The 144,179-nt window shown below is 43.9% G+C and overlaps 1 protein-coding gene and 1 pseudogene across 1 annotated transcript; one reads left to right on the top strand and one right to left on the bottom strand.

Annotated features, from left to right (window-relative positions):
* Positions 1-66,957: 66,957 nt before the first annotated feature.
* LOC110489609 (teashirt homolog 1) lies at positions 66,958-107,598 on the bottom strand. The gene is made up of 3 exons (XM_021562345.2): positions 107,310-107,598; positions 106,574-107,152; positions 66,958-71,752 (listed from the first exon to the last, which is right to left on the bottom strand). The coding sequence occupies exons 2-3, from the start codon at positions 106,611-106,613 to the stop codon at positions 68,280-68,282; spliced, it is 3,513 nt and encodes a 1,170-aa protein (XP_021418020.2). The 5' UTR covers positions 106,614-107,152; positions 107,310-107,598; the 3' UTR covers positions 66,958-68,279.
* Positions 107,599-107,632: 34 nt separating this feature from the next.
* Positions 107,633-115,355, top strand: LOC110489623 (annotated as a pseudogene).
* Positions 115,356-144,179: the final 28,824 nt, after the last annotated feature.

Genomic DNA, 144,179 nt, shown 5'->3' with positions numbered 1-144,179 from the left:
ATGATATTTCAAAGGCAGTTGGTGTGTTATCATAATGGTCTCTCACTCCGGTGGAACAAATAGAAAGGTGTCCTAATGTATTTTTCGCAAACATTCTTTCTGAATGTAAAAGTAATCCAAAAAGTAATCATCTCGTTTTTCAAAAGTATCTTTAATACGATTGCAATATTTTTGCAAGTAACATAACTGATTACACTTACAGTTTTTTGGTAATCAGACTACAATCAGACAACCCTGCACATACTTAAAAAAAAACACACACACACACACACCCGCGCGCACGCACAAAGGAATGTAAACACACGGTAGATCAACACGTTACGGTGAGAGATAGGAGCAGCTTGCTGTCGGTGCCGCGAGCAGCCATTAAATAAACATGTCAAGTTGTGAGTGTCTTTTTAGCTCTAACGATGATCAGCCAGGCCTACTTTCCCTGTGAAGAAGAAGCCAAAGGATCGACACACCGCACAACTCCCCAGACCTGCTGTCTCGTTGTCTTGTCTTCTCATCTCGTGATCGTCTCCCTCATGTTGTCGAACGGAAAACAAAAAGATGCCTCGGCTTTGAATCGGAGTTTTTGTCGGTATGATGATTTTTATTTGAAAAGGACAACATCAGTCAAACTGCTGCTTTTGTAAGTTTTGAACAGCGCTGTCGCCGTATCCCCAGACGTATGTTGGTTGTGAGTGGTATGTGTTGACAAAAGAGTGAATAAGATGATCTCTGTAAATGCTCATGTTTGTGTGTTTACTGCGCTACGCGCCCCTAGGTGAGGAGCTTCTGTCTCTACTTTCGTCTCGGCTTTGAAGAGCAGGGCTCAGCCTCGGATTAAAGTTTGTTTGTTTTACGTTTAGCGAGCGAGAGCTGCCATTTCTCTCCTCTTCTTCTCCCACTCGCCTTATGCAGACTCACACACACTCTTGAAAAGATCAGACACACACACACACACACACACACACACACACACACACACACACACCCCTCAGATCAGAAGTAGCGCGGAGTGCTGAGGCTGCATATGTAAATGCTGAGAGATTGTCAAGTGTCTCGGTATGCATACATCAGGGTAATCAACCCTGTGCTCGCTCCAGGAGCAGATCCGCAGTACTGGCAGTCACAGGCGTCACTGAATTGCTGCCAGTGATGGCTTGGAGAGGTGGAGGAGGGGTGTGTCTGTCTGTGCAGGCACGCGTGTATGTTTCTCAGTTTACTGTAAGCGTGCTAATGCAACACCGTAAGAAAAGACGCATTAACACGGGGAAAGTGAGACACAAATAAAGTAACACTTTATTGGTAACACTTTATGTGAAGGGTACCAATAAGGACACGTTCATTAAACACATACCCACCGAATTCATAAGCAGTGGATAACCATTTTATGAATCTAGGCCTTTGTCTACAGAGGTATGGTGTAAAGTGAATGTAACACATCTGGTGGTCTGCCCCTCTCTGTGTGCTAGAGAATACCGAGGCCAGCCTAGTGAGTTCCTGGCACACAGATCCCCCAGCATGCCTTGCTCCTCTCTTGTCCCCGCGGAGTGCCTGGGATTGCGGGGAATGTTAACATCTCACACGTCGCATACACAATGTCCTCTGCTGGATGACATGGATTTATCTGTCTCTCCAGAGATCTCAGCAATTCCTCTCACTCTCCCTACTCGTCTCTCTCCTACGTATCTCTCTCTCTCACTCTCCCTACTCATCTCTCTCCTACGTATCTCTCTCTCTCACTCTCCCTACTCATCTCTCTCTCTACTCTTCTCTCTCTCTCTCCCTACGTATCTCTTGCTCTCGATCTCGACACTGCCTCTGTCTCTCTCTTTATAAGTCTCTCTTTATAGATACACAGTAGCCCTTTCTCTCTCTCCCGAGCTGCACGCGTGGGATCGACACCGTATCAGGATTACCAAACAGGCTGACACGATGTTGCGTTAATTGGCCCGGGTCGTGTTTCTTTCCGCCCAGAAACAGCGTCCATGACCATGAGCCAAAACCCACATAGATCCAGCAGGCAAACTATCAAATCTAGTAAACATTATACATATGGACATACAGATAGACGTAAAGACACGTGTAGACCTCCCCTTTCTCTTGTTCTGTAATAGGAGTCTACTTGTGCGCTACTCAGTCTGTGAGCAGTGTCATCCGAGGCCTGCAATCGTCTAATTGCTCCTGAAGCCCCCCCCTCTGCTTCGCTCTTCGCTGCACCCCTTCACACCGCACCCCTCCTGTCTATACCCGTCTGCCTCCCCCCCCCCCCCCCCCCCACAAAAAAAAACCCACCGACTTTGATGAGATGCCATTGCGCTAGAACATAAACGCACAATCTGCACTGGGCCCAAAATACACACACGGTTTTATTGGCACTTCCTGTCCATTTTGTCAGCTTATCCACAGTGTGTATGCTTGTGTGTGTGTCTGTCCGTGCGTACCCGGGTGCGTTCGTCATACCCGGGTGAGTTGGTGCGCGCCCTAGTGCGTGTGTTCTAATAGCTTCACTCGGGTCCTGGCTGCCATAGGGAGAGTATTTGCAGCGCGGCAGCTGCAAAAGGGCCTCCCAAAACGCGGCCTGACGAGAAGTGACAGATCTGTATATCTCTCACTGGCACTGACAGCTGACAGATGGATAGCACTCATACACCGCAGGAAGGAAAGAGGGAGGGTAGGAGCCAGAGGGGGAAAGAGAGAGGGAGCGAGGGAGAGAGGGAAAGGGAGAGAGAAAACCCCCCAGGATGATTCGCCAGCTCTTCTTCTCTCTCTGTTCAGGAGGGCCAACGTTTGATTGGCTACTGAGAATGATAAACCCTCCACTAACCAGCTCAGTGCCAAGCTCCCTCCCTCCTTATCTCTCCCTCTTTCCCATCCCTCTCTTCCTAAATTGGCTCTTTCTCCATCCTTATAGCAGCCCCTCTTGAATACTCTCACTCTCTTTTTTTCTATTCCATGCTTTCCCCGAGGTCTTTCTTTCCTCACCTCACACAGTCTCTCTCTCTGGGTGTTACACTCCCTGTTTTGTTATCTCCCTCCATATCCCATCCCACTCTGTTTCTCTCTGTCTATCTGAGGTGTGTGAGACAGAAGGTAAGAGGTTCCTGTCAAAAGCCGCACTACTCACTCACTTCTGATCCCAATGGCTCTGTGTTGTAGACATGTGCCTCTGTTGTCCTGTTCTACACCGTATTCCTCTGTACCAGAAATATATTCAAATAGTCCTCTCCTCTCACTGATTAGGATCATTCAGCACTGGTGAAGCGCAGCAGGCCTCTCGTGCTTGAGTCCGGGTGGCTACAGAATCTATTTCTATGGTGCTTCCAGCATCCACGATCTTCACACAGAGACAATGTCTGTCTGTCTGTCTGTGGAGGCTTGCAAGCCAAAGTACACCATCCCAACCATGAAGCACGGGGGTGGCAGCATCATGTTGTGGGGGTGCTTTGCTGCTGGAGGGACTGGTGCACTTCACAAAATAGATAGAAAATTATGTGGATATTTGAAGCAACATCTCAAGACATCAGTCAGGAAGTTAAAGCTTGGTCGCAAATGGGGCTTTCAAATGGACGTTGACCCCAAACATACTTCCAAAATTGTGGGAAAATGGCTTAAGGACAACAAAGTCGAGGTATTGGAGTGGCCATCACAAAGCCCTAACCTCAATCCTACAGAAACTTTGTGGGCAGAACTGAAAAAGTGTGTGCAAGAAAGGAGGCCTACAAACCTGACTCAGTTACACCAGCTCTGTCAGGAGGAATGGGCCAGAATTCACCCAACTTATTGTGGGAAGCTTGTGGAAGGCTACGCAAAACGTTTGACCCAAGTTAAACAATTTAAAGGCATCTCTACCAAATACTAATTGAGTGTATGTAAACTTCTGACCCACTGGGAATGTGATGAAAGAAATCTGTCTGTCTGTCTGTCTGTCTGTCTGTCTGTCTGTCTGTCTGTCTGTCAGGCCACTGGGAGAGGTGTTGTGGTTTTGTTGTGTGACGACACCCCCCTTCCTCTCCCTTTATTTTGGCAATGTGGTGGAAGATTAGAGGTGGTTGCTAAGGGGGCGAGGGGAGGTAGATGAGGTATTTGAAGGGTATGTTGTTTCTAGTCATGTCCACTGCATTGGAAACATGAAATGGGCTGCTTTCTGCCACACGCTGAGAATCGGGACGAGGATGTGTGGAGAGCTAGCTTATTCTCTCTCTCTCTCTCTCTCTCCCTCTCTCTCTCTCTCTCTCTCTCTCTCTCTCTCTCTCTCTCTCTCTCTCTCAAACACATCCGCGCGCGCGCATTGACGGACATACAGGCACACACACTCACACAAACAAATTCAGTTTCGCTCTGTTTTCTGTCTCCTGAGTGCGGGTTAATGTGTGGATGTGTACCAATTCCCTCCCCCACATCCCCTCTTCCCATGGGCCTCCAGATAGCCTGTTTCACTGCATCCCAACATACAGTGACAGGGGCTGGCGCAGGATTTGAGGATATTTTCCAAATATCCCCTATGTCCCTCTGTTTGGCATTAAGACTGTACAATACTTTGGGTAGTAGGCTACAGTAAGTCTAACCAGACATGTTATCTTGGGTATCTGTTGTGTGCTTTATGCCATGACTAATAGTGTTTCTGGATGGACATTGAAGCACTCCTGTATCCTCACACACACACACACATACATACATACATACATACATACCCTACACTGCACTCAGTCTGAGAGGAACACAACAGCAGTAGGTATCATAAATCATAGTGATAAATCATAATCATAACTCAGGCCTGTGCCACTGACAGCAGCCAGAAGACATGGCCCCCTTAGACGACAGACGGGCAGCTAGTTACAAACGTCCCCTTCACGTGTCTCCCGGAGAAGACACCTGACACGGTGCCACGACCGCTCCTCTGTCCTTCTGTCCTTCAGATGCACGGGCAAGGACTCCCAACACACACCGTCCATGACAGAGAGAGAGAGAGCAACTGAGACGTCGACAGGCCCGGCCCAGGATAGAGTCATCTGTTAGAGAGAGGGGGAGTGAGAGCAAGGAAGGAAGGGAGAGAGAGGGAGAGGGAGAGGGAGAGGGAGAGGGAGAGAGAGAGAGAGAGAGAGAGAGAGAGAGAGAGAGAGGTTGAGAAGGCAGCAAGCGAGAGAGAGGATGGGGTAAAAGAGAGAGAAAACAGTGGTAAAGGAAAAAAATGACAGAAGGGGGAGAGGAAAGATGGCTGAATTCACTCTATTTCATGAGATTTCAGCTCCATAAGACATAGGGAAGCAGAGCTATTAGCCTGCGACGACCTTCATTAGTGGATCGCCATCAATTCCACCCAACGAGCTGTTTACCTAATTAAAACCTGTGCCCGGTGTCTCTGTTTGTCTAAATAAATATGTCCATTAAAGTATTACTTCAGTGCAAAAGACGGGGGGGACCCAAAACATCAATTTCTCAGCCGCCAGGGCGGGCTAGGCACGGGAAGTTAAATCACACTCTGAAGGCGAGTGTTTGACAGACCTGGGTCCTTGTAAGCTGTCACGTGCATTTGATATTTCGATAGCTCCCAGTCTCTCCATTAGCCCCTGGGGACCAGAAACCGTTTTAGATGTTTATCGGGGCGAGTGTAGGGGGGGTTCATTTCGTGCCTCGTCAGGATGCTGGCATCCAGGGCCCACACACCTATCGCCGTGGTGACGGAGGGGATTACTTGGGTTTATCAGAGGTAGTGTTACTCTGAGTGACACGTGACAATGACCTGGTGGCCCTTATAACGCTGATAGTGTCAACCTTTTCCTCTCTCTCTCTCTCTACCTATCTCTCTCTACCTCTCTCCCTCCACCTCTCCATCTCTGACTGCAGGCAGTAGAGAAATTGGGACTTAGGGGAAAAGACAAGCAAAAGAGATTGGCATCTTTGTAGTATACTGCAACACCACACACGCCTTCGCGCACAAACACACACATGCACACACACACACACACACACACACACACACTCTCCGAAACGTGTGTGTGATAATGCATGCATATCTGTGCATCCATGGCTTTGTCAGTAGCGAGTTATTTGTGTTTGTGCTGAGCGTCGTGTGGTGCCAGGGGGCAAGGCTGCTGAATATATTCCCATCATACAGGACACACACACAGGCGAGGTGGGCTAGCTGGCTGACTTATCACAACGCTTCATTCAGCCATTTCAATTGTCCCCAAGACCCTCCTGGACATGTGCAGCTCACAGGTACACTGCTGCTCCTCTCTTTCACTTCCTCATTCTCTTCCTCGATTAGCTTGCAGGTTGTGACAGAGCTATTCAGTTGGTGTTAGGATGTGACATTTGAATTCAAATGGGTGACTAATTGAAGTGAAACAGGTACAGTACAACCACTGCACTCACAAGCTTAAATGATGGCAGAGTTCCATCAGAACATGAGAAGGGAGAGGATCAGACCTCTTAGAGAGATGAGACATGCATGTCAATTAAACTGCAGGATAAAATGGCATTACAGCTCTGTTTTTTTTTTGTGTGTGTGTGTGTGTGTGTGTGTGTGTGTGTGTGTGTGTGTGTGTGTGTGTGTGTGTGTGTGTGTGTGTGTGTGTGTGTGTGTCTCTGTCTGTGTGTCTGTGTGTGTGATGTACTCTTATCTGGTGTCCCAGTCCTCAGCAGCAGTAGATAAACAGAAGTGTGAAGGGCAGTTGCTCTGCAGGGGGCTGATTGACATGGCCAGGGCCCAAGGATAACACACACATACACACATGCACACACGCGCACGCAATGGAGCGCTGTACACACACACACACACACACTCACAAACAATGGAGTCTGGATGGTGAAAATACACCAACAACAAAATACTGCAGTTATATTGGCAGGGTATGTTTGCTGTTACAGAGTCAGTACTGGGCTGTACCATAAAAGGGCTGATCCTAGCACCTGCTTACTGTGAGAGACCTTGATCACTGAATTGTTTTAGATATATTCTACATTGCCTGGTTTTGGGAGAAGTCGTTGTCACCAGATAGGACAAATTGGTCTCGTGCTGAGAGGAGCGATGAAAATGGCATCCTTAATGGTCCTGGTGAGTGTATCTTCACTGCTCACCATTTAATTCGAGTCCCTTCCATGTTCTGGCTGTTTCAGATTGTGGTGTATATAATCAAGGATCAGAATCCATTTTCCCATCAAAGCTGTTGCCGCCGGCGATGTTGAGTGCCACAGAACCCCAAATGTTTCCTTTTTTATCCCAGTTCCATTTTCTACCACCTGAAATTGTCTCTTTCATGTCTGACGGACGCGCGCAAGGCTAAGCGTTTCCCTGGAGACGAGCCATTGTTACCATGGTCTCTAGTCATATTGGCAACCATTGTACCGTCCATGTACACCTGTCACTCAGCGAGAGAGGCCTCTCGAAGCGTGTGTGTGTGTGTATGTGTTTGATGCTCGCGGATGTGTTTTTGTGAGGGCTTGCGCGCGTGTGGGCCTGGGTTCATACGTGTGTATGCGTATGTGTGTGTGTGTGTGTGTGTGTGTATGTGTGCATTCTTGTGCGTGTGCCTCTGTTTGCATGTGCCTGTGTTTGCGTGTGCGTAAGTGTGTGTGTGTATTCATATGTACACTACCAGTCAAAGGTTTGGACACCATTACTCATTCAAGGGTTCTACTTTATTTTTACTATTTTCTACATTGTAGAATAATATATACAATAACTTATTTTAGATTTTAGATTCTTCAAAGTAGCCAACTTTTTCCCAGATGACAGCTTTGCACATGCTTGGCATTCTCTCAACCAGCTTAACCTGGAAGTTCGAGTGATTGTGGAGGCCAGGTCATCTGATGCAGCACTCACTTTCATTCTTGGTCAAAAAGCCCTTACACAGCGTGGAGGTGTGTTTTGGGTCATTGTCCTGTTGAAAAACATGATAGTCCCACTAAGCACAAACCAGATGGCATGGCTTATCGCTGCAGAATGCTGTGGTAGCCATGCTGGTCAAGTGTGCCTTGAATTCTAAATATATCACTCAGAGTATCACCAGCAAAGCACCCCCACACCATCACACCTCCTCCTCCATGCTTCATAGTGGGAACCACACATGTGGAAATCATCCATTCACCTACTCTGGGTCTAACAAAGACACGGCGGTTGGAACCAAAAATCTCAAATTAGACCAAAGGACAGATTTCCACCGGTATAATGTTCATTGCTCGTGTTTCTTGGCCCAAACAAGTCTCTTCTTATTATTCATGTCCTTTAGTAGTGGTTTCTTTGCATCAATTTGACCATGAAGGCCTGATTCACACAGTCTCCTCCAAACAGTTGATGTTGAGATGTGACTGTTACTTGAACTCTGTGAAGCATTTATTTGGGATGCAATTTCTGAGGCTGGTAACTGTAATAAACTTATCCTCTGCAGCAGAGGTAACTCTGGGTCTTCCTTTCCTGTAGCAGTTCTCATCAGAGCCAGTTTCATCATAGCGCTTGATGGTTTATGCGACTGACCTTCATGTCTTAAAGTAATGATGGACTGTCATTTCTCTTTGCTTATTTGAGCTGTTCTTGCCATAAGATGGACTTGGTCTTTTACCAAATAGGGCTATCTTCTGTATATCAACCGTACCTTGTTACAACACAACTGATTGGCTCAAATGCATTAAGAAGGAAAGAAATTACACAAATGAACTTTTAACATGGCACACCTGTTCATTCATTCCAAGTGACTACCTCATGAAGCTGGTTGAGAGAATGCCAAGAGTGTGCAAAGCTGTCATCAAGGCAAAGGGTGCTACTTTGAAGAATTTCAAATATAAAATATGTTTTGATTTAACACTTCTTTGGTTACTACATGATTCCATATGTGCTATTTCATAGTTTTGATGTCTTCACTACTATTCTGCAAAGTAGAACACTTAAAAAAGAAAAACCCTTGAATGAGTAGGTGTGCCCAAACTTTTGACTGGTACTGTATGTGTATGCGTGCGTGCGTGTGTGTGTGCGTGCGTGCGTGTGTGCATATGTGTGTGTGCATATGTGTGTGTGTGTGCATTCATGTGTTTGTGTATTTGTGTGTCAGCCATTCAGCCAGCTGAGTCTGCAGCAGTCAGTTAGAGTTTTTCTGCAGGGCAAAAGCCAGGGCAAGAAATTAAATCTGACTGGGTGAGCCTCACATTAATTTCCTTTGCTCATACATTCAGACACAAAGACAACATATCTACATGCATTCCATTAGCCTTGGGACTCTGTCTTATTCTGCTGATTGGGCCTTGAGATTTCTCCTATCTTTACAACCTGGTGAAAGAAAGAGGGGGGGGAAGAGAGGAGAGAGAGAGAGAGAGAGAGAAACAGAGAGAAAAAGGAAAAGGGAATGGAGAATAGGAGGGGGAAAAAAGGGAAAGAAAGCAGGAGCGTTAGTGACATGCTGGATAATCTTCTCCTGCTAGACACTGCGGTGACAGCCTTCGATTACCGTCTGCTCCCAATGACTCCCGTGTCTGTCTGAGAACGGGGGAGAGGGAGCTGTAGAGAGGGCCCGATCGATCCAGCCTCGCCGCAACTGTTTTTATTCCTGCACTTTGCTATTCGCAAAAGGTCACCCATGGGTCAGACAGATATTTCAAAAGGGGGATAATATGTGCTCCACGTGAACCATCCATAGAAAAGAAAAATGGTCCTTCAACTAGACAGGCTATTTCTGCGCTCGCAACAAGTCTACGTTCTTGAAACATCCCACCGAGAATAATTAGAAGACATTCGTAATGAGGTACGGTCAACTGCTGAAGGACACGCGTTTGTCCTAATATGGGCAACGGACGCGTGACACAACTTCCATGTTTCAAACGGCATAACACGACTGTACCCATCATACAGTGACTCTCTGGCCTCCACATGCATCTATTGGCTGTAGTTGTAATGGGAGTGTGTCACTAGATTGTGTGTGTGTGTGTGTGTGTGTGTGTGTGTGTGTGTGTGTGTGTGTGTGTGTGTGTGTACTGTACCCTTTAGCATCCACTGAACTCCAGAGCAGAGAGACTTGGAGGGGTGACATCTCATTATGTGGTGGCATGTGTCCTGCCACTCATCCTACGGTACTAGACGTCCTGTACGTTCAACATCTCTGCTGTTTCATACTACCCATCCTCTTGTTTGACTCACCCTAACCTTTCTCTTCTACACACAGAGGCACAGGAGCGCATCATTGCATCTCACCTGTCGTATGATTCTGAAAGATAAATAAAAGCACCATTTCGATGAAACAGATACAGTGAGGGAAAAAAGGATTTGATCCCCTGCTGATTTTGTACGTTTGCCCACTGACAAAGAAATGTTCCGTCTATAATTGTAATGGTAGGTTTATTTGAACAGTGAGAGACAGAATAACAACAAAACAATCCAGAAAAACGCATTTCAAAAATGTTATAAATTGATTTGCATTTTAATGAGGGCAATAAGTATTTGACCCCTCTGCAAAACATGACTTAGTACTTGGTGGCAAAACCCTTGTTGGCAATCACAGAGGTCAGACGTTTCTTGTAGTTGGCCACCAGGTTTGCACATTAAGGTCATGACAATGACCTTGGCTAGGCCACTCCAGGACCTTAATGTGCTTCTTCTTGAGCCACTCCTTTATTGCCTTGGCCGTGTGTTTTGGGTCATTGTCATGCTGGAATACCCATCCACGACCCATTTTCAATGCCCTGGCTGAGTGAAGGAGGTTCTCACCCAAGATTTGACGGTACATGGCCTCGTCCATCGTCCCTTTGATGCGGTGAAGTTGTCCTGTCCCCTTAGCAGAAAAACACCCCCAAAGCATAATGTTTCCACCTCCATGTTTGACGGTGTGGATGGTGTTCTTGGGGTCATAGGCAGCATTCCTTCACCTCCAAACACGGAAAGTTGAGTTGATGCCAAAGAGCTCCATTTTGGTCTCATCTGACCACAACACTTTCACCCAGTTGTCCTCTGAATCATTCAAATGTTCATTGGCAAACTTCAGACGGGCATGTATATGTGCTTTCTTGAGCAGGGGGACCTTGCGGGCCCTGCAGGATTTCAGTCCTTCACGTCCCTCATCCATTGAGGCTCTCTCTCTCTCTTGTTAACTCTTGTGTGTTGTGAACCCACAGTAACATGAGATACTTTAGTGTCACCAATTGTTTTCTTGGTGACAATGGTCTCAGCTGCCTTGAGATCATTGACAAGATCCTCCCGTGTAGTTCTGGGCTGATTCCTCACCATTCTCATGATCATTGCAATTCCACGAGGTGAGATCTTGCATGGAGCCCCAAGCCAAGGGAGATTGACAGTTCTTTTGTATTTCTTCCACTTGCGAATAATCGCACCAACTGTTGTCACCTTCTCACCAAGCTGCTTGGCGATGGTCTTGTAGCCCATTCCAGCCTTGTGTTGGTCTACAATCTTGTCCCTGACATCCTTGGAGAGCTCTTTGGTCTTGGCCATGGTGGAGAGTTTGGAATCTAACTGATTGCTTCTGTGGACAGGTGTCTTTTATACAGGTAACAAACTGAGATTAGGAGCACTCCCTTTAAGAGTGTGCTCCTAATCTCAGCTCGTTACCTGTATAAAAGACACCTGGGAGCCAGAAATCTTTCTGATTGAGAGGGGGTCAAATACGTATTTCCCTCATTAAAATGCTAATCAATTTATAACATTTTTGAAATGCGTTTTTCTGGATTTTTGTTGTTGTTATTTTGTCTCTCACTGTTCAAATAAACCTACCATTAAAATTATAGACTGATCATTTCTTTGTCAGTGGGCAAACGTACAAAATCAGCAGGGGATCAAATACTTTTTTCCCTCACTGTACATACAGTCGATAGTATAAAAAATATATATATTTTCACACTCCATTTAGCGTAGAAATGATTCATTCATTATCAATTATGACTGCATAAACGAACGGGTATTTTACTACGGAATTAACAATGCCCTTTTAAACACGGTGAAGTCAAAAGCCATTGATTTCTAAGCAACAGTTAAAGGGGGATACATTGGATTTTATCTAAGGTGAAATGGACACGAAGTCTTTAATTCAATTATCCAAATGCACACACACACACACAAACCTGCCAGGGATGATGAAGCCTCTCCATCCTACAATATTTATACAGCTCAGTTGTTCTGTGTGCTCTACTTAAAATAGTGGAAATTGTTTTACAAAATACTGGTTATGTATAATTCACCGCTCCTTCGCTCTGTTTTGTGTTTTTCTTTCCTATATAGTTCCATGTATTCAAACACACAACACCTAAAATACTTTTGGATCATACATTTTTCTCACACGCAACTGAACTATAGTATCAAAAAGAAGCCTTCAGTCACTGGACTGTCTAAGACCGATGTGCTGAAGAATGTAATTCACAGAAAAGTGCATTCATTTATTCAAATCTTATTCCAATCGAGCAATTGGAATAAATACTCAATATATCATGTAGTTAACTTTGCTGTACACGCATTGTGGTTTCACCAGAGTGCTAATATTATCTTTGGAAGTGACCGTGCAAAGCTAGCTTGTTTATTACAGTAATCTAGAGAAACCCACAGGAAGAACAGTAGACAGACTAGACTGTTCCCACACTGTCTCTGTCTGTGAACAACAGGGAGGTACTTTAGCAGTGTTAGTATCTGGGAGAAGCCCTGTCTATTTGTATTGTCTTCCGTCCCATCTCCCAGTCTCAGCCTGGTGCTCGGTCGATGCACAGGGGGTGTGGGGTGGGATATTCCCCTGGCGGTATTCCCAGGAGGGAGGAACGCTGGGGCTGGAGCAGCAGGTTATGACGGGAACACCATGCGAATCGTTTCATGGGTGACGGAGAGAGAGAGAGAGAGAGAGAGAGAGAGAGAGAGAGAGAGAGAGAGAGAGAGAGAGAGAGAGAGAGAGAGAGAGAGAGAGAGAGAGAGAGAGAGAGAGAGAGAGAGAGAGAGAGAGAGAGAGAGAGAGAGAGAGAGAGAGAGAGAGAGAGAGAGAGAGAGAGAGAGAGAGAGAGAGAGAGAGAGAGAGAGAGAGAGAGAGAGAGAGAGAGAGAGAGAGAGAAAATTAGAGGCAGAAGGGGGAGAGAGGTGGATGAGGGAAAGGGGGAGAGGGAGAAAGAGAGACCCCAGTGTTTGTCTCCCTCCACTGTGAGAGGGGCAGGGTGGGTAAGAAGGAGAGAGATAGGGCTGGTCCCACATCGGAGCGATCAAGCCACAGCTGAATGATATCATTCGACCCCCTCCCTCTCCCTTTCCTCTGCCCAATCCACTGAGGGATAGTTGCTGTGCTGAGACACTGGGCCAGAAGTGGGGCCTCTTCTATTTCTTCATGATGACTGGGCCCAGCACAGCTATATTTCAATCAGTGCCGTGATTCCCCTCCCTCCCTTCCTCCCTCCCTCCCTGTACTAATTTCCCATGCAGACGAGCACAGACCACACATACAGACAGAGGAGAGGAGAGCCTCCACCCTGGCCTCCAGTCCCTTGCCATCTGTGCACGTCTCTCCTCCAAGCAAAACGACGACAACAAGGCCCTGAACTACAGACGAAGAGTCAATCCATCACAACCAGAGGGAGGGAGGAGGGTTGGAGGGAGAGAGAGAGAGCGACAGTGGGAGAGAAAGAGAGAAGGAGGGGGGGTGAGACTGAGAGGAGAAAGCTATGGAGAGGTGAGGAAACAGAAAGTGAGATGCCATGAAACTTAATCACAGAAGGGTCGTGTCGGGCAGAGGAGGGGAACAGATTAAATTAGCATAGCATTAGATATGGAAAATGATCTCTGTCAAAATCATCCACAGCACAATTATAATATGTTAATTACTTATTTCATTAAGGAAGTTTATTATGGCCCGCAGATGAAATCATGCAGGCCAAAGACACCTGGAGGGAAAGCAATGATGCCTAAATATCTCTCGCTCCCTATTTTTCCCTCTCTCTCTTCCCCCTCCCTCTCTCGTTCTCGCATTACCCCTCATCAGTCACGTCTTAGCAAAACGTCACACACTCTAAAATGTCATTTTTAGGCTCCTCTAAAATCAATTGATTATATAATTACAAGTATCTACTGTATGATAACAAGATAATGAAGCCGACAGACTAAATTGATAATGTATTACTACTGTATGACACTGGAACGATCTTGTAAGTAAACTTCACTTTCCATTTCCCCACTAGTGTGCTATAGCAGTTTGTCAAAGGGCTGTAAACAGCATTGTAATGAATAGAAAGAGGGGCGTAAAGCATTGTCACACACGGACACAGATACACACACACGCTTATATGTGCCCTCTCTGATGCGGCCTGTTTGCTTCTTTATGGCCAGTCGGACAGAGGACGGAGGGGATAAAAGATTAAACAGTCGGCTCAGTTCGCCCTGCTCTGCTCTTTACATCCCCTTGTTCACACAACGCCCGCCCGCCCGCCCGCCCGCCCGCCCGCCTGCCTGCCTGCCTGCCTGCCTGCCAGTTTGCAGACAGACAGACAGACAGACAAAGATGGTGCTCGTCAGGCGTGGTAGGACCCGACCAGCTGATAGTAAAAGCAGCGGAGCAGGTGCAGGTATTTGGGAGGAGAGGATGGAGGGAGAAAGAGGGAGGGAGGGGAGAATAGAGGTGGAGTGAGGCTCACTGTTCTTTTTATCAACCCACTCCAACCAGGAGTCACGCCGTTTCAACAACAGCTGATGGTGTGATTGACATCCAGTCGTGACGCCAGCGGTCTTAGCCAGACATGTAGGTCATAGGTCGCCAGTAGAACTGGACAGTAGTACTGCCTTCATGCTCTGAACTGACCTACCCTTAGTGGAGGACATCTTAGTTTTGGGGGGAGGAGTGGTGGAAGAGGGCATCGTGGAGCTTAGAAGAGGCTCATTTCAATTTCAATTGTTTTATGATTCACCATGATTCTCTTGAAAGACATTTAGGATGATCGAAATAGATTCTCTGTGATTGTCATGTCTGGCATTGAATATGTATGAAAACAAACAGACTCCCACAACCAGACAGACCCAACAAAAATCTCAGTTACTTCAAATTAACCTGTGTTGTTTTATTTAATATTTAACTGAAATTGGGGAAACATATTTAGACTTTTACATAACATTTCCCAAACGATCCTATTTTCAACCATTATCTTCACTGCTAAACAACTTCAGAATTCCAACTTCAAAATCCAGTAGCTCAGTTTTCATTGGCCCGCGAGGCTTCAAAACACACCAAACCGATATTGATCGTAAAGGGACTTGGGAAAAAAAAAATAAAAAATGAAGGAAGAAATAAAAAGAGCGAGAAAAAAATGAATAAAGACATCGATGTGCAACAACAAACCAGGGGCGATATATTTCTGGGGCTGCTTTCGTTCATTTCAGAGAAGAAGGAGAGAAGAGAAAGTGAGAGCATGTACAAAGGGAATCAAAACACACACACCCGGGGCTGGGGTCACAGTCGGAGCCGAGAGAGGTGGTGAGATGCTAACGGCTACGCAGGAAAACCTCTCGCCAGCCTTTCATATCTTATCCCACCGCGGGAAGATCTCAAAAGATTTTCAAAAAACAAAAAAACAACAAGAACCCCTCTCCTCTCCACAACTGCCGCCCCCCCTACATGCAGATGTGGATCCTTGTTAGGTCGCGCAGCAAGGGAGGCGGGATGTAGACTCTACGATGACAGCCTTTAGGGAATGTTTCAGAGTACGGAAATACTAAATACACACATGCGGTCAGAGAGATGGGGGGGGGGGGGGGGGGGGGGTTGCACTTTAATGCATGTTCTACCTCTGAGCACCAGAGATGGAAGATGGTTGAGGCTGAGCTCATTTCACAGGTTATCTGTTGAGAAGTTTGGTCATAACAACTTGGCACCCACTAGGTTCTACACTCTTAGAAAAAGAAAAGTTGCTACCTAGAACCAAAAAGGATTCTTCGGCTGTCTCCAGAGGAGAACCCTTTGAAGAAACAATTCTGATTCCCAGTAGAACCCTTTTGGCTCCAGGTAGAATCCTATTGGGTTCCATGTAGAACCCTTTCCCCAGAGTGTTCTGCATGGAACTGAAAAGAGTTCAAATCAAATCAAATGTATTTGTCACATACACATGGTTAGCAGATGTTAATGCGAGTGTAGCGAAATGCTTGTGCTTCTAGTTCCAACCATGCAGTAATATCTAACAAGTAATCTAACAAAGTCACAACAACTACCTTATACACACAAGTGTAAAGGAATGAATGAGAATATGTACATATAAATATATGGATGAGCGATGGCCGAGCGGCATAGGCAAAATGCAGTAGATGGTATAGAGCACAGTATGTACATATGAAATGAGTAATGTAGGGTATGTAAACATGATATAAAGTGGCATTGTTTAAAGTGACTAGTGATACATTTATTACATCCAATTTCTAATTATTTAAGTGGCTAGAGATTTGAGTCGGTATGTTGGCAGCAGCCACTCAATGTTAGTGGTGGCTGTTTAACAGTCTGATGGCCTTGAGATAGAAGCTGTTTTTCAGTCTCTCGGTCCCAGCTTTGATGCACCTGTACTGACCTCGACTTCTGGATGATAGCGGGGTGAACAGGCAGTGGCTTGGTGGTTGTTGTCCAGACCTCACTACCTTCTGGAGAGCCTTGCGGTTGTGGGCGGAGCAGTTGCCGTACCAGGCGGTGATACAGCCCGACTAGATGTTCTCGATTGTGCATCTGCAAAAGTTTGTGAGTGTTTGTGGTGACAAGCCGAATTTACTTCAGCCTCCTGAGGTTGAAGAGGCGTTATTGAGCCTTCTTCACCACGCTGTCTGTGTGGGTGGACCATTTCAGTTTGTCTGTGATGTGTACGCCGAGGAACTTAAAACTTTCCACCTTCTCCACTACTGTCCCGTCGATGTGGATAGGGGGGTGCACCCTCTGCTGTTTCCTGAAGTCCACGATCACGTCCTTTGTTTTGTTGACGTTGAGTGTGAGGTTATTTTTCTGACACCACACTCCGAGGGCCCTCACCTCCTCCCTGTAGGCCGTCCCGTCGTTGTTGGTAATCAAGCCTACCACTGTAGTGTCGTCTGCAAACTTGATGATTGAGTTGGAGGCGTGCAGGGCCACGCAGTCATGGGTGAACAGGGAGTACAGGAGAGGGCTGAGAACGCACCCTTGTGGGGCCCCAGTGTTGAGGATCAGCGGGGTGGAGATGTTGTTTCCTACCCTCACCACCTGGGGGCGGCCCGTCTGAAAGTCAAGGACCCAGTTGCACAGGGCGAGGTCGAGACCCAGGGTCTCAAGCTTAATGACGAGTTTGGAGGGTACTATGGTGTCAAATGTTGAGCTGTAGTCGATGAACAGCATTCTTACATAGATATTCCTCTCGTCCAGATGGGTTAGGGCAGTGTGCAGTGTGATTGCGTCGTCTGTGGATCTGTTGGGACGGTATGGGAATTGGAGGGGGTCTAGGGTGAATGAAAACGTATACACTTTGTCGCTCAGGACAAGAACGTCAGCCAAAATGTCAAGAGAACGACAGATCCATGAGAAACACCAATGATCACGTTGATTTGCAACAAACGGTGCAGTTGGATCACGTCGTCTTTTCAGTTGTACCTATAACGAGACATTACAACACGCACTAACCCATTCGTTGACATTTGCAACAACTTTCAATGAGATGCACTTGTCCTGAGAAAAATCACAGTTTCCCCACTGCATGATTCTCGTCAGTGAGTACCAGTACAGCTTGAACACACTTGCTGATACTAGAGTTGTATGATCAGGGAGTCTCTAAAGGAATCTTAAGGAAGGGAAGAGAGGGGAAAAATTGGGCTCTCCCTTTCCATCTAGATTTCATTCTCCATTTACTGCCCTACGTAAGGGACAACTGTCCACATATATCTGGGCCCACGTATATCTAGTAGACCCACAGAATTAACAAGAACACTTATTATCTTGTATCTCTGATACAATTACATTTCTATGATTCTACATTTAGACATTCAATTATTTCCAGATTTGACGTAGAGACCCGTTTGAAACTTCAAATATACTCGAGTGAAAGACCCGGGAAACAAGACAAACTACTACAATTACCCTGCATTTACATCACGTCTATCCATCTACACACCAGCAGCCTTTTGCAGAACGGGACCGATTTCGGCTGTTTGGCTTCCACCGTAAGAGAAATTAGGAGGCCATAGCCCTTAAAATGTTGCCTTTTTTTCCCAGTTTCCTTAAATCTGCGGGGAATAAAGAATGCTGGTAAACTAAACTGGAAGAAAAATGGTTTGGTTCAATGGGAAGCCGGCTCCATAAATCCCCACACAATGCAGTGGAGGAAGGATGAAGCAGAAACAGGTGAATTCTCCCAGCAGCTCCACAGTGGAAAAGGAAAACCTTATCATTATCCCTCAGGAGAAAACAGGGAGAAGGACAGAAGAGGGAGATAGAGAAAAGGAGAAAGGAGAAAGGAGAGGAAAGATGTAGGGGGAGGAGTGAAGAATAGAAGAGACATAAAACGGATAAAACTGGGAGGAGGAAAAGGAGAGACTCAGGAGAAGAGACAGGCTGGGCGGTCTGGGGGGGGGGGGGGGGGGGGGGACTGCCACCAGTCTGTTTTAGTCTGTAGTCTCATCCTCTGTCATCTAATAATGAGCTTTGTACAATCTGAACTCGTACGACAACAGTCATCACAAGCAGCTATTTGGAATCAAACAAGGGCTAAGTGAGAAGTGAAAGGGATTCATTCAATAATGTAGTAATCTCAGCGCTTGCTGGGACAGGGAAGAGGGGAAATATTGGGTGATGTTATGGAGCGAGGAAGAGTGAGTGGAGGAGAGAGAGGCTGTGGAGGGTGAGATAAGTGGATGGGGGTTGATGGGCGGGCGACGAACAGGGCAGAGATGGGAGTTTTGAGTGAGAAGTAAGTGAGTTATATTTAAACCATTAGGCAGCTTATTCACTCAGTACAAATGCAAATGAACTGACATAATCATATCTGCTTCTCCCTGAAATCTGACGGACTCCCTCTTTGTACCTTGGTGAGCGTGGACGGACACTCTCACTGCTCTCATCTGCTGCAGTGGCTACCAACGCCCTGCAGTACACCCTGCTACTCCACAGACACACTCGTCTACACCCAGGTGCTCTCACTCACCGCACGCCACATACACACCTCTTTACCATCTTCACACTACCCTGAAACTCCCCCCCCCCCACCCACCCCACACACACACACACAGGCACCAACCCAAAAACAGATCAAAGGCTGGATTTGTAAAGCTAATGGCTGCTGAGCTACAGCCAGATCCAGAGAGAGAGAGAGAAGGGGGGCGGGTGTGGATATGGAGAGAGGGAAGGGAAGGATAGATATGGAGAGAGAGAGAGTGAGAGCGGGAGGGATATGGAGAGAGGGATGGAGAAAGAGAGAGACGATGAGGGAGGGAGGGAGGGAGGGAGGGAGGGGACACGGAAAGAGGGATGGAGAAAGAGATAGGGACAGAGAGAGAGAGGCAGAGAGATGAAGAAGAACATACAGACACAGTCCATACTTAGGTGCCACTTCAGCATTCACACTTCAGTCTGTTTGCTTGTTGGGTACATTTGAACTTTTAGGCAACGTGAAGAGCAATACATCCACAGATGGTGCATCTCCCTCATATCGGTGTTGTGTGGGATTGATTGTGTCGAAACAGACCTCTGTCTCACACATGGTAGGAGCACTCCTGCTATTCCCACAGAGCCCCATGGAGATAGGTGTTCTGTGATGGATTGGCTCAAAAGCAAGTGAGCAAGAGAAAAGAACAGAAAAGTTCCTCTAACAAGCGATTTGGTATTTACTTTGTTAATTCGTTTTTTTCCTCAACACGTTGACGATTTAAGCTCGTCTCTGGTGCAGACTGACTCTCACGCGCAGCGTTGAAATCACTTCACTTAGAACAGGCAGAAAGAATCCTTAGATCATCTTTACGGATTTATTGATCACAGGACCACATGTCTGAAGGGAAGTTGATGAAAATGTTTCCTTCTCCGTCACGAATTCGAGCAATGCACAATAATTGCTCAATAAAAATAAAATAAACATTTGGGGTGTCATGATCACTGACAGTGATGAGGGGGGTGGGGGGAGGGGGTGAGTAGTAGCTCTTACATACATTTGTGATGGATCCAGGCCAAAAAATCTTGATCGCTCCAGATGCCACCGACACTGCGACTTCATTACCATGACAATAAACAAGTGAAATTAGCAAAAATAAAAAAGTGTCAAAGCTGCAGAAATGTGCCCGTGGCTGGATGTGCCTCTCCCTCTCCATGGAGTTGATTCAGTGCTGAACGTGTTAATCAAGACAGCTGGCTGGAATTCTCAATGGAGATTTGATGACTTTCTTTCAACTCATCCATATGACAGTACAGATTTTCTACTACACCCCTACTGTATGTCTAACACTGTTTTAGGCCCAATGTGGGGCCCTAAATATGTTTTCAGTCTGGAGTGACTGACTCTACTCTCACTCTCCACCCCTGAGCTTTCATTCATCGCGATGGTGTGTTTTTGGGAGTCCTCTGTGTCCCCGAGGATAATGAGGACCTGATGGGATGAGACTCAAAGCCACTGCTCTCTTGCAGGTGACAGCAGGTATTTAACTCTACAATAGCTATCAATCACACGGGGAGCCCACCGGATGAAATGGATCACCGTATGGCCATAACTGTGCTGGTGTGACTGGATGGTCCGGAGTGTCACAGAAGAGTAGAGGACACAACTCTATGCATTGAGCAACAGGGACGTAGATCTACATCATTCTCCTTACGTAACCTCAAAGCTCTGACTATCAGGTGTCTATAGTGGATTCATCACATCCCAGACAGTATCAGCTCTGAGGGTGATGGGGAACTTTAGGGTTGGGCTAAGGGAGAGGGGGGGGGGGGGCGATGACAGTGAACCCAGTGACCTCCCGAAGCCTCCCTGAGAGAGTTCAGAGGTCACTGTGAACAGTGCTGAATGGCCATACTGGATGGAGCCCTGTAGGGGAGACTTGTTGTGGAAATCAATGCATGGCCGGTGGTCGGTCTCCTTCTCAATCACAGAGCTATGACAGGAAGTCCAGATGGCTGCTGGGCAACATGGCTCTCATCAGTATCATCATTACCCAGAAGGCCTGAGCGGTCAAAGGGTCGAGGGGGGATATCAGTTGATTTGTCACCCTGAAACACGGGGGGAAATACCAATTGTGTGTGAGTGTGTTTGAGTGTGTGTGTGTTTACGATTACTGTAATGAATGATAAAGAGATAGAGAGATGCTTCTCCAAAACAACAGACATCCCTCCAAACAAGAGAGCAGCAGGGCAAAACAACTGCTCATCATTACTACGATTGCATGTTCACATTCAAATGTACAGTTCATAGATAAACGACAGCTACTCTCAGATTCCCTGGTACCTCTTTAAATATTCCAGTACAGAGATCATGTGATCAGGTGACCTGTAAAAGGTTTTTTAAAAATGCAGTCCTTATTAGATGCAGGCTAATACACACTATCTAGGCAGGGGAAGAAGGGTTTAGTACAGAGGGTGCATTCCCAGTGCTTCTGTGTGACTTTGAACAGCGGCTGACCCCATGAACCCAACAGCAGCACAGCTTTGACGAATCTGAGGTCAGGAGGTCATGGCAGGGTCAAGGGTGAGAGAGAGGCCTTGTGTCTGACCCTTGCCTCTGTGAACCACTGATAATGTTCCAGTGGAACGAGAATGATGCTTGGTGCGAGAGAAAGTGTGCGTGTGTGTGTGCATGTGTGTGCGTGTGTGTGTGTGTGTGTGTGTGTGTGTGTGTGTGTGTTCACAAAGGAAGAAAGAGACACAGAGAGAGGGAGAAGCTGACATTCTTCCTTGATCAATATTCTATTACTCACGACAATTTGGATCTACCTTACAATAGATTCCGATACTGTGTTGTGTCTGGTTAACTACAGCATATCAACAGAAACAAATACACCCTTCTTGTTGTCTGTTCATTTGCCCATTGATAGCTAATAGGCCTAACTCTGCTGTGTGCGCATGCATAATATGTGATTCTCCATTCGGCACGTGTCTATATAGGGAAACAGTATGAGTGTAGGAGGAGGTACACACAGACATGTCGCTCTGAATAACACACACACACACGTGACACACACACACACACACTGACAGTGTCCCGACCATGAGACCCACAGACGCTGCGTACTGTACAAAAACATCTTGCACACCATGGATATCAGGCTCAAATGATAGAATCTGTTTGAGAAGTATGGGGCTCTTTCAATAATGGGAAATTATGACAATCATACAGTAGTAATATACTTGTATACGGTTGCATTAAATGAATAGTTTTAGACGATCCAAACCTACTAGGTAAATGTACAGTGATGCAGTACCTTCAGAAAGTATTCATACCTCTTGACTTGTTCCACATTTGGTTGTGTTACAGCCTGAATTCAAAATGGATCATATCTTTTTTTTTTCAAATCTCACCCATCTACACACAATACCTTATAATGACAAAGTGAAAAGGTGTTTAGACATTTTTGCAAATTTGTTGAAAATGAAATACAGAAGTATCTAATTGACATAAGTATTCACACTCAATACTTTGTAGTGGCACCTTTAGCGGCGATTACAGCTTTGAGTCATTTTGGCTATGTCTGTATCAGCTTTGATTCGTCTTGGGTATGTCTGTATCAGCTTTGAGTCGTCTTGGGTATGTCTGTATCAGCTTTGAGTCGTCTTGGGTATGTCTGTATCAGCTTTGAGTCGTCTTGGCTATGTCTGTATCAGCTTTGAGTCGTCTTGGCTATGTCTGTATCAGCTTTGAGTCGTCTTGGGTATGTCTGTATCAGCTTTGAGTCGTCTTGGGTATGTCTGTATCAGCTTTGAGTCGTCTTGGGTATGTCTGTATCAGCTTTGAGTCGTCTTGGCTATGTCTGTATCAGCTTTGAGTCGTCTTGGCTATGTCTGTATCAGCTTTGAGTCGTCTTGGGTATGTCTGTATCAGCTTTGAGTTGTCTTGGGTATGTCTGTATCAGCTTTTTACATCTGGATATGGGGATTTTCTTAAGTGCTGTTAAGTTAGATGGGCAGCGGTGATGAACAGCAATCTTTTTTGTTTCTTTTTTTAACCTTTATTTAACTAGGCAAGTCAGTTAAGAACAAATTCTTATTTACAATGACAGCCTACCCCGGCCAAACCCAGACGACGCTGGGCCAACTGTGTGCCTATGGGACTCCCAATCACAGCCGGTTGTGATACAGCCTGGATACAAACCAGGGACTGTAGTGAAGCCTCTTGCACTGAGATGCAGCACATTAGACCGCTGCGTCACTGAAGGACTTTCCCATTTTTGTTCTGAAGCCATTCCAGCATTGTTTTTGGCTGCATGCTTGGGATCATTGCCCTGTTGAAACATACATCTTTGCCCCAGTCTAAGGTTGTTTGCACTCTGAAGCAGGTTCTCATCAAGGATTTGGCTCCATTCATTGTTTCTTCTATTCTTACCAGTCTCCCAGACAAACACATCCCCATAGCATGATGCCGCCACCACCATGCTTCATGTGATGAGATGTGCCTGGTTTTCTCTAGACATAGTAATTGGCATACAGACCATCAGACCACAGAACATTTTATGATCTCAGAGTCTTACACGTGCTTTTTTCAAACTCCAGGCGTGCTGTCATGTGCCTTTTTCTCAAGAGTGGCTTCCATCTGGCCGCTCTCCCATAAAGCCCAGATTGGTGAAGTGCTGTAGAGACTGTTGTCCTTCTGACAGGTTCTCCCATCTCAGCCAAAGAACTTTGTAGTTCTGTCAGAGCGGTCATTGGGTTCTTGGTCACCTCCTTGACCAAGGTCCTTCTTGCCAGGTTGCTTAGTTTGGTCAGACGGACAGCTCTAGGCAGAGTCAAGGTAGTTCCATCATTTTTCAATTTCCCAATGATGGAGACCACTGTGCTCTTGGAAACTTTCAACACTCCAGAAATTGTTTTATACCCTTCCACATATACCTCATCACAGTTCTCTCTGAGATCTACGGACAGTTCCTCAGACTTCATGGTATAGTTTCCACTCTGACATGCACTGTCAACTGTGGGACCTTATAAAGACAGGTCTGTTTCTTTAGAAATCATGTCCAAACAATTGAATATGCCACAGGTGCTCTCCAATCAAGATGTAGTGAATTCAGGCTGTAACAACAAAATGTGGAATAAGGGATAAGAATACTTTCTGAAGGCACTGTAGATCATATTCTGACACACACACACACACACACACGACTCTTTAACCTAAAACCCTTCACACCCTATAAATATACAGTAACTTCTCAGAAAAGACTCCTATGGTGACAACAAGAAAAAGGGAAATATAAAATGTCCTCAGATTAGAATGGAGAGCACTAATGTATTGTGTTCCACACAGGAGGGGGTTCTGTGTGTCGTGTTATTGAACTCCCTGAAGCACTATACTCTACTTCTCATTAACTAGCACAAGATTGCTGGGGTGTCTCTTCTACCTCTTTAATAATAAAACAACATGCACAACATTTTTTTCTGCCGAGTTAAAGGATTTCCTCATTTAAATCAACAGAGGCAGGAACAATAACAACAAAAACATCAACAATGGTAACACGGCCTCCAGTCGGAATGTTCTGAGGAATGGAGGACAGGGTTGGTTGGGTGGGAGAGGAGGGAGGAATTGAGGAAGGAGAGGAGAAGAGGGGAGGTTGACTGAGGGTTCAGTGTCTCTCTGTGCTAATAATGTATGGCAATCCATCAAGCACTTACTGATTAACAGAGGTGAAGGGACATGTTGTGTCTGTGTGTGCGTGTGCGTGCGTGCGTGCGTGTGTGTGTGTGTGGTTGGTTAAGAAAAGTAGTTAGCATTACATAGGGGCAATTCCATGATAATAGAATTCCACTTTGGCATACATTTTTAAAGGGGAAAAAATGAGTCAAAGAAAAACCATTGATTTCATATTTTAACCAACCATACAACTTTATGCCCAAGGACTTACAAAAACTAATTTAGTGGAAGAACTGTGCAGATGCAAACTTTGGTAACAGAATTACGGTAAAATCTCCCTCAGGTTTTTATGCAACCACATTTTCCAAAAATGTTGTTAAATATCGACTCTGAATTAAGATTTAAAGATGTCTGCAGAAAGAATGGTGAAAGAATGGTGTGTCAGCTATGAAATCTGTTAATTTACCTCATTTTTAAGATGGAAAATGGTTGAAAAATATATATATGCTTTCATTTCCCGACAATGTAGACTCTTAGCTTTCATTTGACATCCAATTTTATTTTATTTTATTTTTTTACATCCAACTTGATATGCTCCTATGAACTTCACATGTTGTCTCTCATGGGTCCTTTTACATGGAAATGCCCATATGCTAACAATGCCACTCTGTTGTCATATTCAAAGAGTAGACTATAAGGCTGTCCAATGGAGGTGGTCCTGAGTCCGAATGTAATGACCTCATCCATGTAATGACCCCATCCCCACACCCTCCACAGTGTACACAGCCAACCTGACCTGCCTCTCACCCCACAACCCCCTACAGAACACACTCTACAGTCTACAGAGTATACTGACCTAACAGTCACCCTCAAACCCTGCCCACAACACCCTCTCCCTGACCTCTCCCTCACCCCCTGACACCTAACTCACCTCCGACAGACAAAGAGAGGACAGAGCGGTTGGTCAAACTGGTGGCTAGGGGCTTATTTTTTACCCATAATCACATCTCAGCTCGGGAAACTGTACACAAAACTGGCAATAGACACAGTGCTGGAGCAAGACCGTAGAATGTAAAGTACCTGCGACCTGGGATAGAAGGTTTACAGCAATGTTAAAACATACATAAAATCACAAGCTCACCAACTTGGGCCTTTCCAGTGAATTGTCAGAATGAAATGGCAAAGGACACGTGTGCACAATACGCTATAGCTCTCATGTTTGGAAACGCAAACCGCCTCTTGTGGCAAAGAGACTCTTGTGGGACTTGGAAGGTGCAGTACAGTGGCATTTGGGAGTAGAACGCAAACAGTGCTGTCATAACAAATGTTTAGTGGCTGAAGGGGCTGTCCCGTGTACTAACTACAGTAAGGAAGGTCTGCACGCGTCGGCGGCGGCTAATGACTGCAAGATCATTTTCCCTCTGTGCTTTTGTAAGCTGAACTTCACATCAAAGCGCGTGATTAATTACTGATAAGGGGTTAATAAAACATTCATGCTTTTTGTAATTAACTGCGACTCAGAGATACAGGGCAGACCCCTCGCAACCCTTCAGCTAGGACTTGTGTTCCTCTTTTTGTGTCATGTTCCGCTGTGTCGTCTTGCCATCTTGCACTTTTCTAAGTTTAAGTGAAATCATAAAAATTAAAAAATGGTATACGATAGGCCAGGAGGGAACAAACACGAGCTAGATTTGTTTATCCCTCTTCTAGAGAGGATGGGGAGGGGGGGGGGGGCTTTTAATTAAAGGCTTTGAATATTAATCTTGAAGGGTGGTGGAGTGATCCAACAGGGTCAAGATTAAATACAAGACTGTCTTTGCCTTAGGACACATGCTCTCAGTAACTGTCTTGTGTGTTGTTTAAGAATTCAGACACAAAACAGCACTACAAATCACCCAGAGGTTCCCTTCTCTCCTTTGGATTATTTCGCTCCCTCCCTCGTGTCTTTTGTGTGGGAGAAGTTTCAACGTAAAGGGCACCTACTCTAGCACTTTTCTTGAGGGCGGAATTTGGTAAAAGGGTTGATCCACGCGAGTGGATGAATCTATTTGACCGATATATGTGCCTGTATGAGTTGAGTAGTTTGGTGAAGACTGCATGCAATATAAAATGTGGTCACCACCATAAGAGGGACCGAAGGTAGGAAAAATGTCCAAGAATGAGTGGGGTCTTAGTGGGGAGTTCCACACCATTACCCTTACCAATACACCCAGGGAACACACACACACACTTAATTACACGTGCACACACGCACACACTATGAAAAGTACATGTACAGTATACACACACACACAGTGGATGAGACAGTGGGAATGTGTGATTAATATTTAACAAACAGGAACAGAAATAGATGGGTTTGTGTGTTCAGAGGCGAATAAGCTGCAGGAGAGTGACCTCCACCATGGCCCATGAAACATTTAACACACTCCAAAGAGTAAATCATAGAAAATAGAAAAGTAAAGTTCAAACCAAGATAGACTCATAAAAGGGATGTCAGTGGACTGGATCACATCTGAACGTACTGTATGGCTCGTTCAATTCTGCATCACCCTCCACATCAACTTATTTCAAACTAATAATAATTCATGATTTGTCCAAATGTTTTTTTTTGTCAACAAATGCTGAATAATCCCAATGAACAGAATACAAATGATTATTGATGTGTTATTTTGGCGATGGAAGATCTCAATCTCGTTCCCTGTTCTGCTGACATGATGTATACTGTACATCATCATCCTCCTCCTCCTCATCGCACTCGGTGCACTCTCCTATAAAATGGAGGAATAGGTTGCCGTAGACTAAACCACGAACACACAGTATATAATGTAGTACAGTGTGTGTAACAAAAAGGGTGAAAAGGCTACATCTATCTGAAAAACCATATGGAATGCAGTGTGTGTGTGTGTTGTTTGCGTGTGCACTCATATATATATATGTGTGTGTGTGTGTGTGTGTGTGTGTGTGTGTGTGTGTGTGTGTGTGTGTGTGTGTGTGTATTCTACCTGTATATGATAAATCTGTTCTCTCTCATAATCTGTGTAATTCCAAATGTGATATATGTGAGCATGGACTTTGAATTATGACCCAACCAGCACATTGTAAAATCTCAGCCCAAACTCTCCCTGAGTATACTCTCTTCGGTTTGACCTACTCATAAATCTCTGAAAAACTCAGAGAGAAGTACACAGACTCTTTACACTCTCCAGAGTTGGCGTCTTCAGAGGGGGAAAACACCACTAGAGTAGCCAGCTGCCTCACGTCAGAGAAGACAGGGACAGGGACGGGCTACGATTTCTTGTAGCCTTGGAGAAGATACCGTATGATATATTTTACAGAATACTCTGAAAAACATGCCATTAATTGCTCATGAACATGAAAATGGTTAACTGCACATTTAAAAAAAAAAAAAAACACACATGAATGATGTCCTAAAATGGACACCATACACCTGGTTTACTTAACCAAAAGTAATGGCAAGTGACCCTGAATTCTGGAGCATGTTTTTGAAGTAATGGGCATTTTCCTTAGAGTGTTCCCTTTTTTGTGTACTTGCCAAGAGAACTCCAGGCAAAGCACAGCATCAGCAGCCCCAGCCAACGCGGTGCGAGGACAAAGGAGTCGTTTACTATTGTTACCCCGCCTCAACGTAATTTGCGGGTTAGCATGAGGTGCGATCTCGCCGAGAGAAAAAAAAGATAAAAAAAGAAGCCACCTCGGCGTCCTTCTGTCACCTGTGAAAAAGAGGCACCTGCGACGCCGTGCGCTGAGTGGCGGCGTGATCTGAGAGCGAGTGGTGAATATTCATTGGCTGTCTGGGCTCTGCCGTTGACTTGGTGGATGCGGTCCGTATGTTGGGGGCGGGTGGCTTGCTAGCTGCTGCATATTGTGTAATTAGCGTTAGCGTAGCGCTAGCTGGTTGAGGATAAGGGGGATGTCGCGGCTCCATTAGTGATGACATTCATCGCTCATCAGTCCACTCGCAGATGATGATGATCAACATACGGCACATCATCCCTCCTAATGAGATGCAGTTTGTTGATGAAAGCCATTCATCGAAATTTAAACTTAAAAAAGGGGGGGGGGGGTATGCATGGTCTAACACAGCTCATTTTTCAATCTAATGGTGGTTAAAAAAAAGGATTCATTAACCACCAGCCATCTTTGTCCTAAAGGAATGTTGCATATGTGTGTGTATTTGTGGTGAGTTTAAATGTGTGTGTGTGTGTGTGGCTAGTCATAGTCAGTACAAAATGAATCTGCTTGTGGTTCACTTAACACCATTACCCTACCATTACCCTACCTGCACATTCTTGTGTGTTTGTGTGCGTGCTTGCGTGTGCAGACGGGATGCTCATCATCTCCTGGAATATGAACATTGTCACTCATGGGTAGCACAGATGGCTAATTTCTGGAAAAAAGCAGATTTTAGCTATTTTTCAGTGTGTGTGTGTTTTGTGTGTGCGTGCGTGTTCACTTGCGCATGTGTTTGTGTGTGTGACTCTAATGTAGAGGGGGTTCAGTCAGGCTTGACCACTGACAGATAAATGCTTTGTGTTGTAGAGCTGCCAGCTCAACATGGCTGCCTGTCAGTGTGTGTGTGTGTGTGTGTGTGTGTGTGTGTGTGTGTGTGTGTAGTGCCTCCTCTAAAACCTCCGTTGTGACACAGCTAGCTACAACCGTCTGTGGAGTTGCTCCAAAGTGCTCTCTCCTCACATTTCGACAAACAAAAGCCCCACTCCACAGCCATCGAAAAGGACTGAGCACAAAGTAGAAGACCAATTGACCACTTGCTCTGTTAAGCTGTATGGTGTATGAATTGGTGTTTAAGGGTGAGGGAAAAAGGTTGTTGTTCGGGTCGAAATATGTTTAAATGACCAAATGACCAAGTTAATGATAAACAGGCCAGAGGGGAAAGAGGGAAATTAATGTTGCTAATTTTCTATTAGTAAACAGGAAGTAGAAACGGTCCTGCTCAGAGAGGGTGGGGCAAGGGGAGATGGAAGGCATTGTTCTGTGTGTGTGTGTATGTGTGTGCGCATACGTCCGTGTCTCAGTGTGTACTAAATTAATTAGGTTACATATATTTGCTTGTCCTTGCCAACACATTCCTAACAAACACAGGCCTCAGGAAGGATCAACGGTGGCTTAAACGCAACTCTGCAAATTCACTCCCTAAATTCTAATTAGAACCCCCTTTCTGCCCTCCCAGCTCAAGAGAAAAATGGTCAGAACGTCTAAAACATCTGCTGTGCAGATCACCTCCTCCCTCAGATGGTAAATCATGGCTCGTCTAGTTTGGGCTCTTCCACGACGACAGAGGGATGAGAGGGAGAATAGTGGAGGACCACCGGTCCAGGCAGACAAAGTCAAGTTGTGTCTTCCTCCTCTCATCCTCATCTGTGCTGATTTTTCTCTCTTTTCACCCTACTATTCCTCTTTGTGACAAGCTTGCATAACCCACAACCTTACCTGGAATAAAAGAGAGGGGTTCAACATAAGCACCAAAAGAATGATACAATACATCAAATCCAACATGTAAAATGAACACCGTAGTCCTTCCAGAACCTCTAGTTCAGTCTTTGAAAGGAAGTCCCATGTTCAAATCCAAGGAAGTATAGACCCATTTCCCGGGCCACGTCATGAAACGTTTAGGACCTGAAAGCCTTTGTTTACATAGCAGTGGATCAGATGGTTAGTGTCTCCAACATCGCAGATCAGAGGATTGGTTAGCTAGCAAGCCAGTGAGGCAAAGATAAAATATCACAAATAGAGCTAGATAAAGGCAGAAGAATAATCAACCTGTTGAACATAGCTATAGGCATCAGTCTTGTGTGTTTTCACGGTCATCACTCACTCACTGTTGAGTTTGTCAAGGTCCCCACTTTAGCGTTAGCTATCCTGCTACAGAGCTCGTTGGTACCGGGATGCGCTCGCATCACTCGAACGTGCCGTTTGCTTGTTAACAAAATATGGCTCTATAATCTGAAGGAAAAAAACTTGCATAAAAATACTAAAAAAGGTAATCCCAATGAAATCCCAGGTATACAGTCGATAATCCAACAGATGGCTCTAAACTATTCCATGTCTATTTTCCACTAAAGCAGTTTGGTATATGGAGGGGGGAAAGGAGCAAACAACGCTGGGTTCTCCTCCAACAATGGGCCTAATTGAGGGATGGACACGCCTCCAACCACCATACCTGCAGCCTTAAAGGCCTGCAGTTTAATGGGTAATTATCGTCTCACAATAAAGTGTGTTAAACGTATCCTTGGTCAAGTGCATACATTAACACATTTATAATAGTTTCATCGTTCCATATATTTTAAATGTTTAATTTCATGTTACATCTGCTTCATTTTTATTTTATTTTATACTCTCCACGCCTCGATTCCAATTGTGTCGTAGTAAATTAACCAGAACAAATATACAATGGGGCAAAAAAGTATTTAGTCAGCCACCAATTGGGCATGTTCTCCCACTTAAAAAGATGAGAGGCCTGTAATTTTCATCATAGGTAGACTTCAACTATGACAGACAAAATTAGAAAAAAAATCCAGAAAATCACATTGTAGGATTTTTAATGAATTTATTTGCAAATTATGGTGGAAAATAAGTATTTGGTCACCTACAAACAAGCAAGATTTCTGGCTCTCACAGACCTGTAACGTCTTCTTTAAGACGCTCCTCTGTCCTCCACTCGTTACCTGTATTAATGGCACCTGTTTGAACTTGTTATCAGTATAAAAGACACCTGTCCACAACCTCAAACAGTCACACTCCAAACTCCACTATGGCCAAGACCAATGAGCTGTCAAAGGACACCAGAAACAAAATTGTAGACCTGCACCAGGCTGGGAAGACTGAATCTGCAATAGGTAAGCAACTTGGTTTGAAGAAATCAACTGTGGGAGCAATTATTGGGAAATGGAAGACATACAAGACCACTGATAATCTCCCTCGATCTGGGGCTTCACGCAAGATCTCACCCCGTATGGTCAAAATGATCACAAGAACGGTGAGCAAAAATCCCAGAACCACACGGGGGGACCTAGTGAATGACCTGCAGAGAGCTGAGACCAAAGTAACAAAGCCTACCATCAGTAACACACTACGCCGCCAGGGACTCAAATCCTGCAGTGCCAGACGTGTCCCCCTGCTTAAGCCAGTACATGTCCAGGCCCGTCTGAAGTTTGCTAGAGAGCATTTGGATGATCCAGAAGAAGATTGGGAGAATGTCATATGGTCAGATGAAACCAAAATATAACTTTTTGGTAAAAACTCAACTCGTCGTGTTTGGAGGACAAAGAATGCTGAGTTGCATCCAAAGAACACCATACCTACTGTGAAGAATGGGGCTGGAAACATCATGCTTTGGGGCTGTTTTTCTGCAAAGGGACCAGGACGACTGATCCGTGTAAAGGAAAGAATGAATGGGGCCCTGTATCGTGAGATTTTGAGTGAAAACCTCCTTCCATCAGCAAGGGCATTGAAGATGAAACGTGGCTGGGTCTTTCAGCATGACAATGATCCCAAACACACTGCCCAGGCAACAAAGGAGTGGCTTCGTAAGAAGCATTTCAAGGTCCTGGAGTGGCCTAGCCAGACTCCAGATCTCAACCCCATAGAAAATCTTTGGAGGGAGTTGAAAGTCCGTGTTGCCCAGCAACAGCCCCAAAACATCACTGCTCTAGAGGAGATCTGCATGGAGGAATGGGCCAAAATACCAGCAACAGTGTCTGAAAACCTTGTGAAGACTTACAGAACACGTTTGACCTCTGTCATTGCCAACAAAGGGTATATAACAAAGTATCGAGATAAACTTTTGTTATTGACCAAATTCTTATTTTCCACCATAATTTGCAAAAAAATCATAAAAAATCCTACAATGTGATTTTCTGGATTTTTTTTCTCATTTTGTCTGTCATAGTTGAAGTGTACCTATGATGAAAATTACAGGCCTCTCTCATCTTTTTAAGTGGGAGAACTTGCACAATTGGTGGCTGACTAAATACTTTTTTGCCCCACTATATACTGAGTTGTACAAAGTTGAGTTGCACCCCCTTTTGCACACAGAACAGCCTCAATTCGTCTGGGTATGGACTCTACAAGGGGTGGCAGGTAGCCCAGTGGTTAAGAGCATTGGACCAGTAACCGAAAGGTTGCTAGATTGAATCCCCGAGCTGACAAGGTAAAAATCTGTCGTTCTGCCCCTGAACAAGGCAGTTAACCCACTATTCTTAGGTCGTCATTATTCATAAGAAGTTGTTCTTAACTGACTTGCCTAGCTAATTTAAAAAAAACAAGGTGTTGAAAGTGTTCCACAGGGTTGCTGGCCCATGTTGACTCCAATGCTCCTTGCAGTTGTGTCAAGTTGGCTGGATGTCCATTGGGTAGGTGGACCATTCTTGATACACAGGAAACTGTTGAGTGTGAAAAACACAGCAGCGTTGCAGTTCTTGACACACTCAAACCGGTGCGCCTGGCTACTACCATACCCTGTTCATAGGCACTTACCTTTTGTCTAGTCCCATTCAACTTCCGAATTTCACACATACACAATCCATGTCTCAATTGTCTCAAGGCTTAAAAATCCTTCTTTAACCTGTCTCCCCTACAACTACACTGATTGAAGTGGATTTGACCAATTACATCATTAAGAGATCATAGCGTTTGCCTGGATTCACCCGGTCAGTCAATGTCATGGAAATGGTTTTGTACACTCAGTATTTGGGTTTGATTCCCATATCAGCAGAAACGAGTTAGATGCCTTGTGCTTTACATTTGCGTGGTTCACTGGCCAAAGCAGATGGTTCTTGGTGTATTATAAACAACGCTTGGTCTTTGCCTCCTTGTTTTCTCCTCTGCCTTCAGCCAGCCTCCACACGGACAGACATGCGGACAGGAGGTCAGGCTGTGTCACACTCCTCTGTGTCGGTGGTGGGCGGCAGGTCCTACAGCCATTCAACACCACCAACTGTTACTCTTACTTTTATAAGGCAAAATAAAATGAAAAAAAAAACAATTTTCTTTTATATTCTAACACATCTTATACCGCACTCAAATCTCTCTCAATAGGCAAGACAGTATAGTAGTTATCATATCGTCAATGGTTTCGCAATCTACAGAAAGAATGCCAAACCCTCGCACAGATATATATATGCCTCTGACCCTGTGGAGACCACAGTCTGAGGGGTTCGGTGTTAAAATGTCCGTTTAAGATTCCAAATGTGTCTGGAAACATGTTTTCTCCAGCCACACACGAGGAGGCCGACAGTGAAAGCGGGTGTTGAAATGTGTTCTCTTTTAAAAAAAAATGTGAGAGCTCTCATGTGCAGCAGAGCTACCCAGCTTCCTACACAATAAAAAGGTGATTTATTTAGTGTTTGGAGGGTTGTCAGGCCCCGGCCCGCGGTTTCACAAAGTCTAATGTGTTCTTAAATTGCCTGGCTTAGATATACACACGAGGCAGGCATGGAGGGACACCCACATGAGCTGTTCAATAAAGGAACGGAAGAGGTGTCATTCCACTATTACCCTGTTTCACACACGGATGTGCACACACACTGTTCACATAGACATATATACACACACAGAGACATTTGGTAAAGATGCAAAGTGGATAAACAGTATAAGCACATAAATATCCAAACACATTTATGCACACATTCAGTATTATTTAGTATCCTCTCTCTCTCTCTCTCTCTCTCTCTCTCTCTCTCTCCCTCTAATGTCCTCTCCAGACACCAGTACACTTGAGGGGTTTAAGGTAATTGCACTCAGGCCTTCGTCTTAGGGGCCGGCTGGCGCACCACTCTCACTTGTAGACTCATTAACCAGGCTAACAATTATAGCCGGGCTCTCATAAATGATCAGAAAGATATTAAGGTCTTAAATATCACCACTTTCTTCATTTACTGCGGCTGTCAAATTAAAAGAGGGAAGAGTGGAGGTAAAAGGAGAATCATCGGCTTCTTCGCGCTCCTCTCTCTGCTCTAATAATGAGGCTCATTTTTAAAAAGTGTTTTTGTATTATTATGCACTAGCCTAATGCAGCCATGTTATCCGCGTGGCTATCTCATAGCTAATTGTGTGCACACACGGCCATTGGATTATGATTTGCTGCCTATGCCCACCTTAGTGCTGACCCTGCTAGATGAGGGGCCAGTGGGCATCTGTGTGTATGTGTAGTGGAACTGAAAGGGAGCATCGGCAAGACTATCAAAGCCTCTACAACATGTGAAGACGTTACGAGGACTCACATTTTGGTTAAATATCCTGCTAAACATTTAATTAGCAATAGAGCGACAATTGCAATATGGTAATGCCAGCAATGAGCTGTAACAAGGATAATATACAACACAGTAGGTCTGACACCAACCAATTAATAAAAGCAACGTATAATGTTATCTCTGCCAAATAGTTGTTTGATAAACCACTACAGCTAAGCTAAGTGAATGACTTGACAGTTTATTCATAGGGCCTCTTTCACCCAGAGTTCTACAGGCAGGATAGAAAGGCCTCACAGCCACAATGATTGACCCTATAATGTCCTCATGGGCTCATTCCTCCATGCCACGTCCCCAGTCAGCCCTTACACAGACACTGCCATTACAACCAGCTAGACAGTGGTAGCTTCCCTCGCTCTGTCTCCATGTGTCGAGTCTAGCCAGCACTAGCAACACAGTCACACTGCCTCCCTTCCCTTCGCTCTTGGGGAAGGCAGACTGACAATGATGGGCAGTGTGTGTGTGTGGGGGGGGGGGGGGGGGGGGGGGGGGGGGGGGGGGGCAGCAGGGGCGAGCGACGCTCTGTGCCTCTCAAATCAGGTCCATTTTTTTCATTAGCTCATATCCTTGCCAGGCTTTACAGCTGGCTGATCAGCAATCAGCAGCCGTTTGTTTCAATCAAGCACGAGCAGCAGCACCTCCACATTTAGAGACAGGGCCAGATTACAGAGGGAGGGAGGGAGGGAGGGAGGGAGGGAGGGAGGGAGGGAGGGAGGGAGGGAGGGAGGGAGGGAGGGAGGGAGGGAGGGAGGGAGGGAGGGAGAAAAGAGGAGAGGGATGTCTTGTTACAATGATGGGGTGGGGAGAGGGACATCCAAATGCAGCCAAGCTGGAGCCAAGTTACAGGAAAAGCAGGTATTTGAAATATACTGCCAGGGACCTCTCTATAGTAATATGCACAATGAAAAATATTTAGTGATGGACAGGGTATCCATCAATATACAGACAGCGAGAGAGAGAGAGAGAGAGAGAGAGAGAGAGAGAGGGAGGGAAAGTACACAGTCTGTCTCAGCCCTATCTGTTACCAAGAGCCTCATCCACTTCTCTGTGGAAAGGATGGAGTGAAAAAAAATGAGAGAATGAATGAGGGATGATTTAAAGGAGCAGGTGTAGTGTCTCGGAGAGGCCTTGTGCCTACTGAGCGTGCCCAACAAGCTGCAGAGAGTGAGGCGTGTTGGATCTATAAGCAAAGTATTTACCCTGCCAGTGAGTGAGAGAGATTAGCCTGTACAATAGTGATTTATACACACACCCAGCAATCCATTACCCCTTATAGCCACCCTCTACCGCCCTCTGTCTCTCCCTCCCTCTCTCCCCTCCCCCCCCCCCCCCACTCCCTCTATCCATCCCCCTTTCCCTCCCCGCGCCATACCTCCCTCCCGCCCTCTATCCCTCCCTCTCATACACTCGTTCCCTGTAGGCCCTGTCAGAGGGGCCCTGATTCCCAGTTAGCCTCCAGGTACGATGTTTGATCATAGTAACTACTGACTCTGTCACCTCTATTTCTTCTCTTTGCAAATACATTATATATAAGGCAGGACAGCAAGAGATTTATGATAGAGAGCAGAGGAATCATATAGTGATGGATTAAAAGCCATGTTGGATAGATAGATAGACCTCCAACCCAAAGACCTACATTTGGGGTTTATTTGGTGCTTTGACAGGCAGATTGCTTACTTGAATATGGGACGGAAAAGTGATGGAGAGGGAGAGATGGTTTGACACACAAATAAGGATAACACGAGTAGGAGAAGTGTAGGTGCAGGCATAGGTGGAAGCTATTTGAAATGTTGAATTACAACTATTTGAAATGTTGAATGTTGAATTACAAAGGCAGAGAAATGTGTACAATTGTGAAATTGTATGGCAACAAAGAGACAACAAATTAGTTTTCAGGTTATATTTTGAAGGGTAACAAAAGTAAAACTGTTGATGTGGTTCATCTTTGACATAATGTATCATCATATTGTGCTGGGATCGAGAATTCAAAAACAAAACGAAGAGAGGCGAGGGCTCCCAAGTGGCACAGTGGTCTAAGGAACTGCATCTCAGCGCTAGAGGCGTCGCCACAGACCCTTGTTCAATTCCAGGCTGTATCACAACCAGCCGCGATTGGGAGTCCCATAGGGCGGCACACAATTGGCCAAGCGTCATCCGGGTTAGGGTAGGGCCGGGGTAGGCCGTCATTGTAAATAAGAATTTGTTCTGACTTGCTTAGTTAAATCAAATAAAACGTCAGGTTTACATATACCTAAAGTGACATTAAACCAATATGTGGAATTAATTTAACCAACAACTGATATTACCTACATCTGAAATTGTTTCCTGTGGTTCGTCCAGATGACTTTGAGTGCCATGTCATCAACAGTTTGTTAGCTACATTCCTCCAGACACTAAGTAATAACTGATGGGATGTGACAGACTACATGAGTGTCTATTCATTTCATTGTAAAGCCCCTCCCCCATCTCTTCTGTAATTGGCCAGCCTCACCACAAATACAGTGTGACAGCTAAAAGCAGCAGACAAGTTGGGACATGATGCTAATTGTGAGACGTCATTTCATCTTTAGGAGAATGGCTCCTGGGCTTGATAGGAGATGTGTCTAAAGCCATATCACACACCCTAAATCCACCATATCCCCCCCTATAAGCCCCCCACTCACCACCATTCCCTGAAAACGCCACAACCCCCCCCCCCCCCCCCCCCCCCCCCCCCCCCCCCCCCCCCCCCCCCCCCCCCCCCCCCCCCCCCCCCCCCCGAGCCCTCCAAATGCCCGGTAATTGTGCAGTCTGACCTAGTTAGCCAGACAGACTAGCAGCATGTCGTATCATCTCAACAGGTAACGATGCTCAGTGACGCTAATTCAGACCTTAATTGTGGTGGCAGATCTGGTGTATGGGGCGGGGGTGTGTGTACGTAAAAGAGGGCTAGTGTACTTTCGGATGGGGTCAATGAAAATGACTTGTCACAACACACACTCACAGTCAGCGATACTCTGAGACAACCCCACCCGTACAAAGAAATCACATGGCTTTCAGACACTTGTTTCACATGCTTATTTTTTCACCACTTCTAGCTACATCCTGGTCTTCCATCCAGGGACCAAACAGGACAGACCCTGCTTAGCTTCAGAGACAAACCAGCAGTGGGATGCAGGGTGGTATTTTGCTGGAATGAATGTGCCACAACTTGCAACATAAAATGAGGCAGCAAAGGCCAGGGTAACATAACCAAAGCTAGGGAAAATTGCATAAATAAAATGAAAACTATTTTTTTTGCATCCATTTACAATTCATTTGTTCTTGCATTTCAAAATGATTTCCTTGCAATATTCTGTTTTGCTATCAATACTTTGGGGTTTATGTTTTGCTTTCAACATCATATTTGTAGGCAATACTTAGAATGTTGCTCTTGACTTCAAAACTTTTGGTTGATATTAATGGCACAAAAGTAACTCACTCACTAGAGGATTGCATCATATAATAACACTATTACTCTCTTTAAGGCGCTTAAAGCGGCAGACCTTCATTGAATTATTAACAAAGTGTTCTCCCTGCCACAGTTTCAGTAAAAGGCTGAGGGATGGGGCAGGAGACATGCAACCACTCTCAAGTGAAACGCTGTGGATGCAAGGACTGACCCTCCCTGATATCAAAAGGATGGTTTTAACCATGTTTTTAGGCTATGCAGTGGTTATTTGCATTTCATTTGTTCACAAACAGTGGAGTTAAACAAGCTTATATTTGGTGTTCTGATGGGGTGACAGTTGAACCAAAATCATGAGACATTTACAGTGCCTTGCGAAAGTATTCGGCCCCCTTGAACTTTGCGACCTTTTGCCACATTTCAGGCTTCAAACATAAAGATATAAAACTGTATTTTTTTTGTGAAGAATCAACAACAAGTGGGACACAATCATGAAGTGGAACGACATTTATTGGATATTTCAAACTTTTTTAACAAATCAAAAACTGAAAAATTGGACGTGCAAAATTATTCAGCCCCCTTAAGTTAATACTTTGTAGCGCCACCTTTTGCTGCGATTACAGCTGTAAGTCGCTTGGGGTATGTCTCTATCAGTTTTGCACGTCGAGAGACTGAAATTTTTTCCCATTCCTCCTTGCAAAACAGCTCGAGCTCAGTGAGGTTGGATGGAGAGCATTTGTGAACAGCAGTTTTCAGTTCTTTCCACAGATTCTCGATTGGATTCAGGTCTGGACTTTGACTTGGCCATTCTAACACCTGGATATGTTTATTTTTGAACCATTCCATTGTAGATTTAGCTTTATGTTTTGGATCATTGTCTTGTTGGAAGACAAATCTCCATCCCAGTCTCAGGTCTTTTGCAGACTCCATCATATTTTCTTCCAGAATGGTCCTGTATTTGGCTCCATCCATCTTCCCATCAATTTTAACCATCTTCCCTGTCCCTGCTGAAGAAAAGCAGGCCCAAACCATGATGCTGCCACCATCATGTTTGACAGTGGGGATGGTGTGTTCAGCTGTGTCGCTTTTACACCAAACATAACGTTTTGCATTGTTGCCAAAAAAGTTCAATTTTGGTTTCATCTGACCAGAGCACCTTCTTCCACATGTTTGGTGTGTCTCCCAGGTGGCTTGTGGCAAACTTTAAACGACACTTTTTATGGATATCTTTAAGAAATGGCTTTCTTCTTGCCACTCTTCCATAAAGGCCAGATTTGTGCAATATACGACTGATTGTTGTCCTATGGACAGAGTCTCCCACCTCAGCTGTAGATCTCTGCAGTTCATCCAGAGTGATCATGGGCCTCTTGGCTGCATCTCTGATCAGTCTTCTCCTTGTATGAGCTGAAAGTTTAGAGGGACGGCCAGGTCTTGGTAGATTTGCAGTGGTCTTTTACTCCTTCCATTTCAATATTATCGCTTGCACAGTGCTCCTTGGGATGTTTAAAGCTTGGGAAATCTTTTTGTATCCAAATCCGGCTTTAAACTTCTTCACAACAGTATCTCGGACCTGCCTGGTGTGTTCCTTGTTCTTCATGATGCTCTCTGCGCTTTTAACGGACCTCTGAGACTATCACAGTGCAGGTGCATTTATACGGAGACTTGATTACACACAGGTGGATTGTATTTATCATCATTAGTCATTTAGGTCAACATTGGATAATTCAGAGATCGTCACTGAACTTCTGGAGAGAGTTTGCTGCACTGAAAGTAAAGGGGCTGAATAATTTTGCACGCCCAATTTTTCAGTTTTTGATTTGTTAAAAAAGTTTGAAATATCCAATAAATGTCGTTCCACTTCATGATTGTGTCCCACTTGTTGTTGATTCTTCACAAAAAAATACAGTTTTATATCTTTATGTTTGAAGCCTGAAATGTGGCAAAAGTCTCAAAGTTCAAGGGGGCCGAATACTTTCGCAATGCACTGTATACGTTATATTCTTCAAGAATCAATGGGTACATATCATTAATTGATATGGATGTAGAAACTAAGGATTGCCCCTTTAACAGGCAGTGACCTTCCTACAGCAGAACGATGCTGCCATTTTAACGTGATTCAATAAACTTGCCCCGCAAAAACCTATTCTACCCACTGTTACGCAAATGTCCCGCAAAATCGTTCCCTTGTCCTGCATTCGGGCTTTTTAGATGTGGTCACCCTAATTCCACCACTGGAAACATTGTAACTGCAACATGTTAACACCATCTTTCTATAGGGAATAGAACATGAGATTTTCACGTGATGTGAATTGCAGTTTCACATGTGAAATACGTGGCTTCACATGTGAAAATTAGATACTGTATGCAGTTTCACACGTGAACGTTTTTAATATGTGAAACTGCAATTCACATGTGAGGTCAAAACATGCTATGCCACTACCATGTGAAAAGGTGGTGTTTACGTGTGAACTCAAAATTGAAATCATGTGAAAATCTGGTTTCACATGTGAAATTGAAACTCAACATGTGAAAAGAAAATAGCGATTTCAGATGTGAAAATGAGATTTGACGTGTTTATTTTTATTTTTTTGAAAGGGAACACATGACCACACACTAAGCAGTCAATCTCAATTGTATTGAAGATGCTTTGTCGTTGTTCGTTTTTCTCACTTGAATCTGTTGTAAACATGCACTAATATAAAATGTAATCTCTTAGACAAACAGTAAAATCAAATAAAAACAGTCAAACAGTCAAACTAACTCTCATCAACTGTAACGGGTTATAATGTCAAACATGAAGAAAAATTGCCACAGCCACATTGTCAAATTACACTGTGATAAACCCTAACACATTTACTCAGTCACACACACAAGCCCATAAATAGGTAGAGTGATCCAGAGAGATGCACACAGAGAGAGACAGAGAGTGACACACAGTGAAGCATGCAGCATTCATCTCTCAGTAATTTAACCACAGGGACCCCTAACCGCCTTGACCCTTAATAGCAGGAGCTGTCAATACAGACAAGGTCAGTGAACCTAGGCCAGCGTGTCAGACTCCCTCAGCACAGGGAGGGAGGTGTGTGTGCGTGCGCGCAGCCATGTCTGTGCGTGTGTGGGTGCATGTGTGTCCTTGTATGTGTGTGTACATGTGTTGCTGCTTCACTCACACTGAATGCACATGCACATGTACATGTTGGTGTGTGTGCGTGCGCGCAGCCATGTCTGTGCGTGTGTGGGTGCATGTGTGTCCTTGTATGTGTGTGTACATGTGTTGCTGCTTCACTCACACTGAATCGCAACAGGAACAGCCATGTGTACCCACTCAGAGGGTACAAAAGAGACTGAGACTTATCCACAGCTTATCCATCTAACTGAGAAAGAGAGGGAAAAGTACTTCCTGTCAAGTGCAGTCAGTCTGTCTAGGTTTTTCTGCCTCTAATTGAGATTAAATTCAATGAAAAATACAAAAAAATACAAAAAATAAAAAGAGAATCATCAAGCTGGTAATAGGATTATTGGTTGTTGTTTGTTTGTTATGGATGGCGGATTAAAAAGTAAACCGGGGTTAAATGCAGAGGAGATTAACTCAGCCGTTAGTTATCGCCCATTTCATAAAATTAGCACACGCAACAGACTGAGAGCTCATTTGCATGTTGAGATAACAGCACCATTGTTGTACGAGTGTTGGCGCTAATTAGAGGTTGTGTGAATACTGTTATGATGAATTAAACCCTTCATCATTAACACTGAGGAGAACTCGCAAATTATTGGAGGGGAAAAAATATTGAAATCCAAGCTTGAAAGAGTATTTACATGATGTCAAGTTGACTGACGTCAAAATGGAGCGAGACGAGGCCCGGGTTTACCCTATGAATAATATCAAAGTCATTAAGATACAAGTTGAAATATTACGTGGTTAAATGACCCTCGTGGTTGACATATTTGTGTGTGTGTGTGTGTGTTCATAATAATAATAATAATAATAATAACAATAATTAGGTAGACACTTGTATCCTATTGCGTGTGTGTGTGTGTGTGTGTGCGTGCGTGTGTGTGTGCGTGCGTGCGTGTGTGTGCGAGCATGCGTGCGTGTGTGTGTGTTCATAATAATAATAACAATTAGGTAGACACTTGTATCCTATTGCATGTGTGTGTGTGTGTGTGTGTGTGTGTGTGTGTGTGTGTGTGTGTGCTTTATCTAAAGTGTTTTTATTTATGTGGCGTAAATGAGGAGCTGCTCTCTCTCGAACTGGTCCTTCAAAAACATCAGGGAATGAATATAACTAACTAGCGTTCAGACAGACAGTACAGTATGTTATGCAATATAAAGGCTTGCTAATTAAAGCCTTCTCTCTGTCAGTTCTGCTGGATAAACACTTCAAGAACCTCTAGAGACAGTTAGACAGAGAATAGATGCCACCATGATGATATGGAAATATCCTCCGTTGAAACATTTTAGTTAAAGATGACAATGGTGACAATCTCCAAGAAAAAAATGATGTTGATTAGGATCTTCCTTTGTTTTCAGTTATAGAAGCAAGCCACATAGATTGAATACTGTATTGAGCAGTTGCTTAAAGAGCTATGACCATAAAAATATGAATATATGTCTATTCCTATAATTTTGTACATACATCACTTCAATTTACATTTCTCCCAAGCAGGCATTCAACCATGTAGGGGTCAATAGCTTAATACTAAGCAATGCCATTATTCTTGTGAGATTTTGTTCTGCTAATTGTGGTTTAGTGTGTTGTTGTAGTGTTACTTCCTTGTCGCTGTATCCATCCAGTCCCTCTATGTTGTGTTAAATGGCCAGATGAGAGGCCGCAGATGTGAAGGCCGTCATGCCTGCAGGCGTAGCTGACCTCCGCTGGCTGCCTGTGACGCCTCTCCCCGCTAACTAGCTCCAGGCTAAAAACAAAGAGGGAAGAGGCGGGGGAAGAGGGAGAGTTGCATGGGGCAAAGACTTAATTTGACTATTTTGTCACAAAATGTACAAAGGGCTGTTCTGAACTGTAACATTTTACACACTGTGTTTAATCCCATTCTGTCATGGCTAACAAGAGGCTAACAGCAAGGGCATCGTTTTCCCTGGAGTGTGGCCCAGTAGCTAGCGATTAGCATTTCTGTTTTCTCACCTTGCATACGGCCTACACTCGTCTTTATGTGTGGTGAATCAATATGTTTATTGACAATAATGTGTTTATTGTCAACAATATGTTTATTGTCAACATGTTTCTTGACAACATTACGTTCTCTCCGTTTTAGCCATTAGACTGACTGAGCACTGACTTTCCTCTCACAAAATTGGACCTGGTGTAGAAAACATATGATGTAAATCGTTGAGTTGGACAGCGCCTTCAGAAAGTATTCACACCCCTTGACTTGTTCCACGTTGTTGTGTTACAGCCTGGATTCTAAATAGACTGAATCCTTTTTGTTCTCATCCATCTACACACAGCACTCCATAATGACAAAATAAAAACAGGTTTTTAGAAATGTTTGAAAGATGTATTGAAAATGAAAACAGACATATGTAATGTACATACTGTGAGTATTCACACCCCCGAGACAATACGTGTTAGAATAACCTTTGGCTGCAAATAGAGCTGTGAGTCTTTCTGGGTAAGTCTCTAGGAGCTTTGAACACCTGGATTGTACAATATTTGCCCAATATTATTTTCAAAATCTTTCAAGCTCTATCAAATTGGTTGTTGATTATTGCTAGACCACTATTTTAAAGTCTTGCCATGGATTTTCAAGGAGATTTAAATCAAAACTGTAACTCGGCCACTCAGAAACATTCACTGTCTTCTTGGTAAGCAACTCCAGTGTCGATTTTGCCTTGTGTTTTAGGTTATTGTCCTGCTGAAAGGTAAATTAATCTCCCAGTGTACAGAGGAGAGCAGACCGAACCAGGTATTCCTCTACGATTTTGCCTGTGCTTAGTTCCATTCCTTTTGTATCCTGAAAAACTCCCCAGTCCTTAATGATTACAAGCATACCTATAACATGATGCAGCCACCACTGTGATTAAAAATATGGAGAGTGGTAATCAGTAATGTGTTGTATTGGATTTGCCCCAAACATAACACTTTGTATTCAGGACAAAAACTGAATTGCTTTGCCACATTTTTTGCAGCATTACTTTAGTGCCTTGTTGCAAACAGGATGCATGTTTTGGAAAAGTTTTATTCTGTACAGGATTCTGTATTTTAACTCTGTCGTTTAGGTTAGTATTGTGGAGTAACTACAATGTTGTTTATCCATCCTTAGTTTTCTCCTATCACAGCCATTAAACTCTGTAACTGTTTTAAAGTCACCATTGGTGTCACGTTCTGACCTTTATTTCCTTTGTTTTGTATTTATTTAGTATGGTCAGGGCGTGAGTTGGGTGGGCAGTCTATGTTTGTTTTTCTAGGTTTTGGGTATTTCTATGTTTCGGCCTAGTATGGTTCTCAATCAGAGGCAGGTGTCATTAGTTGTCTCTGATTGAGAATCATACTTAGGTAGCCTGGGTTTCACTGTGTGTTTGCACCAGATAGGACTGTTTTGGGTTTTCACGTTTCTTGTATTCAGTTGTTCATGTGTACATTTACGTATTAAAAGAACCATGGACACTTACCACGCCGCATATTGGTCCTCTGATCCTTTTTGCCTCTCCTCTTCGGAAGAAGAGGAGGAAATCCCTTACAATTGGCCTCATGGTGAAATCCCTGAGTGGTTTGCTTCCTCTCAGGCAACTGAGTTAAGAAGGACGCCTGTATCTTTGTAGTGACTGGGTGTATTGATGCACCATCCGAAGTGTAATTAATAACTTCAACCATGCTCAAAGGGATATTCAATGTCTTTCAAAAATTATTTTTATCCATCTACCCTTTTCTCACAATATATAAGGGCACAAAAACAAGACCCAAATGCAGACACAGGAGGCAGATAGGTAGAGCTCCGATATAGCTCAGATATATAGAGCTCCGATATTTATTATAACAAAGGGAGCAGGCAAAGGCAGGTCGGGGACAGGCGAGAGTTCATAAACCAGGTCTGAGTCCAAACAGTACCAGACAATAGGCAGTCTCGAGGTCAGGGCAGGCAGGGGTCAGAAACCAGATTCGAGTTCAAAACAGTACAAGGGGATAGGTAGGCTGGTAGCAGTCAGACAGGCGGGTTCGGAGTCAGGACAGGCAAGGGTCGAAACCGGGAGGACAAGAAACAAACAGAGACTGGGGGGGGAAAAAAAAAATAGGAGCAAGGAAAACCGCTGGTTGACTTGGCAAACAAGACAAACTGGCACAGAGAGACAGGAAACACAAGGATATATACACCAGGGATAATACGCGACACCTGGAGGGGGTGGAGACAATCACAAGGACAGGTGAACCAGATCAGGGTGTGACAGAATCTGCGTTTGAAATTCACTGCTCAACTGGGGGACCGTACAGATAATTGTGTGTGTGTGGGGTACAGAGATGAGGTAGTCATTAGAAAATCATGTTAAACTATTATTTCACAGAGTGAATCCATGCAACTTATCATTTTTACTCCTGAACTTACTTAGGCTTGCCATAACGAAGGGGTTGAATATTTATTGACTCAAGACACTTCAGCTTTTAATTTTTTATAAATTTGTAAATATATATTTTTTTAAATAACTCCACATTGACATTATGGGGTAATGTGTGAGCCAGTGATTAAAACAACTCAATTTAATCGAACTTAAATTCAGGCTGTAACGCAACAAAATGTGGAAAATGTCAAAGGGTGTGAATACTTTCTGAAAGCACTGCAGATGTTTTTAGGCTTTGTATGTTCATGTCTCATTTTAATATCTTATTTTTCTGAAGAAGAGGACAGCATCAAATGAAGAAGATGGGAGATCTATGAAGAGAAAAACCCAGGTGTTGATGTTTGAGCTGCCACGTCCCCTTTGAGTGACAGCCAACAATCTTTCCAAGGCTTCCTAGTGTGACGCCAAGGACAAACTGCACTGCACATCACATGCTGGCCGAGACGGCACACATCACACGGCACGCGGCCACTGATCTCAGTGCCGGAGGCCGCCAATCAAGCACATCACAAAGCGCTGACAGCGGCCAGAGACTTAACCCCTCGCCTGCCAAGCCTGAGACCACACCACACACACACAAACATGCAGGGCACGCATTCACACACACACGCGCATGCACACACACACACACAGACACACAGTCTGAGCATGGATGAATCAATAGTCCATCCCAAACCATGCAAACTGATCATCCCACAGGGATCGCTTTCAGGGTGTAGTGATGTTGTTGTTTCCACCTGGACCACAGTATTATTGCCATATTCCCACACTCAGTACGCTACCAGTACCATTACAGTAACATAAGTAAGACCACACATCTAACTTAATTGGGTATGTCAGATAATGCACAATAAGATACTCTGTGTGACACGTACATAGCGTTTAATGGGCCTGATGCTTGATGCAGTGGTCTCATATTGTTTCCCTTACGAGAGGGATTTTTGATGTTGTCAGGCCTGGTGTAAAAATAACTGAAGTGACAGGGTTGTCTTGGTTGTCACTGTTGTCAGGCTGGTGCGGATTTTCACAGCCGTGGGTCGTTGGTGTGTGTGGATGTGTGTACATGTGTGTGTGTGCTCATGTTGTGGGTGACATTGCTGATCGCTGTGTGATGACAGCCTATCATTGTCGCGACGTGAGAGTGAGGGTGGCAGAAGGGCCTTTTTGGCATGTGTTTCTAAACACCTTCATCGGTGTCTGTGGCACTCTGTGGCTCTCTGTGGCACTCTGTGGCTCTCTGTGGCACTCTGTGGCTCTCTGTGGCACTCTGTGGCTGGCTGTACATAGGGAGGGAGGAGAAACAAGTATAATGTCGGAGCAGTCACATTGGCTGCGTCCGGAATGCCACAGTATTCCTTAAATAGTGCGCTTCTCTGAGTTCCCTCAGACTTACTGGGCCGAAGGCGAGTTTTGTAGTCAGGCGTACTCACCATGGGAACCATTGTCTCTGCCTCTCTGGGAATTGTCAGGTGATAATACTGGTAAAAATGTGTCTGTTCAATTAATTACAGTGTATTACAAGATTCTGCCATTCCAGTAAAGCTAGGTAGGGTTACTTTCATCATTGCTAGCTACCCCCACCCTCACACACACACACATACACACACACACACACACCTGACAGGGTGAAGTAGAATTATCCAGTAAAAGTGACAGGGATGTGACAAGCAGTCCATTAAATCAAACTCCAGACGCTAGCAGCTCCCCTCCTTCCATCACTCTGGTGATGAGGCCCCCATCAACGTGGCCATTAAGTGGATTGTCTGGCCATGCACAGACAGGCAGCAGATCTGTTACCAGGCATGGTTATTTATAATGTCGCCGTGAGGAGTAGGATATCAACATGGCTCTGAAGAGAGCGATGGCCTTATAGGGACCATCAGAATCGTCTAATTTGCTCCGATGCCGTTTAAACTCTGTTCCTTGTTTGTTCAGACAAATACAAACTTTATCGACGCGTCAGGGACAAGACGGCTTGTCATGGAACAGTGCCACTGTGTTAAAAACGCGCGTTTCACAAGTGAGAAGGCAGTCAACCTTTAAACAGATGGATAATCCCAAGTGGCGCTATAAAATTAATAGACTCTAAACCACCATGGTTGCGCTCACGAAACTGACCATTCCTGTCACAGTCGTCACTTTCCCAATGTGTCGTCGTCTCCCCACCTGTGGAAACTGTTTTAATGTACTTTCTGTTCCAAAAAATACTGTCCAAAGTTATGTTTGTAAAAACATCTTGGTAACGTGAGTTATTTCTTTATGTTATGTCTGTAGCTACCAGGGTTGGGCTCAATCCCATTTCAATTCAGTCGATTCAGGAAGTAACCTGAAATTACAAGTCGAATTCCAAACAATGTCCTTATCATTGAAATTGACCGCAAATTATAGTTAAGCCTTAAAACAGACCGAAGTGTTAAGGCTTATAAAATACCCTCCATACTGTTAGTTCAGACCAGCAAATGGAGGGTCACATTTCCTATTAGCTGCTATAATCTATGCTAACATGCTAACAGCAGTGGACAGGTGCTAGGACTGTGGCCTTCTTATTCTAGGCCTCGAGGCCCCCACATCCCCACATCTCTATACATCCAGGGCCTGGGTCTGACCAAACCGGCCCCGGGGTCCCTATCTAACCCAACCTCCCCTCCCCACTCCCTCTAATCTGGTTATTGGGGCAACGACAAGGATTAGCCGTGTGACATGGGAGGGGTTTCTCTAACGAGACTGCTCATATGCATAATTCATGTAAACATGATGGTGCGGGAGGGGGGAATTGAGGGGGGGGGGGGGGGGGGGGGGGGGGGGGGTTGTTGAGTACAGCCATAATGGAAAAAATGCTTACATACACACAGTGATGTCTGAATAAACACTTCAGTCAGTCACTGGAGCAGAGATGAAATAGAGTGAAATAGATTTGGAGGGGAATGGAATGGAATAGACTGAGGTGTTATTACAGCAAGGGGTGTATTAATTTTATATCAAGACATTCAGAAGGTGCTCAAAGCAGATGATGACCATTGAAATGCAGTGCTCTATGGGGTAATTCTGACCCAAGTTAAGCGCGCTTAACTTCCATTTTTATGCACTTTTCTCTCTACAAGTATTCTAACCTTAAATGTGGGCTTGAGAATAGCATGCTATTCACCCACTATTTGTTTGGCGTGGAGATTTAAGAAGGTGTGGCAGAGGTGAGTCTACAGAAAGACGTATTCTTGACTTAATTCCCGTACAATTCCACCACCTTTACGCACGATGAAACCATGAATAAGGTCGAATGAACCTGCTGTCACATAAACATGACATGTACTGTAGAAGGCTATCATTTTAATCGTAGGCCCTCATAATTTGCAGGGATTACATTTTGAGACCCAGGCTTGTCTCAGTTATATAACTTGACTGGCCTGCACAGAGCCCTGACCTCAACCTCATCAAACACCTTTGGGATGAATTGGAACGCCGACTGTGAGCCAAGCCTAATCGCCCAACATCAGGGCTGAATGGAATCAAGTCCCCGCAGCAATGTTCCAACATCTAGTGGAAAGCCTTCCCAGAAGTGTGGAGGCTGTTATAGCAGCAAAGGAAGGACCTACTTCGTTTTAATGCCCATGATTTTGGAATGAGATGTTCAAAGAGCACGTGTCCACATACTTTTGGTCATGTAGTATATATATATATACATGCAGTAACAAAATGATTTGTACCCTTTGCCTGATATACGTAGGTCAACAACCATTTGTTTCTTTAATTTGTGAGTTCTTTGCCTTTCCCCATGGTGATTGATGACAAAATGAATTTATATGCACATTACTTAATTTTTATACCTCAATGAAACAGGAAGCCATGGAAGGCCACAATACATTTTTTAAACTGAGAATAACTTTAAAAAGTTGAATGTTAATGCAGATTTTATTTTGTTTGATTTTATTTATAAGAATCTTTAGGGTGCCAAGAATTTTGATACCTATCTTTTTCAGAATTGTATTTTACTTGTTAAACAAGAGCTCTATATCTGAGTATGTTGTTGTATTAGTATACAACACGATAATTTCATTTGTGTTATTTATTTTATCCTGTGTTTTTTTGCTAATCTTTATCATGGGTGCCAATCATTTTGAAGGTGACTGTATATTCCCATGTGTGTTTGTCTGTACATGTGTGTGTGTGTGTGTGTGTGTGTGTGTGTGTGTGTATTATATGTGGCTGTGCTTGTTTGTGTATGTCGCTTTTTACTGGACATGACAAATGTGTCGCCCCTTCAGTGTGGTGTAGCTACAGTACGGAGATGCCCTCCTGCCACCTCCTCCACCTCACCCCCCTCTAACCTCCACCACCGACCTCACCCCCACTCCCCCCCACCGCCACCTGCATAATAACCCCCTCTGTCTTCCCTGCCAGCGCCCATGTCCAAACCAAACACAACAGATCAACAACTCGGCATGCAGATCGTGTCACAGGATAAATTATGTGCAGCGTGTCAGGTTCATACGTGGGCTTGGGCTTGCTGTCCGTGACATGTGTCAGGGAGGCCCTGCGTCTCCCTCCGAACGGGCTAATGACGTGACTCCGGGTAGCCTCCCACCACACCCCACCCGATCCCTCCACCCCCATCAGCACACGTTAGACAACGTGTCACTTCCAGGCGGGAAGGACCCTCTGTTTTGGGGGATAAAGACGGACTGTCTGGTCCACTGCGAGCTAGGGGCTAGTGATGGCTGAGGAACTCCACATATACAACATGACACATTATCCCCTTTTTTGAACAATTCAAACCTTCTCTCTCACACACAGACGTGTGTACACACAGACACACGTGCATGTGCACGCACGCACGCGCGCACACACACACACACACATACACACACACACACACACACACTCTACCTTGACTTCCCACTCAAGATGGCTGCATTTTTTATTAATGCTCTGTCTCTCATTTTTTGCTTTTTGTCTTTGTATGCAAATCCTGTCTGACTTGTCTGAATTATGTGTGTCTGTCCGGGCTCCTCTTTGATTCGGAGTGACTGAGGACTGTACACATGGTGATTGCCTCCACTGGGCCTAGTCTGAGCCTTGCATAAGTAATTGAGATGTCAGTATGCGTTCTCATATTCCCACAACAAACTGCAGGAAAACATGCATTGTTGAAGGTCATTTGAATAATTCCTTAATGGAAGGGAAGCCGTTGTTTTCGGGAATGCATGAAAAAGGAAATGTCAATGATCAAAATTAACCAGCATCATATCTCACTGATGCAGCGGCAGCAGTGGATATTCCTGGAGCACTTCTCTATTCGCGGGGTGGCGGAGTGAATGGATGGATAAGTGTCTCTGTGCATATCAAACATAACAGCAAGCGTAGTGTTTTCTCAATGGTATTTTTGGTAACACAAATTGGTTTCGAGTCATTTTCTACATTGACCTCTCTGATATAAAATAGGAAGCGACAGGGACATGGTGTATCTCATATTCAGAGACCTCTCAAGAGGTCAATGACTAAATCATACACCCACAACAGATAATGGGAAAAACATAATTAAAGATTTACTGTATATGTTTTATACATTTGGGTTTTGACAATGTGTCCCCTATTTATTACCATAAAAAGATCACTGAAATTATATTTGGTTATTTATTCTATATTTGTGACCCGTTTCAAGAAGCTAGGTGTGTGCCCCATGTCACTACTTAACACTACTTTTTTTAAATCAGCATTTGTATTTTTTGAGGCAGAAAAGCCTTCTGGAACATGTGAACTTTAATGTGACTTCATAGAAAAATGATATGCCATCTGTAAATATGAATAAAATTGTTAAATTACGAGCTTAATTGGCTGAGATAATGGCTGGGCTGGAAATGCTGAGAGATCAGTTTGGATTGGTCTGCCATATAGCACACTTCTGTCTATAACATGAGCTGCTCAGTATGAGTAAATAATCCTTGCTACCGCAGCTTTTTAAAAAAAAGATATACCATTAGCCATGGAGATCTGCAAAAGTGCTGCTACTGCTCTCAACAACATTGCTGCCCAGAATTTAGCAGTGGGAAAAAGTTGTGATGGACGACTTTCTGCACACGGCAGTGTAAACCGTAGTGATTTGACACAACAACGGGCCAAACAAGCTGTAATTAGCTACAAACCAAATGGAAAAGACCAGCTGCCATGAAGCGTTCATCCATGCATATGGGTAAGAGTCTAGCAACATTTTCAGATATCATATGTTTCTAATTTTGTCAGAAAGTCATTTTCATTGCAAGTTAATGCATACTGTTCGCTAGCTAGCAAACGTTAGCTATTGTTGCTGACTTGCTAGCTAACATTACGTGTATGATCTGTGTAGCAACATTATTCGTATCTCAGAAATCCATTTGCATTGCTAGTTGTAGCCTAATGTTAGCTAACTATCTAACATTGGACCTAGTTGGTTAGCATTAGCTACCTTCAGATTCATACTCCAGCATTTCCTGCATGGTAACTAACTATGACAATCTGTTTGTACTGTAGCTAAGGTTTGGGATTATGGTTCATTGCTAGCTAGCTGCATGTCTAAACAAAAGACTCCACTTGTAAGAGAATGATTACATGACCCATCAAGTTAGCTAGGTGTGTCTGGGGGTGATTACAGCCATCTATTGTACTTCATGAACATGCGTACATGTCTAGACAATAGTGACCCCTCCACTTAGCTAGATTTGGATGGGGGGTGTTTATAGTATTGTCTGGGTAAGCATCATCTAATAAATATAAATAATATTTATACAACATTTGTATCTAGACACTTTCAAAGTCAGATTAAGATATAGGCCAAGGACTAGATTAAGTTTATTTTTTATCTGGAGGCTACTACTTTTACCACTTTTAGTCTTGAAATCTTTGGTTGTTTACTACACTACCTTACTTATTGTGTTCAACACATGGCCTCACATGTGAATCCTTAAAGAGATGGGTGGGGCTAAGGCTTAAGAGGGTGTGAACGATGCAGAATATGTGTAAACAAAGAAGAGCTATCCAGTAGGTGTACCAAAACATTCAAGGGCCCTTTTCTCAAAAGTGGGGTTACACGTTTATCAACTTCCAAAGAAGAATTACTTTCCCATTGTTCATCAACTGCAGTGTATGATAGACCATTTTGTAGCTCTGAGACTCTACTTTTATCCAATGTAAAAAACAATTTCAAATGTTGCTACATAAATCCGAATTGAGGTCACATTTAACTAAATCAAAACGGTCAAAATTATGGGGGGATGGCTGCTGTTTCATTGGCTCTTAATCAACCGTGCTATTTTGTTTGTTTGTCGCATTGTTTGGAGAGAGGAGAAAGAGACAGAGATTTCACGGAAGGAGATCGGGGAGCCTTATGAGAATCAGACGATGTGCTGCTAATCTGCCTTTGCCATCCCTACTGTTAGCCAACGTACAATCGCTGGAGAATAAACGGGATGAACTAAAAGCACGTATAACAAACAAACGGGACATTAAAAACTGTAGTATCTTATGTTTCACCGAGTCATGAATGAATGATGACATTAATAACATACAGCTGGTGGGTTAAACACTCTATCGGCAGGATAGAACAGCAGCCTCTGGTAAGACAAGGGTCAATGTGTATTAGAAAACAACAGTTGGTGCACAATATCTAAGGAAGTCTCACGGTTTTGCTTGCCTGAGGTAGAGTATATCATGATAAGCTATAGACCACACTACAGAGTTTTCATCTGTATTTTTCTTAGCTGTCTACATACCACCACAAACCGATGCTGGCACTAAGACCACACTCAATGAGCTGTATACCGCCTAAAGCAAACAGGAAAACGCTCATCCAAACGCTCACCGGGGACTTTAATGCAGAGAAACTTAAATCAGTTTAACTAATTTCTATCAGCATGTTAAATGTGCAACCAGAGGGAAAAAAACTCGGGACCACCTTTACTCCACACACAGAGACGCTTACAATGCTCTCACTCACCCTCCATTTGGCAAATCTGACCATAATTCAATCCTCCTGATTCCTGTTTACAAGCAAAAACTAAAGCAGGAAGCACCAGACTTGGTCAATAAAAAAGTGGTCAGATGAAGCAGGTGCTAAACTACAGGTCTGTTTTGCTAGCACAGACTATGTTCTGGGATTCTTCCGATGGCATTGAGGACTACATCACATCAGTCACTGGCTTCAAGAATTAGTGCATCGATGACGTCGTCCCCAAAGTGACTGTACATACATACCACAACCAGATGCCATGGATTACAGGCAACATCCGCACTGAGCTAACAGGTAGAGCTGCCGCTTTCAACCAATACAGGACTACAACGGCTCCGACACTCATTGGATGTGGCAGGGCTTGCAAACTATTACAGACTACAAAGGGAAGCACAGCCGAGAGCTGCCCAGTGACACGAGCCTACCAGACGAGCTAAATAGCTTCTATGCTCGCTTCGAGGCAAGTAACTCTGAAACATACATGAGAGCATCAGCTGTTCCAGACGAATGTGTGATCATGCTCTCCGCAGCCGATGTGAGTAAGACCTTTAAACAGTTTAACATTCACAAGGCCGCAGGGCCAGATGGATTACCAGGACGTGTACTCGGATCATGCACTGACTAACTGGCAAGTGTCTTCACTGACATTTTCAACCTCTCCCTGTCTGAGTCTGTTATACCAACATGTTTCAAGCAGACCACCATAGTCCCTGTGCCCAATAACACTAAGGAACATGCCTAAATGACTACCGACCCGTAGCACTCACCTCTGTAGCCATGAAGTGCTTTGAAAGGCTTGTCATGGCTCACATCAACACCATTATCCCAGAAACCCTAGACCCACACCAATCCCTCTGCAACTGGATCCTGGACTTCCAGACAGGCCGTCCCCAGGTGATAAGGGTAGGCAACAACACATCCGCCATGCTGATCCTCAACACGAGGGCCCCTCAGGGGTGCGTGCTCATTCCCCTCCTGTACTCCCTGTTCACTCATGACTGCATGGTCAGGTACGACTCTAACACCATCATTAAGTTTGCCGATGACACAACAGTGGTATCACCGACAATGACGAGACAGCCTATAGGGAGGAGGTCAGAGACCTGACCATGTGGTGCAAGAACAACAACCTCTCCCTCAACGTGATCAAGACAAAGGATATGATTGTGGACTACAGGAAAAGGAGGATCGAGCATGCCCCTATTCTCATCGACGGGGCTGTAGTGGATCAAGTTGAGAGCTTCAAGTTCCTTGGCATCCACATCACCAACAAACTAACATGGTCCACGCACACCAAGACAGTCATGAAGAGGGCACGACAAAACCTATTCCCCCTCAGGATACTGAAAAGATTTGGCATCAGATCCTCAAAAGGTTCTACAGCTTCACCATCGAGAGCATCCTGATGGGTTGCATCATTGCCTTGTATGACAACTGCTCGGCTTCCGACCGCAAGGTACTACAGAGTGTAATGCGTACGGCCCAGTACATCACCGAAGCTAAGCTTCCTGCCATCCAGGACCTCTATATCAGGCGGTGTCAGAGGAAAGCCCTAAAAATTGTCCAAGACTCCAGCCACCCGAGTCATAAACTATTCTCTCCGCTACCACACGGCAAGCAGTACCAGAGCACCAAGTGTAGGTCCAAGAGGCTACTAAACAGTTTCTACCCCCAAGCCATAAAACTCATGAACATCTCATCAAATGGCTACCTAGACTAAATACAGTCATCACAAGAACACGACTGCCTACAGAAATATTAATGCAACCATACTTATCTCTTGAGTCTAAGCAGACAACACTCCTTCCATGGCCTCCAACTGCTCTTAAATGCTAGTAAAACTAAATGCATGCTCTTCAACCGACCGCTGCCCACACCCACCCGCCCGACTAGCATCATTACTCTGGATGGTTCTGACTTAGAATATGTGGACAACTATAAATACCTGGCTAGACTGTAAACTCTCCAAACTCACATTACGGTAAGCATCTCCAACCCAAAGTTAAATCTAGAATCGGCTTCCTATTTCGCAACAAAGCCTCCTTCACTCATGCTGCCAAACATACCCTTGTAAAACTGACTATCCTACTGATCCTTGACTTCAGCGATGTCATTTACAAAATAGCCTCCAACACTCTACTCAGCAAATTGGATTGGAAATTGTAATTATTTCGTCACTATTGGCCTATTTATTGCCTTACCTCCTTACTTTATTTACACACATTGTATACAGATTTTTCTATTGTGTTATTGACTGTACGTTTGTTTATCCCATGTGTAACTCTGTGTTGTTGTTTTTGTCGCACTGCTTTGCTTTATCTTGGCCAGGTTGCAGTTGTAAATGAGAACTTGTTCTCAACTCGCTTACCTGGTTAAATAAAGGTGAAATTAAAACATTTAAAAACAGAAAGGTAGTCCCAGTAGATCATGTTCTCTATAATGAAAGGTCACAATGTTTGAGATAATTTACTGTTTGGAGTAACCAAAAAGTTACTTAGAAGTAACCAAACATTATTCGCTGCATCTCTTTTTAGATTTAGTCTAGTGATTTTGACTAAAATATAATTAGGTCTTAATCACATTTTTGTCATTTGAATAATGATTTTTGAATAATGATTTTAGTCAACTAAATGCCCTTTCATTTGAGTCCCATTTGAGTCCCATCTGTCACGTCCTTACCTTAGAGAGCCCTTATTTTCTATGGTAGAGTAGGTCAGGGCATGACTGGGGGGGTTTTCTAGTTATTATTTTCTACGTGGGGTTCTAGTTTAGTTTTTCTATGCTGGTGTTTTGTATGATTCCCAATTAGAGGCAACTGGCTATCGTTGTCTCTATTTGGGGATCATATTTAAGTAGCATTTTTCTACCACCTGTGTTTTGTGGGATATTGTTTTGAGTTAGTGTATGTTACACCTCTTAGTTACGGTTCGTTGTTTGTTTCGTTCTTTCCTTGTTGTTTTGTGCGTTTCTAATAAATAATATGTGGAAACCATATCACGCTGCAGCTTGGTCCGATAATTATTCCAGAGAACGTGACAACATCACATTTGTATTGCCTCATTAACCTATAGTAAATATAAATCACTGACTTACAAACATACATAGCTTTGTCCTACCAACACTTTTCTGCATAACACTCTATTCTCTTCCCAACAGCAGAAATATGACAAACATATAGAATAATTATCTGACCATGGAAGTTCCTAAATCAGAATAAATAGATATTGGTAATTAAATACAAACAAGACACACACAAGCACAGAGAGAGAGAGATTGAGAGAGAGAGAGAGCATAGCACAATCACCAGATGGTGCTACAAAGTGTTGGAAAAGTAGTAGAGGTTCCACCCTCCGTCACTTGGTCGTGTCATTGCCATTGTTATCAAAGTTCCACAGATGCTGCGGAACAGGGGCTAATGACTTTGAGCGGGAGCTAATGACTGTTTCGCCCAGTGATGTAGTCGAGTCACTAAACCTCCAGTCCGAATCGAGTCCCAAGTCCCCTGGCTCAAGTCCGAGTCAAGTCACGAGTCCCAGTGCTCAAGTCCTGGTCCAAGTCTGAGTCAATGGGTCCACATTAACTCAAAATAAAGTTCTTCACTTAGTCAGATATAGTGTAGTTGCAAGAGGAATTTAATCAATAAATTGTTTGCTATCCCTTTTCCATTCTTTCTGTGCCACCAAATGTTTGCATATAGGCTACTGGTAATGTTACAAAGGCCACATTCAATTGCAAAACGTTCTCAAACGTTGCTGATAGAAATTCCAGTGAACAGATCCAACGCTATTCCTTATTCAACATGTCAGAGAGGCATGTTGGTTCTACCTAGCATATTTATATCTGAACGTTCCAAAACGTTGCATCCTGCTGAATACACCCCAGGTTGTTAGCCATAGAAAGAAAGAAATGTAGCGCTGGTGTTGTGGGTCACATCATTTGAACTAAGGGTTAGAATCAAGCCATTTTTCTGAAAAAAGGGCAGGGAGACTTGACTACAACCTGGCTATGAAATGCATTGGGAAAAGTGGGAGGGAGACTACACATTCAAAGACAGCCTACCTTTTATACTCTCAAGGGAGAGAGAAACAGAGCTAGACTGTTGTTTTACTATTACACTCAATGCTGCTGTTGTTTTCATTTCGTCAAGCAGCTGTTGTTTCTTATCCAGGCAATGGATAGTTCACTACTGTAGAAGGCTGGTGGTGACTGGTTAGCTACAGGTACTCAAGAGAGTTGCCTGCGAGAAGGGTAGCCAACTATATGGTCGGTGGTGACTGGTTAGCTACAGGGAAGAAAGAGAGTCCCCTGTGCAATGTGTATAATCAAGGCGGAGTTGGAGCGAAGCCTTCCTCCCGGCAGCTCACCAGCTAATGCAGGCTGTATGTGGCGAGTCCTTCCCACTGCTGAATACAACTGCGCTGTGCATTTGTACTGCTCAGATGAATCGTGCTTGTCGCTGAAAAGCTCTCAATCTCTCCACTCTCCAAAAACTCTTGTCCAGTCCAGTTACTAGTCAGATTTTAGTCACAAACTAGGTTTCCATCCAATCCATGAGTTCCATGCGAATATTCTACATTCCGAATATAGAAAATATGCACATTTTCCCACCAGTGGTGTTTTTCCACCCAACGGACTTGTTGCTGATAAAAATAAATGTGTGATAACATAGTACACACAACGTGTTTAAAAAAAAATAATGTACTGATCTTGGCACATGCGCACTAGCCAACAGCTCGCAGATACAGTACGGGTAGACTGTGTTGATAGGCTAGTCTACATGATGAGATTATTATGGATAAGTATTGAGAATATTTGTATTTGTCAAACCGCAGTCAGGCATCGATAATCATGTCACCAGAATAAGAACCTCGATATTTATTGGAATGGAGCATCAATGTCACCATGCACTTAATAAACCTCCCTGTGAAGTTAAACCATCGATAGCCTAATAAACTGCATGGTTTTCGAGTCCACACACCATATCATACCAATTCATTTTACCCACAGCAAAATATCCCACCATGTTGAATGAACAAATTACAGTATCTGTCGGCATTTATACAATTGTCCCGAAACTACCTGTTTCCATCACAGCTGTCATATATATATAGGGTATGACTTTACTCATAAAACGTGTGGATGGAAACGTGGTTAGTGAGATCATTTTGTATCTTCGCGTTTTAGTCAACTACAACGTTTAGTTATAGTTTTTTTCTGGGTCTATTATTTAGTCAGTTATAGTCTCCTCAATTGCCACTGAAAAATAGGTGTTTGACGAATATTTGAGTCACTATTTTTGTTGGTGAAATGAACACTGCATCTCTGCATTTCTACAAAATTGTGAAAAAGCATAACAATTAGACAGTCCCTATTGCTTAGATCGTTCCATATATTGTACATAGTATGACACTAAAAATAAAAATAGTTAAACATGAAAAAAGTTATCCTTTTTAGATAAAACCATTCTAAATGTATTCACATCATCAAATAATTGATTAAAACACACAATTTTGCAAAGGTCTACAGTAGCCTCAACAGCTCTCTGTAGGGTAGCACCATGGTATAGCCTGAGAACAGATACTTTCCATCCTCCTCTGGGTACATTGACTTCAATACAAAACCTAGAAGGCTCGTGGTTCTCTCCACCTTCCACAAACTTCCACAGTAATTATGATAACTTCCAGAGGACGTCCTCCAACCTATCAGAGCTCTTGCAGCATGAACTGACATATTGTCCACCCAATCAAAGGATTAGATAATTAATCTAGTACTGAAAGCATGAGCTACGGCTATCTAGCAGTGCATAACATGTAGTGAGTAGTTGACTCTAAGAGAAAGTTTTGAATTTTTTTTTTTTTAAAGGAAGGTGAAGTGGGAGAGTGAGAGAGAAAGAGAGAGATATATTTCATTGTATTTTTACTACCACTTTCCCTTCACATACTTAGCTAGCGAATACAGCTAGCTAGTTTAGTCTACTCAAACACCTGGGTAAAACAGAAAGGGATGCTATGTTATATAGCTGGTTATGGTTATCCAACACTTCAAAGTCTCCTGTTTGCTGATATAACAGCCTCCACTCTTCGGGGAAAGCTTTTCACTATATGTTGGAACATTGCTGCGGGAGCTTGCTTCCATTCAGCCACAAAAGCATTAGTGAGGTCGGCACTGTTGTTGGGCGATTAGGAGTTCTATGGGGTGGTGGTCAGGGCTCTGTGCCGGCCAATCAAGTTTTTCCACACCGATCTCGATAAACCATTTCTGTATGAACCTCGCTTTGTGCACAGGGGCATTGTCATCCTGAAACAGGAATGGGCCTTCCCCAAAATGTTGCAACAAAGTTGGAAGCACAGAATTGTCTAGAATGTCATTGCATGCTGTAGCGTTAATATTTCCATTCACACGAACTAAGGGGCCTAGCAAGAACCATGAAAAATAGCCCCAGACCATTATTCCTCCTCCACCAAACTTTACAGTTGGCACTATGCATTGGGGCAGGTAGAATTCTCCTGGCATCCGCCAAACCCAGATTTGTCCGTCGGACTTCCAGATGGTGAAGCATGATTCATCACTCCAGAGAACGTGTTTCCACTACTCCAGAGTCCAATGGCAGCGAGCCTTACACAACTCCAGCCGACACTTGGCATTGCGCATGGTGACCTTAGGCTTGTGTATGGCTGCTCGGCCACGGAAACCCATTTCATTTACATCCCCGACGAACAGTTATTGTGCTGACGTTGCTTCCAGAGACGGTTTGGAACTCGGTAGTGAGTGTTGCAACCGAGGACAGATGATTTTTACGCGCTACGCTCTTCACTATTCTGTTAGCTTGTGTGGCCTACCACTTCGCAGCTGAGCCATTGTTGCTCCTAGACGTTCTACTTCACAACAGCACTTACAGTTGGAAGAGTGGCATCCTATGACAGTGCCATGTTGAAAGTCACTGATCTCTTCAGTAAGGCTATTCTATTGCCAATGTTTCTCTATGGAGATTGCGTGGCTGTGTGCTCCATTTTAAACACCTGTCAGCAACGGGTGCGGCTGAAATAGCCGAATCCACAATTTGAAGGCGTGTCCACATACATTTGTATATACAGTAGCAGTCAAAAGTTTGGACACAGCTACTCATTCCATAGTTTTCCTTTATTTCTTTTACTATTTTCTACATTGTAGAATAATAGTGAAAACATCAAAACTATGAAATAACACATGGAATCCTGTAGTAACCAAAAAAGTGTTAAACAAATCAAAATATATTTTATATTTGAGATTCTTCAAAGTAGCCACACAGTGGTCTAAGGCACTGCATCGCAGTGCTAGCTGTGCCACTAGAGATTCTGGGTTCGAGTCCAGGCTCTGTCGCAGCCGGCCGTGACCGGGAGGCCCATGGGGCAGCGCACAATTGGCCCAGCGTCGTCCGGGTTAGGGGAGGGTTTGGCCGGCAGGGATATCCTTGTCTCATCGCGCGCTAGCAACTCCTGTGGCGGGCATGGGCGCAGTGCACACTGATACAGTCGCCAGATGTACAGTGATTCCTCCTACATATTGGTGCGGCTGGCTTCCGGTTTTGATGGGCATTGTGTCAAGAAGCAGTGCGGCTCGGTTGGGTTGTGTTTCGGAGGACGCATGGCTCTCGACCTTCGCCTCTCCCGAGTCCGTACGGGAGTTGCAGGATGAGACAAGACTGTAACTACCAATTGGATACCACGAAATTGGGGAGAAAAAAAGGGGTGAAAATACACACAAAAAAAAATCACCCTTTGCCTTGATGACAATTTTGCACACTCTTGGCATTCTCTCAACTAGCTTCATGAGGTAGTCACCTGGAAATCATTTCAATTAACAGGTGTGCCATGTTAAAAGTGAATTTGTGTAATTTCTTTCCTTCTTAATGCATTTGAGCCAATCAGTTTTGTTGTTACAAGGTTGGGGTGGTATACAGAAGATAGCCCTATTTGGTAAAATACCAAGTCCATATTATAGCAAAAACAGCTCAAATAAGCAAAGAGAAATGATAGTCAATCATTACTTTAAGACATGAAGGTCAGTCAATTCGGAAAATTGATGAAACTGGCTCTCATGAGGACCACCACAGAAAAGGAAGACCCAGCATTACCTCTGCTGCAGAGGATAATAAATTCATTAGATTTACCAGAAATTACAGCCCAAATAAATGCTTCACAGAGTTCAAGTAACAGACACATCTCAACATCAAATGTTGAGAGGAGACAGCATGAATCCGGCCTTCATTGTCGAATTGCTGCAAAGAAACTACTACTAAAGGACACCAATAAGAAGAAGAGACTTGCTTGGGCCAAGATACACAAGCAATGGACATTAGACCAGTGGAAATCAGGCCTTCCGTCTGATGAGTCCAAATTTGTGATTTTTGGTTCCAACTGCCCTGTCTTTGTGAGACGCAGAGTAGATGAACGGATGATCTCTGCACTTGTGGTTCCCACCATGAAGCATGGAGGAGGAGGTGTGATGGAGTGGGGTGCTTTGTTGGTGACACTGTGATTTATTTAGAATCCAAGGCATACTTCACCAGCATGGCTACCACAGCATTCTGCAGCGATATGCTATCCCACCTGGTTTGCGCTTAGTGGGACTATCATTTGTTTTTCAGCAGGACAATGAGCCAACACACCTCCAGGCTGTGTAAAAGCTATTTGACCAAAAAGAAGAGTCATGGAATGCTGCATCAAATGACCTAGCCTCCACAACCACCCGACCTCAACCCAATTGAGATGGTTTGGGATGAGTTGGATTGCAGAGTGAAGGGAAAGCAGCCAACAAGTTCTCATCATATGTGGGAACTCCTTCAAGACCTTTGGAAAAGCATTCCAGGCGAAGCTGGTTGAGAGAATGCCAAGAGTGTGCAAAGCTGTAATCAAGGCAAAGGGTGGCTACTTTGAAGAATCTAATTTCAAAAATATATTTTGATTTGTTTAACACTTTTATGGTTACTACTTGATTCCATATGTGTTATGTTATAGTTTTGATGTCTTCACTATTATTCTACAATGTAGAAAATAGTAAAAATAAAGAAAAAGTAGTTAGGTGTGTCCAAGTAGGTGTGTCCAAACTTTTGACTGGTACCTTATAGTGTACCTGAATTTGTCCAATAGAAACTCTCGTTTGCAACAGTTGAGCTAATGATTACACCCTAGATCAACTAGCTAGATGCAGGCAAGAGTGTGCAAGGCGGTACTGAACACGTCAATGTCGGTCACCTTGACTACTCAAATTTCTCTCGATCTTTGCATCTACTTTGTAAACTTTCATCTTTGTCTAGGTTGTAGGAACCTCATGATGGGTACGGTGGAAATCTGAGTGTCATGTAGTAGCCTAAACCTATCGATGTTACATTGAACTGGGTGAATGGAATATGAAAGACAGTTGTCCAATATGCTGTGCTAGGAATAAGGCCATGCTCATTCAAAAGAAATCCCCCTCCCTCATCTTAGTAAATGGTACCGACCACTGATGGGGCGATTTAGAATTTTGTGCAGTTAGTATTTACTGATTGCCAGAAAGAATTAACACAATTGCACCCATTTCTCTTCTGATGAAAACAACATGTACATATTTTGTGAAACAAACACGTGACAGTGAATATTGTATTCGCTGATGACATTTGTATTTCGAATGTTGCAAAAAGTGGTCTAAGGCAAGAAAATTATCAAACGTATTTGAGCATTTGATCATTTAGTGTTCTGCTATAGACACACTGTGCGTTTCAACATGGATCCAGAAATTGCTTGTAAGCCATTGAGAAGAAAACAACACAACAACTTCCCTTCTTAGGAGAAAGTAACCTGCAGTCGGGCAGTATGGAGAGATTTTAGAGGAGGGGAGGATGTTTAATAAAACCACATCCCTCATCCCCAAGATGGAGAAACATTTAATCTTCAGCATTTTGTCTGGGCATGTGATGGATGAAGGGGCTTGGCGATATACACCTGCAGTCCTCATCCAGGCAGCCTAAGAGATCATAACTAAAGACGTGGCAGACAAAGATTATCTCCAACATCCGTTATAGCTGCATTTGTCAGCCACCATCATCCTGCAAAGACAACTTTGTCACATCTCCCTCCGACGCCAACATAACCTTGCTTTGATAAAAGGCCCCTGGCCGGCCATCTAAAACAACTGCACTATTTCTGACACTAATATGGAATTTTACAAGGGCGCCTCAGTGGCAACCTGCAGATATCAATTACATCCAGCTGAAGGAAGCAGTGTGACTGCAACATGACGGACTCCATTGAGTTACAACACCATGAAACTCCAGGGAGAGTGTTCAGGGTGAATCAATGATGCAGAAGACTGATCAGCAGCACAGAAAACATGGGCTCTACACAGAAACTTAAAGAGTGAAATTACAGAGTGAAATTTAATATCATCATCTTGAACAAACTATTTCTGTGGTGCGCTCTATTCAAATTGAAGCAGGTGAAGCAAATGTCAGATCAACATAAAATTTGACAGTGGAACGAGAAAAGGAAACCACATTGTTTAGCCATCTTGCACATTACACAAACACACGTGGATAACTTCCAAATGCAGCGTTGACAATAGCTGCTCATATCAGGAGACAAACAGATTGTCCCGTGTTGCTTTCAGATGTGATACAAAGTTGCCTTTTGTCTGTGTTGGTTTTGTTGTGCTGATACTGTCAGGCATTGTTTTGCTGGATTTGTGGTATTTTGGGGGGGGGTATTAAAACGTATGTTGGAGCACACAGAGTTCAAGGCTTTAATCGACCGGTGGTAGGATCCTCTGCTACAGCTTGTCTTTGTTTAAGGGGGAGTAACTCTGATCTTTCTGCCTGCCGGTAACCGCAACATTTTCACAGGTAAGACAGTCCATAGACACAAGGACCAAAAAGGCACTTGTTTTCTTATCCTACAACTGTAGGCATAGAGGTGTGAGTATGAGTGTGTGTGTGTGTGTGTGTGTGTGTGTGTGTGTGTGTGTGTGTGTGTATGCAATGTGCAGAATACAAACCCAGAGGCAGAGCTTAGTTTTATAATACACCTTGAAGGGGATTTAATGCTCCTGTGAGGGATCAGATGCAAAGTCCTACTGGATACGAAAACATGGCAACGCACACACTTCCTCAACCATTTGACCTATTGAGATCTGATAGAGCTTAGGAGTGACTAATGTCACATACACCTTCGCAATTAGGGAGCATTTCCCTATTCTGTGGGCTATATTAGGTTATTGTGTGTAGCGATTGTTCTTCTTTCATAATTTTGTTACAGTAGGAGCGGCAGAGAAGTTGATATGCTCACCTCCACATACTGTCACAAGCCCAGGTAATACTTAGTTATTCTGTCTGTGCCCCTCCTCGACACCCACCTCTGTCTGCTGCTCCTGCACATAATGGTCCGATCCCTGGGAGGAATTCGGCATTTACTAATACAAAACCTAGAGGAAATCCCTACGAATCCTCAGGGCGCACGTTTCTGCGCGCCCAAAACACAAAAGCTATGCAAATCTGCCCAGACTGTGTTTATCTACCCTCGGTTTCCGTTTGCACCTCGGGAACCAGCATTGTGTCCTGAACTGCGATTATCGCATGTAATTTACATAGAATGCGTACAGGAAACAGTGTGCTGATCTCTAACAAAGCAGGGATAGAGTCTCTATCTGCTCAACAGACAGCGATCTGACGGCAGAGCAGAATGACAGGTTTAGCTGTAGGGTATTAAACCGACAAACCTACAAGGTTTCCCCCTTTTTTCATTTCTTGTGTGCATTGAACAGTATCTCCTCAAAGTGTTCCTTGTTTATCTGCTCTGTTTGTTTTATAACCCAACTCCCCAACACCCCTTCCTGGAGAAACTGCACCCTCATTCCGGTTAATCTTCACTCTCTGTGTTTCCTTTGTCAACGAATCCATGTAGCACATACTAAGGTGCAGCTGGATAAAAAAATGTGTATAATTTTCACAAAGACTACTTACTAATGTGTGTGTGTGTGTGTGTGTGTGTGTGTGTGTGTGTGTGTGTGACAGGCACAGCGCACTCTGCCAATACAACACGTTTTGAGAATGAGGACTGCAAGTCATTACACTGTTAGTTAGTACCCAGTCGGAAATCTGAGACCAAATTGTTGATGGTGCCATTTCTCTACAGCTGCTTGAGGAACGCATCTTATGTGAGACTGTTAATCTACAGCAAAGGTCAAACAAAGGTCACCTCCCACTGGGAACGTTTCATTGAAATTACATGGAGACAACGTCGATTCAACCAGTGTGTGCCCAGTGGGTTAATACTATGATTCATCTTTCTGTCCCTGATCTATTGTCTTAACTCTTGTAAAAGTTGGCTGGGTGACATTATCAAGAGAAACTCATATAATAGTATCGTTTCAGTCCAAAATACTCATTGCGTGACATCTTAATTGTTGTTATTTATTGTGTCGACCGTCAGCAGTCTGGATCAAATGGAACAGACACCCATCGGACTCGTTTCCAGGAAGACAGGCACAAGCACATTCATTCCCATCATGAAGACAACACTGATTCTTTCAGTGCAGACACTCCAAAGGCCAGTCACAAGCCTAGCATGGGGCTCACAGCACAATAAACCCCCTTACAGCTTATCATCACCCTCATCATCATCATTATATGATGATTCGCAGTCATCAGTCCGTGGCATGACACTAGGTTTTCTTTATAGACTTTTATCTTTTTTTACATCTTTATGTGTATCAATGAAGAAGGAAAGCTAATGTTCTTTTGTGTGTACCCTACACGTAATATATCATATGTTATAATATAATGTTGCACCTTATATAACCTTGTAAAACACAGAAATGTTGTGCACGGTGAGTATTTAGTTACAGTATTTCATCGGAGAACTTATAAGTGTGTTATTTATTTTCTTCACCAGAGAACAGTAACCACAGAGAATTATCAAAGTGAGCCCCAGTCTTTTCACTGTGTCTATGTACTTCCATGCATAACAAACACACAATCACAAATCCATGACTGTTAACAAGAACTGCGTTGAGATTTATTTTACAATTGAGAAAAAAAAACTAAATGAAAACAAACTAATCGGTGCTAGAAATAATTCTTTTTTTTTTTTACAATATCATCGATAAAACATTGAAATGTATAGTCATTGTGCATCGCTTAATTCTTTTTCACACCATATCATGCATCAAATTGGATGCAAGTATAATTCAAATCATTTCTGTAAACCAAGCCAAAGAAGCTATATTCTTATTTCTTAAAAAATGACATTTTTGTGAATCTACAGTATATATCTATATACACATTTTTTGTATTTTTTTTATTTTATTTTATATAAAATGACGATATAAAAGTTAAAGAATGCACACACCTTTTAAGTACAAAGAATGTTGAGCTATTGCAAATGGCAAGATATGTCTTATGGAGTATGACATTTCACTGTGAGTCATTTACATGTAAAGGACTGTTCTTTTAAAATGCTTGAATTCAAAGCGCCAATTTTTTAATTTTTTAAAGGAGCTTGTAACAAACCATACAATTGGAAAATTACTATAAGTGATACTTCACATAAAAAAAAAAAAAGTTTGAGCAAACTTGCATACTGTACGGCCATTCATTTTCACTGACTGATATGTAACCAGAAGCAGCATTTCAATTACTCTGAATGTTTACATTATCTGTTTCGTTTTGTCATACACTGACAGATTTCTGAGCAGGCCATTCTTTAGCAAAGATGTTGCAGTGTGACAAGAACCGAGAGAAGAAAATAATTTATCTTTCAAATTAAAACAGATTTTGGACAAAATGCAGAATATCTTAAAACATGTTCTCTTTACAAATAAAATGTTAAAACGTCTATAAGGTGCTACGTCAGTCTTTCAAGGGGTTCGTCCATTCTTTTGGTGTGAACAATGAATTTTCAACTTCTTCATATCAAGTATTGTACAGTTTTCTTTTCCCCCTAATTCATTTTCTGGTCGCCACTTTAGTCACCATTGAAACAGTAGTAGTTTTTTTTTGTCATGAAAAGATTTTAAAAAAAAACTTGTATTTAACCTTGGTTCACTAAAATACATGCACAGATCAGACAAATAGCATATAAATACATTACAAAATAAGTGTTAAAAAAAGCTTGGCAAAAGAAAATCAAATAAAACATGGTCCAGTCAGGCAGTATCACAACATAAAATAAGACTGATTTCTGGCGGCTCAGTTCGGCCCAGTGCAGTAACTGTGAACAATGTTATCTTAGTGCAATGAAATTCTGGTCAGTTACACAGCCGTCTTTCTGTCTGTTTATCTGTCTCTTCCCTCAGCTCCAGACCTCTCTACTACTTCTCCAGTTTCTCAAGAGCAGTGACGAACACCAGGTGATCTTCTGGTGACTTGCCATGGGTCTTGCTGAGGTGCAGTTTGACTGCGTGCTTGCTGACGAATGTCCGATTGCAAAGCCTGCACTGGTAAACTGAGCCAGTGTCGTCGTCTGGTGAGGTCAGGGATGCCAGGGTGCTGCCAAAAGTAATTTTGTCTGTGATCACCTTGGAGGCAGCCTGCTGCTCCCGTAGGTGCTCATTGGACAGCTTGGACAGGTCCTTCAAGCTGAAGCCCAGGTGAGACTCCAGGTGGCCGATGTAGGCGGACGCAGTCCTGAACTGCGAGGCACAGTCACCGCAGAGGAACACAGGCTGGCAGGAGTCCATGTTCTTCAGGAACTTGGTCCCGCCAGTCCGCCGGAGCTGGTACTTGACGTTGGCCAGCCAGTGAGAGATGGTGGTCATGGAGAGGCCTGTGAACTTGCAGATGTGAACCCGCTCTTGGGGGCCGAGGTCCGTCATGGCGTAGCGGCCCTCCGGGGTCTCCCGCAGGCTAGAGCAGAACTGAGCCTGGAGGATGAGGAGGTGCTGGGGGTTCCAGTTGGACTGCCGCCCTTTCCTCTTCTGGACCGGGGAGAGGTCCTCCAGAGCATCCTCGAACGCACTGCCGTCTGCGTCCGACTTCTCGGAGATGGATGACGGGGCGGAGGACTTGGGTGTCAGCCTGCCTGTAAGGTTCTTCACCATGTCTGAGATGTCCATCAAAGCATTCTCTCTCAGAGGAGAAGAAATGTCAGACAGAGACAGGCTTGACATTATGGGTTTGTTACCATTTATGCTGCTGTTACTGTTGATGCCAGTGCTGCTGTTGCTGTTGCTGTTGTTGCTGTTGCTGTTTTTGGACTTCCTCAGGTCCATAGGCTGGTCGTTGTTCTCGTACTGATAGTAGCGGTTGATGGGCTCGGCTTGCTTGGCTTGAGTCTGGTTGAAGGCCGGTTTCTCCATCACGCTGTTGCTGATCTTGTAGAGCATGGCCAGCGGGTCGCCCGCGGGGCTGACGGGCTTGGATGCCTTGCCCAGGTGGTTGTTCATGATTGACTGAAGTGCGCTGAGGGGGTTGATGAAAGGCCTCTCTGGTGAGTGATCGGTGATGATGCCCAAGCTGTTGGTGCCGTTGGTGATGGGTGACTGGCGAGTCTCTGGGCCGTTCTTTGAATGGCTGTGGTGGTTGTCTACCAGGCTCTCTTTGGGCTCCTTTTTGCAGACCAGCTCCGACTCTAAATTTCCAGGGCTGCTGTTCCTCACGAGGGGCTTCCCGACAGTGAGGTCATTGGGCCCTGATTGGTGGTCCCTCTGCTCTTTCAGTACAGGAGACGGCGACTTGATGGAGGATGAATGCCTGTGGCGGTCCAAGCTGACCATCTTCTCCTCTTTCTCTTTCTTCACAGCAGCAGCAACAGCTTTCCTTGTGACCTTCTCCACCAGCTCTTCCATGGCAGTAACATTGCTCCTGAGAGAGGGCGGAGATGCAGGGCTCCTGGGGGAGTGGCTCACTGAGCCTGAGTCCTGGTTCACCAGGCCGCGGAGCCCGCTGTTGAACACCGGCTGGATCTGCACACTCTGGACCGAGGAGTGCAGTGCTGCATGTTTCATGTGGCCCTGGAGCTGGTAAGCAGCGTGGATGCTGGGGTAGCCACCACCCCACTGGGGCGTGCCCGTCTGGGCCTTGCTGATGGCACTGGACACAGTGTTCTCCAGGGACTTGAGGATGTCCAAACCTCCTTTAGGAGCCTCCTCCAGGTCCTCCTCTGTCAGATATTTATACGACCCAGCGTTCACCTCAGTCTTCTCACCTGGCTCTTCCTTCTCCTCTTTGATCTTTTTCTCCCTGGGTTCACTTGCCTCCATCCTCTCGTCTTCCGGTTCTCTCTTTTCGTCAGAGCCGCAGGAGAGTGCAGGGGAGACAGGCTGAGATTTGACGCTGGGGACGGGAAGCCTGGTGGTGGTGGGTGGCAGAGGGATGGATTGGATCTTCTCCTCCACCACTGAGTCAAACACTAGCTGCTTGCCCTTTTTTGAGGCGGAGTTGGTGACCTTGAGGAAGTGGCCTGTGACCATCATGTGGGCAGTCAGCTGCTGCAGTGTATCGTGGGAGCTCCCGCACTCCATACACTTCAGGATCTGGGCCTTGCGAGCCTCAAACTGCCAAGTGTAGCTGGCACCGTTCTGATAGCCGTAGCGGTTGTTGGGTGTGACATAGGGGTTTGTCGTGGACTTGGGGTCTTTCCCAACGTCCCCTTGGGGCATGTGGCCACCGCTACCATGGACAGAGTCTGGGGAGCATGGGGATACTAGGGCGTCCTGGAGGGCTCTTTTTTTGGCAGAGGGCATCGGTTTAGTGACCAGGGCAGGCACTGGTTCTTTGAGGGGCACTTTCTGGTAATGCTTGGTCTTGATCATGTGGACGCTCAGGTCCTGCAGAGACTCAAAGGAGTGGCCGCAGTACATGCACTTGAGCACCTTCTGAGCGTCCTCTTTGCCCTCCATCTCCATCAGGGAGCGCTTGCGGGGCTTGGACCAGCGCTTGCCCCGCTCTTCCTCCTTGTCCTTGTTGTCGTCACGGTAGTGGCCCGACTCGTTCATGTGGACCGTGAGCCCCACCAGCGTGTCGTAGGCGCCGCTGCAGTCTTTGCAGCGGAACTTGCTGGCGCCGGTGAAGACTGAGCCGTAGAGCTTGTTGTTCTGGCGGTAGAGCTGTACCGTGCTGAACAGGCTGGGCTCAGGCAGCAGTTGGTAAGGGGTATGCTGGAAGGTCTTAGCCAAGGCTGCCTGGTGCCAGTCATAGGCCACAGCCCCACCGTTACTAGCACTGCCACCGCCACTGCTGGTGCCACTGTTGCTACTGATGGAGGTAGCCACGGTGCCGTTAGAGCTGCCACTGCCACTGCTTGTTTGGTGGTTGGCGGTGGCCGTACTTCTTCTCCCATTGTGGTGGTGGCTGCTAGCATTGCTGTTCTCACTGTGGTTGTTGTTGTGTGTGGTGGTAGTGGTGGGGCTGGTGGCGGTGGGGATGGGGATGGCGCCAGCAGTAGCAGGCGTGGCTTTCATGATGTCCATGGCAATGCTGGACCAGGAGGCATCTGAGATCAGGTTTGCATAGACAGCTTTCATCTGAGCCAGGCTGTCCCTCAGTGAGAGGCCATTGTTCAGTCCAGAAGGGAGGGGGGCTTCCTCCCTCTCATGGCCATCCCTGGAGGAGGTGCTCTTGTAGTCTGTGAGCCGGTCACTGGCATCGCTGAGCGGGGAGCCGTAGCCAGCGTCTGGGTTGGTGCCATTACTGAGTGGAGAGGCCCGGTAGCTGGGCGGCTGTCCTCCATCCTCTTCCTCGTTGCAAAGGTACGCAGTGTCCTCCCCGTTCAGTGACAGCCCGTCATCCTGCAGGTGTTCCTCATCGACTGCTCCAGCCTTAAACTCGTCCTCTGGTGAGTAAGCTGGAAGAGAGAGCGGTAGAGAAAAGGGAAAAAGGAGGTCAGCAAAGTGAAATAAAAGACTTACAATTCACTAACAGGACCACTGACAAAACAGAGTGATGAATAGTCTGTGGCAGGAAATATCGGCTTTTATCTGTGTGTGTGTGTGTGTGCTCACGTGTATGTCTTTGAGTGTCAGTGAGTCTTTCTTAACTCCCTATTTCGTTGCCCATGCCTGCTGTTCCCTAGGATATCGCTAACTGCTTGGCCTTGTTAGCCAGCTGCTTGACTCTCCTCCTTTCCTTCTCCCCCATGCCTTATCTCTACCCCCCCCCCCCCCCCCCCCCCCCCACACAGACAGTGAACTTCACTTTATTTAGTCATTCACGTGGTGAGCTTACGCAACCGATCAGGAGGGAGGGAAACAAAACAATCATTCTGGGATGTTGCAGCATCTCCTTCACCCACACTCATGTGCCAAAGGCCACTCTCGCGGAGTTAATAAATAAAATGATATTAAATACCAGACAGTACTGTCAAGTCATCTCTACAATGTCAAATAGGGGAGTGACACTCCTTGACTGTCTCTGTTATGTTAGACAGCTTATTGAGAGGTGGAAGTGGATATGAGTCATACTATACATTGTGTTCTGTATTCTTTTCCTCGACACATACCGTGTGTAAACAACTTAGCATCAAAAACACGGGATGAAACTAAAGAACGTACAGGATAGACAGCATAATGTAACAGGTACAAGAGAGACAGAGAGAGCAAGGGAAAGAGAGAGCTGGAGAGAGAGAGCAAGGGAGAGAGAAAGAGAGAGAGCAAGGGAGAGAGAAAGAGAGAGAGAGAGAGCGAGCAAGGGAAAGAGAGAGAGAGCAAGGGAGAGAGAGAGAGAGAGCAAGGGAAAGAGAGAGAGAGAGCAAGGGAAAGAGAGAGAGAGAGCAAGGGAGAGAGAGCGAGGGAAAGAATATGGGAAATATTGTGAGTGTGTCGGTGAGAAAATAGAACGTAGGAGAGGCAGGAGAGAGTTGGTGAGCATTAAAGCCAGGGAGAGGTGGGGGGGGCAGAGTAAATAAGAGGTGGAGAGAGGGAGAGACGGAGCAAGGGAGGGGAGACAGGAAAGACGGCCCCCTCAGTTTTCCCTTTATCTCCTTCCTCCGTGGTGAGATGTGTGTCCTAGATGCCAGCATCAGTCTCTCCTGATGAAACAGATGTGCTGTCAGCTTCAAACAGCACGCTAACCTGTCATATCATAATCTAAGTGGACATAATACCTGATATATGTACACTGGCACCATTTACTGCTGCCTGAGAGGAGATGGGAGGGGGAAAAAAGGCGAGCAGCTGCATACGGAAGTGTGTGCGTGCGCGTGTGCACGTGCGTGTTTGTGTGTGTGTGCCTGCATTGGTGTGTGTCTGTTCTCATACATGTACGTTTTAACGCGGTAGCTTTCGAACATAAAGGACCTACCGTTGTCTATAGGTTTGCATTTTCTGTCTATGACTGATATGCCCTTCTCTCCAAAACGAGCCACAGACTGTATTCTGCTCATTCTCTTGATTCCTGACAGGATTTGGAGGGAAGTGAGCGCAGCACAGGAGAGCCTGGCTGTGTTTCAATCCCACTGACAGACAGAAGCTGAGACAGTTCCTAAAACTCTGAAAATCCCTAACACAGCAGATTAGCATTAGCTATCTACTGTACAAACTCTAACTGTAAGACATTTCCCCGGTATTATGCCAGCCTTCCCCTCGCCAACGGCCAACTTGTGCTTGAAAAGAAAGAGGACGATGAAATCATACAGTAAAACAGGCGATTCAGTCGTCACTAGCCTCTGATCAGTTCCAGTGAACCCATGTGAAGAACTATGTCCACAACATCGGCGCCAAAAACGGCATTTTGGCAGCCCCGCAAATCTACGGAACGAAAGGGGGAATGGAACGGAGGAACAATATCTGTGAGTGAATGGCAAAGTACAGGCCGAAGGCAGGGAGGGGGAGGGGCAGGGAATGGTGAACGACAGGACGTGAAGGAAACCCTTTGACGATAACTGTCAATCAATGCTTATCCCCTCGTGTTGTCATGGAAACAACAAAGAGAGGGAAATCAAAGCCTGCCGACAAAAGAACGGCTTAAAACATCTGTAAAATCACAGGTTGGAAAGTGGAAGGCTTCAGAAACCATAAATATGGGATCTTATGATGAAACCCATCTAAAAATTAGGCCTAGGTAGAGAATTGCGAAAAAAATCTATATATTTTGACTGTGTGATTAAATCGCAATCAGACAACAACTCCTCCCCCTCCCTAAAAAAAACAACTAAACGGAAATAGGACAGCCATATCCGTTCAGTCATTCATGAAACCCGATCGAACACAACGACTCAAAGTGTCCTAAACCTAGACACACATATGAGGGGAGACGGGAGCGAAGGGGAGGGGTTTGGCGTGCTGTCCCCGGTGGTTTAGCTTGCCGAGCGGGTGATGGCTGTGAGCGGGGCCATCTGCACGGCCGTAAAGGCGCCTGTCACTTCTGCTCCAGGACGCCTCGCCGTCAAAGGGACAGGTGGTGGCGCGGCCAGGATGTGTCCCGAGTCCTGTGCTGTCACAAACGTCCGGGATCAAGCCACGCCATGTCACCGCAACACACACACACACACACTAAACGCCACGCCATTTCTGGGCACCACACACGCATACATACTAAACATTAGCAACACCATGGACGATCTACAATGTTTTTGAAAAAAAGGTGTTAGTGGACAGTCCATCTATATTATGTGCAACAAACTACACTATCAGTAACTGTTACCAAAACAAAGTAAACCCTAGTTTCTGTTTAACTGTTACCAGACAAAGTAAACCCTAGTTTCTGTTTAACTGTTACCAAACAAAGTAAACCCTAGTTTCTGTTTAACTGTTACCAAACAAAGTAAACCCTAGTTTCTGTTTAACTGTTACCAGACAAAGTAAACCCTAGTTTCTGTTTAACTGTTACCAAAACAAAGTAAACCCTAGTTTCTGTTTAACTGTTACCAAAACAAAGTAAACCCTAGTTTCTGTTTAACTGTTACCAAAACAAAGTAAACCCTAGTTTCTGTTTAACTGTTACCAAAACAAAGTAAACCCTAGTTTCTGTTTAATTGTTACCAAACAAAGTAAACCCTAGTTTCTGTTTAACTGTTACCAAACAAAGTAAACCCTAGTTTCTGTTTAACTGTTACCAGACAAAGTAAACCCTAGTTTCTGTTTAACTGTTACCAAACAAAGTAAACCCTAGTTTCTGTTTAACTGTTACCAAACAAAGTAAACCCTAGTTTCTGTTTAACTGTTACCAGACAAAGTAAACCCTAGTTTCTGTTTAACTGTTACCAAACAAAGTAAACCCTAGTTTCTGTTTAACTGTTACCAAACAAAGTAAACCCTAGTTTCTGTTTAACTGTTACCAAACAAAGTAAACCCTAGTTTCTGTTTAACTGTTACCAAACCCTAGTTTCTGTTTAACTGTTACCAAACAAAGTAAACCCTAGTTTCTGTTTAACTGTTACCAAAACAAAGTAAACCCTAGTTTCTGTTTAATTGTTACCAAACAAAGTAAACCCTAGTTTCTGTTTAACTGTTACCAAACAAAGTAAACCCTAGTTTCTGTTTAACTGTTACCAAACAAAGTAAACCCTAGTTTCTGTTTAACTGTTACCAAACAAAGTAAACCCTAGTTTCTGTTTAACTGTTACCAGACAAAGTAAACCCTAGTTTCTGTTTAACTGTTACCAGACAAAGTAAACCCTAGTTTCTGTTTAACTGTTACCAAACAAAGTAAACCCTAGTTTCTGTTTAACTGTTACCAGACAAAGTAAACCCTAGTTTCTGTTTAACTGTTACCAGACAAAGTAAACCCTAGTTTCTGTTTAACTGTTACCAAACAAAGTAAACCCTAGTTTCTGTTTAACTGTTACCAGACAAAGTAAACCCTAGTTTCTGTTTAACTGTTACCAGACAAAGTAAACCCTAGTTTCTGTTTAACTGTTACCAAAACAAAGTAAACCCTAGTTTCTGTTTAACTGTTACCAAAACAAAGTAAACCCTAGTTTCTGTTTAACTGTTACCAAACAAAGTAAACCCTAGTTTCTGTTTAACTGTTACCAGACAAAGTAAACCCTAGTTTCTGTTTAACTGTTACCAAAACAAAGTAAACCCTAGTTTCTGTTTAACTGTTACCAAACAAAGTAAACCCTAGTTTCTGTTTAACTGTTACCAGACAAAGTAAACCCTAGTTTCTGTTTAACTGTTACCAAACAAAGTAAACCCTAGTTTCTGTTTAACTGTTACCAGACAAAGTAAACCCTAGTTTCTGTTTAACTGTTACCAAAACAAAGTAAACCCTAGTTTCTGTTTAACTGTTACCAAACAAAGTAAACCCTAGTTTCTGTTTAACTGTTACCAAAACAAAGTAAACCCTAGTTTCTGTTTAACTGTTACCAAAACAAAGTAAACCCTAGTTTCTGTTTAACTGTTACCAAACAAAGTAAACCCTAGTTTCTGTTTAACTGTTACCAAACAAAGTAAACCCTAGTTTCTGTTTAACTGTTACCAAACAAAGTAAACCCTAGTTTCTGTTTAACTGTTACCAAACAAAGTAAACCCTAGTTTCTGTTTAACTGTTACCAAACAAAGTAAACCCTAGTTTCTGTTTAACTGTTACCAAACAAAGTAAACCCTAGTTTCTGTTTAACTGTTACCAAACAAAGTAAACCCTAGTTTCTGTTTAACTGTTACCAAACAAAGTAAACCCTAGTTTCTGTTTAACTGTTACCAAACAAAGTAAACCCTTGTTTCTGTTTAACTGTTACCAAACAAAGTAAACCCTAGTTTCTGTTTAACTGTTACCAGACAAAGTAAACCCTTGTTTCTGTTTAACTGTTACCAAACAAAGTAAACCCTAGTTTCTGTTTAACTGTTACCAAACAAAGTAAACCCTTGTTTCTGTTTAACTGTTACCAAACCCTAGTTTCTGTTTAACTGTTACCAAACCCTAGTTTCTGTTTAACTGTTACCAAAACAAAGTAAACCCTAGTTTCTGTTTAACTGTTACCAGACAAAGTAAACCCTAGTTTCTGTTTAACTGTTACCAAACAAAGTAAACCCTAGTTTCTGTTTAACTGTTACCAAACAAAGTAAACCCTAGTTTCTGTTTAACTGTTACCAGACAAAGTAAACCCTAGTTTCTGTTTAACTGTTACCAAACAAAGTAAACCCTAGTTTCTGTTTAACTGTTACCAAACAAAGTAAACCCTAGTTTCTGTTTAACTGTTACCAAAACAAAGTAAACCCTAGTTTCTGTTTAACTGTTACCAAAACAAAGTAAACCCTAGTTTCTGTTTAACTGTTACCAAACAAAGTAAACCCTAGTTTCTGTTTAACTGTTACCAAACAAAGTAAACCCTAGTTTCTGTTTAACTGTTACCAGACAAAGTAAACCCTAGTTTCTGTTTAACTGTTACCAGACAAAGTAAACCCTAGTTTCTGTTTAACTGTTACCAAACAAAGTAAACCCTAGTTTCTGTTTAACTGTTACCAAACAAAGTAAACCCTAGTTTCTGTTTAACTGTTACCAGACAAAGTAAACCCTAGTTTCTGTTTAACTGTTACCAGACAAAGTAAACCCTTGTTTCTGTTTAACTGTTACCAAACAAAGTAAACCCTAGTTTCTGTTTAACTGTTACCAAACAAAGTAAACCCTTGTTTCTGTTTAACTGTTACCAAACCCTAGTTTCTGTTTAACTGTTACCAAACCCTAGTTTCTGTTTAATTGTTACCAAAACAAAGTAAACCCTAGTTTCTGTTTAACTGTTACCAGACAAAGTAAACCCTAGTTTCTGTTTAACTGTTACCAAACAAAGTAAACCCTAGTTTCTGTTTAACTGTTACCAAACAAAGTAAACCCTAGTTTCTGTTTAACTGTTACCAGACAAAGTAAACCCTAGTTTCTGTTTAACTGTTACCAGACAAAGTAAACCCTAGTTTCTGTTTAACTGTTACCAAACAAAGTAAACCCTTGTTTCTGTTTAACTGTTACCAGACAAAGTAAACCCTAGTTTCTGTTTAACTGTTACCAGACAAAGTAAACCCTAGTTTCTGTTTAACTGTTACCAAACAAAGTAAACCCTTGTTTCTGTTTAACTGTTACCAAACAAAGTAAACCCTAGTTTCTGTTTAACTGTTACCAAACAAAGTAAACCCTAGTTTCTGTTTAACTGTTACCAAACAAAGTAAACCCTAGTTTCTGTTTAACTGTTACCAAACAAAGTAAACCCTAGTTTCTGTTTAACTGTTACCAGACAAAGTAAACCCTTGTTTCTGTTTAACTGTTACCAAACAAAGTAAACCCTTGTTTCTGTTTAACTGTTACCAAACAAAGTAAACCCTAGTTTCTGTTTAACTGTTACCAAACAAAGTAAACCCTAGTTTCTGTTTAACTGTTACCAAACAAAGTAAACCCTAGTTTCTGTTTAACTGTTACCAAACAAAGTAAACCCTAGTTTCTGTTTAACTGTTACCAAACAAAGTAAACCCTTGTTTCTGTTTAACTGTTACCAAACAAAGTAAACCCTAGTTTCTGTTTAACTGTTACCAGACAAAGTAAACCCTTGTTTCTGTTTAACTGTTACCAAACAAAGTAAACCCTAGTTTCTGTTTAACTGTTACCAAACAAAGTAAACCCTTGTTTCTGTTTAACTGTTACCAAACCCTAGTTTCTGTTTAACTGTTACCAAACCCTAGTTTCTGTTTAATTGTTACCAAAACAAAGTAAACCCTAGTTTCTGTTTAACTGTTACCAGACAAAGTAAACCCTAGTTTCTGTTTAACTGTTACCAAACAAAGTAAACCCTAGTTTCTGTTTAACTGTTACCAAACAAAGTAAACCCTAGTTTCTGTTTAACTGTTACCAGACAAAGTAAACCCTAGTTTCTGTTTAACTGTTACCAAACAAAGTAAACCCTAGTTTCTGTTTAACTGTTACCAAACAAAGTAAACCCTAGTTTCTGTTTAACTGTTACCAAACAAAGTAAACCCTAGTTTCTGTTTAACTGTTACCAAAACAAAGTAAACCCTAGTTTCTGTTTAACTGTTACCAAAACAAAGTAAACCCTAGTTTCTGTTTAACTGTTACCAAACAAAGTAAACCCTAGTTTCTGTTTAACTGTTACCAAACAAAGTAAACCCTAGTTTCTGTTTAACTGTTACCAGACAAAGTAAACCCTAGTTTCTGTTTAACTGTTACCAGACAAAGTAAACCCTAGTTTCTGTTTAACTGTTACCAAACAAAGTAAACCCTAGTTTCTGTTTAACTGTTACCAAACAAAGTAAACCCTAGTTTCTGTTTAACTGTTACCAGACAAAGTAAACCCTAGTTTCTGTTTAACTGTTACCAAAACAAAGTAAACCCTAGTTTCTGTTTAACTGTTACCAAACAAAGTAAACCCTAGTTTCTGTTTAACTGTTACCAGACAAAGTAAACCCTAGTTTCTGTTTAACTGTTACCAAACAAAGTAAACCCTTGTTTCTGTTTAACTGTTACCAAACAAAGTAAACCCTAGTTTCTGTTTAACTGTTACCAAACAAAGTAAACCCTAGTTTCTGTTTAATTGTTACCAAACAAAGTAAACCCTAGTTTCTGTTTAACTGTTACCAAACCCTAGTTTCTGTTTAACTGTTACCAAACAAAGTAAACCCTAGTTTCTGTTTAACTGTTACCAAACAAAGTAAACCCTAGTTTCTGTTTAACTGTTACCAAAACAAAGTAAACCCTTGTTTCTGTTTAACTGTTACCAAACAAAGTAAACCCTTGTTTCTGTTTAACTGTTACCAAACCCTAGTTTCTGTTTAACTGTTACCAGACAAAGTAAACCCTAGTTTCTGTTTAACTGTTACCAAACAAAGTAAACCCTAGTTTCTGTTTAACTGTTACCAAACAAAGTAAACCCTAGTTTCTGTTTAACTGTTACCAGACAAAGTAAACCCTAGTTTCTGTTTAACTGTTACCAAAACAAAGTAAACCCTTGTTTCTGTTTAACTGTTACCAAACAAAGTAAACCCTTGTTTCTGTTTAACTGTTACCAAACCCTAGTTTCTGTTTAACTGTTACCAGACAAAGTAAACCCTAGTTTCTGTTTAACTGTTACCAAACAAAGTAAACCCTAGTTTCTGTTTAACTGTTACCAAACAAAGTAAACCCTAGTTTCTGTTTAACTGTTACCAAACAAAGTAAACCCTAGTTTCTGTTTAATTGTTACCAAACAAAGTAAACCCTAGTTTCTGTTTAACTGTTACCAAACCCTAGTTTCTGTTTAACTGTTACCAAACAAAGTAAACCCTAGTTTCATCTCACGTTAGGGGGTTTCAGATGAGTGTAGTCTTGTTGGAGAGTAGACCGACAGAGAGACACGGGGGTCTAGATGGTGTTATGATTAATGGGTCTGGGATGACTGTGTTCCTTTTCACTCTGTACTGTCTCAACATAATGTTAGGGCTGGAGGTGTAACACACACACACACACACACACACACACACACACACACACACACACACACGTCTGTTTCATTTGATTTGGGGAATGATAACAACTGAAATGGAATCACATGTGTATCAGCGTTTTAGCAGAGAGTAGGCTCAGCGTCATATCATTTCTTCTCAAGCTTTGGCATCTTGGTCTGGCCCTTCCATTTTGTGTTTTTGTTGTCTTTCCGAAATCTGCTAGTTGTTAAATGAATTGATCTCTGTGTCAAACAAAACAGATAAGAAAAGCAGAAAGGCGATGAAACGAGAGGGAGAGAGGGAGAGAGGGAGGGAGAGAGAGAGGGAGGGAGAGAGAGAGGGAGAGAGAGAGAGAGGGAGAGAGGGAGGGAGAGAGAGAGAGGGAGAGAGAGAGGGAGGGAGAGAGAGAGGGAGAGAGAGAGGGAGAGAGAGAGGGAGAGAGGGAGGGAGAGAGGGAGGGAGAGAGGGAGGGAGAGAGAGGGAGGGAGGGAGAGAGGGAGGGAGAGAACGGGGGAGGAGACCAGTCGGTTACTCTGCCATCCGACCCCCATTCCCCAACACCCCTCCTATTTCCTTACACACATTTCTCTATTTATCTGATGTGATTTTGGGAAGAGGGGTGCAATCACTGCAGTCATTTGCACCACTAATGTCCAATCCTGGCCCCCTTCACTCATGTGATTTAGGCTGGTGTTGGAGTGGGCTAGTGGGGGTATGGGGAGCTGGGAGGGAGGTGGGGGCCAGGGGCCATTTAGCCCACGCTCTAATGGGAAACTGGCAGTCTTATTCCTTCCCCTACATTCTGTTTGTCACCCCGCTCCTCCATTACGGTCCTCTCAGCCCTGATGGCTTTGGACAGGAGCTGATCAAAAAGCCATCGCTTGACCTACGCGCCGTGGCGGCCCGACGAGACGACTCGCGCCAGCCAGAGAGAGAGGGATGAGTGTGTGTGAAGGGGATGAGGAGGGGGGGGGGGAGATAGCTCCTCGGATCGGGACAAGAGGGGAGGCGGTTGTAAATAAAATGACATTATTATTTATTCTGTCCCGTCATGTAGAAAACCCAATTATGGTAATGTCTGCTGCCGGCCCGCCGTGTCAGAGAGATGGAGAGCAGACGGAGAGCATGCTGGGTTGTGGATTCCTCTGGAGCAACTCATGTGAGAGAGCAGTGGCCTGCCTGCGTGTCGGTCTGCCCACCGAGGCCCTCCCCTCATCTCCGTCACCGGACGGTACACTCTTTAGAGTGCACCTTTTTGTAGGCACAGAGGTACACAACAGCAGACCGGAATCTGGGCCTGCCACCCTCCACTTCCCACTCTCCATGATACAGTTGATTGTTTACAGGACCGTATAGAGTAGGCTACATGCACTATAGATGTGTAAGAAAAAAATGGATACCTACTGTAAGTGTCTGGGGTTTAGCACCACCAGACGGACCATCTCACCTAAATTAAGAGGTAAAAAGTTTTTGCAAAATATAGAGAAATCGAAATATATAGGATAATTATCAATTTCTGTAATACATGATTTGTTTCCCTTGCATCATCTTCCTAAGTCCTAATATCTAGTCTGGAGATGTGAGTGATATAGGTCCTCAAATAATTCCCCTCACTGCCACCCCCACCACTTTCCACCTCCTCCTTTCCTTTCCCTACCCTATCCTCCCTTCCCTGCTCTCCCTCCCCACACTGGTCCAACCACCGACGTCAGCCTCTCCCTCCCTCCCCACACTGGTCCAACCACCGACGTCAGCCCCTCCCTCCCTCCCTACACTGGTCCAACCACCGACGTCAGCCCCTCCCTCCCTCCCCACACTGGTCCAACCACCGACGTCAACCCCTCCCTCCCTCCCTCCCCACACTGGTCCAACCACCAACGTCAGCCCCTCCCTCCCTCCCCACACTGGTCCAACCACCGACGTCAACCCCTCCCTCCCTCCCCACACTGGTCCAACCACCGACGCCAGCCCCCCCCCCCCCCCCCCCCTCCCTCCCCACACTGGTCCAACCACCGACGCCAGCCCCCCCCCCCCCTCCCTCCCCACACTGGTCCAACCACCGACGTCAGCCCTCCCCCCCCCCCCCCCCTCCCTCCCTCCCTCCCCACACTGGTCCAACCACCGACGTCAGCCCCTCCCGAGTGGAAGAATACAGCATATGGCCAAGCACCTACAGAGCCTTAAATAACTGCTGCGCCATTCCAGCTCACCGTACCGATTTATCTCCACTCATTTGAGAAAACCTCAGACCGGAGCAGAGTGGAGCGGTGGCCACACACACACTATTCTTGTAGACAGAGCCGGAGCGTGTGTGTGTGTGTGGACATGTTTAACAATACTTGTGGGGACCAGTCCCCACAAGGAAAAAGGCCATTTGTCAGGGATTTAGGGTTGGGATAGAATTAGTGTTAGGGTTAGGTAAAGGGGATACCTAGTCTGTTGCACAACTGAATGCATTCAACTGAAACGTGTCTTCTGCATTTAAATCAAACCCATCTGAATCAGAGAGGTGCGGGGAGCTGTTAAAATTAGGGTTAGGGGTTAAAGGTTAGGAGTTAGGGTTTTGAGGTTAAGGTTAGGGCTAAGGTTAGGGGTTAATGAAAATGGGATTTTGAATGGGTATCGATTGTGTGTGTCCACAAAGTTGGTGGGGGTTGACAGCTGATCTACACACAACTCGCAAGGCACAGTTAGAGTTACTGTAATGTGGTCTCTAACCTTTAATATTTTTGTTAGCTGAAGTCATGTCAGCGGAATGTCTTCCGGATTCTTTTCCTATTCCCTGACTTCACTACGGCACAAAATACAGCACAAATTACAATTATTATTCTTGAGATTCAAATGTGAGATTACGATGGGAAATAGTGTTGGGCCGTAACAGCTCTTACATGACAAATCTAGAGGACATCGAGAAGAAAACTACTGCCTGGCAGACAGGTAGCACTGTTCTGTGTGAAGGTTTAGACATATTGAATGAGAGGAAGGGGAGGTGTACATGTACTGTATGTGTGTAGATACAAGAGGTAGGGTGTGTGTGTGTGTGTGTGTGTGTGTGTGTGTGTGTGTGTGTGTGTGTGTGTGTATTCTTGGCTTGTTTCTCTGAAATTATCTTTGAGTCGGATATTAATAGACCTGGCTCTATAAATAAAACGGAAGCACCACACACAGACACACACACCTAATTTCTGCACCATGCATTCTTGTACACTAACCCACACACCCAGACATGTATTTAGCAACATGTTTGTTGGTTCTCCTGTCTGATTGTAAAGAGGGGTGGGGGGTGTAAAAACGAGTGGATGTTTTGAGCGGCTGAGTTGAGTGAATGCACTTGGTGTAGCACAGCTGGGCTGAACGCGCCGTGGGATCAATAGAGTGAACCAGCAGGGATCGATCGCAATTCATCTCGCTTTTAAAAAAATAACATTTTCATTCTCACCCACACACACACACTGAGCATGTTACTAGCTTGTTAGGAGAGGGGGCAAAACATGTGGGTTCATGCACGTATAGGCGTGCATGCAAACACACACACACACACACTGAGCATGTTACTAGCTTGTTAGGAGAGGGGCAAAACATGTGGGTTCATGCACGCATAGGCGTGCATGCAAACACACACACACACACACAGTCCAACCTGAGTAGCTGAACTGAAGCGATGCACGCACACAGAGGTTCATTAAAACAATATGGAATGTATTTATTTTGATTGGGCATATCAGCTCACCCCCGTCGTCTCCTCTGCATAACAAGCCCTGTATAATTAAACCATCAATTTCAACACGTCCGTTTAATTACCAGAGACAATGTCAGGAGGCAGGAGAGTAAACAAGTGCCTTTGAAGTGAGTTAAAAAACCGCTCCAACACAGATGCTGTTCATTTTAGGTGGGATGCTCTTTTATATGAAAATGTAATGTTCAAAAGAATGGGTGTGTGTGCGTGTTTTGTATTTTTTTTGTTGGTACTTCTCCAGGAATGCTTGGAAAGTAGTAGGCTGGTGAGGTAGTGGGTACAGGTACCAGGGGTGTGGCGTGTTAGTGCCTGTGCGTGTGTGTGTGTGCCCGGACATGGCTGATGTGTGTGTGTGTGTATATATATGTGTGTGTATTACCCGGCAGTGTGTGCATTATGTGTGTGTGTGTTCCCTGACCAAACACAATGGGCTGAGGGTATAATAATTGATTGGGGGCCCCGCCTCCTTGTCCAGGGTGACCATGACAACGGACGACAGGGGGACAGACATGACAGTGGCTGGGACGGTCGAGTGGACGCTTCAGGTCAATGTCAACACACACTCGCCGCTTCCAGCAGCTTAGCTAATTACACAGCGGCCCTTAAGGCCACTTACAACAGGTTAGCTAATTAACAAACAACTGATTACAAATGAACAGAGAGGTGTTCTTAATCTCCCACCCCACAACGCGATGACAAACACTAACCACTTGTAATTAGTTCTGGGTAAAGGGAGGGGTGGAGAGGGCAGGATTGTGTGTGTATGTATGTGCTGTTTTGGTAAAGGGACCGCATCTATGTGTCAAACTAACAACAACACTGTCATGATGTAGTTGCCACTTTATGAAAAGTTCAACGGTCCAGCCACAGTTAACCTAGTCTACGTACCTTCCTATTAGCATAGTGAGTGCCATCGAAATAACATTGGGGTTGAGGGCTAACACAACTCACAGGCCCGAACGGCCTAAAGGCTCCGAGTCGCACCTGCCGACAGTTATAAAATCCTTTCTCTCTCCCTCCGCCCTAATTTTCACGGCCCCTAAAACATCCGCTCTCTCGCAAGGCCCCAAACGTCCATCTGCCCTTTTTAAAACGTACCCCCCCTCCCACCACCACCACACACTGGCACAGACGTCACCTGTGCCTTTTAAGCTGCCCCAGTCCCCCCCCCCTCCTCCCCTTGAACACTTCCCTCGAATTCCACCTGCCCCCTTTCAACATCAATACCCCTTCCTCTCTCTCGCCACAAAGGAAACTGTGACTTTAAATCTCTGTGTCAAGCCCAGCCCGACAATCCAGCAAGCCCAACTTCACCTGAGAACCCCCCCCCCCCCCCTCCACCTCGACAAGACAACAGCGCGGCCCAGAAAACGACCCAGCCAGCCGCAGCTGTCTCCATCGCCTAGCAACGGCGAGCCTGATAGATGACCCCAACGATGGATAATTACCGTAAATCACAAGAGCTCAGACACTAAAGGGGAGAGAGAGAGAGAGAGAGAGAGAGAGAGAGAGAGAGAGAGAGAGAGAGAGAGAGAGAGAGAGAGAGAGAGAGAGAGAGAAGGATAATAAAGGAGGGGTGGAACTGGTCATGCATGCACTAATGCACCTTGATGAGCTCAGACCCCCCCCTCCTCCACCCAAACACACACACCAAAACACAGGAACACAGAGGCAGCAGCCTTGTCGCTGTAATCCGACACCCCATTCCCCGCCTCCCTGCAGAGGCGCTTGTCTGTCAGAGATTCACATCAATACACAGGCGCCAATCAAAGGCCAGACAGAGCAGCCCAGAACACTGAGAAAAAAAAACAAGAAGACAACTGGATTGAGGAGAAATGGTGACCAGAAGTCCAAAGCAAGTTTAAAAAACATAAACATTTCACGGAGAACTGCCCAAAGCACAGTTTACTCACTAAAAAGGTTCAGCCTTTTTTACTAGTCGTACAAACTGTCCCTTCTCTCTCCCTCCTACTTCACTCATCCCTCCCTCTTTCCCACTGCACCCCCCCCCCCCCCCCCCCCCGTTCCAGATATTTGATCTGGTTCTGCGTGTGATAGATTGACAGGTAATGGGGAAGTTGAAGGGGCGAAGGAGACATGAACAGGTGTTCAGCACAGTCTTTTTGGCCGGCGTCAAAGCTGCCATGTCCTTCACTACATCTACACCACCCGTCTCTCTCCCTCTCTCCCTCTCTCCCTCCCTCTCTCCCTCTCCCTCCCTCCCTGTCTCTGTTTGAGAGATGTAATCCATCAACATAGCGACAGGGTTGGACATGTAGGCCTACGGTCGTTCATGGGGAAACATATGTGCAGTAGGAGGTGGGGGATAACACAATAAGAGCCCACAGTCCCAGCCATAAAACTACTGTGCGACTGTGTCACACTGAGCACTACTGAGCAAAAGAGGTCGTTACTGAGTAACTCACTCTCACCTCTACTCCACCGCTGCTGGTTGGACTGAACCAAACACGTCATGTGTACGTCCCAAAATGCAATTATTACAGGATGGGAGGAGGAGAGAAGAGAGTGAAGACAGAAGGGAAAGAAAAACGAAGAGGAGTGTGAGGAGTGAGAGAGAGAGAGAGAGAGAGAGCGAGAGAGAGAAGTAGGAGGGGGGATGCAGGCCATAAATCAAAAGTGTGGTGACGGTAAATAACTACGGTGAGGCTGTAACTACCTGCCACCATGTGACCCCAGGAGAGCGTTCAGCGCGAGGGAAACAGGGGTCTCGCTGATAAATCCCCTCCAACTTTTACTGCATAACATTAAAGGACATGTCACCGTCGCAAATCACTCCGGCTCTGCGAAGTAGGGAGTTCAAAACAGGCTGTATTTGCATGTTGGGGCTCCAACATTCCGGAGGAGTGGATATCGGATAAGAAAACCCATCTCTGACTTGGGTGTATTGACTTGAAAGTACAAACACTTAAAAGACATGCTCCAGAACTTTGGCGAGTAGTAAATCTTTTTTTAAACCTCTTGCTTTGGGCTGGATTTCTCAACGTGTAGTTCACACTAGAGGTTGACCGATCGGCATGGCCGATTAAAGTAGGGCCGATTTCAAGTTTTCGTAACAATCGGTAATTGGCATTTTTGGACGCCGATTATGGCTGATTACATTGCACTACACATGGTTGATGATATTACTAGTGTAACTAGCTTGTCCTGCGTTGCATATAATCTTTGCGTTGAATCACAGTCTACTTCGCCAAACGGGTGAGGATTTAACAGAAGTTCATTCGGAGTCAGGGTATATGCAGCAGTTTGGGCCGCCTGGCTCGTTGCGAACTGTGTGAAGTCCATTTCTTCCTAACAAAGACCATCATTAATTTGACAGAATTTGACATAATTATAACATAACATTGAAGGTTGCGCAATGTAAAAGCAATATTTAGACTTAGGGTTGCCACCCGTTCGATAAAATACGGAACGGTTCTGTATTTCACTGAAAGAATAAATGTTTTGTTTTCGAAATTATATTTACCGGATTTGACCATATTAATGACCTAAGGCTCGTATTTCTGTGTGTTTATTATGTTAAAATTATGTCTACGATTTGATATTTGATAGAGCAGTCTGACTGAGCGGTGGTAGGCAGCAGCAGGCTCGTAAGCATTCATTCAAACAGCACTTTCCTGTGTTTGCTAGCGGCTCTTCCCAATGCTTGAAGCACAGCCCTGTTTATGACTTCAAGCCTATCAACTCCCGAGATTAGGCTGGCAATACTATAGTGCCTATAAGTACATCCAATACTCAAAGGTCCTATAATAACTACAACCTAAAACTTCTTAACTGGGAATATTGAAGAGTCATGTTAAAAGGAACCACCAGCTTTCATATGGTCTCATGTTCTGAGCAAGGAACTTAAACGTTAGCTTTTTTACGTGGCACATATTGCACTTTTACTTTCTTCTCCAACACTGTTTTTGCATCATATAAACCAAATTGAACAAGTTTCATTATTTATTTGAGACTAAATAGATGTTATTTATGTATTATATTAAGCTAAAATAAAAGTGTTAATTCAGTATTGTTGTAATTGTAATAATGACAAATATATATAAATAAAATAAAAATAAATCGTCCGATTAATCAGTATCGGCTTTTTTTGGTCCTCCAATAATCGGTATCGGCTTTGAAAAATCTTAATAGTTCGGCCTGTAGTTCATACAGTACTTGCATAATCTATGAGCAGAATTACTGTCTTACCTCAATTAGCCACAAAATCCCTAGTTTGAAAGTGACTCTTTACGGGAAGATGTACAGGGCCATTTCACCTACATTTTCCCCCACGTGGACCAGCCCCCTAGCAATTTGAGTTCCAGCCAATGAGCTTCAGCCCCTCGCCCTTTGAGTGACAGCTAGCAAGATGCACACACAGCAGAGCGAGAGAGAGCGAGAGAGAGAGAGAGAGAGCGAGAGAGCGAGGGAGAAATGACGTGGTGCACATATCTGCACATACAGTACGTGACATAGTAGACCATTTTTTGGGGGTCACTTTCGGGTCGTGAGCACTTCTTTCAGAACTACTGGCCAAAAAGCATACAAAAGTACCTGAGAATCTCTTTAAAGCAGAGATTATAATCATTCGGTAAATATGCTGGACCTCAATTTGAAATGGCTTAACTTGGTGGAGTTTTTTAAAGAAAAATCCTAGCGTTTGAATTCCCACTGTAACTGCATTGTAATATTAAAATTCAGCACCTGGGTCTTGTTCATAAAGGCATCAACTGGAAGCAAACGGACTGAAACAGGGAGGGACTACCTTTCATTCTCATTTTCTGTTGCAAAACAATGTCTGCTGAGTGCCCTAATGAACAGGACCCTGCTCATGCAAATGCAGCACCTGCTCCATCTCTCCCAGTCCTGCCTCATCCCAAACGGCACTATATTCCCTACATAGTGCACTACTTCATAGGGAATGGGGTGCCATTTCAGACACAGGCCATGGCTAACTGACTTCACCAGAACTGACTCACAGGAGAACTTGATAACAACAGTCTATATTTATTTCCTTGTTGCCCATCATATAAGATTTACACAAGTTAACAATATGACCAGCAGAAAGATACAGAGGTTCAAACGGGTCGCTCCTTGGCAGTTATCTAGAAACAAAACAGTCAATCACACACAATCACTTTGAAACACACATGCTTTCTGTCATTTAATAACTCTCTCTTTCACTCACACACACACATTTTTCAAGCAGTGTGCCGGGCATCTGCTGTCACACGACCTGTCTCAGTGAACTAAGCAGAGACAGACACTGTCAACTTAAGAGTGCCTCAAATGCCCACCTACGAACAGGCGAGGCAGGAACCACGGCTGCCTCTCCCTCCCGGTATAATTTGAGCTAATCCGCAATAGGAGATAGTCACGTTTATGGCATATCTGGCTAACAGCGCCAGTCACCGGCAGCTTTTAATCTCGTATTTGGACCCGTTTCCATCACGCGCCGGCGACAAAAGCAGACGCACAAAGTGTGATTACCTGTTTTTACATGCCGGCATGACTTGACTTCTGATTATTGCGCGGATTTCAAAACAGGAGAAAAAAATACACTTAGGTTCCCTTCTTAGTGAAGGAAAGAAGGTCAGTTATGGCAGGCGACTGGCTATAGGAGAGGAGTGTGAAAAGGGAATGTTTCAAATGTGAGCTGTACACTGAGTGCACAAAACATTAGGAACACCTTCCTAATATTGAGTTGCACCCCCTTTTGCCCTCAGAACAGCCTCAATTGATCGGGGCGTGGACGCTACAAGGTGTCAGGCGTTCCACAGGGATGCTGGCCCATGTTGACTCCAATGCTTCCCACAGTTGTGTCAAGTTGGCTGGATGTCCTCCTGGTGGACCATTCTTGATACACACAGGAAACTGTTGAGCGTGAAAAACCCAGCACCGTTGCAGTTCTTCACACAAACCGGTGCGCCTGGCACCTACTACCATACCCTGTTCAAAGGCATTTAAATATTTTATCTTGCCCATTCACCCTCCGAATGTCACACATACACAATCCATGTCTCATGACTTAAAAATCCTTCTTTGACTGGCTCCTCGCCTTCCCTGGGGCGGCAGGGTAGCCTACTGGTTACAGCACTGCACGAGTAACTGGAAGGTTGCAAGTTCAAAACCCCAAGCTGACGAGGTACAAATCTGTCGTTCTGCCCCTGAACAGGCAGTTAACCCACTGTTCCTAGGCCGTCATTGAAAATAAGAATTTGTTCTTAACTGACTTGCCTAGTTAAATAAAGGTAAAATAAAAAATAAGTCGACACTGATTGAAGTGGATGTAACAAGTGACATCAATAAGGAATCATAACTTTCACCTGGGTTCACTATTTCATGGAAACAGCAGGTGTTTCCAATGTTCTGTACACAAAAAGTGGAGGTTAACACAGATACACTAACACACACACTCACATGCACAAGAGCAAACAAACACGCACACTTCCTTTTCAGTGCCAAGGTTTATACCCTGTGGCGTTTGTCCTGCACTGTTGGCCACATGACCGCATGCATTTGAATGTCGGGTGGAGTGCATCCCTCCTCTTTTTCCAGAGAGAAGACAAGAACCATAAAAGACGAGACACACACAATGAAGGCTTTTACCCGAGAGGGACTTAGAGGGGGGTATGCCGGGTGCAACTCTGGCGGGGGGGTAGGTACTTTCAGGGCACAAGGCAAAAACATTTGGGGTAAAGTTAATGCCGTAAAAAAAAATAAGAGTTGAGGTGCTTGATTTAGTTGACGAGCCTCTTTCTCTCAGTCTCCCCCACAGAGAGTGGTTTTTGGTTTGGCTCTTCCATAGAGGAGTGACCTGGGAGAGAGGAAACAGACAAAGGGAAAAAGGGGGAGACAGCACACGGATCCTAATGAAGCCATAAATCAAACGTCCGATGAGAAAAGACTCCGAAGGAGGATCACATCGCCGGGGATCAATGGAGACACATCTAAAGGAGACAACAACAGCACGGAAAGACACACACACACACACACACACACACACACACACACACGCACACACGCACACACACAGCTAGATGGACACAAACGAGCACATTGCAAGTACACACAGGCTGAAATACAGCCTCATAAACACACACACATAAACACACTTGAACATACACACACATACTCGCTCACCAAGGCGCAGAGCAACTGAGACACATGCTTGTCTCTAATCTATTCAACTTCCTCGCACATTGCCCCCCCCCCCCCCCTCTTACTACCCAGGAGGGCTCCGAGTTACACCTCCACGCTCAATCCCTCTCGTCTAAATAATATTGGCCGTGATAAATGGCGCCATAACTCTGATATCCACAATCAATCTCTGCTTTAAAGACACATCCATCTTCTGTAATGCTGATGGGGGGGGGATCCAGGGGAGTGCGAGGGGTGTCGAGGGGAGGGGGGAGCCGAGGGAAGACGTGACTGTTTTCCTGACCTCCTGGCGGGGGACTAAGGCGGGGGGGGGGACGGCGGGGCCCCGGTGGAGGCGGGCCACTGAGTGATGTCTGTCAGCTCACATCTGGCTGGGAAAATAAATTAGGCTTATGAAGACAAATGAAAAGGGCTGTTCCTGCCGCCACCGCCGAGACAAGGGGGCGAGAGTGAGAGAGCAGGAGAGAGAGAGAGAGACCAGGAGAGAGAGAGAGAGACAAATCTGCAGCGAGAGAGACTAAATAAAAAAAGAGAGCGAGGGGGAGAGAAGCAAAGCAGCCATTAACGTAGTCACGCTGCAAAGACGCAGAGCTCACTTAGTCAAAACCTTGTCCTTCTCTCTTCTCTCTCGCTCTTATTTTTTTCCTCTCTGGTTCTCAGTCTTTGAGTTGCAAGCCAGGAACATTCTAGATGGCAACATGGCCGCAGTATGAGGAAGACCAAAGACAAGACACTGACTCCTTCCTTTCTACCTCAGTGGTTGTGAAGTGTACACACAGGGGGGGGGGGGGGGGTCTGAAGATGCATTGGGGCGGTGAACTAGGGCTGGGAATTGCCAGGGACCTCACGATGCAATATTATCACGACACTTAGGCGCCAATATGATATGTATTGCGATTCTCACAATTCAAAACGTATTGCGATTCGATAATTAGATTGTATTGCAATTGGATGTTCCAAACATATTGCTCACAAATGTCTGCTGCCATGAGAACGTTTTGAACTGTCATGGAAATAAAAGACGGAGAACAAGCTATGAAGGAAAAAGATAATGGTGTTTTGGTGCAGGTACTGTACAGCCAACTAGTGCAAAAATAATAGTGATATTGTCAAAACGATACGATATATTGTCAAAAAATAATATCCCGATAAATAACTGTATCGATTTTTTTCTCCCCCATCACAAGAGTGAACTATCTCTGACCTGTCGGAGGGGTCGTCAGTGAATATCCCCCCTCCCCCCCCGATGATGTAGCACGTCTTTTAACAGACGGACAAAAGCAAAGAATCTCTCACTTTTCTTCTCTCCCCTCCCACCAATTGATTCCTTGTTCTAACTATCTAGCTGCCAGCCCCCCCCCATCTCTCTGTCTGTTAGCCACCTAATGCTGCTCTGAGTCTGAACTTAATTATTAAACGGAGATGTCCACACAGCCTTTTTAGTGGTTCTCCTCTCCTCCTCTCCTCCTTCCAGCACCATAGAATATGATGCACCTACCACCCAGCCGCTGCTTCTACAGCTGCACCAGTCAAAATCTCTTTCCCTTTCCCACCCAAAAATGAAAAGGTACACAAGTTACATTTACGCAAAGTCATAAGGTGCGCGACTGAGGTTGTTATCAAGCTTTGCCACGGTGTGAGAGCAAACACTTCAATGAATCATAAACTAGGCTTTCAGTTTTTTTTTTCGGAGGGTTTTACAGATTAGAAAATGCCACTATCAAAGCCCTGAAAATGACACCCAACGAGTGTGAGAACTTGGAAGATGTGGAACAGTCGCCGGTTTAAAGGCATGTGCGCCCGTTTACGCGAAGGGTTTGTCACATAACTGGCCTAGCATATGCTTCCTGTCGCCATACACTTCCATAGCATCACTCACAAGAGAGGGTTGCGACTCAACAAGGCCAGATGTAGTACTAGCCCTACTGTAAACACTATCTGCTATAGCTTAAGTTGCACTAACAAAGCATCAGAGAACCAAAGTAGCGCTGTGATATAGTGCAGCATTTTGACAGAGGCCCTCCCACACACCCCAATCTGTCTGTACGAGAGAGAGAGAGAGAGAGAGAGAGAGAGAGAGAGAGAGAGAGAGAGAGAGAGAGAGAGAGAGAGAGAGAGAGAGAGAGAGAGAGAGAGAGAGAGAGAGAGAGAGAGAGAGAGAGAGAGAGAGAGAGAGAGAGAGAGAGAGAGAGAGAGAGAGAGAGAGAGAGAGAGAGAGAGAGAGAGAGAGAGAGAGAGAGAGAGAGAGAGAGGAGAGAGAGAGAGAGAGAGAGAAGACACCTAAGCCCTGTCTGGTGCTCCGTGTCCCTGCCACACCAGGGTGAGTGTGTTTATTGATTCAGGAGGCGCCTGGTGATGGTGTTCTAACCCTGTTGGGGTGTCCGGTGGGGGTAGAAGGGGGGTAGGGGTGAGGCGTTTGGTAGTGCTGCTAACCCCAAGGACCTCACTGGGGGATGACAGCCTGGGTAGGAGATAATCACTCTGTCAAACAACTCCGGCAACAGCAGGTAACGAGTGACACACACAAACACACACACAGACGTAAACACACGGACGCACAGAAACACACACACACACACACGGACATAAACAAACACATACCAAAACGAGATACTGGGAGACGATGTTGTAGACCAGAACAAGAGACAAAAAAGCCAAAAGTAACATAAGTAGTTACTAGTATGTTAGTGACTACAGCGAAGAATGATGTGGGAGGAAGGGGCGCAGGCAGGGCCAAACCATGCTTAGCACTAGTAACAGTGCTCTAAGCCTTGAACAACAACAGCCCCCTGAGGAGTTACAGTGAGACACACACACTCCACAGCTGAGTACAGGCAGGACCCCTGTGTGTGTGTGTGTGTGTGTGTAGTGCAGTGTTGGTGTTGGGAAGACAGAAAACATTACAGGACCTTTTTTTGGCACCAGGCGAAGCGAGGAGAGCGAAGGGGTGAGGAAAGAGAGAGAACGGCGGGGGCGGAGTGGAGACGTAGAGGGTGGGGTGGGGGGGGGGGGGGTGGATGGGGGAGCGTTGGAATGAACTCTCTCAGGCTTTGTGGTGCACGTTTCCCAAGGCCCCGGCCTGGCCCCTTTGATAAATGACACATGTCATTCTGTCAGCCCGTGACACTGCAGCTGGGAGGCCCTGTGATGTATAGCTCTGCTGAAAAAGGAAATCAACTTCTTTCCCTCCTCTCTCTCTCTCTCTCTCTCTACCTCTCTCTTGTCCTGGGCCGAGTGCATGTTCTTTTTTTTATGAGGATTTAGGTTCTTTAGCCCAGTAAGCCGCCTCCTTTTCTCCCCCCCCCCCCCCCCCCCCCCCCCCCCCCCCGCTCTTCTCCCTTCTCTCTTTCCCTGACACAGGCATGCTCAGAGACAGCTAGCTTGGGGCCTGGTTTGGTTCTCACTCACACAATGACACAGCTTATAATGATGTACTAATCTAGTAACTCGAGGAAGGGCACTGCAGCGTCTGAGGTGAATGGAAGATTTATGACAGTGAGGAAGTAAACAAGGTATGAACATAGCGGGGCCTGAGCACATTCCGGTTATTCAGGATGACTGTCTCCCTACTGGGTCATCTGTCATGCATCTGTCTATGAAAAGGACAACGCTGTGATGAACATGATCCCACAGAATGAATATACACCGCATGCAATAACTAATAGCTCTGTATATCTGTTTGACGATCACACTCCAAAATAGTGTGTGGGGGGGGGTGATGAGATGACATTTCGTAGAGAAATCGAGCACAGCCAATTAAGAGCTCTGTGAGACATGGCCGACCCTCCCTTCCTGTTAGATTAGCCTATCACAGCACCCCACTGACCCTTCGACTGCGTACGCCGCCCACACAGCAGCATGAGAGGCAACTCTCTCTCCCTCCCTCCTTCCCTACTTACCTCCCTCTCTAACGGCTGACCTGTTATCAGTTCTCAGGACATTTGACAGCCAACAAACCCCATAGTTTGAATCAGCTGTGACAGAGGAAATGTTTGAGTGTCCCCTCTCAATCGTCATGCGACCAAAAGCCAGTACAGAAAAACAAAGTGGGTGGGAATAAACTTAAAATATTGACTGATTCAGGATCAGTAGTTCAGGACATTCCATCCAACCATGTGGTTTACTGAAAAAAAAGACAGCCAGATAATGCAGAGGGAACCTTTGACATCCTTCCTGAATGATGAGGTAGAGTGAGAAGAGACTGATAAGAGATCAGTTAGTGTCTTGTCAGAAATGTCAGGAATGAGGAATAGGAGAGGACCAGATTACAGGCACCAACACAGGGTATTCATCAACACGGATTCCACACATTATTGGTCCACTGAACCACTACAACATTAAAAGAGTTCACAATGTGTTGCTATGGGGACCAGCTACTTTGACTGAGGGGGAGGGAGAGAGAGAGAATAGATAGTCTAAAGCACACACACACAGACAGACAGACAGACAGACAGACAGACAGACAGACAGACAGACAGACAGACACAGACAGACAGACAGAGAGAGAGAGAGAGCGCAAACAAAAACAAGAGTCGTCTAGTGAGAGGGCCCGGGCGGCCACCTAGGGGGTCGTGACCCACGGATGACCCCGTCAGATGTGCACTCTGGCTGGGTGCTAGCAGGGAGAGGGGCGGAAAAACAAGGCATCATTAGGGCTGAGTGATGAGCCCCTTGCCATGTTTGACCTCCTCCTTCAGTGACTACAGGGCTGCAACGCTCCACCACATGACCGACACTGCATTTTTAAATACCCGAGGGCCTTCACACACACACACACAGGCGCGCGCACACACACAGAGAGCGAGAGAGACACACACACACACAGAGAGAGAGAAAGAGAGAGCATCAAACAATGCCTAAGCACACAAACACAATTCCTCCTACGCGCTACTGAGACTGACCCCACACACCCGTAGCAGCACTGCTAACAGCATAGCATGCCTGTGTGACCCGCCGCATATCGTCTGTTTTACCATGAGGCACCAACACTGACCGACCCTACAAACACTGTTGCCTTTAGCTAGCATAACGTCATTCATACGTCCAGTGTGTTGCGGTTACAAACACACTGAGGCCATTGTTAACATTTTGTTTTTGTTTAGTTTTTTTTTGGGGGGGGGGGGTCACTTTTAATTACAGAAGAGGAAGTGGTGGGGAAAGGAAATAGAGAAAAAAATGAAACAAAAAGGCCAGTGTATGCTAGTCGCACAGTTCAGAGTGCGTATATAAGCGACTGTACAGGGGCAGGTCGCGAAACGACACAGTCCACAGTGTTGGACTCCTCGGTTGATCATGGGAGGCTAAGCAGAACCTCATACACATACAGTGGGGCAAAAAAGTATTTAGTCAGCCACCAATTGTGCAAGTTCTCCCACTTAAAAAGATGAGAGAGGCCTGTAATTTGCATCATAGGTACACTTCAACTATGACAGACAAAATTAATTTTTAATTAATTTTTTTGCAAACGATGGTGGAAAGTAAGTATTTGGTCAATAACAAAAGTTTCTCAATACTTTGTTATATACCCTTTGTTGGCAATGACAGAGGTCAAACGTTTTCTGTAAGTCTTCACAAGGTTTTCACACACTGTTGCTGGTATTTTGGCCCATTCCTCCATGCAGATCTCCTCTAGAGCAGTGATGTTTTGGGGCTGTTGCTGGGCAACACGGACTTTCAACCTCCTGTAACGATTTTCTATGGGGTTGAGATCTGGAGACTGGCTAGGCCACTCCAGGACCTTGAAATGCTTCTTACGAAGCCACTCCTTCGTTGCCCGGGCGGTGTGTTTGGGATCATGCTGAAAGACCCAGCCACGTTTCATCTTCAATGCCCTTGCTGATGGAAGGAGGTTTTCACTCAAAATCTCATGACACATGGCCCTATTCATTCTTTCCTTTACACGGATCAGTCGTCCTGGTCCCTTTGCAGAAAAACAGCCCCAAAGCATGATGTTTCCACCCCCATGCTTCAGTGGGTATGGTGTTATTTGGATGCAACGCATTCTTTGTCCTCCAAACATGACAAGTTGAGTTTTTACCAAAAAGTTATATTTTGGTTTCATCTGACCATATGACATTCTCCCAATCTTCTTCTGGATCATCCAAATGCTCTCTAGCAAACTTCAGACGGGCCTGGACATGTACTGGCTTAAGCAGGGGGACACGTCTGGCACTGCAGGATTTGAGTCCCTGGCGGCGTAGTGCGTTACTGATGGTAGGCTTTGTTACTTTGGTCCCAGCTCTCTACAGGTCATTCACTAGGTGTGGTTCTGGGATTTTTGCTCACCGTTCTTGTGATCGTTTTGACCCTACGGGGTGAGATCTTGCGTGGAGCCCCAGATCGAGGGAGATTATCAGTGGTCTTGTATGTCTTCCATTTCCTAATAATTGCTCCCACAGTTGATTTCTTCAAACCAAACTGCTTACCTATTGCAGATTCAGTCTTCCCAGCCTGGTGCAGGTCTACAATTTTGTTTCTGGTGTCCTTTGACAGCTCTTTGGTCTTGGCCATAGTGGAGTTTGGAGTGTGACTGTTTGAGGTTGTGGACAGGTGTCTTTTATACTGATAACAAGTTCAAACAGGTGCCATTAATACAGGTAACGAGTAGAGGACAGAGGAGCCTCTTAAAGAAGAAGTTACAGGTCTGTGAGAGCCAGAAATCTTGCTTGTTTGTAGATGACCAAATACTTATTTTCCACCATAATTTGCAAATAAATTCATTAAACATCCTACAATGTGATTTTCCGGATTTCTTTCCCTCATTTTGTCTGTCATAGTTGAAGTGTACCTATGATGAAAATTACCGGCCTCTCTCATCTTTTTAAGTGGGAGAACTTGCACAATTGGTGGCTGACTAAATACTTTTTTGCCCCACTGTAATTGGCCCAGCGTTGCTGAAAGTCCTAGCAATAGAAATAGACTGATTTGAGTCAAAGTGCCTTAGTTTGAGGGGCTTCATCCCATCTAGTAATTCTATTTCTGTGGTTCCCGGTACCTCTGCTCGCTGAGCCTCCGTACGCTGTGTGTTTGCCTCAATGAATCATCCCAGTGGTTATACTGTGGTAATAATAAAACAATCTCCATGATCACATACACAAACAACATTTCAAATTGCTATCATCCATCTCACCTACCCCTTTAAGAGCAGGGGGGGGGGGGGGGTTGTACCTCGCACCCTCCCCTGCCTAGGCTGGCCACTGGAAAAGATGGTAAAAAAAAATGATGTGACTCTGCTGCCAAACAGGTAACGGCGCCGGGCGAGGGGATCAATGCATGGCAGACCGCCGCGACGTGAGCTGCTATGTAAAACACTGCCTTAAGTCAGCCGCATCCGGTTAATATTTAATCCCCCCATCCATCTCGGCGCGAAGCGCTGCTTCCCTTTAGCTCTGCCGCTTACTTTGATTACACACAACCGTTTGGGGGGGGGAAGTGATAAGGGAGAGCACATCCGATTTGCATGGGGATGGAATATGGAATAAAACGCAAGTTTGATAATAGCTTGGGGCAGTCTGGGGCCAGTGTGAGAAATGGGAGAGGGGGGGGGGGGGAGAGAGAAGGGGAAGGCCTGAGTAGGAAAAGGTGAAGCACAGGGGCTATAAAAAGCTAGCATTTCACTTGGAGGGAAGCCTTATTTAAAACAACGAGATATGCAAATACAACAGAATGGAAAAATAACACTGATAGTATCATCTCTTTCCCAGTTATTTTTTTTTAATGGCAAATGATTTCTAGGGAGGAATTTCCTAAGAAACAACTCCCACGTGAGCATGTAAATCTCCATAACTGAATATTCCCAGAGTTCTCAGCTCTCTTCTAATACTTCTCTTCTGTCACCGATTGTCTATTCCATGAAGGCTGTTTATAAATGGTTTTAGCATATTAATATTCTATATCCCATACTAGGTGTTTAACTGGTTTGATAATACTATGTAATATGTATGTGATACATACTCACTCTCTCAATATGAGAGTATGAGACTGTGATGTGATCAAATATATTTCCGTTGGAAAAACAATCATTCAGAATGTAGTACCTACAGTCATACTGTTCAGCTCCCACTTTTATCTATGTTCTCCTCTCTCGCGCACACACACACACACACACACACACACACCTCCAGCTAAACTATCCCAATGACAAACGACACACTTCTCTGCAACCCCTACTGCAAGAGCTGAGCATAGTCAGTGAAGAGGGCATTTTACCAGTCATGCCGATGACATCATTTCCTACAACTCCCAGCAACGCCCTCAGTAATGATGTGGTGGAAGCAGTATGGGTCTCAGAATGACTTCCTCCCTACCTGTCTTTCAAACATCCAACTCCTGTACACTCACTAACTAAACTCCTGCCAACAGTTGGGAGAAAATCTGTTTATTTTACTTTCTTTTTTCTATACACACACACACACACACACACACACACACACACACACACACACACACACACACACACACACACACACACACACACACACACACACACACACACACACACACACCAACCATAGTGGAATGGATTGGGACGAGCAGTGGGGTGTGTGTTAGATGTGAGTTAAAGCATCATTTAGGGAGGAAGTAAGCCTCCACGACTGCCAATGACAAGTGTTCATTTTCTCACTCATTGAACAGAGCTAGCCACTTTACAATGTGTGCGACTGTGAGATTAGCCTGTCCTGAAATAGAGAGAGGGGGTGGAGTGGGAGAGGGGGTCAATGAAATAGATGGCGAGGAGGTTTGGTCGCTCTGTCAGAGGGAAGGTTTGCCACTGACTTTGGTCTCACAGGTACTCCACACAGGATAGAGGCCACCCGGCCCGACACATATCCCTCAACACACCCCTCTCCCAACTACCTTGGTGAGGTCTGGTGAAGAGGAGGATCATGGGAAGTCCTTATCTCTGGCTAACATCACCCATCGGGCGCCACAGCCCTCCACGGACCGAAGGGCGCAATAATTACAAATACAGCACTTTATCGATTGGCGCACTCCACGCCACCCCTTGTTTTCGGGGGTCTACTGCTAGGGGGGCTAACCAAAGTGACACGGGTAAAGTGTTATTTCTTTCACAAGCCGACAGCTGGGCGAGAGAGGAGGGGTCGCCCTGGCCCACTCCACCCGGCAGTAATTCTTAATTGACACCTGTCAGGATAATGGCGGCAGTCACAGCTGCTGCAGGAGAATTTGTCCATCGTCCCGTTCATCTGTCAGCTTTAATTCCTGTCCTGTGGAACTGCCCCCCTCCAGCCCTGTTGCTGCCCGCCTAGCTAGTAGCTACCCCCTCTTCTTCTTTCCTCTCCTCCTCACCCCCTTTTCTTTCGTTCTTTCGCTCCCCTGCGTTTTGCCGCCGATCTACATACTTGCTTTGTTTAAAAAGTTTTTTTTTAAGTTTTTATTTTTTAAAAGGCTATCTTAAGGGGGTTTGAGTACTGCCCTCTCACATACTCTAAACGCAGGGCCCAACAGAAGGGAGACACCAGTGCTACACGACTACCTTTGGTATCAGCATGTATTCCATCAAAACACACACACACACACACACACACACACACACACACACACACACACACACACACACACACACAATGCACACGCATGTTCCTATTCAGAGTTTTCAGAGAGCTTTGATGTTGGGAAAATAGTAGAAGACACAATGAGAGAGAGGTATTTGAGCTAGTAAGATAGGGGGGGGGAGTGTGAGGGATACATGTTAGGAAGAGGGAGGGAGCAAGAAAGACAGGGGGAGAGAGATAAGATGGACGTGAGAGAAACAGAAAGAGGGAGGAGGATGAGCGCGAGGGTGTCCCTGGGTAGGGATCGGCTCCTCTGTAGTAGGCCCATCTCGTTTGTCTGTTTGTTTGTTGGCATCAAAGCACGTGCCTCCCGTTCTCCGCGCTCGTCCCCTGCTAACTGATGTAATGAGTGGGTAAGCTACATGTTTTTCTGCGCCGAGAAATTCAAATACTTATTAGACAAAATATTCTGTAATTGCTCATCTTTTATTGATGGCAGAAACATGTTCAATTTGACTGGTACAGACATCCCATAGCACTGCCAAGCCTCTCGAGGAGGAACACTACCACTGATCAAGAGAACAAATGTACTCACTGGAAATAGAATACTTTACTTAACAATTTTTTTGATATCCAAAATTGTAGTTTCATGTTATTGACTTCTCTCAAATTATGAACCGAAAAAAGCGGCAACAATTTTACAATAATTTGCTGTTAAAAACCACCTAGACCCGCTGTAACTACTATACGGAATATAATAAGCCTACTCCTTATTAAACACTATCTACGGAAAAACGTATGTAACAAAACGTGACTTTAACATCAAAAGAAAACACAAACTCACTTAAATATTTATTAGTACAGTTACTGTTGCTGCATTTACTCTTGTTCTCAATCCAGTTAAAAGTCCATACAAATAACATGACTACAACACTTTCATGTAAAATCAAATAAAAAGAAGTTTAGACTATAATGACGGTGACAAAGCAAACCGAGAGGACTGGACTAGTGAATCCAATCCCAGAGGGTTGCCTTCTCTATGTTTGACATCCTTTTCTTTTCTGTCCCACAACACCACTCCGAGAGACATTTTGCTCCCGAGCCACAAAGCACATCTGGCTGCTTTAATGATACGATTTCCCATCATACTAAGCCACCCCCATTATGACCTCCCACCGTGCCACAGTGTGTGTGTGTGTGTGTGTGTGTGTGTGTGTCTACAGTGCAGAGAGGGCGACACTCTTCTGATGGTAGCTTCGTGCCCCGAGGGCAGCTTAGTGAAAGAATGAGAAAGAAAGAGAAAGATAAGACGAGCTTAAACATTATATGAAATGTATCCTTAGCTTCACACACACAGTACTGGATGCGTACACAAAAATATATGTATGGTTGTATGGCTTAAACACTTACAAAAATTATTCCCAAAGTCACCTACTCTCATATGCCTTATATCTGAAATATAGCTGTGACTACTAAACACACACACACACACACAACTCCAGCTATGGCAGTAGAGGTTGGGCGACTGAAGGCATAAAAAAAAATAAAAAAAAGAGCTGAGCATGTTTGACCTTTGACTGGCTCAATTCCCAGATGCAAATTTAACTATTAGTCTCAGAGGGTGGCAGAAGAGCAAAACTGGCTATCGACGAAAGAAATCGATGCCACCTGCTAACGACACAGGCGCTCCAATTAAAGTAACCTCTGGTGAAGCAGAGAGAAGAGAGCCTGACCGCCAAACACACACCCAGGGAACTGTTACACACACACACACACACACACACACAGAAACCCCCCCTACTGTATATCACTGTACATTAGTGATAAGTATGTGACGTTTGTGTGTCCTAGTTAGCTTGGAGTCCTTGTGTTACTCAAATGGTAAACAGAGTGTCAATGTACTGCCCTCTCACATACTCTAAACGCAGGGCCCAACAGAAGGGAGACACTAGAGTGCTACAACGACTACTCTTGTAGCACTCTAGCATCAGCATTTATTCCACCAAAACACACACACAACAGCACACACACGTTCCTATTAAGAGGCATTTAGATATATCTTTGCACTCACAAATGTCCTATTCACATTTCCTTAGAAACGTTAGATGTGGGCGAAAACACACAATTCTAACGACGACAAACGTTGATGTCTCGGTCGACTTCAGAGAAAGCGTGTGAAACATTAAATCGCTTAACATTTCCTTGACCTTGACTAAATTGTCCACTACAGTTGCACGCACCTCCAAAAACAAATCTTTATGTTCTCCGGGCTTCCAGATTAATATCGTTTTCAGATTACTCCCAAAATATATTTTTGGCAGACAACTACAGGGAAATAGAATGGAAAAATACACCTCGTGTAAGACGGTCCTCCTCAGGCCGTTGATTTAAGAGTGGGCCACATAAATCTCGGCATGCTGATTATTTCGAGGGCAGAATATCACGTAACAGCATCGTCAAGTTAGAGCACAAAGGTCGTTGTGTAATCTTAGCGACCCCGGGGCATGCTAAACCATTTATCCCAGGGCACTGGGCTTCTTAACCCACTCCAAATATACTGGGAGATTTTTTTTTAACCAGGTTTCTAGAATGGCCCCTAAACACAAGAGCGGCAGAGATACATTTTCCACACATTAAGACTAGGGCTGTACGTGGTTTAGACATTAAGACGTGAAAAGGTGTTGTATGTGTGTGTGTGTGTGGGTCTCTCCCTCACTGTGCTGCTTCAAAACGTTTACACAATGTACCATCAAATGTACCATCAAATAAAAGCTATACTTTGCATACTAGAATTATGTTGCATAAACATATTAACGTACTATTATAATTTCCTTTTACACTGACCAAATTTTGTACAAAAAAATAAAAATAGGCCCCACCCCAAAAAAAAAATCTGGAAAACTTAGCTACATTTCCCGCATTTATAAACCTTCACAAACCCTCAAAACGACCATTTTTTCTTCTTACGCACAGTAACAATCATATGCGATATTAAGAATGACAATTGCAGGAGTATGACGGTTATTAGACTAAATAAAAAGGGAAACATAAACATTGCCCCGCCATTTGATACAGGAGTGTAGCCTCCATGTGACGACGCAGCTCATTTTGAGTTCGGTGCGTCTGGCCTTTATTGCGTCGTTAAAGGCGGAGGATTAGGGAGGTCATTAAGAGGCATTGTCTCCTCCGACATGATTAGTCAGGTAGCAAAGTCCATTTGTCACCTGCACGAGCAAATTGAGTTGATACTGCACTAGGGGCTATGGGGACTGTATAATATCAACTTGATTACATCAAGGCAGCTGCGGACTTGACACCTTACTGAATTTGTCAGCATTAATCGTTAGGGCCCGTCACAAATCCATCAGGTTTACAGATAATTAGGGGCCTTCTCTAATGAAGCCCAGAGAAGCAACCTTATCTTTTCTCTCGGATAATGAAGAAGCCTCTATCCCTGGGAAAGAGATGTTTTTCTCCCCAGACTACTAGCTCTGACTGGCTGAGACACACAACCCTCCAATTTAATGAAAGACAACGTCACTCTTCTCTCTTTCTTTTTTTACATCGCTCCTGTCCTCATCACCATCAACTGATACTGATATTCAAGGACAAAATGAGACCTCAAATAAAGTAACACATATACACACTCTTACCAACTGCCTTAAATACTCTGTAGGATACAAACCGTAGCTCATCTTAACCTTAAATGACAGGATATCTGAAATCAGAGGAGTAGATATTGTGGTTTTCCCGTGACACTACGTATACTGTATATCAGGGAAAGGCCTTTTGTACGGCTATGGCCCCATTTACAACCGTTAAAAGTTCTCACACACACACAAACAAACCCACACAGAACGTAAAAGGCCCTATATTAAATGTCGCTCTATTCTAACCCCTGACACTAGTGAAAAATAAATACAAAAAAAATGTGTCCAGAAATGTCTCCTCGTGGTGCTCCGTTCAGCCATCCTCTATAAGGTCCAGTCCTGTACCCCTGGGGTGCCACATTTGTTTTGGTTGAACTTGGCGTCAACCCTCTCAGTGAAAATATAACTCACAACAACATCTTTTCCCCGATGATCGCTCGAGTGCTCATTCTCTAAACCTCTATTACCATGGTACTACCATGGCGATACTACCTCGACTCTCCCTCTCTATTTCCTTATAGGCTACAGAGTACCAGGCATGGTTCAGTAGCTACTAGCTAGCATTGAAACACTGGACCATCATGCTTTAGTTGAGCGTGTGTCTGTATTTGTGTTAAAGGGGAGGGTTGGAGGGTGCTGTTGTTTCCAACAAATGGTCATGATCATGACAGAATGGTAACACTCCCATCTGCCAAGTTGTGATTGACCATTAAAGGCCATAATGTATAAGCCGGTCAATGACAGGCAAGCAGATCAATAGGACCATGTTGAGGGGTCAAGGTGATGGCATGTTTTCATGTAAGATCTGCTCTGTTGGGAACAGCCTACATGCGATCCTATAGCCTGCTACCCAGCTTCTTTCTTTTTTTATGTGATACAAGACAAGAGACGAATCAGATGCTACTCAACAGTGAGTATAAAGCATAAGATGGCTAGTCAACACTGTGTGTCAGAAGCGTATGAACTGTAGAGAGAAGTACTAGTTGAATACTCTTCCCAGTCAATCCAGACTGACTCCCCGTCATTTGGTGTCTATTTAAAATGATAAACCTGCCGAGTTCAAAGTCTTCGCTGCCCGGGCCCTCCTGTTCGGTCCGCTTTACACCTCATATTTCAGAACCTCTTTAAAATTCTAGAACTGTCTTTTGTTCACTCCACTTGTTAGTGCCCAACTTCAAAGGCTGCACCTCATTAGCACAGAGGTGGAAATCCCTGTCACTCATTTACATTTGTTTAAAGCGGCTTGAAAAAGAGATGAGAGTCGAAATCCAAATCACTAGACCTCAACCTTGTGTTTCGACATCTGGTTTATCCGTGGTTGTTAGATAGTAAATACTACAGTCCTGTGGCTGTAGACATGGACTGCATTGGTAAAGTGTTCTGTAGGATGAGCAGAGGGTGTGCATTTGGATAAGAAGTGCAAACCTCCGTGTCTTTAACCAAGACCAGGGGGGGCTACTGTTGGTAGGCTAGTTCAGGTACCCTAATTAATTAGGATTTAGTCATTTCTGTGATCCTCAAAACACTTCCACCCCCCTCCCTCTTCCATTTCCTTTCTTTCTCTTTCTTCCCTCTAGTATTTTCTCTGGAAAACAATAAAGAGATAAGGATTTCCCTCCTTTTAAAAACGTTTTTCCTTCCCTTTTTTTAAGACAACCGGGGGTTGTCCTTTGAGTGGCTAGATTCGTAAGGAGCATGCGTGTCTCCATGGAGAGATGTATTGATGTTTATCAGGGATGAATAGATCAAAGGCTGCCACATGACAGGCGATCAATCACGCATCAAATCAATGATGGCAATCCTCTAATAAAACCGAAAAGAAAGAAAACCGGCTCTGGCCAGTTTTTTCTCCCCCTCTTTCGGAGTCAATTATTCATTATTACTCGCTCTTTAACACTGCAATGGACCCCAATAGAAACTCTTATCTCTAACGTTTCGTTTATCTAGCTACCTAAAGTAGTCGACTTTTCTGGCAAGTTAACACATTAGGCCTATCGTGTCACTACAAACGTACCGTGGTCTACTTAAATCATATGGCAATATAGAAAATAATAATGGTCAACTAATGAAGATGTGTTGAAGGTAAAACTTATTTTTAGGCTATTACATATGCATAACAGGAGAAATTTAAAAGGGAAAAATAAAACATTTTTAGTGAATTAAAAATAAAAAGTCCAACATTTGATCTCCATTTAGTAAGCGATGGTGAAAATGAATGTGTGTGTGCGCGCCGGTGCTTACCTGCTGATCGCCTGGGCTCTTGCTGCTTTCTCCTCGGCATAGTGACCGTCACGTTCCACGGTACTTTTCATGCAGGAATCAAAACAATTAGTCTGTCAGTGGAGAAAAACCATCCCGAACCTTTTTTTTTTTTTCGGGAAATAACTGTCAACAGTTTTTTCTATTAGAATGGTTTGTTTCTTTTGTAATTGTGGGCTTATGCCAGACAACCTGAAACGGCCACAATATAACTAAATATGTCCTTTAGGCCTACGAATAGAAACAAATGACTGAAGATAAAGGACAAACGAAAAAAAAGGGGTTCTGTGATATCAAAACGATGCACGAATTTCGCCAGCTGAGAACATGTCTATCAAATAACATCTTTCCTCATCACTGTGTGTCAGAAAAAGAGGCAGACATCGAAGCCAAGTTTCAGTCACTCCCCTGCTGCCATAGGGGGCTATATGGCGGTGTTGGGGCTACTTTGTACCGCCTTCACTCCAAAATAAATAAACTCTGATGGTAAACAAATAAGTCCAGTGTGAGCGAACACCTTTGAAATGTATTTCCGTGGAAGGCTGCGCTTCAAGCTCAGATCTGAAACAAAGCAGAATTGAGAGAAAATAGACAGGCATTAGATGGTTAATGTCAGTCCGTCACCACGCCACCTAGTCGGATCAAGCCTCGCCGTCAGCGGATACTTTTCTCCCCTCTCTAGTTTGAGCCGGGGTGGTAAGTTAGGGATTCTACTTACATTTCTAGTCGTGGAAAATAATTATTATCAGCCGCCGATCAAGGAATGTGCAGGTGGTTGAAGTGGTGAGGAGCCTGCGACTAAAGAGAAACAAACAAGGTGCAGGCATCCACCCTCGCGGAGAGAATTTTTCTTCTGTAAACTCCAGGGAGTGAACCGAGGTCTCGTCTGCTCCTCCGAGGAAAAAAATGAAAACGCAGGGAATCGAGAAGCGTTTCAGACAGTCTCAACTGATAGACAGACGCATCGAGTGGCTTTTCCTGCTTCATTTTTACTCCTCCCCTCGCGCTACAAGCGTCACCCTGACAGTAGAACCCACCTGTCAATCTTCTTAATTGTCTTGTTTTTCCTCTGATTAAAATTGAAATGACTTGACAAAGGAATGCTTGCATCAGTAGGCTAATATCAAAATGTTGCTTTGAAATATTGATCCACAAACTTCATGCGGAATGTTATGGCAATTAGTCAATTATTACAAAACTGTTACTAGGTTAGGCTATATTACTACAATTAGCTCATCATCATCATCATCATATGAAATAAACTTACACCAACTTTATTTTGCCTGACATATGCTATCCTATGTCAAACCCAACATGGCAATGCTTTGGACTTGCATATTTTTGGAACATTCGGACTGAAGTTTCCTAATGTGAGAGCACCATAATTTACGCATGCTTGAGGAGAAAATATATCCTGCAGATAATAGCCTTTTAACGGTGCTTGTTAATACCTTGAATGGTTGTGGTTGGCACTGGCTGTATTGGCAATTCTTTGGATTTTTGTGTACAATCGTCGAGGATATGTTTGAGACTACGATTGATTTGTTTCACCTTTACTAGGAAGTGTGTCATGTCCAGGAAGGGGAGGGACTCCAAAGAATACAAGCCGCTACAGTGACAGCTGCTACAAGATTGCGCCGTGCTATAGCCTAGTTATCATCAAGGCAAACATTCCAAAAGCACGCTATTGCGTGTCAATCTTATGCGACAAAACTGCGCTGGTAATATTGTTTTAATTGCAATGCATCATTGCATTGGCGTGGCCTACCCTGCTACGTGAAGAAAGCCTAGCATAGGCTAACGATAAGCATATTGATATCAATGCACAGCCAGTGCCCGTGAACTTTGTCACATAATCCCTCCCTGGTGCAATGTCCACCTCTTTCTTGTTGAGAAACGGTAAGAGGGTGTTTTCGGTAATCGGCGGGGGGTGCAGAGGAACCGATGCACTTTCTAGAGTTCATTTCGTATCGCGCCGCTTCATTATAGATTTGTCATACTCCACGCACTTCATGGATTTTAAAGGTTCCTCGATACCGAGCTCCATGAAAAAGCTGGTCGTAACGAAGCTCAGCCAGAATTTCAGAGACGCCGTTGCCTTGCAAACTGTTCCAGTCCCGACACCTGGCGACGGGGACTTGCTTGTCAGAAATCGGTAAGTTTTGGTTAGAAATTGGATACAGAAGGTTCACATTTTCCGCGGGTGCGTAGCCTGTACCCTATGGATAGACTATTCCAATATTTGGCACATTTTGGAGCCAATATCTTTGATAAAATATTTGGTATTGTTTTCAAGTTACGAAAGGGTCTCTTACCTCGGTTAGAATAGCCTTATCCATCCCCATCGATATTAGTAGCTTACTTGCGACCATTTCAGGAGCGAGCAAAATACGTGAGAAATATATCCAAGTTCCGCCCCTACATTTGTCTATCAATCCATCTCGCTCTGTCCTGTCTCCTTACGTCACGAACCTGCAAACAGAAAGTCATTGGGGGGGATAGACTCGCACGAATAGATGAGGAGATGGAGAAACAGCTTTGCATGGCATTTGGGGCTGCGGCAGGATCATCATTTTCCGCTGCATAAAACCAATGCGTAAGACTCAATATATGTCTGTCTGATTCAAAGCAAGATATATACAAATGTTGATTACATTAACAGGTTACTGTAACAGAGGAATGTAGGCTACTTAATCTAACCGGTTATTTACTACGATTTAAATCAAAGAGATATTAAAATGCTGGTGTAGCCTATCAGAGCGTAGTTGATCAGTGAAATAAAGGCAGTGTCTTGCATTATGGTTGAGACCAAGGACATACTAGCATAATCTAAAGATCAAATAGCTTTTAACATTTGCAGAAATTGTCATATGTAGCCTAAAACTTTTTCACAGGTTTGTTTTGTGTGCGTAATTTCGTATGCGTAACCTAGATAATAAATACAATTGTATTGTCTTGTATGTCATTTATAATTTGAAAATGTGGAACATTGAATTATAAATACCATTTTCCATGGAGAAATAATATCTCTCTCATCTTGGGAAAATGAAAGAACTGTTGATGCAGTGGTAGGTTATGTGCTTTGCCCTCCCCCGCCTCCTGAAACTGTTTGGCATCACAAATTGTTCTATATTTTAATGTAGGCCTATGCCCTTATACTTTCTTTATTTTTTAACAATTCTTTGTTTGTTGTCTGTAATGAATCTCCATCATATGAGTTGGCCTGGAAAATTACAACATTTAGCAGCAGGACCACAGCTGACGAATAGCTAACAACTAGGCCTCAAGCACCTTCAACTGAAAAAATAAGTTAGGTGCCTGAATAACTAGGCCCTTTTTCTTGATGTGGCTTATTATTTATTTGTTAATAACTACATCAGAAAGGCCAATTCTATGGTCTCAATGTAGAGCTTGGGAATTAGCAGAAATATCTGTGATGCCGCATTTAGGCCAATGTCGGCCTTGTATTGTATAAGGCCTGCTTGGTTAAATTCTCTGAGGTGGGAAGACAGTTGCACAACAGCCTACTGTAGTCAAAGGTCATTTAATTGCACATATAGCCTTCTTTTATGCATTATTGACCTGAATTTGCTTGTGCAACTAATTTTGCGACTAATTTTGAGATTAAATTGAGATATGCATTAATATCATGTTTCAGTGACCGAGATTATTGTGCATTCAAAGTTGCACATTTTTAAATCAAGCATCTTTAAGAATATCAGCCCAGTTCATTTGAGTTTTGACCTGTGAACTTGCTCTTCTTTAATGCATGGCGTTTCAGTACTGTTGGTCCATTATGAGAGATTCAGGTTCAAATATTTACTGGTACGGAATAATTCAGAAGGGCTGCAAAAGCAATTTGGAAAGTATAGTCAAACCTAGATGTTTTCCTATATTTAATTGGAGCCTTTTATTTGTAACTAAACCGGGCTGTTATATTTAAGTGCTAAAAATGCAAATATGGCATGCACAATGATGAGTCGCAACAAGGGTTCTTCTGGAGGATAGAACATTATTTATTTATACATTTCTTTCACACAATGATTTTTTTCTCTCTCCATGTCATCAACTGAGATGAAAACAGTTGTATTTATTTTTTCATGTCACTGCAAAGAAATATACCAGATTTAAAAGTGCAGTTTGTTCTTGTGTGTCTCTCAAGACAATGACTCGTGACATCATGCAATGTGTTTTGTGATACCAACCTCGTCCTGTCAGTGTAAGGTGGGTGTTTATTCCCAAGACAAATGGAATCATTGCCAAAACAAACCAATGTTTCCTTCCCGAACGATGTCGCAGATATTTCCTAGAGAATGGAAGTGAAATTGGAAGTGAAATCTTGACCTTCGCAGACATGACTGTAGGCATTCTGAAGTGCTCCTCTTATGTTATTATAACATGAGCTACTATCATATTATTATCAAAATTCCGACTATATTATCATGTTATTATCAGAATTCCGACGGAAGAACATCACTAAAGTATCCTATACCGACGTTAATCGATTTGAATTCTATGTAACAATTGTTACTCATTCTGAACTGTCATTCACGCATATTTATCCTTCTCTGTTCCATTCCATGCAGATTTGTTGGAATAAATGCCTCGGACATCAACTACTCAGCAGGCCGCTACGACCCTTCGGTGAAGCCACCGTTTGACGCCGGGTTTGAGGGCATTGGCGAGGTGGTCGGACTCGGCCTGAGTGCCAGCGCCCGCTACACCATTGGCGACACCGTGGCCTACTTTGCCGATGGGGCCTTTGCGGAGTACGGTGATACCCATGATCAAGACCGTACCCGTACCCGCGGTGAAGCCAGAGTTCCTCACCCTGCTGTTAAGTGGTGCCACGGCCTATATCGCCATGAAGCGGCTTGGCGACCTGGTGAAGGGCGAGACGGTGCTGGTGACGGCCGCTGCTGGTGGCACAGGACAGTTTGCTGTGCAGTTCGCCAAACAGGCCGGCTGCCACGTTGTGGGCACCTGCTCCTCCAATGAGAAGGCTGGCTTCTTAAAGACCATTGGCTGCGACAGGCCCATCAACTACACGTCCGAGGACCTGAGCACCACGCTGCGCAAAGAGTACCCACAAGGCCTGGACGTAGTCTACGAGTCCATAGGTGGCAGAATGTTTGACATGGCGGTCAACAATCTGGCCAATGAGGGTAGGCTGATCGTGATCGGATTCATCTCAGTGTACCAAACGGCAACAGGGGTCCCAACTGTTAAAGGAGGAACTCTGCCCATGAAGCTGCTCCAGAAGTCAGCTAGTGTGAGGGGGTTCTTCCTACCTCACTTCCTGTCCGACTACAAGGAGGCGATGGGAAGCATGATGCAGATGTTTGCTAAAGGGAAGCTGGTGTGTGAAGTGGACTGTGGCGACATGGCCCCCGAGGGCCGTTTCATGGGACTGGAGTCCGTCTTTAGGGCTGTGGACTACATGTATGCTGGGAAAAACGTGGGAAAGGTGGTGGTTGAGGTGACTCCACCCTCACTGGACAGCAAACTGTGGTTTGCCTTAATGGGAATGCACTGGAATTCTCAAACAAATCTAATGTATGTATGTACAATGAAAGGAACAATGAAAATACAGAATCTAATGTATGTATGTACATTGAAATGAACAATGTAAGTATATATGTTGAAGGCAAATTACCCGAACTGTGACAATCTACATTACTCTGAATTTAATATATTTTTGAACAGTTTATTTCACCTGAATATATTTAGATATTACTAAAATGTTGTTCTGTTAGAGAACAGTTCCTTGTTTAATGTTTTAATGATTAGCTTTACTTTATTCAATAGAAAGTCCCAATAAATGAGGATCATACTTGTAGAGGGAAGATTGCTGGTGTAACAACATAGGTTATCTCAAGAAAATAATGCTGTACCCCTCTAGATCAAATGCCTCCCTCATTCTATCTCGCACACACACACACTCACTTGTTTCTTTGCTCTGTGCTCAAGACTAGAGCTAACTAAAATGTAACCATATTAACGTTTGTGTTGACAGTAACTAGACCCGTGTCTGCATTGACTGTCCACAGCTTACGCATGATTACAGCACTCCAGACAATGTACCAGCATATCAGCTGAACCTTCTGTTTACACAGCTGAGGACAATATTGCATAATGATCACATTTAGTGTTACCAGTTTAAACCTCTGTCATTCTTTTGGAATATAGGCCTAAGCATGCCCAGAGCAATTGACCCGTTTAGTCCCCCCCCCCCCCCCCCCCCCCCCCACACACGTATGTACGTACAGCATGCATAAACAGATAATTTATTAAATATATGAATGAGTCATCTTAAATCAACAGAACATATTGCACATTTCTCTATGTATTGTAGGTGTAGAGTAAGTTTTAAAATGGCTAATTTTGAGGAGTAATAACACGTGTAATTAACACTAATATCTAGATTACATTATTTATCTTACATTCTTGATTTTAGAATCACATTTTGTTGTGTTTGGTTTTAGTAAGATCTGTTAATACTTGTCAGAACTGAATGCAGCATCAGGTGTGCTTGGTATTTTATAGCATGTATGTAGCTGATCGAAACAGCGTTCATATAATCCATCTTTCCATTCACATGCCCCAAGCTGACCATAATAAAAAATTAGTCCAGCTAACCAGAACTTGGGGTTGAAAATACCATTCTTCTTTCCCACAAGAAGCAGAAACCCACTTATATTGAATGTATTGTGGAATGCCCTCTGAGGTAGGCCTACAGTTTTCTTTTTTGTTTGTTACCGTGAGGATAAGGTTCCACTTGATGTTTTGGATTCTCTTTAAAGCCAATTCACAAATTTCATTTTTTTTGTCATTTAAATATGGAACCCTTTTAAGCTAAATATCATGTTGTCGCCTATAGAGGTGAGGGTAGATTGGAGACTAGGTGGGATACAATCATCATGGAGAAATGCCTTATCTTACATTTTCCATATTAATTCTAAAACTATTTACAAGTTAATGTGGGGGTGTTATTCTGTGGCTTTTTTTAAGAAGTGAGAAAAGGTAATTAAAACATCTCTAAGACAATACGTTATCTATCAAGCCTAGGAACACAAAAACAAACACCTGTTTCCACCTGGGAGGGACGTCTGTGTGTTCATGCACTGTGAACATGCAATATCCTCCTCCAGGTGGCCACTCAAAAAAGATCTCGGTGTGAAATACGTTACAGGTGTGACCCCAGCATGCAAAGCCTCTACCTTCGCCAGGCAGGCAGCTCAGGAAATCAGAAACATACCCACCAGCCTGAAGCCATTTGAACCTGCACCAGTGTGTGTCTCACACACACACACCCATATGTGTTCCAAGAGAGAAGTGGTCTGTGTAATGCATACAGTGTATTTTTGTAGATTGGTTCTTACTATCTTTAGTAAAAAATTAAAAATTAAAATTAAGGTCCTCTTTGATTTCTACCCGTGTTAAATATATAAATGAAATTATCCATCTCTGCACCCATCATTGTAAGTGTTTCATAACAGTGCCACTGTACAAGCATACATGACTATGAGCAACCTGAAAGCTATTGTTAAGGCAGATGCTCTTACCGCTCGTAAAATGTATGGTTCAAGGCGTCATTGTAATGCAAGAGCATGCTCTCACACGCTAGTCACACAAAGGTGAGAGAGGTGATACAAATGTTCACTTGAATTTAACGTGCTTGAGTACTATTGCGTGCATACTCTGGATAGAGGTACGGACTGTCAATGTGTATCTGTCTTCAATTACCAACCGAGGCCTCACTCTGGTCCTCCGGGGCCCACCTGTAGCAGCCATGATTAGTGCGCATTCACAGTCCAATTAAAAGCACAGGACAACCTGGAGAAAACAACACTCTTTAATTGGCTTGTAGCTGTTAGCAGGCTCTTAACAAACCATATAGACACATACCTGTTCTGAGGTACATGACAAATGTTGGTGGAGTGACAAACATGTTTTGGAAAAGTGTCGCGTTTCTCAATGTAGTTTGAGAATATTAGTTATTGTTTTTTTTATTGCTTAGACTATAGTTATGTTTTTTTGAGATACAGTATATTACATCCACCTTTAACCTGAGTATAGCCCTTAATTTAACCCTAAAAGTAAGATTGAAAATATTATATGGTAAATGTGAAACAACCACAACAATTGTGAGAGAAAAGTTCAAATCTAAAATAAATGTCCAAAAGTGCATGTCATGAATAGTTGTGATACTTGGTTTGCCAGAGATCTGTGCTTTGTGCATTTCGGATACACGCTCAAAATGGGATCTGTGACCTTTTTACAGCCTTGCTTTCAATTCAATTGAACCATATAATTGTTGATTAAATGAATAAATTGAAAATGCTGTCAACAGTTTAGTGAAATGCCAGTGTTGTAATACATCAAATCAATTTGATCAGCTGGGTACTCTATATATTCAATCAACCTCAGTGTTACTTTAGGCTCTGCCATCCATGTTCCTATACTGGCACACCTAACATAGACATCATTTGGATGGTGTGGTCTGGTATAACCTGGTGCCTTAGTGACTGACTCTGTCATGGCTCAGGTCCACTCTCAATTACTAAGAGTCACTCAGACCCCTCAACCACCATCACTCCTCCCCCTGTTACAAAACCTCACTGAACTAATTAGTCAATGCACACCCAAACACTAAGTTAAGGTAAAAACAGGTGACTTTCCGATATGTAATAAAAAATATATAATAATATGTTACTTTTACTCATGTTGTATTGCATAGAAATAAACTCAGCAAAAAAAAGAAACGTCCCTTTTTCAGGACCCTGTCTTTCAAAGATAATTCGTAAAAATCCAAATAACTTCACAGATCTTCATTGTAAAGGGTTTAAACACGGTTTCCCATGCTTGTTCAATGCTTGTAAACAATTAATGAACATGCACCTGTGGAACGGTCGTTAAGACACTAACAGTTTACAGACGGTAGGCAATTAAGGTCACAGTTATGAAAACTTAGGACACTAAAGAGGCCTTTCTACCTACTCTGAAAAACACCAAAAGAAAGATGTCCAGGGTCCCTGCTCATCTGCGTGAACGTGCCTTAGGCGTGCTGCAAGGAGGCATGAGGACTGCAGATGTGGCCAGGGCAATAAATTGCCATGTCTGTACAGTGAGACACCTAAGACAGTGCTACAGGGAGACAGGACAGACAGCTGACCGTCCTCGCTGTGGCAGACCACGTGTAACAACACCTGCACAGCATCGGTACATCCGAACGTTACACCTGCGGGACAGGTACAGGATGGCAACAACAACTGCCCAAGTTACACCAGGAATGCACAATCCCTCTATCAGTGCTCAGACTGTCTGCAATAAGCTGAGAGAGGCTGGACTGAGGGCTTGTAGGCCTGTTGTAAGGCAGATCCTCACCAGACATCACGTCGCCTATGGGCACAAACCCACCGTCGCTGGACCAGACAGGACTGGCAAAAAGTGCTCTTCACTGACAAGTCGCGGTTGTCTCACCAGGGGTGATGGTCGGGTTCGCGTTTATCGTCGAAGGAATGAGCATTACACTGAGGCCTGTACTCTGGAGCAGGATCGATTTGGAGGTGGAGGGTCCGTCATGGCCTGGGGCGGTGTGTCACAGCATCATTGGACTGAGCTTGTTGTCATTGCAGGCAATCTCAACGCTGTGCGTTACAGGGAAGACATCCTCCTCCCTCATGTGGTACCCTTCCTGCAGGCTCATCCTGACATGACCCTCCAGCATGACAATGCCACCAGCCATACTGCTCGTTCTGTGCATGATTTCCTGCAAGACAGGAATGTCAGTGCTCTGCCATGGCCAGCGAAAAGCCCGGATCTCAATCCCATTGAGCATGTCTGGGACCTGTTAGATCGGAGGGTGAGGGCTAGGGCCATTCCCCCCAGAAATGTCCGGGAACTTGCGGGTGCCTTGGTGGAAGAGTGGGGTAACATCTCACAGCAATAACTGGCAACTCTGGTGCAGTCCATGAGGAAGAGATGTACATTAAGTACTGCAGTACTTAATGCAGCTGGTGGCCACACCAGATTTTAACCCCCCCCCCCCCCCTCTCAAGATTTCTCTTGCGAGCATTTTCCATACTAATGTCATTATTTTGCACTTCTCAAATTTAATTTTTTATGGTTCACTTTTACAAAAAAAGGGTTTCCCCATAGGATAACCATTTTTGGTTCCAGGTAGAACTCTTTTGGGTTCCATGAAGAGCCCTCTAGGAAAGGGTTTTACATGGAACCCAATACGGTTCTTCAAAGGGTTCTTCTATTGGGACTGCCAAAGAATCCTTTTAGGTTCTAGATAGCACCTTGTTTCCGAAGAGTGTAGGCTAGCAGTGTGTGTGTGTGCATGCATCAGTACTGCTGGCAATCTGTCTGTCTGTCTGTCTGTCTGTCTGGGTCACAATGACTCAATGGTGCGGCCGCGCCACTCAAGTCTCACTAAGGAGGAGGAATAACTTTCTTAATCAAGTTCCCCTGATTAATTGTAATAAAGGTGTCATCAATAAATGTGTCCTCCTGATTGAGTAATTCGAGGCTGAAGACAGTAAGCACATCCCTGGTGATTGGAGTTTTACAGTGGGGGGATGTAACAGGGGAGACACGGCGACGACACAAATAGCTCCTCAGTGCGCTGGCAGTCACCCTCCCTCCAGGACAGCCTTCGCACAGCTGACGGTCATGAAATACAATTATCAGTGTGATCTGCTTAAGAATTCATCAGCGGCTCCACTGCCCAGTGAAGACATTCACAGAGTTGGAGAGAAAACGAGAGAGAGAGGAGGGGAGGTTGCCAAAAGGAAAGGGAGGCCTGACTGATTAAATGAGGTTTCATTTTGTACAGGCCGAATGTTCCTGTGAAGGTATACTATAAATGAATGTATTGATTCCTCCCGCATGTTATTTCAAATGTGAATGAATAACACCCAGGTGCCTATAAGCGTACTATATATGTATTAAACACTGTTCAGATTGCATTTCAATACCACACACCAGTCAAATGCATATTGGTCATACGATACGAGTAGTAGAGAAAACAAACGTATCCAAATGTATCGGATGTTGGTGGCAATATACAAAGTAGCAAACCTGAGCCAGGTAACAACACAGTGCAACCTGTACCGTCCGGAAAGGCTAGCCTACGATCACTGTGTCGGATGTCATGTGTACAGGTGACAGTCAAGGGCAGTAAGTATTCATACTGTGGATGGGTGTTATTATCAGCACACCGTGCCGGGCGACAGCGTCACAATTTCATCGGTCGGTGTCTCTCCACTGCAGACGTAAAAATCGAAACACCCAGTCCATCCCGCCCCCTGTGATTGACGGACAGGTCCTCAGTTAGCTCAAACACCAGGTCCCCCTGTCCCCCCCCTTCTGTCCCCACCAAACGCCACTGCAGCCAAGGACACCGGGGTGTCAGCAGCGAGGCATCTGGGCGACATCGTTCATCAGGGCGCATCGGTAATGGGAACCTCCCGGTGACAGTGGTCATCAGGACACAAAAGCAAAAGGGACCATAAACATGGTATGACAGATGGCCAGGGGTACAAGCTCCGACAGGGAGGGAGGGAGGGAGGGAGGGAGAAAGAGATGAAGCGGGACAGTGAGAAGGACAGAGAGGAAGAGAGGTTTTATGCTAAAGTGTTGGACGTTATGAAAAACAACTATTCAGCCCCCACATGATAACTATATGGTCAATGGCGAAGAGGTGGACTGCGTTGCCTGTATCATAAATGCAATGGAACCCCTTCTCTCGGTTCCATCTGAGTCCATCAACGATGAGGTCATAAGTAATTATGTCTCTCCCTACTCAATGAGTCAGGTAGGCTAGCTACATTTAGAAAAGCAGAACGTTCAAAGCAGAGAAATGTTTTTTTTTCTTAACATCTCTTCTTTTTCTTTGTTTTTCTCTCTCTCCTCTCATCAGTTTACCGAGCTTGCGTCTGTTTCTGTTTGCTTACCATCACGTCAGCGTTGACATCAGCCAATTAGTACAGTGAAACCGTTTAACATGAGCTACAGTATTTCGGGGAATGAAGGCACAGTGAAAGGACAGAGAGAGATGTTGATTTAACAATGCACAGACAACCACCAGGTTTTTATTTTTTTTGAACTGGGACATGCAGGCATGATGGCTACTGCAGGAGCTAAAGCTGCTAGCATCATACGCTAACTCAGAAGTTCTTCAGATATTGCCTCCCTGTTCCTTTTAAAACTATTGAGGAACCAATAGGGGGGGGGGGGGGGGGGGGGCTAAAATGGGCCCTAAAATGTTGCCTGAAGTGTATGGTGTTTTGTGGTAAATCGTGGTGAAAGAAGTTTGAAGTGAAGTAAAAACAAAGGGATAATTATGGAGGTGATAGCAATGACAGAATGGGAGAAACAAACAGGTTGTGTGAAAATGAGGTGAGGCAGGGATGCTGAGGGTTGTCAAGAAATGACAACTTGTTGTAGGTCCCAGAAGAGAGAAGACGTCGTTGTGTTAACAACATCTACATCGCCTCAGGACTCACATATTGTCTCAACTTTCTTATATGAGGTATTGAAGAAGGTAGCGCGCACAGCACGGCGACATCCAATGAAAAGTGCTCTATAGGCTACCAGCTGTCTACTTCTTGTTACTGTTCTTGTTCTTCTTGTTCTTCTTTCTTGTTTGTTCTTCTTCGCCTTCTTCGCCATACCGGAGCCAAGTTGTGGACAAAGATGTGAGCTTACTGCTCGGCGGAAACAGTCTCGTCCGTTAATCGCCATCCATCCATCGGCCCTGCTCCTGTATATAACGCGGAAATTACAATATCCATCACTCCACCATGCCGTCACTTTGATTGATGGATCACTCACAGAATCCCTCTGTTTTCACAGAAGTGTTTGGTTCTGGAGTGAGAAGTGAACAACATCTCCGCCTATGATCAGATTGAGAGTACATATTCCATCCAAGAGTCTATTTGGTTCAGTGATACACAATCCCCTACGGGGCAGCCAAGCAACATGCTGATGGAGATCTAATTCCATTAGGCGTTATGGTTTGTCATGTCTGTTATTCGTGTGGTAGGCCATTGACGTACTCGGGCAATGGTGTAACACAATGGAACATGACAGAATCTCATTCTGTGGGAGTCCTTCAAGTCTGTCAAGGAGCGGCGTCACTGTCAAGGAAGTTGAGCAATATCAGAACAAACACTTGGTAGTACGAGAGGTACCAGACAATCTCCCTCAGAAAGGAATCCTTCAATAAATACTATAAGAGCATAATCATCTCTCCTAGACTGAGGTTTTGAGTAACAGATTTGAGCGAGCGTGGTGAGCCAGCCTTGCCTCTAGAGAGATTCACACAGAGCGTCAGACAAAAGAGACACAAATATGGACTCTATTACAGCAAACAATTGAACTAGCACTGCAGTGAAGGCCCACCTTTCCTCCCTTTCCTCAGGACTTCCTCGTCATTGTAACCCAAGGCAAATTAATTCGCCATTATTGTTTTTCCATCCCATCCCTAATTTGTGTAGCTCTAAGTGTCTGCAGCACCTGAGCAGGGACGTGTGTGTATGTGTGTGTGTGTGTGTGTGTGTGTGTGTGTGTGTGTGTGTGTGTGTGTGTGTGTGTGTGTGTGTGTGTGTGTGTGTGTGTGTGTGCGCGCGAGTGCTGGGAGAGGCTTTGACGCGGCGACGACAGGAGACCTAACGCTGCAGGATGGAGAAAGGTGAGCAGGAAACAGAAGGCGCCCACGGAGGAGGTATATGACATCTGTCAGAATCCAGGGTGGTTGGGGGGACAAAGCCCCCCCCTCTCCGGCCAGGGGTCACATCTCACACTGCAGTCGCTGAAGTTGTCAAGACACCGCTGACACTTCTTTGGCAATGGTGGCCGAGGACCTGGACAGGCACGGGCGTTCAAGGCACACTTATTTCTGAGTAAATGTATCTGAGGGCATTTGTTCTGCTTTTTTTTTTCTCAAGGACCAACAGAAATGTCAGGGTTTTCTTTTTTGTCGGTTGTGGATGCAGGAAGGTCACCTGACATGGCAAGGTCGACAAACAAACAAACAAATAAAAGGAATTAAAATGGAGAAAAACATAACAGGTGAAACAAGGGGGAAAAGGATGAAATGTTTATTTTGAACCTGATGGCGTGTAACAGGCATTACTCTCTGTGCTGTCCTCTGCCCCCCATTGGCTACGACACCACCTCCTGGGCTAACACAAGGGTCGTCCAAACGTCCAATCACGTCAAAACCAGCGGTCCGACTTCAACTAGAGAACAGATTAAAAATCATGAATACATTTGAATCATTACTTTTGTTTGTGTACCTGCAATTGTTCTGACAAAGTACAACAGCAGTCTCAGTTAGCGATGGCCTGACAAGAGAGCGAGAGAGAGAGAGAAAAAGAAAGAGAGAGAAAGAGAGAGAGAGTGTGAGTGAAATAGAGAAAGAGATAGAGACTGAAAGAGAGAGAGAAAGACAGGGATGGAGAGAGATAGAAAGAGAGAGAAAGTGAAAAGAAGTGCATAGAATCCAGGGTGATATCATTTTAAACCATCATCATTGGTCTCCATTTTTACCTATATTTAACTAGGCAAGTCAGTTAAGAACAAATTCTTATTTACAATGACGGCCTACCCCGGCCAAACCTTAATCCGGACGACACTGGGCCAATTGTGTTCCGCCCTATGGGACTCCCAATCACGGCCGGTGTTGATACAGCCTGGAATCAAACCAGGGTCTGTAGTGACACCTCTAGCACTGAGATGCAGTGCTTTAGACCGCTGTGCCACTCCGGAGCCCCATTAATAAAAGCTACATTGAGAAAGCTGGGACATGCACTTGAGCAATGGGTTTGTATTGGGCATGCATTGGGTTAGAGCTGATGATATAAAATATAGGCCTTCTACAAGATCCGATCCATCACAGATCTATATGCAGGGTGCTGTCTTAAAAAGCATGTTTCCTTTGTTTATTCTTTGCGTTGTCTTCTCCTTTCTCTGGAGTTTTGACATTGGATTTGACAGGTGTCTGTGGGGAGGAGAGAGAGGAAGGGAAAGGGGGAGAGAGGAAGGAGGGAAGCGCTGGTAAGAAAGAAAACAATCTTTGACTGCCTGTGGGTGAACGTGGGTTCCTCTAGGCAAGGCGGCCTTCAGCGTTTAGCTGGGGGCGCCGTATCCGAATCACAGCCACTGCTGTACCCCCTAAGGCGCTAATCTCAACCAGTTACCGTCAAGTGTTGCTCTTCTTTATATTTTCCTCCGTTCCTTACTATCTCTCCATCTTCTTTGTTATTTTCCCGCTAAACTGTGCCCAAGTCACAGAAGTGAGAGAAAAATGACAGCTCGAATAGATACGAGGGAAGACTTCTTGCATCTTAAGGCATCGTTTAGATTTATTAGCAAAAGAAACAGGTAAAATATTCCAAACAGAGGATTTCTTTCATGAAGTGTGTATGACATGTTGTTGGACAAGATATCAACAAATGTCGACGAGACCTCGCCGTCATCCAGAAGGCTTGATTGAAAAGGTTTGCCGTTTGAGCTGCAGAGAAGTTCTAATTTAATAAGTGTTGACTACGGAGACAGTGGGGAAAAAAAGGGAAACGTAGGAGGAAAAAAACTCAAAGATTAGCTGATGACATGTTCAACTGTGCACGTAATAAAAGGCTTAGTTAAAAACGCACATGCTGATTGTCAATTATTTAAAAAAACAATTAAAAAAAAACTGGAAATTAAGTCCTGGTAATCTCATGAAGTGTAAATAACATTATTTCTTATGGCAGCTTAATTGAATGAATTTGACTCCGTTCAGAAATAATAGAATTACATTCACTTTCAAAGATCCCCAATACCGTCTGTGAAAAGGTGAAAAGGAAACAAAAATACACGGCTTCTTTGTCAATTAATTAATTTACAAACATAGTGATCACAATGAATCTGAATTCCTCTAAATTAAATTGACTATGAGAAACTATAGTAGTTCCCTCCAAAACGGGTCTCCCACTCTCTTAAAAGGATAGTTTACCCAAATTACACATTGGTTTCTTTAACCTGTAAGCAGTTTATGGACAAGGTATGACAGTAATCCATGCTTTGGCACTGTTTCCACTGTTTTACCACTGCACTGAGGCTAGGAAACACTGTCACCACCGATAAATCCATGATAATCGAGAATTTTAACAAGCATTGCTCTACGGCTGGCCATGCTTTCCACCTGGCTACCCCAACCCCGAACAACAATCGGAGGCCCTGTTGTCCTGACGTCTCTATGGGGGTGCCACAGGGTTCAATTCTCGGGCTGACTCTTTTCTCTGTATATATCAACGATGTCACTCTTGCTGCGGGTGATTTTTTGATCCACCTCTACACAGACGACACCATTCTGTATACATCTGACCCTTCTTTGGACACTGTGTTAACAAACCTCCAAACGAACACCTTCCGTGTCCTCCAACTGCTCTTAAATGCTAGTAAAACGAAATGCATGCTCTTCAACCGATTGCTGCCCGCACCCGCCCGCCCAACTAGCATCACTACTCTGGACGGTTCTGACTTAGAATATGTGGACAACTATAAATACCTAGGTGTTTGGCTAGACTGTAAACTCTCCTTCCAGACTCATATTAAGCATCTCCAATCCAAAATTAAATCTTGAATCGGCTTCCTATTCCGCAACAAAGCCTCCTTCACTCATGCTGCCAAACATACCCTCGTAAAACTGACTATCCTACCGATCCTTGACTTTGGCAATGTCATTTACAAAGAACCTTCCAGTTCTCTGCTGCCAATGACTGGAACGAATTGCAAAAATCACTGAAGTTGGAGACTTATATCTCCCTTACTAACTTTAAGCATCAGCTTTTTCTGCTCTTTTGCACACCAGTATTTCTACTTGCACATCCTCATCTGCACATATATCACTCGTGTTAATTGCTAAATTGTAATTACTTCGCCACTATGGCCTATTTATTGCCTTACCTCTTTACTTCATTTGCACACACTATATACAGATTTTTCTTTTTTTCTTTTTTTCTTTTCTTTGGAATTTTAGCCCTTTTTCTCCCCAATTTCGTGGTATCCAATTGTTTTAGTAGCTACTATCTTGTCTCATCGCTACAACTCCCGTACGGGCTCTGGAGAGACGAAGGTTGAAAGTCATGCGTCCTCCGATACACAACCCAACCAAGCTGCACTGCTTCTTAACACAGCGCGCATCCAACCCGGAAGCCAGCCGCACCTATGTGTCGGAGGAAACACCGTGCACCTGGCAACCTTGGTTAGCGCGCACTGCGCCCGGCCCGCCACAGGAGTCGCTGGTGCGCGATAAGGACATCCCTACCGACCAAACCCTCCCTAACCCGGACGACGCTAGGCCAATTGTGCGTCGCCCCACGGACCACCCGGTCATGGCCGGTTACGACAGAGTCTGGGCGCGAACCCAGGAACTCTGATGGCACACCTTAACCACTGCTCCACCCGGGAGGCTATACAGATTTTTCTATTGCGTTATTGACTGTACGTTTGTTTATCCCATGTATAACTCTGTGTTGTGGTTTTTGTCACACTGCTTTGCTTTATCTTGGCCAGGTCGCAGTTGTAAATGAGAACTTGTTCTCAACTTGCCTACCTGGTTAAATAAATGTGAAATTTATTGTGAAATGTGAAAAAAATCTAAATTTGTGGCACAAATCCCATTCATGTCCTGGCACCGATACTAGAATTTTTCGTGCTACATGTCCAAATAATCCAAAAGTATCTAAAGTTGATTGTGTAGCTCAAAAGATTAATATATATGATTTGAACATGATGTGCTTAAAATACTAATATCGGAACCAGGATTTGTATGCAATTTGTGCCATAAATCCTAAAATGTTAGCATTTGAAAACTGCTAGGAAAGTGCCAGGGAAACTTAACCAATGCTTGGATTGCTGTCATACCTTATCCATAGACTGCTTACAGGGTAAGTAAAACTAAATGTCATTTTTTACATTTTAACTCTTTTTATGGCCATATTATCATCAAACATTTCATTTGTAAAAAAAATGTACAGATAGGAAACTTCCTTACAAAATGGTTCCCTGAATGAGGATGATTCCCAACATAGGTTATACACACAGCGACAGACACAGCGACAGACAAGACAGAAATACAGACATACACAGGCACACAGACACAAGACCCATGACACTTGGGGAGGGTGGATGTGTGTGTTTCTGTGGTTTCTTTGAGTGACTGAGGGGAGGGAGGGAGAGAGGGAGACAGAGAAGGAAAAAGGAAAATGGAAGGATTAGATAAAGGCTGTGAGTGCGTGTCATCATCTCTGACATTCTGTAGGGCTTGACCTTAACAGAACAGATCATGTCAGAGAGAGACGGTCTCATCATGGCCGAGGAACACAGACAACCCTTCAGAAATCACTACTGACAACAGGAGCGCTCAGGACACACACGCACACAAACGCGCAGAACTGCACGCCCACACACACTTGGCGGCACACAAACACATACTCAAACACACATGCAGAACACACATGCAGGATGCACGCACGCACGCACACACACACGCACAATTAAACACACATACACACACACACAGTCTTGCACACACAAAATATAAGTCACATATTCTACCCTATTCATGGGTTGCACGTTTCATCACAATATTATTTAGCCCATCTGAGCATTCTAATCAATACCGTCTCAATAGGTGCTGATGAAGACTAAAGTGCATTACTGTCGCTTGGAAACACAATGACATTTCAAAAGGAGGCAAATAATTAGTAGGACAAGCTGTTGTCATCTTTGTGACGTCGCCGCCAGAACGACTTTAGATGCAATATAACTTTAGTTAGCTAGATAAGATTGAGGGGAGATCACCAACATTTTAGCTTGGTAATGTTAGCATTGCTAGCTACTTCTGACAAACTCATGGCAACATTGCCATCTTTCTAAAGTAACGTGACAACATCATAACGAGGGCAAAGTGGTTTTCTACTCCTCTACTTTAGCAATGTCAATCGTATTTCCAGGCCACTATTGTAATGTTGAGGAAGCCGTCAATAGCTCCCGTTCAGAAAGACTGAGCCTTAACCATCAGACAGACTTCAATACGCTGCAGCATCTGTGGAACGCTGATAACAATGGCGACGACGCGGCCCGAGTGACGGAGGTGCTAACCCGTGAATATTAGTGTGTAATACCGTATTATAAACTTGATCTTCTCCACCTCTCATCTTCCCCCTTCTTCATGGCCAGATTTAGAGTTGGCCGTCAGGCTGCTATTATAGAAATATGGTTTGACCTTTGAGGACCAGAGGTAGTTTAGATCAGAGGTGGTTTTTCACACAGCTGTTTGGACAGTCTGCTCTTCTCACTGATATGAACATATGCCAGTCTCCCTAAATGTTCACAGACATTCTATTAAAAATCTTAAGTACATCAGTATAATTTTTATTATTCCCATAAAGGAAGAGCTAGCTCACATCATTTTTTTCATGAACAGTGAACTTTCGAAGCGAACTCCAATGGGTTACATAATTCATTTCTGCTTTCTGTTAACCCAAAGCTATATATTTCGGTCTGTTTCTCTCTTACTCTTAATTTTAACCCTGGCTTTTTGGCATGTCTTTCATGAGATATTGGAGAAAGCATACAAATTCTCTCTCTCTGTGTGTGTGTGTGTGTGTGTGTGTGTGTGTGTGTGTGTGTGTGTGTGTGTGTGTGTGTGTGTGTGTGTGTGTGAATGCCCGTCTGTCTATCCATCCAGCTTTCTGTGAATGCAGTGTAGCCGTCTGCAGCGTAGTCTGTTTCTGACCCATTGCTTGTCTCTGCTTTAATGATGCCGAGGCCTCCATCAAAGTGGGGACCCCCTATGGCTTCTGGAGGCCCCTGGGCTGAACAAGAGCATCGTTCCTTCAGTCTTCCCCTCACTGCTAAAGGCTTGTCTGAGTAATGAGAAAATGAATTTAAACAAAATGAACACAAATACTCCATTCCAGAACGGCAGGCACATACTCTGTGTTCAGCTTGAAGTATCAAAATCAAAGATTGGTTTAAAAAGAGGAGTTCAAAAAGACTGGGCTCCTTTTATTTCATATGCCGGTCTCTCTCAGCACAGAGAAGGGGATTAGTCTGAAATGTTTGTGCACATATGGATTGATATGTTACAGCCTACTGGACCGATGCGATGTGGGGAAAAGTCTATTGATTTCTTGCCAATACGGTTCCGTGGGAGCTCAAGGCGACGGTTGTTTCTATCCCTCGGAAAAAAAACAGGACTGCCACACTTGTTTTGCCAGTCGCCATGGCAACCGGGATCATCAGAGTCAGGGGAGGTCAGTTGCCGTAGCAGAGGGGATTCTTGGTTCAGAGAAATCAACATTACATTAATTGCCCACCAAACCCTCTCTCTGTCTCTCTCTCTGTCTCTCTCTCTGATCCTAGTATATTTGAGAGTGCTGTACGTTGCGTGTTGGGTTAGCCCCTAACTGGACTGGAGCTCTCTTTCCTCTGTGTTGTTGTTGATGGATTGAGTTTGTTCCAGCATTTCCAGATGCACTGCCTCCACCTTTCTGGGTAGCAATACTATTCCATATCTTATCATCGCACACTGTAAGCCGCAGAGCTCATGTGTGGATGGTTCTAAGCGTGTGGAAATTGGTAGCAGCCCACCTCTCCTCAGGTGGTAATTGGCCTCTGATACAATACTCACCTTGTGTAATTAATCTCCCTCACTGACATCGTCTCTCCACTGCTTGCTGTGGAACCAATAAGACCTTACAAGTGTTCACCTGATGATGTGTGATGAAATACACTGTGTTTACAATCCTATAAGAGACTGGGAGCTACACAGTGGGAACGAAGCATGTGACTCCACTATGCAGGGCTTGGCTCATTACACATAAGCCTTGTTCACACTGCAGGCCTTAATGCTCAAATCAGTTATGTTTTTCAAATCCGTTTTGGAATACTGACTGTCCAAACAAGTGACCAAATCGGATGTGTGTGTTCAGACAGCAGTTATTAGCTGACATGGCTACCCTGGTTGTCATAGTAATGGCAGTGTGTGTTAGGCTGATTGGTGGTGGTGGTGCTAGTGCCTACTGTCCCTCAGAAGTTATGTAGCAAGCTAAGATGACAACAATGCCTGCCATGGATGTTTCCCAGTCGTATTGAATGTTCAAAATCATAGTGTAAGAACACCTTTAAAGCCTCAAAGGATAAGATGATCCAACTTTCAAAACAAGTCCGTTTTGGCTAGCCACAGCAGTCAACTAGCTAGCTAGGTAGATGTTTAGCTTTCTACCATTCAGACACAAGTCACATATCTGATTTCAATCCACCTACGAAGGTGCTTTAAAATGTTGCTTGAAATATCAGATTCCATGTGCCTTGTGGGTGTTCAGACTGCAGGAAAAATAACAGATTCGAATCGGATATGCAAAACAATTTGATTTGAGTCACTTCAAACTGACAATATGAACAAGGCTTTAGAATACAATTTTACTTGATATTATAATAATTATATTCCAGCCAGACCCCATTTTCAAAAAACTTTTTGGAGATATCGGAATTCACTGGAGATATAAGAAGTCTGTTATTAATTTCTGTCTTAGATAAGGAATTAGAAAAATAGCTCCCAGCTGGGGCCACGATAAGTAACCCAACAAACAGTGGGCCTCAAATATTGTGTTAATTTAACAACATGTCCTCTGTGTTCAATTAACACAAGACAGTGAATCTACTGCCTAACACCTTAACAGAGAGTGAGAGAGAGAGAGAAAGGAAGAGAGAGAGAGAGAGAGAGAGAGAGAGAGAGTAATATAGAGAGGACAGAGACAGAGAGACAGTGAGGTACACTACCGGTCAAATGTTTAAGAACACCTACTCATTCAAGGGGTTTTCTTTATTTTTTAAACAATTTTCTTCATTGTAGAATAATAGTGAAGACATCAAAACTATGAAATAACACATATGGAATCGTGTAGTAACCCAAAAAGTGTTAAACCAATCCAAATAGATTTTATATTTGAGATTCTTCAAATAGCCACCCTTTGCCTTGGTGACAGCTTTGCACACTATTGGCATTCTCTCAACCAGCTTCACCTGGAATGCTTTTCCAACAGTCTTGAAGGAGTTCCCACATATGCTGAGCACATTCCAAACCATCTCAATTTGGTTGAGATCAGGGGATTGTGGAAGCCAGGTCATATGATGCAGCACTCCATCACTCTCCTTCTTGGTAAAATATCCCTTACATAGCCTGGAAGTGTGTTGGGTCATTGTCCTGCTGAAAAACAAATTATTGTTCCACTAATCCCAAACCAGATGGGATGGTGTATCGCTACAGAATGCTGTGGTAGCCATGCTGTTTAAGTGTACCTTCAATTCTAAATAAATCACAGACAGGGTCACCAGCAAAGCACCCCCACACCATAGCACCTCCTCCTCCATGCTTTACGGTGGAAAATAGGCATGCAGAGATCATACGTTCACCCACACTGCATCTCACAAAGACATGGCAGTCGGAACCAAAAATCTTCAATTTGAACTCCAGATCAAAGGATACATTTCCACTGGTCTAATGTCCATTGATCTGGCAACATTGACGTCATCGCCCCCTCCTTTCCCAACAAGATATGGATCTGGTAGCACTTCCTACGCCTTCCACTAGATGTCCTCATTCAGTAGAAAGTGGAATGGAGCATTTGCTGTGAACTTTGACCGAATGGGAGGGGAAATAGTCAGTGTCCCGACAGAATGCCATTTTCCTGTGGCGCATTTCTCTGTGGGTGCCACCGCCGTTCCATTTGGCTCCAGCTGAAAACGTATGATCCGGTTGGAATGTTATTGGATATATATGATAATAACATCCTGAAGATTGATTCTCTACTTAGTTTGACCAGTTTATTCGACCTGGAATATATCTTTTGGAAGTTTTCGTGCGAGTTATCCTGGACCAGCAGTCAGTTTTTGGGCACGTGAGCTGAAAGTGATAGCAAATGCAGCTACTTGGACACTTGTATTGGACATTATGGAACAAAACAACGATTTATTGTGGAACTAGGACTCCTTGCACTGCATTCTGATGAAAGATCATCAAAGGTAAGGGAATATTTATGTTGTAATTTCATATTTCTGTTGACTCCAACATGGCGGAGAAATACTTTTACGTCTGATCACCGTCTCAGATTATTGCAATGTTAGGCTTTTTCCGTAATGTTTTTAAAAAATCTGACACAGCGGTTGCATTAAGAACCAGTGTATCATTTGTAGAACATGTATCTTTAGTCAAAGTTTATGATGAGTATTTCTGTTATCTGGCAAAACTTTCTATAATTCCTCCGGATATTTTGGAGGCAGTTCTGAACATGGCGTAAATGTAAACCGAGATTTGTGGATATAAATATTATAAACATGTTATCGAACAAAACATAAATGTAGTGTGTAACATGTTATATGAGTGTCATCTGATGAAGATTTTCAAAAGGTTAGTGATTCATTTTCTCTCTAATCCTGCTTTTGTGACTCTATCTTTGGCTGGAAAAAATGGATGCGTTCTCCCTTTGATTTGGTGGTGGTCTAACAAATATACAGTGCCTTGCGAAAGTATTCGCCCCCCTTGAACTTTGCGACCTTTTGCCACATTTCAGGCTTCAAGCATAAAGATATAAAACTGCATTTTTTTTGTGAAGAATCAACAACAAGTGGGACACAATCTTGAAGTGGAATGACATTTATTGGATATTTCAAACTTTTTTAACAATTCAAAAACTGAAAAATTGAGCGTGCAAAATTATTCAGCCCCTTTACTTTCAATGCAGCAAACTCTCTCCAGAAGTTCAGTGAGGATCTCTGAATGATCCAATGTTGACCTAAATGACTAATGATGATAAATACAATCCACCTGTGTGTAATCAAGTCTCCATATAAATGCACCTGCACTGTGATAGTCTCAGAGGTCCGTTAAAAGCGCAGAGAGCATCATGAAGAACAAGGAACACACCAGGCAGGTCCAAGATACTGTTGTGAAGAAGTTTATAGCCGGATTTGGATACAAAAAGACTTCACAAGCTTTAAACATCCCAAGGAGCACTGTGCAAGCGATAATATTGAAATGGAAGGAGTATCAGACCACTGCAAATCTACCAAGACCTGGCCGTCCCTCTAAACTTTCAATTCATACAAGGAGAAGACTGATCAGAGATGCAGCCAAGAGGCCCATGATCACTCTGGATGAACTGCAGAGATCTACAGCTGAGGTGGGAGACTCTGTCCATAGGACAACAATCAGTCGTATATTGCACAAATCTGGCCTTTATGGAAGAGTGGCAAGAAGAAAGCCATTTCTTAAAGATATCCATAAAAAGTGTCGTTTAAAGTTTGCCACAAGCCACCTGGGGGACACAAACATGTGGAAGAAGGTGTTCTGGTCAGATGAAACCAAAATTTAACTTTTTGGCAACAATGCAAAACGTTATGTTTGGCGTAAAAGCAACACAACTCATCACCATGAACACACCATCCCCACTGTCAAACATGGTGGTGGCAGCATCATGGTTTGGGCCTGCTTTTCTTCAGCAGGGACAGGGAAGATGGTTAAAATTGATGGGAAGATGGATGGAGCCAAATACAGGACCATTCTGGAAGAAAACCTGATGGAGTCTGCAAAAGACCTGAGACTGGGACGGAGATTTGTCTTCCAACAAGACAATGATCCAAAACATAAAGCAAAATCTACAATGGAATGGTTCAAAAATAAACAGTTTTTCAGTTTTTGATTTGTTAAAAAAAGTTTGAAATATCCAATAAATGTCGTTCCACTTAATGATTGTGTCCCAATTGTTGTTGATTCTTCACAAAAAAATACAGTTTTATATCTTTATGTTTGAAGCCTGAAATGTGGAAAAAGGTCGCAAAGTTCAAGGGGGCCGAAAACTTTCGCAAGGCACTGTATGTTGTGTTTTCGCTGTAAAACATTTTAAAAATCGGACATGATGGGTAGATGAACAAGATGTTTATTTTTCATTTGAGGTATTGGACTTGTTAATGTGTGAAAGTTAAATATTTCTAAAGAATATTTTTGATTCCCTGCGCCACCTTTTCAGCTGAATGGGGGGGGTGGAGTTCCCTGAGGGGAACTACTTGCCATAACAGGTTTTAAGAAGGAAAGAAATTCCACAAATGAACTTTTAAGAAGGCACACCTGTTAATTGAAATGCATTCCAGGTGACTACCTCATGAAGCTGGTTGAGAGAATACCAAGAGTGTGCAAAGCTGTCATCTAGGCAAAGATTGGCTATTTGAAGAATCTCAAATAAAATATGTTTTGATTTGTTTAACAATTTAGGGTTACTACATGATTCCATGTGTGTTATTTCACAGTTTTGATGTCTTCACTATTATTCTACAAAGTAGGAAATAGTAAAAAATAAAGAAAAACCCTTGAGTTGAGTAGGTGTTCTAAAACTTTTGATTGGTAGTGTACATAGAGGGAGGGATAAACAGACAGAGAAACATAGAGAGACAGAGAAGGACAGGGAGAAACAGAAAGAGAGAGATACGGGGGCCCCACCAAGAGAGACCAGTATCACTTTATCCCATGTCCACCGATAAACCCCAGCTGTTTCCATGCAAACCAGGGGGCTCGTCAGCCCGGGTGGTTGTTAACTTCTTATACGTTCTATCTACTTTGTTTAAAAAAAAACTAGATTTTTGATTCCTCACGGCGTCGGAAGGGAAGCAGGCTTTGTTCTTTGTCTGAGCTGTGACTCCCCTACGGTGGCTTTCATTTGACTCCCAGTGTGCGCCTTGTGTTAATTAGGTAAACGCTGTACGCACGTCGCTATCCGGCCTGCCGTTCCAGCGCGCTCCGCCGCCATCGCCAACAAAAGGGCCTACCAGCGAGGGTAAGTTTGTGATTAAAGAAAAGGGGGCCTTTATCGCGAGGTGTAACAAAAAGCATACAGCAAGGCTTTGAAGCTTATTTATGGAGCGCCTTCTAATTCCCCCTCCTGTGGCTGTGTAGGAGATATATATGTATTATTCATACTAATGTATGGTGTCGACTTATGCAGATTCAGGGGGGGAAAAAAGACCAGGAACAAAGGCAAACTTTCTTTTTGTGTTTCGTAAATGGCCAATTATTTTCCTTTCAAGTGATCTGTTGTGGTCAACTGATAAAAACGGAGTTTGATGTCGGGAGACTGATGTTGGCTTTGTCAGTGCTCTGGGCTGTAAGAGCTTGATTACACAGGAGGACTCTACCAGACAACCAACGGTAAGAAACCCGATCTTGTTCTACTTTGACAAAAGTTGAGATTTCGCACGGCTTTCCGGAGATGCAGTTGTGTCACTACGAATATCAAGTATTTTCATGTCGAATATCGAATACTACGAATATCTACGAATACCAAGTATTTTACGTCTTTGAGTATCTTATTGAAAGGGGAGCAGGGGCCAATGGAAGCAGTGTCACATGCCTGAAAAAACAAAACAAATAAATGTATATATCATGATATAATATTTATACTGTGATATATCGGCACAATATATATCGTGATACAACCTACTGTATTCAGTGATCCAAACCAGACTGATGAGTTGATCTGAACTCAACCCAGAGTCACTCATTGAAGGGGTGTCAGTTGGTGAGGAACCCCTCAGGGTCAGCCTCACTCTACAGTGCATAAAGCAAGACAACCACATATTGTCATAACGGACAGTGGCATACCATACAACACACCACCATCCTGTGCTAACAACACACTGGCACTGCTCCAGGTCTGTAAATAGGACTGGTAAGGTGGTAGGACAGTGCTTACGAATGCTACACCCAAACTAAGGCTTTAAAAAATATATACAATCATTATTAAAATCAATAATGGATGAGGGAAGACATTAGTGAGAGAAAGCTATTTACGATTTGAGCAGCAGACATGTAAATAGATGAACTCTCGCTCTCTCTCTCTATGTGTGTTCTGGAAGTGACAGTTGAGGGGCACTTTACAAAAGTGTTGGCAGTGAAGGTTCTCCTGTACCACAGACACAGGGCCTGTCAGTCAGCACAGAGCTGTCACCCTCTGCTGAGATACAAGGGACAGTGTGTGTGTCTGTGTGTGTGTGTCTGTGTCTGTGTGTGTGTGTGTGTGTGTGTGTGTGTGTGTGTGTGTACGAGTGTTTCAACGTGACAGGTCTGAATTAATGAGAGGTGGGTGACAGGGGTAGAGAAAGACATTGAGGAGTAGGGAGGAGGGAAGAGATGGAGGGAGGAGGGCTTTTGTAAAGATGCCCAGGATTGGGCCAGACTACCTTTAAAAAGCAGAGGTGGGGAAAAGGAGACAGAGAAGGCCCAGGAGTAGACCCACAATGCAGTGCCTGCATTTCTGGCTTTCTTTTCTTTGGGTTGGGGGTTAAATGATCGTCCTAAATGTGGCCATTGTCGACGGTTGTCTTATCCACAGTCATTGAGCACAGGTAGCGTGGTCAAATATAATCTCTTGTATTTGCGCCTACGTGTGTGTGTGCATGCACGTGTGTGCCAGTTTCCCTCGACTGAAGGAGAAAAACAGCCTGCGAGAGTCTATCAGCATGGCACCTGCTCCAGAACATTCTTGATGAAGCAAAGGTTGTCTTCATTAGATGCATTAATATTCATGACGAATGGTAATTTTGACACAGAAAAGGTCTCGGTAACCTTTTCTGGTGCATTTTTTTTTCACTTCTCAAGGAAATTGCAGTCCGGCAATGACTTAATTAATGCTTGGTTTCCTCGCTAGTCGTTTGAGGGCCTGTCACTTTGGGGCTGGGGTATCTGTCACACAGACAGGATTGAGGGGAGAGAAAGAAAGAGGAGCATGCTGGGAAATCAGAGAGATAGAGAAGGGGACCAGATCACTGAAATGCACTCATAGTCAGAACTCTTCACTGGCTTGTTTACCATTATATCCTCTGCTCTGTGTTTTCCTTTAGCTTTTGTGTTTTCTCTATCTTTCTCTCTTCTATCTCTCGGTCTTTCGCCGTGTGCTGGCTGTGCAGTGTGTTGCTGGTATATGGAGGTTGTCACCCTGAAGGCCCTCCAGGCCTCACATCTCAGCCGTATGTTCATCAGAGTTGACAGGATGTGACTTTTCACTTTGCTCTCTTTATCATCTCACAGATCATTGTGTAACCGGCATTCATTGCCTCAGAACGGGGCACTATTCCAAATGTACCGGTGACAGTGAGACACATAGATACTGTAGATCCAAACAAACTGAAACAGATAAATACACAGCAGTTCGTTCGTAAATTAGAACGGGATCATGTTGATTCACTTGTTGTTTTTGATTCTGATAGCTTTCTTGGAATATCTGTAAAAACACACGCGCGCACACACATGCACAAGCAATGTACTCAATCCGCTTCATCTAGACAGTAAAATATTTGAACATAAGGCAGCATTTCTTTTATCATGTCCCATAAAAATAGTAATTTGCCAGAGCCCTTGTAGCACAATATGGAGGCAGTGTGTTTTAACTGATAATGTAGAGATGACAGATAGTTCCATACTGGGAGGTTTTGGTTGAGTCTGGATACAGATGTAATAAATTACACTGAGGAATGAGGTGGGGCAGAGAGAGAGGGAGGGGGAAAGAGAGAGGGGCGGAGGGAAAGATGGGTGGAGAGAGAAAGAGAGAATGAGAAAAAGTGAGGGGGGCGGGAGAAGAAAGGAGAGGAGGACGAGGGAGCAAAAGAGAGTGTACAGAGATAGAAGGAACAGAAAGAGAGAGGGGGAGGGATAGAGATAGACTCGACATCTCTCTATCCTTACAAAAAAAAGCATTGCCTGTCGGTCAGTGAGCAGTCATTATACGGCTCTGAAAATGTGGGATTAATTAGGATGGTTAGAGAAAGGCAACCCTGTCTCATTACTGCCTCACTAGCCCTCCTCAAAGATATCACCACTCAGACAGCCACGTCGCTAATACCAGCAGACAAAGTCCACTCGTTTTCGCCCGTCACCCTTATCTTATTTAAGGACACTTAAAAGAGGGCCCCAAAAGGTGTGCCACCCCACTACAGGCACTTTTCATTGTCACAAGTGCCCTCTTTAAAATCAGGCCTACTCCTCTCACCTGCTACAGAGATGCAGATATTCAAATAAAATATGTGTGTTTTGAAGAAGAAAGCAGTTTTTTTTTTAGATTATTGTTAAACGAGAGAAAGGAGAGCGGTGAGAGTGCCGCAGAGAGAGGTGCAGTAATTAGTCTATGGAGAGGAGCTATACTGTCGCTGTGTTGTTTTTTGCGCTTAGTCCTCGATCTTCAAAACAAGTGGCAAAACTTTCCTTTGTGGTTGTGAAGCTTTCTTCAATTCAAAGTTAAATTTCTTTGTAATGACACTTGTTTGAATATTATACATTTCAGATTTTATTTAGTAATATTATCGAGTCAACTAAAATATTACCAGACAAAATATGTGTTAAAAAGGGCTTTACTTCATCACGTTACTTTATTATCCTTTTACAGCAATATTAATTACGCTTTTCAGTGTTTTTTATTGCAGCACTTTAATGCTCAGACTAGTAAAAAAAATGTTTTAAAGATCTTTGTCAATTTTTTACATGCCCATTGCCCACACAATTTCCACATGATTTATTACAATATTTAGTTGAGTTGTAAGGTTTAGTGACAGATTTGTCCCAAATAAAATGCCTTTAGTTTTAGAAATATTTAGGATGAATTTCTTCCTTGCCATTCATTCTGAAATAACTGCAGCTCTTTGTTAAAATGTTGCAGTGATTTCACTCGCTGTAGTACAGTGGCTTGCGAAAGTATTCACCCCCCTTGGCATTTCTCCTATTTTGTTGCAATACAACTTGTAATTAAAAGAGATTTTTGGTGGGTTTGTGTAATTTGATTTACATGCCTACCACTTTGAAGATGCAAAATATTTTTTATTGTGAAACAAACAAGAAATTACCCCCCAAAGTCAATACTTTGTAGAGACACCTTTTGCAGAAATTACAGCTGCAAACCCTTGGGGTATATCTCTATAAGCTTGGCACATCTAGCCAATGGGATTTTTGCCCATTCTTCAAGGCAAAACTGCTCCAGCTCCTTCAAGTTGGATGGGTTCCGCTGTTGTACAGGAATATTTAGATTCTCAATTGGATTGAGGTCTGGGCTTTGACTAGGCCATTCCAAGACATTTAAATGTTTCCCCTTAATTGGCTCAAGTGTTACTTTAGCAGTATGCTTAGGGTCATTGTCCTGCTGGAAGGTCCGTCCCAGTCTCAAATCTCTGGAAGACTGAAACAGGTTTCCCTTAAGAATTTCCATGTATTTAGCACCATTCATCATTCCTTCAATTCTGACGAGTTTCTCCAGTCCTTGCCGATGAAAAACATCCCACAGCATGTTGCTGCCACCACCATGCTTCACTGTGGATGCTCTTCTCAGGTGATGGGAGGTGTTGGGTTTGCGCCAGACATAGCGTTTTCCTTGATGGCCAAAAAGCTCAATTTTAGTCTCATCTGACCAGAGTACCTTCTTCCATATTTTTGGGGAGTCTCCCACATGCCTTTTGGCAAACACCAAACCTGTTGGCTTATTTTTGTCTTTAAGAAATGGCTTTTTCTGTCCACTCTTCCGTAAAGCCCAGCTCTGTGGAGTGTACGGCTTAAAGTGGTCCTATAGACAGAAACAGGGTTATCTTGGTCTCTTTGTTGCCTCTCTGATTAATGCCCTCGTTGCCTGGTCTGAAATTTATGGCAGGTTTGCTGTGGTGCCATATTCTTTCCATTTTTTAATAATGGATTTTATGGTGCGCCGTGGGATGTTCAAAGTTTCTGATATTGTTTTAGCATAGACACCATGGCTCTACTCAAGTAAAGTAAAGATTGAACAAAGTAAGGTGCCTAGACATCTGCATTGGGGAATCCCTGATTCTACCTGGATTATGTTGAAGAGGCTTCCATTAAATAACACCCTCTGTGTTCTGTTAGACAGGTACATTTCTATCCACGCTATAGCAGGGGTGTAAAGCCATACACATACGTTTTTCCATCAGCAGACTATGATCGATAATGTCATGAGCCGCACTGAAGTCTAACAAAACAGCTCCCACAATTTTTATCATCAATTTCTCTCAACCAATCATCAACCATTTGTGTAAGTGACGTGCTTGTTGAATGTCCTTTCCTATAAGCATGCTGAAAGTCTGTTTGTTTACAGTAAAATAGCATTGTATCTGGTCAAACACCATTTTTTCCCACAGTTTACTAAGGGTTGGTAACAGGCTGATTGGTCAGCTATTTGAGCCAGTAAAGGGGGCTTTACTATTCTTGGGTAGTGGAATTACGTTTGCTTCCCTCCGGGCCTGAGGGCACACACTTTCTAGTCGGCTTAGATTGAAGATAGGGCGATAGGAGTGGGAATATCGTAAGCTATTATCCTCAATAATTTCCACTCCAAGTTGTCAGACCCCAGTGGCTTGTCATTGTTGATAGACAACAAAACATGTTTTACTTCTTCAGCACTCCCTTTATGGAATTCAAAATTAGAATGCTTGTGTCTTTCATAATTTGATCAGTTATACTTGGATGTGCAGTGTCAGCGTTTGTTGCTGCCATGTCATGCCTAAATTTGCTAATCTTCCCAATAAAAAAAGTATTTAAGTAATTGCCAATATCACTTGGTTTTGTGATGAATGAGCCATCTGATTCAATGAATGATGGAGCTGAGTTTTCCTTTTTGTCCAAAGTTTCATTGAAGTAGCTCCAAAGATTTTTACTATGTCATTTGTCTTTGTATAGTGTTGTCTTCTTTTTATTCAGTGTGGTCAGCACTGCAAAATAAATGTACACATACATGTTATTCAATCATTTCATCCAAACTGCTCGCATGCGTCGACGAGTGTCTGCGTAACCAGGTGCTCAAATAGAACTTGGTTCTATGGGCTTTAACGTGGTTCTATTTTTGACGTGTGATACACTGCAAGTCCTGCCTCTCTCTTCTCCTCATTGGTTTTTAGGCGCATATACCCACGTGTGTGATTGAAAGATGAACTGAGGTCCACACTCCAGTCCAGTTGGTGGTGGTAATGCACCTTAAAAGTTGATTGCCAACCGGCATATAAGGTCCGCAGAAGAAGAAGAAATCTGAAGCAGACTGAAGGAGAGTTTACTAGAAACAAACTACTGTCGGAGTAGAGAACATACAATTTTGTGTGACACAGAATTCGACAATGATCCAATGTTTATGTCCCAGGACAAATTAGCTGACAACAGCAAGCTAGCTAGCTAAATGGCCATGAATGTTTCATGTGTTTAGACCTATCCCCAAATTATTACAGTTGGTTCAGGGTTCCTTATGATATTTCAACCTGCGTGTCCTGATTGCATCTGGTGTGGATGGACAAAGTAAGCATGCGCGTGATGGTGCACAGGACGCACGCGCGTGGCCGTTCTAGTCTTCATGTTACACACCGCAGAATAACATTCTTCACATCAACAACATAGGAATCACTAAAAAAGTTATTGCATGACCTCTTATACACTATATTAAGCCCAGCCTTTGGAACTTTGGTGTTCCTACATATGGCTGCTATATTGTGATCACTACATCCAATCGATTTGGATACTGCTTTAAAGCAAATTTCTACAGCATTAGTAAAGATGTGATCAATACATGTTGATGATTTCATTCCTGTGCTGTTTGTAACTGCCCTGGTAGGCTGACTGATAACCTGAACCAGGATGCAGGCACTAGTTAGAGTTTGAAGCTTTTTCTTGAGTGGGCAGCTTGATGAAAGCCAGTCAACATTTAAATCACTCAGAAAATATGCCTTTGTTAATGTCACATACATTATCAAGAATTTCATACATGTTATCCAGATACTGACTGTTAGTACTTCTAAAGAAGCTTCCCTCCAGAATGGGCTTTATGTGAGGCAGATGAACCTGTAGCCATATTTCTTCTTTAACATGAGATCCTCTCTAAGCTTTACAGGAATGTGGTTCTGAATATAAATGGCAACACCTCCACCTTTGGCATTTCTGTATTTTTTGGAGATGTAATGCTACCACTGTATCATCAAAAGTATTGTCTAAGTGTGTTTCAGAGATTGTCTGAAAATGAATGTCATCTGTTAGTAGCAAATAATTGATTTCATGAACCTTTTTTCTTTAGCTACATATGTTAACGTGGGCTATTTTTTAGCACTTATGGGATGCTTGATTGTTTTCATTGCTTTACTGGGAAGTTTAGCAGAAGTAGACATGCTCATGTTATTTATGTTAGTGCAGAGTGAGCTGCACACAGTGGACTTCCTACTAGGACACATCGCCTCAAGGAAAATTGATAAAATTTGAAAGAAAATTGTGTTAAATAAAAAAGTATACCCGTTTCATTTAAGGACCAAAAAATGGACAGCTGTGCCATATAGATTGCAAAACAGTTGGGGAGGTTTTCGAGGTACCGATTCCATGGCACATGGTTTATGAACTGATACACAAAACGACAATGGATTAAAAACGTAGAGTTTTTCAACATAAATTATTATACAAAATTCTTGCAACCAATATAATGTTATATATATGGGGATACAACCATCCCAGCTCTGCAGATTTTGCTGCGAAGAGAGAATCATTAGATCATTTGTTTTGGCACTGTCCATAAGTAGCTTGTTTTTGGTCGCAGGATCAGGAATAGCTGAGGAATTGTAACATTTACCTGGAGCGGACTCTGCAAATAGCACTGCTGGGTGATTTAAAAAGTCATAGTTAATCGATCAATAACATCATATTCTTAGCAAACATTTTTCTTTAATTTACAATCTGTAGAAACTATGAAAATACAAAGGTTCAGAACGTTTGTAAAACATCACAGCACAGTTAAAATATATGGCAAATATAAATCAAAACTGGATGGTGTTCAGAGATGACCATACTTTGTCATGTAGTGTAAAAAAAAGTCTCATTCCAAAATCATGGACATTAATATGGAGTTGATCCTACCTTTGCTGCTATAACAGCCTCCACTCTTCTAGGAAGGCTTTCCTCTAGATCAGGGCTGTTCCAACCCTGTTCCCGGAGAGCTACCATCCAGTAGGTTCTCACTCCAACCCTCATCTAGCACACCTGAATCTAATAATTAGCTGCTTGAAAAGCTGAATTGGGTTGGAGTGAAAACCTCTAGATGTTGGAACATCGCTGCGGGGACTTGCTTCCATTAAGCCACAAGAGCAGTAGTGAGGTAGGGCATTGATGTTGGGCGATTAGGCCTGGCTCGCAGTCAGTGTTCCAAGTCATCCCAAAGGTGTTCGTTGGGGTTGAGGTCAGGGCTCTGTGCAGGCCAGTCAAGTTTTTCCACACCAATCTCGAAAACCATTTAGTATGGACCGCACTTTGCTGAAACAGGAAAGGGCCTTCCCCAAACTGTTGCCACAAAGTTGGAAGCACAGAAACGTCTAGAATGTCATTGTATGCTGTAGCGTTAAGATTTCCCATCACTGGAACTAAGGGGCCTAGCCCGAACCATGAAAAACAGCCCCAGACCATTATTCCTCCTCCACCAAACTGTATAGTTAGCACTATGCATTCGGTCAGGTAGTCTTCTCCTGGCATTCACCAAAACCATATTTTGTCATTCATGAAAACCCATTTCATGAAGCTCCCGACGAACAGTTTTTGTGCGGACGTTGCTTCCAGAGGCAGTTTGGAACTCGGTAGTTGCTATTGCGAGGACAGGTGATTTTTACTCGCTGCGCGCTTCAGCACTCGGCGGACCTGTTCTGTGAGCTTGTGCGGCTGAGCCGTTGTTGCTCATTGACGTTTCCACTTCACAATAACAGCACTTACAGTTGACCGGGACAGCTCTAGCAGGGCAGGAATATGACGAACTGACTTGTTGGAAAGGTGGCGTCCTATGACGGTGCCACGTTGAAAGTCACTGAGCTCTTCAGTAAGGCCATTCTGCTGACAACAGCCTACACCGGCCAAACCCAGACGATCCTGGGCCAATCGTGGACCACCCTATGGGACTCCCAATCATGGCTGGATGTGACGCAGCCTGGATTCGAACCAGGTACTGCAGTGACATATCGTACTAAGATGCAGTGTCTTAGACCACTGCGCCACTCGGGGTATATAGGTTCGGAACTTTTGTGAAACAGCACAGTTGAAAATATATGGCATATAGAAATCCAAACTGGATGGTTTTCATAGATAAACGAGAGGGGTTTAGAATAGCTGAAGGATGGGACTAAAAACAAACAAAAGATAGTATATTTTACAATAGTTGTGTCCGTAAAATGTATATAGTAAAGTTAAAGTCGGAAGTTTACTTACACCTTAGCCAAATACATTTAAAAACTCAGTTTTCCACAATTCCTGACATTTAATCGTAGTAAAAAAATCCCTGTTTTAGGACTTCCTCCCATTCCTCCTGACAGAGCTGGTGTAACTGAGTCAGGATTGTGGGCCTTCTTGCTCGCACACACTTTTTCAGTTCTGCCCTCACATCTTCTACAGGATTAAGGTCAGGGCTTTGTGATGGCCACTCCAATACCTTGACTTTGTTGTCCTTAAGCCATTTTGCCTCAACTTGTCTTGAGATGTTGCTTCAATATATCCACATAATGTTCCTGCCTCATGTTCCTGCCTCTTTTGATTTTCCCATGATGTCAAGCAAAGAGGCACTGAGTTTGAAGGTAGGCCTTAAAATACATCCACAGGTACACCTCCAATTGACTCAAATGATGTCAATTTGCCTATCAGAAGCTTCTAAAGACATGATGGAATTTTCTGGAATTTTCCAAGCTGTTTAAAGGCACAGTGAACTTAGTGTATGTAAACTTCTGACCCACTGGAATTGTGATACAGTGAATTATAAGTGAAATAATCTGTCTGTAAACAATTGTTGGAAAATTGACTTGTGTCATGCACAAAGTAGATGTCCTAACCGACTTGCCAAAACTATAGTTATTAATAAGAAATTTGTGGAGTGGTTAAAAAACGAGTTTTAATGACTCCAACCTAAGTGTATGTAAACTTCCGACTTCAACTGTGTATAGTGAATATACAGCTCTGGAAAAAATGAAGATACCACTGCAAAATTATCAGTTTCTCTGGTTTTACAATTTCTAGGTATGTGATTGGGTAAAATGAAAATGTTTGTTTTATTCTATAAAGTACTGACAACATTTCTCCCAAATTCCAAATAAAATCATTGTCATTTAGAGCATTTATTTGCAGAAAATGACAACTGGTCAAAATAACAAAAGATGCAGTGTTGTCAGACCTCGAATAATGCAAAGAAAATAAGTTCATATTCATGTTTAAACAACACAATACTAATGTTTTAACTTAGGAAGAGTTCAGAAATCAATATATGGTGAAATAACCCTGATTTTCAACCACAGCTTTCATGCGTCTTGGCATGCTCTCCACCAGTCTTTCACATACAGCATAATATGTTGGGTGACTTTATGCCACTTCTGGCACAAAAATTCAAGCAGCTCAGCTTGTTTTAAGGCTTCAATGGGGTTCAGGTCTGGAGATTGGGCTGGCCATGACAGGGTCTTGATCTGGTGGTCCTCCATCCACACCTTGATTGACCTGGCTGTGTGGCATGGAGCATTGTCCTGCTGGAAAAAACAATCCTCAGAGTTGGGGAACATTGTCAGAACAGAAGGAAGGAAGTTTTCTTCCAGGACAACCTTGTTCGTGGCGTGATTCATGCAACCCTGTCATGGCCAGCCCAATCTCCAGAACTGAACCCCATTGAAAACCTCTGTGAATGTGACTAGTATAAATACTATTGGCCTATTTATTGCCTTACCTCCTTGCTTCATTTGCACACACTGTATACAGATTTTTCTATTGTGTTATTGAATGTACGTTTGTTTATCCCATGTGTAACTCTGTGTTGTTGTTTTTGTCGCACTGCTTTGCTTTATCTTGGCCAGGTTGCAGTTTGAAATGAGAACTTGTTCTCAACTGTCTTACATAGTTAAATAAAGGTGAAATATTTCAGTTGTATTTTTAAACCAGAGAAATGTATCATTTTACAGTGGTCTCTTAACTTTTTCCAGAGCTGTATATATACTGCTCAAAAAAATAAAGGGAACACTTAAACAACACAATGTAACTCCAAGTCAATCACACTTCTGTGAAATCAAACTGTCTACTTAAGAAGCAACACTGATTGACAATACATTTCACATGCTGTTGTGCAAATGGAATAGACAACAGGTGGAAATTATAGGCAATTAGCAAGACGCCCCCAATAAAGGAGTGGTTCTGCAGGTGGTGACCACAGACCACTTCTCAGTTCCTATGCTTCCTGGCTGATGTTTTGGTCACTTTTGAATGCTGGCGGTGCTTTCACGCTAGTGGTAGCATGAGACGGAGTCTACAACCCACACAAGTGGCTCAGGTAGTGCAGCTCATCCAGGATGGAACATCAATGCGAGCTGTGGCAAGAAGGTTTGCTGTGTCTGTCAGCGTAGTGTCCAGAGCATGGAGGCGCTACCAGGAGACAAACCAGTACATCAGGAGACTTGGAGGAGGCCGTAGGAGGGCAACAACCCAGCAGCAGGACCGCTACCTCCGCCTTTGTGC

This window comes from Oncorhynchus mykiss, chromosome 2, assembly GCF_013265735.2.
Source record: "Oncorhynchus mykiss isolate Arlee chromosome 2, USDA_OmykA_1.1, whole genome shotgun sequence".
Lineage (NCBI taxonomy): Eukaryota > Metazoa > Chordata > Actinopteri > Salmoniformes > Salmonidae > Oncorhynchus > Oncorhynchus mykiss.
Note: the sequence above shows the minus strand (reverse complement) of the source record. Positions and strands in the feature narration are given on the sequence as shown.

Bases quoted from the DNA above. Each gene is read 5' to 3' on its own strand.
- LOC110489609 (XM_021562345.2), bottom strand. From the start codon at position 106,613: ATGCCGAGGAGAAAGCAGCAAGAGCCCAGGCGATCAGCAG. The intron at 71,753-106,573 runs GTAAGCACCGGC...TCTCTCTTCCAG, and splicing joins AGAGCCCAGGCGATCAGCAG to CTTACTCACCAGAGGACGAG.